The sequence below is a fragment of the Schistocerca serialis genome, chromosome 4, assembly GCF_023864345.2.
Source record: "Schistocerca serialis cubense isolate TAMUIC-IGC-003099 chromosome 4, iqSchSeri2.2, whole genome shotgun sequence".
Lineage (NCBI taxonomy): Eukaryota > Metazoa > Arthropoda > Insecta > Orthoptera > Acrididae > Schistocerca > Schistocerca serialis.
In genome coordinates, this window is record NC_064641.1 from 233024661 (window position 1) to 233168839 (window position 144179).

Consider the following 144179-nt stretch of genomic DNA (forward strand, 5'->3'; position numbering starts at 1 on the left):
GGAGCACCGCTTACACTAGAAAATTAAAGTAACAACGTTACACATGGCGACCCTGTTCTGTGATTCCGCTAGACTCTGGAATCTCTGAAACGTTAGATTGCGAGAGTTGTATAATCTTAAATTTTTCCCTGCAGCACTCAAACAACTTCTGTATTGTTTCTGAGCAGCCTTTCAAAAGGTTCACGGCGTTGTTGAGCGGCGTTGTGTTGTTTGTCTTATTCTGCTTTCTATATTTGTTTGTTTTATATGTATGTGTTTTTTTTCTCGCTTGTAAATTGCACTGACATCGATCAAAGATATAAATTTGTTTTGCGTGTGAAAAAGTGCGTACTAGGTTAGGTACCTTTCATGTGACTGTCGTAATTTCTGCGGGATACATTTATTCTGATTAGTGTGTTGCGTACCGGGCATAAATTGAACTAATGCAGACTCGTAACCAAGCTAAAAGTAGGCGGTCGAACAACTTAAGCAACATGGACCATGGGAATAATTTGATTTCGAATATTAACACACCGGACTGTTCCGAAAATGCAATGGGGAATACTTCAGAGGAAATGCAAAACGGGACAAACGGGCTCACATCAGAGCCAGAAATTAGTTTGCCTCCAACTAACCAAATTGATTTGGCAGAACTCATGAAAGCCTTACTGCAGCAAAATAAAGAAAACGCATAGAAATCTGAAAAATCGATCCGCGAGCTACGCGAACAAATGACGCAGAAATCAGAAAAATAGTTCCGAGAACAAAAAGAATCATCCGAAAAATCGATCCGTGAGGTAGGTGAACAAATGACGCAGAAATCAGAAAAATCGTTCCGAGAACAAAAAGAATCATCCGAAAAATCGATCCGTGAGCTAGGCGAACAAATAGACGAAAAACTAATCCAGCAGACAAATAAAGTTGACAAGTCGATGCAGAAAGTGTCCGATGATATCTCACAAAGAATAAACAATCTGGCAAGTGAAATAAAAAGCGATATTATGAAAGAATTAGGCCATACATTTGAACAAATCGATGGTCGTCTGCAAGCCTTAGAACAGGGCAAGCGGAGTCGCAATGCGGAATCGAAAGAGAGCGAAGAACAGCTACTTAGGAATTTCCAAGCACTGAGAGACGAATGCCAAAGAGAACACCAGCAGGTACTCTCGAGGGTCCAGGAGGCGGAAACGCATTGTCCAGCGTCCATTAGCAACACAGTAGTGGACAACAGTCAAGCGATTCACGCTCTCGAACAGCAAGTAGAACAATTGAAGCAGACTGGGGCGGAGGACAACAGACAAATACATGATAAGATTGCGGCATTAGCGGACATCGTAGGCACGATGAAGGTGACGGAAAGTGAGAACAATACTACACCGGTACCGGTCGCAGAGACCGAAGAGGTGCTTTCGCTTCTAAGATTTCAGAAGGGACAGTTCGAAGTGAACAGGCGGCACAAAGCTGTAACAGGCGAATTACAAGAATGTGTGGCGCATCTGGAAAATCGCATGGCGTGTGATTCCGAACTCGCCAATAGCACTAAAAATAGCCGTACGGCAGTGCAGAGAGGGACTCCGGCCACGAGGGAGATTTTGACGACAGGGAAGAATGTATTTTGACGGGCAGACATGAGAAAAATAGAAACATTCAAGGGCCTCACCAGGAGAAAATGCGGGGATTTGATTTCAAACATTTCCTTATGGTGAGAAACTTTGAGATATTTCGAAATTCGCAAAAAGGAATACATCCACGAGCATGGCTCGAGCAATTTGAGTTTTGTCTTCCCCCCGACTGGGCAAGTTCACATAAGATAGAATATATGTCTGGCTATTTGGAAGGCGAACCAGCGATTCGCATGAGGTCGGCAGCGCGTCACTGCAACTCCACTCGGGAGTTTCGACAAGCCTTTCTGTCTGCCTATTGGTCGGAAGTGGCACAAGATATCGTCAAACATGGCATAATTATGCTGCCAAATTTGAACCAGTCTGGTTTGGGCAGCCCAGCACGCCTATTCGACCACATGCTGCAGGCAAATCAATTTTTATATGACCCATACGGGCCTGCGGAACTAATTAGGATATGCATCACCAAATTGCCGATGCACTTGCGCCACGTCATTCTTGCGGGACGATGCAAAGAGGACGTGGAAACGTTTAAGACACTTCTCCAAGAGTTGGAATACAATACAGGAGAATGCCCACCTAATCAGGCACAAAGTTATTACGGGGCACAGCAGCGCGATCGCAGTCGTGGCCGTAGTACTAATCAACGGCGTGACTGGTCGTCGCGACGCGAATGGAACAATAATCGGGACCGGCCGTATAGAAACTGGGGTAACAGTCGCGAACACAGGTGGAACAACGGCAATGATCGAGGACGTGGACAGGATCGTGAACGCTACAGGTACGGCAATCAGAATCGATACTACGGTGAACACGGTGGGAATAGGATTGTAGGCGGAGCACCACATGATGTTGAAATTCGGCCGGCTAACCCTAGACATAATCCAACAAATGGAAATGAACAAAACCGGCAATGATAAACGATCAGCGCAGAAGGCGCCCAATCGGAACAAATGAGTGACATGGCAAAGAGTACATAGGGTGTATAGAGAGGAGAATGAATTGATTAGTTTACATTTGTGATAAATGCATTTTGAATAATATGTTGGTAAAAATAGTGATAAAGATGTTTCTATATGATTGATTGAAGTGATGTTTGTAGTTTTTTTTCTTTCCTTGTGCAATTAGGATTTAGGTTGGTTCAAATGTGAACATAAAAGGTTTCTTTGTGAACGAGTGAAATGCTGTTTATGTTTTTTTTTTGTGTGTAAATTGAAACGAGTCGGTCCTGAGGGAAGCAAGATCTGTGTTGAATTAATGCAAAACTCAGGGGAATATCCGATCTGTGAGTATTATGGGTCTGGCAAACCCAGGTCCCCAGCTGTTAGTAGCCTTGTTTCCGATTTTCTGCTTTCAGTGCTAGTATCTATCTATTACTATTCTATATCTGTCAGTATAAATGAGGATCTCTTACAATAGTATGCGTGCTGTATGAATATTTTAAGATAGGAGAACTCTGAGAAAGGAATGAGTAAGTTTGGAATCTTGAAAACAGGATGTGATAATACGATTGTTTAACAAATGGCTTCCCAATATACGCTAATATGTTAATATTGATGATATATGTCTTTTTTGTTCTTTATAGCTGAATACGTAAAGTGCTGTCTGTGGATTTCGTAAGTATATTGATTCCTTTCAAGGTGAAAGAAGAATTGTGGTTTGTGTAATTTATGTGGCCCTGAAATATTATTGTGGTAGTCAAATACGAGCAGTTTTTCAGCAAATGGAGAATGGTACAGAAATATGGATCCTTTATGTAGTCTTGATTGATGTTGAGCCAAAGCCTGGAAACCTTATTCTGCGTTAATACTTGTCCCAGAAAAGCGACGTTTATGTGTTTTGCTGATGCTGTGAGCATTATAGCTTACTGTTTTCGCTGGTGCAGGATGCACTGCAGCCTATATGATTTGTACTGAGGAAATTTCCCTCTTGAATGTAGAGGAAGAGTAAATAATTTTGATTATGGGACCGAAGGAAAGCTTGGTTTAAGGTAATAGGGATGAAGCAAAACATTTGTCATTTAAACTACAGGAGGATTCGGATCTTTTGTGTCTGTTGTAAGTTCAATATGTTAAGATGAAACTGTTTTACAGAATAGAGGAGACCACAATTTTGCCATTCATGAGAAATTAATCCAGAATAACAACCACAGGCGAAATAACTGATTTGGAAGCGAAAGGTAACTTAAAGAAGGAACGAAATCGCAGCAAAATGGGTAAGAAAATGTAGTATAACCTGTATGATGCAGATATTTTTACCTTTTTCAGAGTCATATGTGTGATTAATTCTTGTGATGACATAATTTTTGATGAAATTGTCTTACTGTTTTATGTATAAACATATGAGTACGATAGATGTGTAATTGCGTTTCTCTTATCAAGTGTGTCAACTGGTATAAATGTTTTTGCGTGTAAATAACCAATGTTCTTTTTACTATGTATGTTTAAGGAACGTTTCTCCATGTTTATCATGTGACAAGACGTATGCTGCGAGCGTCAAGAAGAGGACGAATTAGAACAATGTTGTAGTGGTATATACACGGTGTTGAAATAGCATTGAAGTAGCTTGTTGGCTTAACTGGTAGTGGATTGAAGTAAAATTTTGAGTAATGCATGTTTATGGGTAGTTAGTTTGTAGAATAGACAACAGGTGTGCATGTGTGTGTGTGTAAATAACATGTGAACCCTATGCTGTCCTGACCTACACTTGCACAAGACATAATCCTATTCATTTTAGTGAATTAATAAGTAGCATTTGATTTATTAAAGCGTAAGTGAACCACATTAGTGATGTGGATTTAAGTATTATATTGTCAGTTCATTTAAATTTAATTTTTATACTGTCAAGTCATTTCACTTTTATTTTTTAATATTGTCAAGTCCTTAACTTTTATTTTTTTTATTGTCGATTCATGTAATTTTTTTTATTTAAAAAAAAAGGAATAAGTCTCACTTTTGTTCTTAAAAAATTGTGAAAGACAATACTAAGCGGTATTATGTATGACATTTGGTAATGACATAAGTATGATGAACAATTTCTGTGAATGCAGTTGAGAACGTGAAAGCGAACCGGCTAAACTCTCACGAGACAGCGGGAGCAGCGTGGAGGAGGGCTAGTTGTAAACTAGCGGGTTTCCCAGCAGGACACGCTGTCAACCGGGCCACTTCGAGAGCGCGGCCGACAACAAAAGAAGGGTACGCGGCAAACACTTTCCCTTGCACCTGGAACTAATGGGCGGCCGCCCCGTGCGACCCTTCCTGGAGGCGATGACCTGAGATGGGCGAGCGGTCCACCGCGCGGAAATCCATCTGCTGGCAACGCACCACACGCACGCGACCGTGATGAGACGGCCGCGGTGAAACGACAGAAGACAGGGGAGAAAGGGGCGTGGAGCCTTTTTGATACATACTGTCCAGAGAAATTGGCAGACTTCAACGACGCCTATCAACATTTCCTGACGGATGCCCACTGTCAAGCGACAGTAAATCATGGTTCGATGTTCTCTGGTCGCTAAGGGTGGCACAAAGAAGAGCCATTAAGTGTCATCCTTGCCCAGGAATATCAAACCGGCGAGCCAATTGAGGATAACTCAAGAATGTAACAACACAAGGGGCGTGGAGCCTTTAGACACGTAAGACTTCAACGACGCGTATCAACATTTCCTGGCGGATGCCCACTGTCAAGCGACAGTAAATCATAGTTCGATGTTCGCTGGTAGCTAAGGGTGGCACAAAGAAGAGCCATTAAGTGTCATGCTTGCCCAGGAATATCAACCTGGCGTGTGAAACGAGGATACCGCACGAATTTGACAACACAAACATGGAACCAAATCGAGATGTGCGTGACATGGGCCACCAAGAGAAACTTCATGAGAGGGCAGAGACGGTGGGATTGCACGCAACAGATGGACAAAAATCCCTACTGACAGCTGCGGCGACGAACCCCCCCCCCCCCCCCTTCCCCTTATATTGTGCCTCGGAACAGTGGAACTACTGAGTGTGTCAGTGAACAGTGATTATACGGTTCTTAGTTCAATGCATATACGTGTGTTTCTGTCAGAGAAACTTTGACTCGTGTGTTTTGCAGCGGTTTGATTTATTGGTGTTTATTAGACTGACTCTTGTATTTTGCAGGTGTTCTATTTATTGTTTTGCAGCGGTTCGATTTATTTGTGTTTATTAGATTGACTCTTGTATTTTGCAGGCGTTCTATTTATTGTTTTTTTTTAGACTTTGACTCTTGTATTTTGCCGGTGTTTTATTTATTGGTGTTTTCTTTTTTTAGATGTTGACTATTGTACTGTTTTATTGATCAATGTTTGTTTTTGTGTGATGTATTAGATTTGTGATATTTTGTTTCGTAAATTCATTCAAGTGGCATTGCTTCGTTTATCAGTCAGACAGCTATTCATTCTCATTGGACTGTGATCGATTAGCCTTTGCATGGGGCATATTTATTGTGAGGAACCCCTTAAGGGTAACAATCACATAATTATTGTAGTTTCAGTATAATGACACAGTGCTCATTATTTGCTAACTAATTGAAATATAGTAGAGTGATTAAATTAGTGCCACATAGTTATTTTAATTCTACAAATTATTAGTTTTGTAAGATATCGAATTTTTTTGCGATAACCACTTTGTAAAACATGTTTTTTCTCTTCTCTTTTTTTTGCTTTTGCGGATTGTGCATTATAATATTCTGCTTTATAATACTGATGTTATTTTCATGTTTTTTTAATTGCTGTGGCACCTTTGCTATTTTCATAAATTTTGCTTGTTAATAAACAGTCATAAATTTTCCTGTGATCAGTTGGCTCTTGCAATGAGCAAATACTGGTGAACTCCATAAGGGTAACAACCAGAAATTGTTTTCATATTAATGACACACGAACCATTGTTTTTACTTGCTGACCGAATTAGGTCTACACTATCTTTAAAATAGGTGTCACAGATTGTGTTCTTTTTCTGTTTGAAATTGGTAGATTTTAAAGATTTGTTGAAATTATTGTGTTTTAGCAAGTAGCTGGTGACTTTTTGCCTTTTATTTACACTTTTGGTTTAAGTAGGGTGTGAGAAGCCTGCTTGGGAATGTCCTAGCATGGCCAGAAAATTCCCTGCACAGTCTTTTCCCGGAGCGTTGGGGTTATGAAAGGTCTCTGTTGAATTCCTTTCATGTTAATTTCTTAAATCTGTTGTCATTTACAGCATAAATTCCTCTTCCAAAAATTACTGTGGCGTTTCTGACTATCTGGGAGGAGACTGAGTAGTGGAACGTGTTACTTTTACACCTAAACAAGAACGATCTGTCACACTACTACACTTTAAAACACAGTTTGTATGTAATTCATGTCACACAGTCTCATACGGAACCTACATCCGCTTTCTTTTATATACTGTATATGATAAGATACTGTCATCCCCCTTCCCTTCTGTGTGAGAGGATGAATGAGCAAATGTATTTCTAGTTGCATGCTTGAGGGTAGCAGACAAGCCTGTCTGCTAGAGAACAGTAGGACCAACGTCGGAACAGGTAGCTACGCTTTCTAAAAGCAAAGAGGTTTCTATCCTTAGTATGGTCCTGTCCGTCTCTTGTCATGTTGGTATAGGAAGCTGCCCCTCTGGCCACTTCCGTTTGTATTTGTGAGCCACCCTCAGAAAGGGACCAAGTCAGTCTGTCCGTGGCGAGGTCTGAAGTGGTAAGATCTCCGGCTAAGCGCGTGTCTGCTAAGTCCGTAGGACAATGGATTTCTTAAGTTCAGCCTAACTGAAAATTTAATTACCTTTATTTCAGGTTTAGCTCTAAAATATCTAATGTTATCTTAAATTGCAGCGCAGTGTAATTCTCGTGTGAAGTTCAGAATATATTCCGGTAGTTGCTTTGTCACTACTTTGTGAGTAAAGTGGAACCACGTGTTGATCAGTAACTCTAACTAAGTTCATTAATCTTAAATGCGAATGTGCGTGAGATTATAACGGCTTGTCTTGACAGTATTTTTCAATATAGCAACTTTTCTTTATGTTCAACCCACGTGGGGTGTACTTTGTGAGACCACTATCACATGCTTATATAATTGTTTGACCCATCAGGCTAATAGTAAGACGATAGTAACCAGTTTGAGGTTTTTCTTTTGTAAATTGCTTTTCGATCTAATTTATTTTCATTATCAAAATTATTGTGGAGTTACACTCTTTGTGTAAACCAAGTTGACCACGTGAAGCATGTGGTGAAATCATCAAAGTAGCCCTCAGCTATTCTTTTCGCGAAGATTTCACAAGGAGTTAATATGAATTTAGCATACCAGTGTGTGGTAATTACATGACGGACAGGATTGTGCTACGAACGTAACTTCTTTGCGTGAAAATTGAATTGGTTAGTAGTGGTTAACTTTCTCTTGCATATGTTTCAACGTTCTTTGTGTGTTGTTTTATGAATGCAGTGTTGTATGCAGTCTCCCAATCTTGGCTCCATATTTGATGTGTTCCGTAAGATTGCAGTCTCACATTTTCACAATCCTAAATAAGGCACCGGTTTAGTTAGGAATCAAGTTCAATATGCTGAAATTTCAATGATCAATGTTAAAATAAGTTTCCAAATATAAATTAATTTATTTCTTTTTATTCAAATTATCTTTTATATATATCACTGGTTGTCGTATGACTATTAAAAGATTATAATTAATGTTAGTCTGGTTGGGAATTTGGTAAGCTAGACTGGATACCTGGTGAAACAGTTGGTCAGTAATGCAAGGTTAACTTCCCCAGACAGCTCACAGCTTTTAACCCGCTTTTACTGTCCATCACCACTGCTTACATAGAAAATTAAACCAACAACATTACACAATGTTGAAATCGCATCCGCCTGAAAATTAATTAAAAGTGTGACGTGACCTCCCTGTCATGCCCACGTTTTGAAGCAGCACTTCAATACCACCTCAGTGAACGATTCTGTCTATTATTTTCAACCAAACGTGTGCGGGATACATCTAGAAGGCCGTGATACAAACTCTTTGGTTTTATAGATCATCTCTGGCAGATCCTGCACTTTTCAAAAAGTGTGTTCATCGCAAAACCAAAAATCCAAATGAGTCTCTAAATTCACTCATATGGAAACGATGCCCTAAAAACTCATTTGCATCTGATACAATTGTCAGAATTGCAACTTATGATGCAGTTATTGTATTTAATGGTGTTGTTAGTGCAGGATTCTGTGGACAAATTGACCTCTCGATTATGTCCCATTAATGTTCGATGGGATTCATGTCGGGCAACCTGGGCAGCGAAATAATTCGCTCGAATTTTTCAGAATGTTTTTCAAACCAATCGCGAACAACTGTGGCCCAGTTACACGACGCATTGTCACCCATACAAATTTCATCCTCGTTTGGGAACATGAAGTCCATAAACGGCTGCAAATGGTCAATGATGGGTTTAGCTGGACCAGAGGATGCAGTCCATTCCATGAAAACACAGTCCACACCACTGCAGACCCACCACCAGCTTGAAATGTATCTTGTTGACAACTTGGGTTCATTGCTTTGCGGAGTCTACGCCACGCTCGAACCTTACCATCCTCTCTTATGAACTTAAGCTGAACTCATCTGATCAGGCTACGGTTTTCTAGTCGACTATGATCTTACCGATATGGTCACGAGCCCAGGGGAGACACTGCAAGCCATGTGGGTAGTCTGCTGTCATAGCCCATTAACGATAAATTTCGCTTCACTGTCCTAACGGATATGTTCGTAGTACGTCCCACATTGATTTCTGCAGCTGTTCCATGCACTGCTGCTTGTCTGTTAGCACGTTGCTGCTGTCAGTCGTTAAGTGAATGCTGTCTGCTGCTGTCTTGACTGTGGTGAGAGGTAACACGTGAAATTTGTTTGTTATTCTCGGCACACGCTTGACACTGTGGGTCTCCGAACATCTAACTCCAACTACCATTCCGCGTTCAAAGTCTTAATTTCCGTCGTGCGACGCTAATCACGTCACAAATTTTTCATAATAGGGTACAAATGACAGTTCCGCCAGTGCACTGTCCTATCATACCTTGTGTACGCGATACTACCCCATCTGTGTATGTGCATATCGCTACCCCATTATTTTTGTCACGTCAGTGTAATTTGCTATTATTGTTTTCGTGTGTTGCTATTAGTGCTAATAAAACTGTAGATACTACTAGTATAATAACAACAATACAATTGTAATTTCTTACACTTTCTCGGGGATTCGCTGTCATCTAGTGGAATTGGGTGTACTGCCGGTGATGTGCGTCTTCCCAACACAATATTTCGACGTCTTCATCAGGTGTTTCCTGCGACACAGGAATGAAGACCCCATTAATTACACCAGGACCTTCAATGTTTCTACAGGAGCTACTTCCATTAAAACTTATTTTACAAATATTAGCAACAATATTAATACTTCTAATACGTTAAACTGCGCTAGGGTCGCTGACTTTCAAAGTATTGTCTTGTGTGGTTCTAGTCAATATTTCTCTCCTGTAATCTGAAATGGACACATGCACTTTGCTGCTATTAGAATACACCGATGGAAAATAATCGCAGCACCATAAAATAATTAAGGTAGAGTAATGAAATTTCGGGAACACATTTGTCTAGGTCATATATTTAAGTGATTAATTGGTTCATGTTAGCATGAGATAAGTCATTGCAAATACGAAATGCTGGTACATTGATTACCGGTTTAAGCACCAGAGTGTCGAATGCAAGACTGCAGACGTGCATGTATTGTGTCGAGGATGTCAGTTTGTTGAATGGAGTTCGATGCATGTTGCATTTTGTCGACAAATACAGGGACGGTGTATGCGGTTTGTGGAGCGTCCTGGACTAGTCGTGGGATGACGTCCAACGTGGGCTCGACTGGAAGCAGAGCTGATGATCAAGCAGTTCAAGGCATCATGTCAACTGAGAGCTGGTTTCTCAAGATGGGACAGGATAAGGTTACGATTGTGGACGGAGCAGTAATCAGTTACTCTCGGTTGCGCAACAAATACGTCAACAACAAATACGTAAACTTTATTTAAAGAAATTAAAATTTTAAAACACTCTCTTTAAAAAAAACACAATTGACTTTATGACGACTGAAGGACTTATCATAAAAAATTCCACAATTTTAGGGACGAAGGCCACCAACAATAACCTCAAACAACAAACGGCTGAAGGCCTGAATTAGAAGTCAGAAAAACAATTCCAAATAGCACATATTAAGATAAATACTTCGTTTTAAAACAAACTGTAACACGGCTGAAGGCCTTGTGACCAAGGAAGTGAAATTATCACTCGGCTGAAGACCACAAACAATTTCGAATAACAGATGGTTTAAGGCCTTAATTAGAAATCAGGAAAACAATTCCAAAACGCACACATCTCAACAAATACCTTGCCTTTAAAAAAAGTTTGCTTTTTAAAAAAGAAAAAAAAAGAAAAAAAACTTATTGTAACACGGCTGAAGGCCTTATTATGAAAGAAGTGAAATTATTGCTTGGTTGAAGGTCACACACAACTTCAAATCACAAACGGCTGAAGGCCTGAATTATAAGTCAGAATAACAATTCCAAATAGCACTTTCAAAATAAATACCTTGCTTTTAAAACAAGTTTGCTCAAAAAAAAACTTACTGTAACACAGCTGAAGGCCTTTTCACGAAAGAAGTGAAATTATTGTTCAGCTGAAGGCCACACCAAGGATAAATAAAAAAAAATTACAAATATCCTTAAAACAAACATCACAACCCAAGGAATCAGGACAAGCGGTTCTGAGCTAGTGTTCAAAGGGTCGGCCTGGGAAGGTAACTCTAACATAAGGTAAGGTGAGACAGGCAGCCGGCCGCGGTGGCCGTGCGGTTCTAGGCGCTTCAGTCTGGCTCCGCATGACCGCTACGGTCGCAGGTTCGAATCCTGCCTCGGGCATGGATGTGTGTGATGTCCTTAGGTTAGTTAGGTTTAAGTAATTCTAAGTTGTAGGGGACTGATGACCTCAGATGTTAAGTCCCATAGTGCTCAGAGCCATTTGAGACAGGCAGCCAAGAGTTGTACTCACGTAACAGGACAGCAACTCAAACTAGGGGCAGCTTAAGCGCAGACCGACTGACTAACCAATCCGCCTAATGTCCGATCACTGGTACAACGATGGAATATTTTTAGGCAAGGGCGAAGAGACAGACCACTACGTCTTCAGAAAACACCGAAGGCCATAGGAAACACTAGAACCAAGGTAGACCTAGAAAAAAAACAAAGGCTCTCGAACTACACGCCATGTTGGATAGCATCAACACGACGAGGGAATGTACACTGCCGGAAAAGTATGCTAACCTCCAGGGCAGGTAACTGGGGCGTTAGCGGCCACAAGGCAGAAAATACCGCTGGTTGTACCTCACTAATATCGATAATACTGAGTTCAGTGATGAATAACAAATAGAGAAAGATGGCTGCAATATTTCACCGCCTCAAAACACTTCACTCGTTGCCTCCAGGATCAGCGGCTCTGGGAACAACAACCCGCCAACCAAAGGCGAGATCTCAGAACAGTCGAGGTTGCATTAGCAGTTAACTCTTCACTCAGCTTAAACGTCCAGGATTCGGTGTGCAACGATGTCGTCGCTCTCGCAGCTACCCCTCCTCGATTTGGCAGTGGCAGCACACTGCCAGCAGCCCCGGCTTGCCCTCGCGCTGCACGGACCTGCTCGCTGCTGTGCCCCAACCAAACTGATCTCCGTTCGCAACTCTCCACCCCAAACAACGCGACCCCGGAAATATTAGCGGTCGTTCCAAAGATAGTACCACAGTACTCGTATCAATAAGTGCTGCTGCTGCCAATCACGGGCAAGCAAGCCAGCAACTTAGTGACGCCAGTAAATCGAATAAGAAACGAGATACCATAAGCACAATGACAAGATGCCAAGCAATAAACGGCATGAACACGAGCTGCGCACGGCTCATCAACAATCAGTAGAATATGACGAGTTACAACAGTGGTGTGTGGGTGAGCGTTGGAAAACACCCCAAAATGCTGTTCATGAATGGCAGCTCAGTGGGTCGAATCACCAAACTAACGTACAAAATTGCAGTTGGAGTGCGTGGGATAACAACGAGAGTGTTCCTGCTCTTATATGAAATCGCACCCCAGACCATAGCTCAAGGTGTAAGTCCAGGTGTCTAACACGCTGACTGCTTGGTATTAGTCTCTCAACTGGATTCCTCCTAACCATATAGGGCTCTTGCTGGCACCGAAGCAGAACCAGGGTTCATTAGGAAACACAACAGACCTCCACCTGGGCCTTCAATAAGCTCTCACTTGGCACCAGAGAAGTCGGAAATGGCGGTGGTTTGGGGTCACAGTAATGCATGCCGCAGGGTGTCTGTGTTGGAGCTGTCCTTAGAGTAACCTATTTGTAATAGTTAGTTGTGTCACTGTGGTGCCAACTGCTAATAAACTTGCTTCTGCAGATGCAGTACAGTGCAGCAGAGCCATATGTCGAACAGGATGGTCTTCGCTCTCGGTAGTGCCACGTGGGCATCTGGAGCCGGCCTTCTCACGACCGCACATTCTCGTGATTACCGCTGACAGCAATCATGTACAGTGTTTGTGCAGTATCGCAGAAGGAGCATCCAGTTTCTTGTAGACCTATTACACGGCCTCGTTCAAACTCAGAGAGGTGCTGACAATGGCGTCTTTGTCACCTTAAAGTCGTTCTTGCCTAACGTCATCTCACTATGTTCAATCTTATCCGCGTAGTAGCGCTACCAGCACCACTCTTATGGGACTGGCGCGAAATTTAAACAGACGTCACCTTTCAAATGTAGAAACATGTCTACAGACTTTCGTTTATGTCACAAAACTCCTTCTTGGTGTTGTGATTTTTCTTGGCAGTGTGTCATCTACATTCTCCGTATCCTTCGTAACAGACTGGCCAGCAGTGTCTTGCTGCCTGCAGACTTCATGGCGAGAGATGAGCTTTCATTGATTTCTCTTGTTCTTCTCAGGTACGCTACGTCACTTCACAGTTCCGTGAATGGGCCGTGGGATAGTAGAGTTACCGGGATTCATTCTGGTTTGTAGTCTCCTCTACTAGCCAAGCTCCTGTTTGATATGGCTACCTACAGTTAACCCTTGATTTTTCTGAGACAACATAGGTTTAGAGGCTGAAAGTCCTTATTTACTGCGTCATACTGCAAACACTTCTACGCTTTAATTCCTGTCTACCATTCCCTGATGTATCTTCAGCTATTGGTCAGACCCATAAAACACTGTCAGATGTGACGATATAGGAGCAGTGAGAGCTTGTCGTTTCCCTGCTACCTATTCTATTAGGATATGTAGTCCCTTTCTTGGATCAAAAAGTGTTACGTGTAGCCTTTGCTTTACATCAGGAAGATACTGAAACGTTCTTCTTCCTGCATCAGAGGAATTCAATTTCTGCTGCCACACTGTAAATACTAAATTATTTACTACTAACAGATCTGTTGCTAGCTCTCCAAAGTATTGCGTTGTTTTTTCTTTATGAAATAGATGTTAGCCTATTTTCTTTGTAGGTCCAACGACTTACTCCAATTGATACATCTAAGACTTCTATAGACGTGTTCTGAAGTCTCGACAATAGCGTAGTAGAATTCCAAACTGTACATTTCTTAATGTAGTAGCGTGTTTCACCACCATTAACGTGTTCACCCAAAAACTGCCTTCATAGCCTAAAATTGCAGTTAATATAGTCTCAGTGTATAGCCTGATTATTTTCAGGGATAATTTAGACGTTTGCGCCATATTAATAATTTTATTTATCATACAGCTGCCTTTCTTTCTGTATTTTTTGTGTGTACTTAGAATATTTCTCTTTCATCTAGGTACACATCTAAATACCTGTTAACCATATGTCTTTGAATTATCGTCGGATTTATTTTAATCACTGGCGTCTCTAATAAGTCTTCCTTTAACAAACATGCGTCGCGATTTTTGTGGTGTCACCATGAATGGCCTCTCATGAGTCATAGACTTTGCCGAGGCAGGAGGAGCGGGTGGAATGGGGGGGGGGGGGGGGGGGGGGAAGGTGGGCAGGCGGCGGCTTGCGAACATGTGTGGAGAAGCCAGGCTAATCCATGTTTCCTGAAGAGGAGCAGCGGCCTTTTCTAAATGTGATGGGGTAACATTGTGGATGGCTGACTCATCTAGCCTTGTAATATTATAAGCCAACATGGCCTTTATATGCTGTACGGCGAACGGCTCAGAGCAAGTGAAAAATACTATCTTTACGTTTGCCGAAGGCATGATGCTGTACAGTATTGTCATGACATCCCCTTGGATAAAATATTTCATTAGCAAAAGTAGTGCCAAACTCTGATCTCCAGGAAAAACAAAACTGGGAGTGTGCAAGTTGGAGCGTGTAGTGTTAGATCCCTTAATCGTGAGGCTAGACCAAGGGGTTTGATATAAGAAATGGATAGACTAACGTTACAGTAAGAATTAGTGAGTTGCGATGGCAGGTAGAACAGAACTCTTCCTCGGATGAGTACAGGGTTATAAATACAAAATGAAACGGGGGTATTGCAGGAGCAGATCAAATGACGCGTAAGACGATAAGAAATCACGTAAGCTTCTGTGAACAGCGTAGTGAATGTAGTATCGCAATCAGGACAGATACAAAGCCAATTAATTTATGGCACAAATTGATTAAAACAAGGGACTGATAAATCAGACACGTCCTGAGGTAGGAAAGAATCGTTAATTTGGTAATGTAGAGAACTGTAGAGGAGAGAGCAGGAAGGTTAAAAACTGTAAAGAAGAAGATTAGTGTTTGAAATCGAAGTTATTAGAGACAGAGTAAAAACTCGGATTGTGTCAGAGATGGAGGAGGAAATCGGCCGAGCCCTCTCAGAGGGACTATTCCGGCATTTGCCAGGGGTGATTTAAGAAAATAACGTAAGACCAAATTGTGGATTGCCGGATGCGGATCTGAACCGTCGTCCTCCCGAATACGAGTCCAATGCGCTAACCACTGCACCACCTCATTGGGTGTAAAAACTTTCTTAGTTTGAGAAGCTCTTTCTCTTGAATAAATCACCAATTTTTTGGAAGTCTGTCTGTCTGTACGTGTCCATCACGTCTACCGATTCCCGCACATTCGGATAATTCCTTTGTGGTGCGTCGTTTTCTTTTTTTTTCTTTGAGTATATGATGACAAATATTTCTCAGCCGATAGTTAGCTTTTGCTATCCTTCATTCTTTAGAATGCTAAGGGAGAAGGACTGCTTTGGAGTAATGTACAGTTGCTGCTGGATTACTGTAGAGACTAATACACGACACTATCAGGCCCTATATCAACAGTTACCAAAGGTACTACGAAAGGATGTTTTCAAGCATCTCCTTGCGGTCTAGAATTCAGGAACACTATGTGGTCAAAAGTATCCGGACACTCCCCAAAACATACGTTTTTCATATTAGGTGCATTGGGATGCCACCTGCTTTCAGGTACTCCATATCAGGGACCTCAGTAGTCATTAGACATTGTGAGAGAGCAGAATGGGGCGCTCTGCGGAACTCACGGACTTCGAACGTGGTCAGGTGATTGGGTGTCACTTGTGTCAAACGTCTGTACGAGAGATTTACATACTCCTAAACATCCCTAGGGCCACTCTTTCCGACGTTATAGTGAAGTGGAAGAGTGAAAGAACCCTACAGCACAAAAGTGTACAGGCCGACCTCGTATGTTACTAACAGAGACCGCCGACAGTTGAAGAGGGTCATAATGTGTAATCGGCAGACATCTATACAAACCATCACACAGGAATTCCAAAGTGCATCAGGATCCACTGCAAGTACTATGACAGTTAGGAGGGAGGTGAGTAAACTTGGATTTCATAGTGGAGCGGCTGCTCATAAGCAGCACATCACACCAGTAAATGCCAAACGACCGCTCGCTTGGTGTAAGGAGCGTAAACATTGGACGATGGAACAGTGGAAAAACGTTATGTGGAGTGACAGATCACAGTACACAATGTGGCGATCCGATTGAAGGGTGTGGGTATGGCGAATGCCCAGTGAACGACATCTGCCAGCGTGTGTAGTGCCAACAGTAAAATTCGGAGGCGGTGGTGTTATGGTGTGGTCGTGTTTTTCATGGAGGTGGCTTGCACCCCTTGTTGTTTTGCGTTGCACTATCACAGCACAGGTCTACATTGATGTTTTAAGCACTTTCTTGCTTCCCACTGTTGAAGAGCAATTCGGGAATGGCGATTGCATCTTTCAACACGATCTAGCGCCTGTTCATAATTCACGGCTTGTGGCTGAGTGATTACACGACAATAACATCCCTGTAACGGACGGGCCTGCGCAGTGTCCTGAACTGAATGCTATAGAACACCTCTGGGATGTTTTGGAACGCTAACTTCGTGCCAGGTCTTACCGACCGACATCGATACCTCTCTTCAGTGCAGCACTCCGTGAAGAATGGGCTGCTATTCCGCAAGAAACCTTCCAGCACCTGTTTGAACGTATGCCTGCGTGAGTGGAAGCTGTCGTCAAGGCTAAGGGTGGGCCGATACCTTACTGAATTCCAGCATTACCAATGGAGGACGCCACGAACTTGTAAGTCATTTTCAGCCAGGTGTCCAGATACTTTTGATCACATACTGTATGTTAGATAAACTTAGGGATAGACTGGAGAATAGTGACGAATTGTTACGAGTTGTAGCTTCCTCTAAGGGCCTATTATTCCAAGTGCATGTTAGTCGTCATTCGCTAGAAGATATTTGCAGCAAACTCCTTCAAATCTGGCGTGAGTGGTGCTGGAAGTGCGACCCAGGGACGTTGTTGTTGCTGTTGTTTTTATTGTTGGTACCTCCAATGACTGCTTTTATGCAGTTCTCCAAGGTTCTCTGTCGTGTCCAAGCTTCATCATCTCCATACAACTATTGCAACCTACACACACCAGAAGCTGTTCACTGTATTCTTCCCTTGGTCTTCCTCTTGCTTGTCAGCGGGTTTAGTTCGAAGCGGGATTTATCACGGAAGACTAATCTGCTCCACTCAATGAGACTCCAGGCCAGAGACGTATCTGGAGATGCCCTGGACAGCGGTGGGATACCAGCCTGAAGTCACCCGCCATGTGACCCGACAACCAGCAGTTGTTTTCTAGGTTGTCATTTCATTTCATAGCATTGCCATTTGTTTGTCATATGCGACACCATTACAACACAGAGATACGTCGACGCTACTGTGCACCCCATTTTGTTGCCGTTCATGGCAAAGTCGTTTTGGACTTACATTTCAGCTAGAGAATGCCCGCCCACAGACGGTGAGTTTATACCAATTGTCTTCGTCCTTGTCAAATCCTATATTGGTCAGCAAGATCGCCTGATCTCCTCCCCGCAAAGAACGTTTGGGTCATTATGGAGAAGACTCTCCAACCATCTCGAGATTCTGACGCTCTAACGCGTCAGTTGGAATGAGTTTGGCGCAATATCCGTCAGGAGGACACCCAACAACTCTACCAATCAAAAGCCAAATAACTTCTTGCACAATGGCTAGTGGTGTACCAACCAGTTACTGACTTGCTCAATTGGTGGAGATCTTTCTCTTGAACAAATTATCCAGTTTTTCTGAAACTGTAACTGTTCGGTTGTCTGTACATGTACATCACATCAAACGATTTTCGTCGCATTCGGATAATTCCTTCGTGGGACCTTTTTTTGTCTTAGAGTGTATCTGCAATGTAATTTGTGTAAGCACCATTGGTTACTGCGGGCGCAGCAACAACTCATGAAAACAGTTCCCTCCAGTTTTTGTAATGTGTGCCAATCAATACATCGTATGCTTGGTCTGTAAAGAGCTGTCTCCCTTCTCCTCACACACAACATTCTATCACAGCGTGTGTTCTCTTTTCACACCTTTTAAGGAATAACAAGGACAGAAGCAAAGACTGGTTATTATATTTAAGCTTGCATTTCCCGAATAGTATTACATAACATGGTGAAATCACTTAGGATAGTGACTGAGCATTTGTACATCATTTTACAACAAGTTATAGAAACTGACTCTGATTGCGATAGACTACTAACTATTGTATAAAAAAATGTCATTTTGTAGATAAGGTGGATACTTGAATTACGTTATTGTGCAATATGTAGCGACATTGTAACAGAAACACAATTTCGTTGGTATCCACGTAATTTCTCTTTGCTAGCCCGAGAAATGCATCCACGTGTGTTGGCGAATACTTATAAGCCTTAAATAAGTCAAATGAACTAAGAATATAATCCAGAAACTTGCCTTTTATCTGTTTTTGGGAGGATTTACAAACCCAAACTCTACTTACTGTCACAAAGAGGGCGTGACCTAAACACACGAGTTGCCAAGTCCGTACTGCTTATCACAAAGCAGAACTCAACGTTACGCAGTCTTGCATGCATGAGTCGGCACTTCCACCGGCCTTGGCTCCGAGATACCTAGACGCTCCTCGTGAGAAACCGCTCTAGTGGTGGCGTCACCGAATGCTGTGTCTGCCGAGGTCAGCCAATGCGAGATAAAAGCAGCGTAAAGGAGCACTTACATTCAGACGACATCACATTGCCCTGAAGGCGGCGCCGACGTCCGTGGCTGACAGGTGAGCGTCGTTACTTAATACGTTATGCTCTCCACAATCTTAATCTTATATTAATCTTAATGTACATTCTTGAAGAACGTTCGTATAAAAGTTCACTCCACATGGAACTGGCGATTAACGCTCTTGATTGACACCTTTTTGATGATCTTTTCGACCATATCACTTCTACCTCAGAAACCATCATCATGGATACTTGAATACGGACCGCGCCCTTTATATCAGTGGTTCCCAACTTGGGGGTAATTACCCCCGAGGGTAAAATGAAATTTTCTAAGGAGTAAAAAATAAACGATTCGATTCTGTTTCAGTCATGCAACTAAATTATTTTCAAAAGATCATTACTATTGCCACAATTATGTAAGACTGTTATACTGGTTATATAAGTTACCAGTAATTACTTTTTCACGATTAGTAGCATTAATGCAGTGGAGGTTACAGGTTTCTCACATAGTCCATCCACTACACACATTGTTGTGCTTTGTGCTCTATATCACTCTTTTTGATTGACAGGTCCTTAACCTATTGCTCCCCTAACCCCTCCTCCTCCTCCCCCCCCCCCCAGCTCCTCCTCCCTCTCCACCTCCTCCTCCCCCGTCCCTCAGGGAATTTCCCTTACTGATACAAGCACACTTTTGATGTTAATTTGATTGACTAATTAATTAAATCAATTAACTAATTATATCCACCCTCTGCAAAACCCCCAGCCTTCACCCTCCCCTCCACATCCCGGAAACTGGCGGGAAGATTGAGGCAAGGAGGTTACGAGAACACAGGATGTGTTGCAGGGAGAGTTCCCACCTGCGCGATTCAGAGAAGCTGGTGATGGTGGGGAGGATCCTACGGCACAGGCTGTGAAGCAGTCATTGAAATGAAGAATGTCATGCTTGGTAGTATGTTCTGCACAGTTCGTGACTGGACTGGAGTAGATGGTGGTGGGAGAATGTATGGGACAGTTTTTGCATCTGTGTCTATTACAGGGGTGTGAACCATAGGGTAAGGGCTTGGGAACAGTGGTTGTGTAAGGATTTACGAGTACAGTGCAGGTTTGGTGGATGGCGGAATACCACTGTGGAAGGGGTGGGAAGGATAGTGGGTAGGACATGGACATCAGGGTGTGGCAGAGTGGGTTATAAAAGTTTGCTCGTTTGTCGCACTGTTCAATGCAAAAGTTCCACCTACCTCAGTACGGCGTCAGTTCACCATCCTTTCCCGCGCCCGGGTTCCCGGGTTAGATTCCCGGCGGGGTCAGGGATTTTCTCTGCCTCGTGATGACTGGGTGTTGTGTGATGTCCTTAGGTTAGTTAGGTTTAAGTAGTTCTAAGTTCAAGGGGACTGATGACCATAGATGTTAAGTCCCATTGTGCTCAGAGCCATTTGAACCATCCTGTTTCTTTGCATACGTGTGTACTGTTCAGACGGCGTAAAAGCAGTATTGATGAAACGTCTCCGATACACAGCAAAGTCCGCGTAAACTCTAGTAGCCAGCTATGCTGTAAATTGCTAATAATAATTTTAGTGCGGAAGGTGCTTGCTTCTTTCCTTCAGTAAAATATCAAATTTCTAATACAAGTCTTTTTATTTCTTTAGCTCAAATGAAAAAAAAAACTTGCCATCAAGCCCGCATGTCCTTAACTAACAAAACTACCACAGTTCATGCAATCCAGATCAAACACAAGCAGCCAGAATTTGACCTAAGCCCTACCGAAATAATTACACGATCTTACAGTCAACGTTCCGCTACTAATAGTGAGTTTCAAATTCTGTCCTTTTCAGTGGATTTCTTTAAAAGAAACTGCTCGCCAAATATTCCACACACGAAAACAGAACATGCCACATTTTGAATTTTCTCTCACACGACACATGCACGTACGCTTCTGTCCCGCTCACCCAGCACAGTGGTCACTTCGCCAGCCGTCGCTGCCGCGGTCAAGATCAGACAGGTAGGCGCATTCTCTATAGACGTCGAAGGCTGAGCTAATCCGCTACTTCCGGTTGCCAACTCCTTGTGACCGCCCTTGCAGGCAGCCGCGGTGCCCTGCGAAACAAGCAGCTGCAGCTTGGACATATACAGTCCTTCTAAACAATTCCACCCCGACATAGGCCCATCAGTTCAAAAAATCTACTTTACCCAATCCCAGGCAGCGATGTTGTCGACCATACATCTCGAATTTCTCACGCGAAATGTAGATTCCTCGATTTTCGAAGATAGTGAAATCGGACAATACATGCGTTTTCACGTCGCTGAAGTATCGTTACTTCTTGTGAAAATCCCGTACAGGGCTCTGGCATAGGCTATACTCCCTCTTTCTTTCATTATGTAGAAAAATTTCTTTCCTTATCCATCACGTCATGCATCACAGGACTAGAATATTAAACTCTTTTTGGCTCATGACGGAGTGCTTAAGGACCGCGCCATTAAAAACACGGTCACAACGACTATGTTACCGTCACCCTGCATAAAAAGTGGTCTCAGTTCTGCAGGTACACACAAGAGTCGCTGATAGTGTTACGCTTTCTGGTAGAAATACTGTATGAATTATGGAATAAAGTCTTTCCATTCAATCATATACCTGCGTTGGATCCTATGGAGATGTCATTTACTGATTACAGCCACCAGTGAATCATATTCGTGGCACTCTCATATCTCGAAACGATTCCCCTTTCTCTTACCTGTCCGCTACAGTAAAATTCCAACCTCGTTTTAAATAGTCTCTACGCATCTTGTAACTGCTCCTCAGTCTCTGCCACGACATCCCTGCAGCTTTGCGCATGTGATTATTCCAGTTTAAATTGGAACAGAGCAGAAGTCAGAGAGCGCTATACCTCCCACCTTCTGCAACCCATGTAGAAACAGAGTGAGCTGAGTTAATGTGACAGGACCGTGTTTTGACCAATCGGTGGACATGGGAACATGTCATCGTAGCTCCACCAACCGTGTACGATGTGTAAGGTCAGTGCCAAACGAAGCCTGCTCCTGCAACACGAGGTAATATAAAAAATAATACAGACAGTTACGGTGGTGTTTCTTATCGGGAAAATTAGGAAGACTCCACGTCATACAGGTACTGCAGTCTGAAGCAGATCTGCGTCGCTCAGGGTCAGTTCACATCAATCACACGAACATTCTATCATCGTTACTCCGTATCATCCCATAGAGAAAAATTACGATCTATGAAAGCTCTGCTAACTTCATCCGGCAGAGAACTGGGTAAAATTGTTATACTGAGTATCTCTCTTCTGATATATAGGAAACAAATACTGTCTGCATGCTGTCACCGGCCGGGGTGACCGAGCGGTTCTAGGCGCTACAGCCTGGAACCGCGCGACCGCTACGGTCTCAGGCTCGAATCCTGCCTCGGGCATGGATGTGTGTGATGTCCTTAGGTTAGTTGGGTTTAAGTAGTTCTAAGTTCTAGGGGACTGATGACCTTAGAAGTTAAGTCAGAGCCATTTTTTTGCATGGTGTTATCGAGCGTATATGTTGATCCTGTTAAATATACAGGCACTGATCCACTGGAGGAGGTGGCCAGGGATCAAGTCGCTTGCACAGACTAGCGTAAAGTTTCATCGCCTGTACTGTAGGAGTCCCACATCTCAAGGACTATCAGTAGCAAGAGAGGGTCCCCGTTCTGTAGTTTGATTCTTTGTTTCTTTCTGCTGTAACACGTTTTGTACACTGTTATACTTTATGTTTTTTCCGCCACAACTTCGAGATCTGTGTCAGGTTCTAAACTGAGATTAACATGCTTTGATCCATTACCGCTCATAGAAAACTATAGTCGCACAGTGTAAATTATGTTGCTGCTGCTACCTCAACACACACACATGATGATTTTAAACAAAAGACAGCCACAACAAATGGAAACTGGTAGAGTTTTGGGGGGGGTTGTGGAGCATTTCCAAACAGCTGCCCGAAGATGGCGTCTACATTCAAACTTATCTTTCACAGTGACGGAACAGCTGGTGGCTCAGTGCTCCGTTTCGATTGATACCTCGTTTTGCAGTCATGTACCGATCACTGTTTTAGTGCTAGGCATCCCCGGAAGGTGTTGCCCCTCCTCCAAGACTCTTTCTCCATCTCAAACAAGCAATCTCAGTCAGTCATTATGTGATAATCAACCAACAGCATACTAGTGAAAGATAGTATAGAAAAGACACCGTCGATGTACTGTAATAAACATCACAGTTGACAATGCGATCAATTTTAGCAATTTTACCGTTATTTCAACAGCGACAGTTGATACGGCAGCATGCATCACAATTTCTGCATCATTGCTAAACTGTCCCTTCTCTACTTTGCCAGTACTACTGCGAATGTAGGTAGATGACTGTGCAGTACATCCATTCATTGTTAATTCTCGAACATATACATCAAAGTATGTGATCCACATATTTATAGCACATGGAGCATAGTGCGTAATTTATGATCTTTCTGTATGTGAATGGGAGTCACAGGGTATTCTCGCAATCTTAGGATAAAGTTAGAGACTGAAAGCTCTCCTTGCATTGTCTGCGACCAATCCTCCCTGCATTACCATCACTGATTTAATCTGTAGCTGGCCAGAAGTAGATCGCCACATTCTGCGTCTCGTGAAGGAGTAGAGCGAGCCAAGTCTGTAACTGGTGTTCCACACTCGTCCAAGAGCACAAGATGTCTCCATGTGGATGAGGTTAGCACCCTTTCTCTGTGTATAGGAGTAGATGTGAAAGTGTTGTGGCATAACAGCAGACGGTTGAGAAGAAGAAGAAACGGGTGCTTTTTATGCATGACAGAGCTCCAGGCGGACGGAGTTTGAAGAATTTTACGTAAACCAACTGTGCTGTCAATAATTCTAAAGTATTTCTCTAGTATCTGGGGTCAGTACCAAGAAGATATTGGCAAGAGAGAACGTAAATACATGCACTTCTAAGGTTACACAGTTCTACACTTAAAACGGGCTATAATGTTAGAGCAGTGCGTTTTTCGACCTATTATTCATGTGGAATGCAACGCTGTTAATGTTCCAATGTAAGAAATATATTTCCAGAGCATGACATACATTCTCCTTGCAGCTTTCTCTACGATAAACTATGGTGAAAAACCGCAAAATGAAAAAAAAACTATTACCTTAAAACATCGATTTTGTATGATACATGCACAATACAGCTTTCCAAATGTGTATAGCGAGCACTGTTCACATCAGATCATGTTTCAGAAATCATACTATGCTCGTATCAATCATACATAAAATAATCGTCAGTAATGGAGAATACCTCTTATAAAGAAAGAGACAAACCCATAGCAGCGATGATTGACATGTGAAATTGCACGTCATGGCGCCACTAACTCCATAAACAGGACATGTGTCAAGTAGAGGTATACACGGGGATTGCAATACCCCACAAACACTTGTCGCTAACTTAGAATCACCGCAGTTATGAAACTGAAGACTCGACTTTATGACCCAGATACAGCAGGGGAATCGATTACGTCGCATAAATCTTCGTTTGTCTAAAGGAATGTGTCGAAACACGATGCTCATGAGATGGAAGTACTTTGATGACTGAGAGGTTTTCTGTTAACGATCGCAAATACACAAAAAGTGCTCTGAGTCACACACAGAATACGCAGTTGTATATGAGTCGAACGAAGGTTATGTCAACAACTGATTCATCCCAACAGAACAGCAACATCTCTCTCTCTCTCTAGAATGTATCATCAGTCTACCATTAAATCATACCTCATTACGACTCCATCTCATCCGATCACTCCATCCATTCTCAATTATCCTTTAACGCAGATGCAAGTAAGTTTACAGGCAGCTGATTCTCTGTTTTCCAGGAAAGCATCAAAGTAAGCAGTCAACTCGCGTGTATCACTATTAACTCAATAGACATGCAGTAAAATGTTGCCTCGACGAAAAAAATGACTGTTATCCTGGTTCCCGGTGCTTCCATGTCAACGTTTCTTCATATTCCTCTTACTGTCGTATACCCGTTCGCATGTACAAGAATTGCTCTGCACCAAGCAGAAGACGTGCAGGTACTACCTCAATTTCCCCGTATTTCGACGCACTTTCACCCAATTTATACGTGTTTGCAGTCATTTTTGTCACTTCTACCCATGCGATCATGACATCACTTCTAATTTCTTAATCTAAAATTGCCTGTAGTACAGCTGTTAACAGCTAGCGCAAATGCACTATTTTCTGGTCGGGAGACGTACTACGGCATATACTCGAATGCTGTATGTCTGTGTCGCGGAAGACTCCCATGACCCAGTCTTCCCGCTGGTGGAACCGACTTCAAACATAGTACACATTTCCAAATGTAACAGCGGTACATTCACCTTCAAATACTATCGTCGATGTAGTATACTGTGGATCTGCATCCCAATATCGTTCCGGATATTATGCATGACGGATCCACCTTCAACCCTATCCCGGACGTGGCATATTGTGGATCTGCATCCCAACATCGCCCCAGATATAACGTGTGGACGATCCACAGACTGCACCTAACTCGGGTCTACTCTGGGTCATTGGAGCCTTCTGCAACACAGACATACAGACAACAGTGAAAATGCACTGCGGCTGTAGAATATGTGGTTGGAGGCGCCTGGATGCATTCGAGTACAGTGCTGGCAGCATACATGGGGATAGGGGCGCTGGGTGTGGAGCATGGGACAGGAGTACAAGTGTTTCCAGCTGTCTCCGACATCTAGCCCTGACAGATTACTGTTACGGACTGGTTCGTGGTATAAGTGTGTCGTGTTTAGTGCTTTTGAATACATGAGAGTGGACTCTGTCTTGCTGTGGTATCTGCTATTCTATCACTCAGTAGAACCTTCGTCCCTGCTTCCGCATGTACCGGAGAGAATGAATGTGGGAAGTCTATGGCACTTTTAAAAATGTAATCGCGACGTCAAATTCCCAATTAATCAATTTATTGTTTCCGATAGTTATAATGCGTGCGTGCATGCATGCGTTCGGTGTGGGTCTCTCTGAGCCAGAGCAGACGGGGGGTACCCTGCAGTGGGCTCACGGCGCGCGCCTCGCGATCGCTAGCTTGTGTGAGGGTAAGGAAAATTTTTTTCACCAGATACGTTTAGTGGAACTATTGTGGTGGAGGAGGGCGTGTATAAGACCTCGGATGCATTTAGCGCTACGATCTATTTGTGCGTGTGATACTCAGACGTTGAAAATATGTTTCGATCTATTTGACTCCGGAAAATTTTTAAACAATTAATTTGACAGTTTAGTGCAAATGGATTAAATCTCCCTATTTTGATATCGAAATTAAGTCAGCTTCTCTTTGCCTCGAGCATTAGACAACAGGAATATAGTATTCTGAGGTGAGATGAAAACTTCCAGCTTTATGTTTGGAGACATTGGTTCACACAGACAAGAATGGAGTGGCTTCTGGCGACCGACAGAGAGAGAGAAAGAGAATCTGGAATTTGGCGATGTACAGAATGCTTCCACTTCATGATTTGTTTGGGGGCCACGTGATCAAAGGAGGCTGATACCTGGTCCGTCGTTAGTAGTATTTAGTAACATAGTCTGTAATCAGGATATTTGGCTGTCTTGACTTTCGTGACTGACGATAGAGACACACGCAGGCGCACCCAAACGAGGGCTAACATATCGCACTTAATTCCATTCCCTTGTGATTACAGTTATTATGTCATGGGGAGCAAGGGTTGGAGTGCGGTCAAGTTGTCTGCACGTCTCCTGCAAAGTGATCCAATAAAGAACTTCTATCGATGAATATTATGGACTTTGATCTGAATTTCGTGTTGTGAGATCCTTCTTCGCCATCACAGAGTGAGTCTTTTTCTTACCAGTTTTTTTAGGAGGGGTAGGGAGGAAGGGGTGAGGAGAAGGGTGGTGGAATGCTGCGGCGGCGCGGTTCTTTCCGTCCCTTTACGACGGACCTGCATCTACCTGTGAACATTGTCTCAGCAGATCATCAGTAGGAAAGCCGAGTGAAATCTACTGTACTTCGACGTGAACCAGGCTGCAATTTAAGTCACTAATCTACGTTTCGGGAGAAACACGAAATGAAAGATTGGAAATTTTGTCCTCAATTAATATATTCTGAAACTTAAGTGAACAAGTATCACTGCCAAGCCCGTGCTAGTCTTAACACAGTCACTCATAATCCCTTTCACTCACGTTAACAAGTTTATGGTGTTGCATTTCCCGAAAAAGTAATAGCTACAAAAATACTGATTGTCTTAGATCGATAATGCTCGCCAAACATTAAGTCTGTCGGTACCAAATACAGTCACAGTTTTTAGCCACCGACCTGCTCAATACGCCACGCGGAATATATGTCTTTTCTCGTCACAAAATTCACTTAAAAATTCCGAAATTTCCACACACACATCGGAATAATTATGCCGTCACATTCCAACATTTTTGATGTATGAAACACTGCTAGATCCGGCAACTTATCATTTCCATCGGAACTACTACTGCACACGTCCGATCTCTTTCATGGCTAGCCTTCGACCCTTCTCTAGAATACTCTGTCTTCTCTACCAGCAGAGAAAGGCGCGCGAAGAATATTGCTTTACCATTGGTCAGTTTACTCAACAGCCAATAGCAAAACAACATTCTCCCGCGTCAGTCCGCGCTTTTCATCAATAACCGATCGCAAAATAGTAAACCTAACGACTGCACTTTTTACCGACATAATTATCTAATATGCTTAAGTTTTGTTTATGCATAAAGTTATTTAATATTGTTATTTACACCTGAATTAACTTTCCCTTTACCATAAACTTACTTTACAAAACTATTCTACAAAAATCCCCACATCCATACTTCTTCGAAATGTTCCCACACTAAATCCCACGACATAACTCGTTAAACAATTATCTTCACGTTAACCTTAAACCACAATCACGCATCATTCATACTGCTAAAACACATTTATAACATTTTACTTGCACAAAAAGAAATAATAACACTTTATGAAACTACTAGAACAGTTTATGAGCCGGCCGAAGTGGCCGTGCGGTTAAAGGCGCTGCAGTCTGGAACCGCAAGACCGCTACGGTCGCAGGTTCGAATCCTGCCTCGGGCATGGATGTTTGTGATGTCCTTAGGTTAGTTAGGTTTAACTAATTCTAAGTTCTAGGGGACTAATGACCTCAGCAGTTGAGTCCCATAGTGCTCAGAGCCATTTGAACCATTTTGAACAGTTTATGAAAAACATTCTATTACTTTAGTGCACTCTACTGGGCACAATCGAAACTAAAATCACAGTCCCCCTATTCAATATTGTCCTCTATCGTCTGATACATAAACTACGTGCGCGTCCAGTCTCGCGTCACCATCCGTCACTCTCCAGCTCTGAGACATATTTCCCACTTAACTGCCTCCAAGGGAGGATCGTTATAGGGCGCTATGCCTCAATTTTTTTTCTTTATTGTGATTTTAAAACCTGTGGAACAGGTAGGCTGGCAGCAGCACAATACGCCGCTCTTCAGCCGAAGATAGTACAATGATATAAACAGAGAAGATACATAACTTGGAAAAACGGCGGGAAAAAACAGTAGACACATGAACATAAAAAAACATGAAGCCGTTCACACTCGATGACAATCCACACTACAAACTGTTGACACGAAGCACAAACACTGAAGATGACGATGGCACCGGTGAACGATGGAGTGTGACAGTGAACACTGAACACTAAATACGATGGCACACACGAGACACTGATGGCGATGATCTCCGGTGCGCGAATGTCCACTTAGCGTGTGCGAGTCCGGGGACCTGCCAAGAGGGGAATAAGGGCGAGGTGGAGGAGAGGGGAGAACAAGGATGCCAATGGCTGAGGAGATGGGGTCAGGAGGAGAGGGACAGGGGAGGGGAAGCCCGGGGGAGGAGTGGGGAGAAATGGAGGTGGGAGGGAAGAGGGAGAGAAGGGAGGGAGGGTGCCCAGAGGAGCAAACACAGGAGGAGGGTGGGAGGATCAAAGTTGGTAGGAGGGGTAGATGGAGGGGAGGAGGGCATCATCAGGGAGAGGGAGCTGGCGGAAGACACCTTGGGAGAGGGTAAGGAGGGTGGAGAGATGGAGACCGGGTGGCACAGGCGCGGCAGCGGGCGGGGGTGGGAGAGGATCGGGGAGACTAGCGGGTGAGGAGGATCGAGTTTGCAGGAGGTGTACAGGATCCGTATCCTTTCGAGGAAAAGGAGGAGTTGGGGGAAGGGGATGAGATCGTACAGGATCCGCGTGGGGGAGGGGAGACAGATGCGATAGACGAGGCAGAGAGCATGGCGTTCAAGGATTTGGAGGGATTTATAAAAGGTAGGGGGGGCGGAGATCCAAGCTGGATGGGCGTAACAAAGGATAGGGCGGATGAGGGATTTATAGGTGTGGAGGATGGTGGAGGGGTCCAGACCCCACATACGGCCAGAGAGGAGCTTGAGGAGACTGAGTTGGGAGTGTGCCTTGGCTTGGATTGTCCGGAGGTGGGGAGTCCAGGAGAGGGACAGTCGAGGGTGACGCCAAGGTACTTAAGGGTGGGAGTGAGGGCGATAGGACGGCCATAGATGGTGAGATAGAAATCAAGGAGGTGGAAGGAAGGGGTGGTTTTGCCTACAATGATTGCCTGGGTTTTGAGCTATGCCTCAACGTCCTCTCGTGATAGCACTGTGAACTAGCGAAGTCGATCACTGCATGTCAAAGTGAGCACACACCTGAAAATTATCCAGTAAGACAACTCCTTCAATCTGCCGCATTGTAATTACGTAATTAGGACATGTAGTTGCTGGATGCGAGCTTTTGCCACCATATAAAACTGAGATCCATCCCCTGAAAATTAAATTTTATAAATAAACAGTATATTGTGTACTATCTAATTCAATTCATTGTCGTGAGGGTCTTTCTCTCTAGCACAGATAGCAGCTTAGAGCCCACGGCGGAATCCATTCTCAGTCATGAATTTGCTTTGGAAGGCACCTCGCACTCGTCGGTATTCCGCAGGTGTTCATCGGGTAAAGGTCTTTCGATGGCGGCTCATTCGCACCGCGATAGATGGCGCGTGCAGGCCTGGCAGTGGCATGTTACACTATGAGAAACAGAGAAAGATCACGTGTTTCGACTTTGGGGGCTGCGAGAATGGGCAAGGGCACTAAGAATATAGTGCGGGACAATGAGTTGGGAATGTGGGTCTCACGGGAGGCGTGCTAGAGATAAGTCCCTGCAGTCGGCCGGCCGAGGTGGCCAAGCGGTTCTAGGCGCTACAGTCTAGAACCGCGTGACCGCTACGGTCGCAGGTTCGAATCCTGCCTCGGGCATGGATGTGTGCGATGTCCTTAGGTTAGTTGGGTTTAGGTAGTTCTAAGTTCTAGGGGACTGATGACCTCAGCAGTTAAGTCCCATAGTGCTCAGAGCCATTTGAACCATTAGCCCTGCAATCGCACTATCCTCCGTGTCCTCGGTGGCTCAGATGGAAAGAGCGTCTGCCATGTAAACAGGAGATCCTGGGATTGAGTCCCGGTCGGGGAACACATTTTCAGCTGTCCCTGTTGACTTGTATCAACGCCTGTATGCAGCTACAGGTATTCATTTCATTGTAATTCTATATACGTCATGAACTTTTAGATATGTAATTGTTCCGATTTTACAGTCTATGCTTGGACACAAGTAAGCTTAGAAAAATGAGGAAAATAAATAACAAGAGCCTTAAAATCCCTGATTCTGGAAGCAAATATAAATTAAGCCTACTCAGCCTTTCCAACCGCGATCAGAATAAAAAAAAGCGCCGCAATTGTTTAAATATTCCATACTGCGATCGATTTTCTGACATATTCTTTAAATAAACTACATTCCATAACCATCTTGTATCCTGTAAATCGTTTAAATAAACAGTATTTCATATACTGCAGTCAATTTCCCGACAAATTTTTAAAATAAGTAAACAAAATACACACACCAAAAAAGTTCCGCCTCACTCCGGTTCCCAGAACTCCTGAAGGTAGACGTAGACTGTAGGCATTGTATCACAGACACAGTCCCTTTGACTGTTGAGAGATGTCACTAAATCCGCCCAAAGATGTAAACAACCATGCATGAGCAGCGCCTAATAGACGGAGTGGGTCCGACAGCCAATCAGTTCCAGTTATTCCACCAGGAAGGAGGTACATGGCATGTGTTGTCTGCAATTCATCCGTGCCTAGACGGTCATTACCGACGTTCGATCGCGTCCGCGTTGTTACTTTGTGCCAGGAAGGGCTTTCAACAAGAGAGTGTCCATGCGTCTCGGAGTGAACCAAAGCAATGTTGTTCGGACATGGAGGAGATACAGAGAGACAGGAACTGTCGATGATATGCCTCGGCCAGCCTGCCAAAGGGCTACTACTGCAGTGGATGACCGCTACCTACGGATTATGGCTCGAAGGAACCCTGACAGCAACGCCACCATGTTGAATAATGCTTTTCGTGCAGCCACATGACTTCGTGTTACGACTCAAACTGTGCTCAATAGGCTGCATGATGCGCAACTTCACTCCCGACGTCCACAGCGAGGTCCATCTTTGCAACCACGGCACCATGCAGTGCGGTACAGATGGGCCCAACAACATGCCGAATGTGCCGCTCAGTGGTATGACATTCTCTTCACCGATGATTGTCGCATATGCCTTCAACCAGACAATCGTCAGAGACGTGTTTGGAAGCAACCCGATCAGTCTGAACGCCTTAGGCACACTGTGCAGCGACTGCAGCAAGGTGGAGTTACCCTGCTGTTTTGGGGTGGCATTATGTGAGGCCGACGTACGCCGCTGGTGGTCATGGAAGGCGCCGTCATGGCTGTACGATACGTGATTGCCATCCACCGACCGATAGTGCAACCATGTTGGCAGCATACTGGCGAGGCATTCGTCTTCAGGACGAGAATTCGTGCTCGCATCATGCACATCTTGTGAATGACTTCCTTCAGGATAACATCACTCGAATGATGTAGCCTCTTCCAGACTAGAACCCTATCGAATATACGTGGTATAGATTGAAAAGGGTTGTTTATAGACGATGTGACCCACCAACTACTCTGAAGGATCTACGTCAAATCGACGTTGAGGAGTGGGACAATCTGGACTAACAGTGCTTTTATGAACTTGTGAATAGTGTGCCATGACGAATAGATGCATGCATCAATGCAAGAGGGCGTGCTACTGGGTGTTAATGGTGTGTACAGCAATCTGAAGCACCGCGTCTGATGGTCTCGCTATATGGTGGTACAACATGCAATGTGCGGTTTTCATGAGCACTAGCCAGCCGCAGTGTCCGAGCGGTTCTGGGCGCTTCTGTCCGGAATCGCGCTGCTGCTACGGTCGCAGGTTCGAATCCTGCCTCGGGCATGGATGTGTGTGATGTCCTGAGGTTTGTTAGGTTTAAGTAGTTCTAAGTCTAGGGGTTGATGACCTCAGATGTTAAGTCACATTGTGCTTAGAGCCATTTGAACCATGAGCAAAAAAATGAGTGGAAATGATTTTTATGTTGATCTTGATTCCAATTTTCTGTATAGGTTCTGGAACCCTCAGAACTGAGGTGATGCAAATCTTGTTTTGATGTGTGTATATTCCAAACACCGCCTTCTATCGTGCAAATTGTTTAAATAAACAATATTCCACACTAAGTAGTTTACAACATTCTATACACTGCTATCGATTTTCTAACAAATTTTTTAAATAATAAATAAACTATATTCTGTACACCGCATTGAATCCCATAAATTGTTTAAATAAACAATATTCCATACATTGTCTAAATTGTTTAAACAATGTTTGATACACTTCAGCCCATTTCCCTTGAAATGACCGATCAACGGTGTCTCTTTCCCGCCAATTTACTGGAGGTGGAGAGGAGGGGGAGGGCTGGGGGTTTCGCAGAGGGTGGATTTAATTAATTGATTGATTTAATTAATTAGTCAGTCAAATTGATGTGGAAAACGTGCTTGTATCGCCGGTCAGTGTGGCCGAGCGGTTCTAGGCGCTTCAGTCTGGAACCGCGCGACCGCTACAGTCGCAGGTTCGAATCCTGCCTGAGGCTTGGATGTGTGTGATGTCCTTAGGTTGGTTACGTTTAAGTAATTCTAAGTTCTAGGGGACTGATGACCTAAGATGTTAAGCCCCACAGTGCTCAGAGCCATTTGAACCATTTTAGGAAGACTAATGACACAGGTGAACGTTGAAATAATCATAACTGTTGAGAAATAGCTGAGTTCATACTAACCTAAGGACATCAAACACATCCATGCCCGGAGTAGGATTCGAACCTGCGACCATAGCGGTCTCACGGTTCCGGACTGAAGCGTCTAGAATCGCTCGGCCACTGCAGCGGGCATTAGTCTTCCTCTTTCTGGTGATATTATATACATCTTCTTAGTATTATTGATATTATTTATTCCTTTTTTTATTCACTGTTACTCTGTCGGTAATTGTAATTATCCTCTTGATGACACCTCAAAATTTAGAAAATGAGAACATTTTACAGTTTTTTTTTGGTATATACAGTTCATGATGAGACAGAGAGAGAGAGAGAGAGAGAGAAAGAGAGAGAGAGGGGGGGGGGGGGGGGGGGGCTGGAGGTTCTACAAAGGCAATGGATAAATACATTCAGCTCATTAGCATCACGCAGATAGTCCTTTCCATTCGAAACTGCTTCGGTGAGGTAAATAAATACTGTGGGGTTTCACGCAATTTATGCCGCTACACGTCTTTCTATTGTACAATTCGCGAATGAAATTCGGGGAACTTGTTGCTTTATAGCTCTTTGTTACTGTTAACAGTAATGTGTAGCCCGCATCTCGTGGTCGTGCGGTAGCGTTCTCGCTTCCCACGCCCGGGTTCCCGGGTTCGATTCCCGGCGGGGTCAGGGATTTTCTCTGCCTCGTGATGGCTGGGTGTTGTGTGATGTCCTTAGGTTAGTTAGGTTTAAGTAGTTCTAAGTTCTAGGGGACTGATGACCTCAGAAGTTAAGTCCCATAGTGCTCAGAGCCATTTGAACCATTTTGAGTAATGTGTAAACAAGTACCTTGGGAGGACTATACTTTCTTACGATGTACGAATACAGATTCCTGATGTTTTAACAACAGCTCTTCTCACCATGTATGGTATCTTTTCCTATATTTTTGTGTAATGTCGCACTGACGTTCAGCATCTCTGTAGCTCTGACTTATGAGCCCAGTACCTCACTGGTCGCACAGCCCGTCTTTGAAAGTATTATTTCTCTTTTGTGAACAGGATAAATGACCCAGACATATCACTGATACCTTGAAAAATATCTCATGTTCAAACATAAGTATTTCTGAAACGTATCTCTTACAGTCTTCATTACACTGAGGTGATAAAAGTCATTTGATACTTCGTAGTATGGTGTCGGACCTTTTGCCCGGCGTTGTGCGGCCACTCGACGTGGCATGGACTCAACAAGTCGCTGAAAACTCTTACAGATGTACTGAGCCATCTGCCACTATAGCCGTCCATAATTGCGAAAGTGTTGCCGGTGCAGAATTTTGTGCTCAAACTGACCATTCCATTATGTTCCGTAATTGTTAGATGGGATATATGTTGGGTGATCTGGGTGGCCAAATCATTCGCTCTAACTATCCAGAGTGTTGTTCAAACAGATTGTTAACAACTGTGGCCCGGTGATAAGGTGCATTGTCATCCATAAAAATTCCATTGTTGTTTTGCAAAAAAACGTCCAAAATGGCTGCAAGTGGTCTCCAAGTAGCCGTAACCATTTCTCTTCATTGACTGGTTCAGTTGGACCAGAGGACCCAGTGCATTCCATGTTAACACAGCCCACACCATTATGGAGCCATCACCGGCTTGCACTTTGCCTTGTTGACAACATGGGTCTAGGGTTTTGAGGGGTCTGCTCCACACTAAAACCCTACCATCATCTCTTACCAACTGAATCATCTGATTAGGCCAAGGTTTTCCAGTCGTATAGGGTCGAGGCAATATGTTCAAGAATCCAGGATGGGCGCCGCAGGCAATGTCATGCTGTTATCAAAGGCACTCAAGTTGGTCGCCTGGTGCCATAGCCGATTAACGTCACATTTCGGCGCACTGTCCTAATGGATACGTTTGCCATAGATCCCACATTAATTTTTTCTGTTATTTCATGCAGTGTTGCTATCTTTTAGCTTTGACAATTCTACGCAAAGGCCGCTGCTCTCGGTCGTTAGGTGAAGGCCGCCGGCCACTGCGTTTTCCGTGGTGAGAGCCAATACTTGCGTTTTGGTATTCCCGGCACACTCCTGTCTCTGTGGGTGTCGGAATATTGAATTCCCTAACGATTTCCGAAATGAAATGTCCCACGCGTCTAGCTGCAACTACTATTACGTGTTCTAAGTCTGTTAATTCCTGTCGTAAGGCCACAATCACGTCAGAAACCTTTGCACATGAATCATCTGAATACAAACGACAGCATCGTCATGCACTGCCTCTTTATACCCTCTGCATGCGATACTACCACCATCTGCATATGTGCATATCACTATCCCATGACTTTAGTCACGTCAGTAAATAAGCGTAACTTCTGCTTGTGTTGTCATTTGAGTGTCATTTTTTGTACGAATTACGTACATATTTGATGTCACAGCTAAGGCATATTCTTATTTTGTCTGGTGTATTGCAGTTTTTGACATCCATGATTATTTTGGAAAACAGAATACTTTCCCTCATATTTCCAACAATTTCTGTTTCATAACTGAACAAAAACATGATACATGAACAGAAAAAGTTAGAAAAATAGAAATCAATACCTGTTGCTATTCTATTTGGTCTTCAACAGATTTCGAATCTACGTCTATTCTATAATAACGAGCAGGCGAGCAGTACTCAGGAATCGGTTACACGACTGTTTCTATCACGCGGCGGAACGCATCTGATAATAACCAATTTTCTGCCCAGCTTCCCTCGTAACGTATGTTAACAGTAAACATCGCCGTGTTGCAAAACCCCTCTCTTGCTGCGTTTGCCATTGGTGTGTGTCAAACATCTCCATAACGCTCTTGCGCTTACCAGACGAATACGTCACGAAACGCGCCTCTCTTTGCTGGGTCTGCTCCGTGTATCATCTCTTAAAGTAACTCTTCTGGGTATAAAAGAAAGAATAATAACGAGCAGGCGAGCAGTACTCAGGAATCGGTTACACGACTGTTTCGTCAGATATACTTGGCAGCAGAAAAACTGGCGGACCGAAATCGCAACAGTTGAAGGCCACTATCGTGAATCAAATGAAACATGCCTTCCTTATTTATTTACTTTTGGGACACACAGACGAGGAACTATTGCTTTAAAACTAAGAGGAAACTGATCTTGTGAGTATTCCAGGTCAGGTCCAACAAGGCACAAAGTCTTTTCTGCAAATAAAATACAGTAGTATTATGTCCACATAAAGTGCATGTTACTGAGTAGATATACGTTTGTAAATGATCACTGCAGCTTAACAAAAAGGCTTTCAATATCAAGTTTCGCATGTTAAAATCCACTTGAATTTATTTTTCTTTCCATAAGAGATATTCTTCCTTCTACAATTTGTTGTAAATTAAGCCCCCTTTTGCGTTGTGTGAAACACATTTGTACGATGTGCAGATAATTTCCCATGGAAGATGCGAGATAATTATGACTATAAAGCAATGGGAGCGACTTCTGTTGGTGTTGAAAAATTAAATTTACTACCTATATTTGGCAGATTACGTGAGAACTGTTCACACAATTTCATTTATATCGGCCGGTAACAGACTGACCGTCTGTCACGGCGAGCTAGGGCTGCAGGTGCACCATTGTTTCTATAAATACCGAAACACAGTAGACGGGGAAGGTGAAATAAATGCACCAAGTCACCGTCAATGGAATCACGTTAGTCATGTACCACGCTTCAGCATCAACAAGCTATTGGTGACCGCTTCATTGCTCTTGTGCAGGAGGGAAATATGATACTATCGAAAGCGGGATACGGTATGGCGTTCCTGAGCAAACTCCGAGACGATGGCTACATCATTATCGAGATACGGGTGAATCCTGTAGGCGTGTGGGATGTGGACTTGGGCGTGTAACAACACCTGCCCAGGATAATGAACTTGTCAACAGGTAACGACAAAATCTTTTTTTAAATGGGGTACGGATGGAACATACTACTGCGTTCCTCGGCTCGGTGGATTCGGTTTGGTGCCGGCCACTGGAGGCCGCTACTTAGGAAGCGTGCGGCCATCAAGGAAAGGTTCCGAGATGATAATCGACTCTACTCATTAACGTTTGCCAAGGACGAGGTCAATCGTGATTGGCGGAACGTGAACTGGTATTTTCTCAGAGAATGACTGCCCAGTATGAGTGAGTATACAGGCCATGAGGTGCCCATTTCCACACCAAATACAGCCGTCTCGCAGCGACCGCGTGTCTGGCAGTGTGGGGCTGGAAGTGTTCATGTGAATTACTTGACGGGCTAGATGGCCAACTTGATTCTGTCCAGTATACCCATATTACGAGTAATATTATCGTCCCATAAGAGTGACTACTGTGTCTTGATGGCTGCAGTGGCCGAGCGGTTCTAGGCGTTTCAGTCTGGAACAGCGCGACCGCTACGTCGCAGGTTCGAATCCTGCCTCGGGCATGGATGTATGTGATGTCTTTAGGGTAGTTAAGTTTAAGAGTTCTAAGTTCTAGGGGACTGATGACCTCAGATGTTAACTCCCATAGTGCTCAGAGTCATTTGACCCATTTGATGGAGTAATCTGCTTCCACCAGGACCAATCGTCGATATACATGTCAGCGATGGTGCAGCAGTAGTTTGCAAAACAGAATGAGATTTCTCTTCTCGACTGGTCCCCTTCTGCGCCAGAATTAAAACACTACTGCACACTTATGGGCGGAGACGAATAGGACCTTGCCAGGAAACAGGCCTGACCCTCTTGCCGGGGAGGAGGAGGCAGAAAATAAAAGATTTATTAACCACCTCAAAGCCTACCTTTCTCACAGGTCGCAGACAATTATTAATGTTGGGACAAGATATTAAGTGGTAAAGAGAGCGCTGGGTTGAATGCGGAGAAACTAACACCCAGGGAGACAATGATCAACATTCCATTAGTAATGATACGAATTCACTCCTGTCCATGTTGGAGCATAAATTTACGAGAACATAAAATTAGTGTATCAATCGAAATCTATATCTTACACTACTGGCCATTAAAATTGCTACACCAAGAAGAAGTGAAGATGATAAACGGGTATTCATTGGACAAATATACACTCCTGGAAATGGAAAAAAGAACACATTGACACCGGTGTGTCAGACCCACCATACTTGCTCCGGACACTGCGAGAGGGCTGTACAAGCAATGATTACACGCACGGCACAGCGGACACACCAGGAACCGCGGTGTTGGCCGTCGAATGGCGCTAGCTGCGCAGCATTTGTGCACCGCCGCCGTCAGTGTCAGCCAGTTTGCCGTGGCATACGGAGCTCCATCGCAGTCTTTAACACTGGTAGCATGCCGCGACAGCGTGCACGTGAACCGTATGTGCAGTTGACGGACTTTGAGCGAGGGCGTATAGTGGGCATGCGGGAGGCCGGGTGGACGTACCGCCGAATTGCTCAACACGTGGGGCGTGAGGTCTCCACAGTACATCGATGTTGTCGCCAGTGGTCGGCGGAAGGTGCACGTGCCCGTCGACCTGGGACCGGACCGCAGCGACGCACGGATGCACGCCAAGACCGTAGGATCCTACGCAGTGCCGTAGGGGACCGCACCGCCACTTCCCAGCAAATTAGGGACACTGTTGCTCCTGGGGTATCGGCGAGGACCATTCGCAACCGTCTCCATGAAGCTGGGCTACGGTCCCGCACACCGTTAGGCCGTCTTCCGCTCACGCCCCAACATCGTGCAGCCCGCATCCTGTGGTGTCGCGACAGGCGTGAATGGAGGGACGAATGGAGACGTGTCGTCTTCAGCGATGAGAGTCGCTTCTGCCTTGGTGCCAATGATGGTCGTATGCGTGTTTGGCGCCGTGTAGGTGAGCGCCACAATCAGGACTGCATACGACCGAGGCCCACAGGGCCAACACCCGGCATCATGGTGCGGGGAGCGATCTCCTACACTGGCCGTACACCACTGGTGATCGTCGAGGGGACACTGAATAGTGCACGGTACATCCAAACCGTCATCGAACCCATCGTTCTACCATTCCTAGACCGGCAAGGGAACTTGCTGTTTCAACAAGACAATGCACGTCCGCATGTATCCCGTGCCACCCAACGTGCTCTAGAAGGTGTAAGTCAACTACCCTGGCCAGCAAGATCTCCGGATCTGTCCCCCATTGAGCATGTTTGGGACTGGATGAAGCGTCGTCTCACGCGGTCTGCACGTCCAGCACGAACGCTGGTCCAACTGAGGCGCCAGGTGGAAATGGCATGGCAAGCCGTTCCACAGGACTACATCCAGCATCTCTACGATCGTCTCCATGGGAGAATAGCAGCCTGCATTGCTGCGAAAGGTGGATATACACTGTACTATTGCCGACATTGTGCATGCTCTGTTGCCTGTGACTATGTGCCTGTGGTTCTGTCAGTGTGATCATGTGATGTATCTGACCCCAGGAATGTGTCAATAAAGTTTCCCCTTCCTGGGACAATGAATTCACGGTGTTCTTATTTCAATTTCCAGGAGTGTATTATACTAGAACTGATTTGTGATTACATTTTCACGCAATTTTGGTGGATAGACCCTGAGAAATCAGTACCCAGAACAACCACCTCTGGCCGTGATAACGGCCTTGATACGGCTGGGCATTGAGTCAAACAGAGCTTGGATGGCGTGCACAGGTACAGCTGCCCGTGCAGCTTCAACACGATACCACAGTTCACCAAGAGTAGTGACTGGCGTATTGTGACGAGCCAGTTGCTCGGCCACCATTGACCACACGTTATCAATTGGTGAGAGATCTGGAGAATATACCAGCCAGGGCATCAGTCGAACATTTTCTGTATCCAGAAAGGCTCGTACAGGACGTGCAACATGCGGTCGTGCATTATCCTACTGAAATGTAGGGTTTCGCAGGGATCGAATGAAGGGTAGAGACACGGGTCGTAACACATCTCAACTGTAACGTCCACTGTTCAAAGTGCCGTCAATGCGAACAAGAGGTGACCGAGACGTGTAACCAATGGCACCCCATACCATCACGCCCGGTGATACACCAGTATGGCGATGACGAATACACGCTTCCAAAGTGCATTCACCGGGATGCCGCCAAACACGGACGCGACCATCATGACGCTGCAAACAGAACCTGGATTCATCCGAAAAAAATGACGTTTTGCCATTCGTGCACCCAGGTTCGTTGTTGAGTACACCATCGCAGGCGCTCCTGTCTGTGATGCAGCGTCAAGGGTAACCGCAGCCATGGTCTCCGAACTGATAGTCCATGCTACCGCAAACGTCGTCGAACTGTTCATGCAGATGGTTGTTGTCTTGCAAACGTCCCCATCTGTCGATTCAGAGATCGAGACGTGGCTGCACGATTCGTTACAGCCATGCGGATAAGATGCCTGTCATCTGGACTGCTAGTGATACGAGGCCGTTGGGATCCAGCACGTCGTTCCGTATTACCCTCCTGAGCCCACCGATTCCATATTCTGCTAACAGTCATTGGGTCTCGACCAACGCGAGCAGCAATGTCGCGGTACGATAAACCGCAATCGCGATAGGCTTCGATCCGACCTTTATCAAAGTCGGAAACGTGATGGTACCCATTTCTTCTCCTTGCACGAGCCATCACAACAACGTTTCACCAGGCAACGTCGGTCAACTGCTGTTTGTATATGAGAAATCGGTTGCAAACTTTCGTCATGTCAGCACGTTTTACGGTTCGTTACAGGCGCCGACATTGTGTGAATGCTCTAAAAATCTAATCATTTGCATATCACAGCATCTTCTTCCCGTCGGTTAAATTTCGCGTCTGTAGCACGTCATCTTCGTGGTGTAGCAAATTTAGTGGCGAGTAGTGTATTAAATCTTCTGATAGTGTATATCGAAGTTAACTGCTTGCTTAGAATGGCTAAGTCACAAACGATACTATAGAGGCAAAGTCTTAAGGACCACAAGGTGAAATGACTGTCTCTGAAATCGTTCATAGAAATCGAGATGCCAAATTCAGAGAGGCCCAAACATCAACAGTTCAAGTCTGTGCATAGGTAGGATGAAGACTACTGGTGGCTTCACAGATCTTGGCGAGGCGGGGATTCCGGGTTGGGTGGCTAGCTGTTAACTGCTGGAAACGAGCTGGGGAATAGCTTTAGCAAGGCGGGTGGATGAATTTCAGCCACATGACGTGGTAGAATGAAGTAGGTCCTCGCTATCTGCGCCTCCTAGGAGCGATGCTGCTACCATATGTGGGTGAGGCGGGCACCCGGAGTCGTCCAGAGCTTTGCTCCAGCACATGGCTTGTTATTGTGTTGCTGTACGGTTGTTGCTGTACTGGCTCTTCGTGTTGCTTCCGTTGACGGGACCCCTACGCTCAGGTTCATAGGCAACCTGTGGCGCAGTACTGATATTTTGGTGGGCTATGTACCTCTACATCTACATCTATTCTCCACAAGCCACCTGACGGTGTGTGGTGGAGGGTACCTTGAGTACCTCTATTGGTTCTCCATTCTATTCCAGTCTTGTATTGTTCGTGGAAAGAAAGATTGTCGGTATGTGGGCTCTGATCTCTCTGATTTTATCATCATGGTCTCTTCGTGAGATATACGTAGGAGGGAGCAATATACTGCTTGACTCCTCGGTGAAGGTATGTTCTCGAAACTTCAACAAAAGCCCGTACCGAACTACTGAGCGTCTCTCCTGCAGAGTCTTCCACTGCAGTTTATCTATCATCTCCGCAACGCTTTCGCGATTACTAAATGATCCTGTAACGAAGCGCGCTGTTCTCTTTTGGATCTTCTCTATTCCTTCTATCAACCCTATGTGGTACGGATCCCACACCGATGAGCTGTATTCAAGCAGTGGTCGAACTAGTGTACTGTAATCTACTTCCTTTGTTTTCGGACTGCATTTCCTTAGGATTCTTCCAATGAATCTCAGTCTGGCATCTGCTCCACCGACGATTATTTTTATATGGTCATTCCATTTTAAATCACTCCTAATGCCTACTCCCAGATAATCTATGGAATTAACTACTTCCAGTTGCTGACCTGCTATATTGCAGCTAAATGATAAAGGATCTTTCTTTCTATGTATTCGCAACACATTACAATTGTCTACATTGAGATTCAATTGCCATTGCATGCACCATGGGTCAATTCGTTGCAGATCCTCCTGCGTTTCAGTACAATTTTCCATTGTTACAACCTCTCTATATACTACAGCATCATCCGCAAAAAGCCTCAGTGAACTTCCGATGTTATCCACAAGGTCATTTATATATATTGTGAATAACAACGGTCCTACGACACTCCCCTGCGGCACACCTGAAATCACTCTTAGTTCGGAAGACTTCTCTCCATTGAGAATGACATGCTGCGTTCTGTTATCTAGGAACTCTTCAATCCAGTCACAAAATTGGTCTGATAGTCCATATGCTCTTACTTTGTTCATTAAACGACTGTGGAGAACTGTATCAAACATCTTGCGGAAGTCAAGAAACACGCCATCTACCCGGGAACCCGAGCCTATGGCCCTCTGAGTCTCGTGGACGAATAGTGCGAGCTGGGTTTCACACGATCGTCTTTTTCGAAACCCATGCTGATTACTACAGAGTAGATATCTAGTCGTCAGAAAATTCATATACTCGAACATAATACGTGTTCCAAAATTCTACAACTGATCGACGTTAGAGATATAGGTCTATAGTTCTGCACATCTGTTCGACGTCCCTTCTTGAAGACGGGGATGACCTGTGCCCTTTTGCAATCTTTTGGAACGCTACGCTCTTTTAGAAACCTACGGTACACCGCTGCAAGAAGGGGGCAAGTTCCTTCGCGTACTCTGTGTAAAATCTAACTGGTATCCCCTCATGTCCAGCGGCCTTTCCTCTTTTGAGCGATTTTAATTGTCTTTCTATCCCTCTGTCATCTATTTCTATATCTACCATTTTGTCATCTGTGCGACAATTTAGAGAAGGAACTACAGTGCAGTCTTCCTCTGTGAAACAGCTTCGGAAAAAGAGATTTAGCATTTCGGCCTTTAGTCTGTCATCCTCTGCATCAGTACCATTTTGGTCACAGAGTGTCTGGAGATTTTGTTTTGATCCACCTACCGCTTTGATATAAGACCATAATTTCTAAGTCAGTACATAGAACTTTACTTTCGAATTCATTGAACGCCTCTCTTATAGCCGTCCTCACACTACAACACTACATTTTGCTTCGCGTAATTTTTGTTTGTCTGCAAGGCTTTGGCTACGTTTATGTTTGCTGTGAATTTACGTTTGCTTCCGTAGCAGTTTTCTAACTCGGTTGTTGAACCACGGTGGCTCTTTTCCATCTCTTACGATGTTGCTTGACACATACTCATCTAATGCATATTGTATGATGGTTATGGACTTTGTCCACTGATCCTCAATACTATCTGTATTTGAGATAAAACTTTTCTGTTGAGCCGTCAAGTACTCTGGCAGCTGCTTTTTGTCACTTTTGCTGAACAGAAAAATTTTCCTACCTTTTTTAATATTTCTATTTACGGCTGAAATCATCGATGCAGTAACCGCTTTATGATCGCTGATTCCCTGTTGTGCGTTAACTGTTTCAAAGAGTTCAGGTCTGTTTGTCACAAGAAGGTCTTATATGTTATCGCCACGAGTCGGTTCTCTGTTTAACTGCTCAAGGTAGTTTTCAGATAATGCACTCAAAAAAATTTCACTGGATTCTTTGTCCCTGCCACGCGTTATAAACGTTTGAGTTTCCCAGTCTATATCCGGCAAATTAAAATCTCCACCCAGAACTATAACATGGTCGGGAAATATACTCGAAATATTTTCCAAATTTTCCTTCAGGTGCTCTGCCGCAACAGCTGCTGAGCCAGGAGGCCTATAGAGACATCCAATTACCATTTCTGAGCCTGCTTTAACCGCGACCTCCACCCAAATTATTTCACATTTCTGATCTCCGTCAATTTCCTTCGATACTATTGCACTTTTTATCGCTATAAACACGCCTCCCCCTTCACTGTCCAGCCCGTCTCTGCGGTATACATTCCAATCTGAGTTTAGAATTTCATTGCCGTTTACATCTGGTTTCACCCAACTTTCCGTCCCTAGTACTATGTGGGCATTGTGACCGTTTATTAATGAGAACATTCCTGGGATCTTTCTATAGACGCTCCTGCAGTTTACTATTACCACATTAATATTGTCATTCCCTGTTGCGTTTTGCCCACTTCTACCTTGCCGCGTCTCAGGAGGCGTCTTGTCGGGCCTAGGGAGGGAATTCTCTAACCTAAAAAACCCACATGTGCACTCCACACGTACTCCGCTACATTTGTAGCAGCTTCCTGCGTGTAGTGCACGCCTGTGCACGCCTGACTTATTCAGGGGGACCCTACATTTCTCCACCCGATAGCGGAGGTCGAGAAATTTGCTCCCCAGATCTCCCCAGAATCGTCTGAGCCTCTGGTTTAAGCCTTCCACTCGGTTCCAAACCAGAGGACCGCGATCGGTTCTGGGAACGATACTTCAAATAGTTAGCTCAGATTCCACCCCTCGAGCGAGGCTTTCTCACCAACTCCGCCAACCGCCTGTATGAACTGAGGATGACCTCTGAACCCTGCCGGCAGGAGTCATTGGCGCCGACATGAGCAACAATTTGCAGTCGGGTGCACCCAGTGCTCTCTATCGCTGCCGGCAAGGCCTCCTCCACATCTCGGATGAGACCCCCCGGAAGGAGACAGAGTGAACACTGACCTTCTTCCCCGACCTTTCCACTATTTCCCTAAGGGACTCCATCACCCGCCTAACATTGAAGCTCCCAATCACTAATAAACCCCTCCTCCCGTGTGCCTGCTGTGCCTGCTCGGACCTTGCTGAAGGAGCGGCGGAGCGGGCGATGTCACACGGCCAGCCTCCACATTGACCCTCCGCCTCGTGCGACAAGAACGCCGCTGAACCCGCCACTCCCCTTGGGGAGAGGGTGGCCCAACTGCGCCCGGTACCCGAGAAGATGTCTCGACAGCAGGGACCGTGGGTGAGCCGCGCGAGATTAGCCGAGCGGTTTAAGGCGCTGCAAAAAAAGGCTCTGAGCACTATGGGACTTAACATCTATGGTCATCAGTCCCCTAGAACTTAGAACTACTTAAACCTAACTAACCTAAGGACATCACACACATCCATGCCCGAGGCAGGATTCGAACCTGCGACCGTAACAGTCGCGCGGCTCCGGACTGAGCGCCTAGAACCGCTAGACCACCGCGGCCGACTAAGGCGCTGCAGTCGTGGACTGTGTGGCTGGTCCCGGCGGAGGTTTGAGTCCTCCCTCGGGCATTGGTGTGTGTGTTTGTCCTTAAGATAATTTAGGTTAAGTAGCGGGTAAGCTTAGGGGCTGATGACCTTAGCAGTTAAGTCCCATAAGATTTCACAGACATTTGAACTTCTTTTTTTGGACCGTGGGTGAACCATGTAACACCTGGGGTGTACCATGCGACGCACGAGACTCCCCACTGCCGCTACACTCTGAGGCAGCAGCCTGACGACGGCTGACCGTGGCCATCAGCACGTTAAGCTGTTCGTGAACAGTGGCCAGCTCCTCCTGCGTCCGTACACAACAGTCACACATCCTATCCATCCTAAGAAATCAACAGTTTACTGTAGAGAATCGATCAACTTTTAACTGGACTGCTAATTCATTAAAGGCGGCTGATAGCTGATTAAACTGTGGTTACTAGACACTTCTTGTTGGAAACAATGAAAATAAGCACCACCTGTCACTGGACTGTATTCAAAACAAACACGAAATGTATGGAACACTATTACTAGTAGTCGAAAATTAAAGCTTCCTAAAACAAAAACACACGGAAAAAGAAGTGACAAGTAAGAAAAACACAGTTAATACTTAATTTACGTAGCTTGCTGCACAGCAGATGCGAAGCAGACGGCAGTTACGACGACACTGGCATTACAGCTACCTAAAAAAAAAAAAGGATATAATAACACACTATGCCCTTTTGAGGACCGAGAAGATCTTAATAAGAACTGTGAACTGTTCGTTCTATTAATTTCTTAGCTTAAACAGAACAAATTAACAGAGGAACACAAAGTATGGCACTAAGCCAGATTTGAACAAAACCTTGTCGCCAGGTAGTTGTCTACTACTACAGGTAATTGTCTATTACGCAAGTGATGGTGCCATTTGGCTGAAAATGTCGATTTTTAGGTACTACCACTCTTGTCTCCACATTACGAAACGAAGCGCCTTTACTAGGTCTATAACGCTACGAATGACACTGAGCAGTTTTCTTTCATGTTTTTAGAGGGTGTGTCCGTATGCTAATTGACAAAAAGGTGTCAGTGATTCTACTACATCTACATTACAACGATTCTATACTCGGATGAGCACATCTGTACGCCTCGTGGTGCGATTTGCTGCTGCGTAACAAGGGGATAATTCAAATTTCAGATACTGTAAATGAGATTTTCGTTCTCCAAAAATGTGATGCTGTGTGGGCATATCCTGTTTCATAATTCTACAACAGATTTATTATATGTACTACAGTCAGAATTTAGGATTTCCGTACTATTCCTTTGTGATTTGAACTACCTTCCTGTAGCTAATACCATGTAGGCGTTTCTATCTTTAATAATCAGTACTAATTTTGGGACATTACTACGGATGCTGCTGCATTTTACTAATGGGACTTATATTACTGTAACTTGTATTCTGCAAACACATTGGTTTCGCGTTATCTAATACATATGAAGCAGAACATTTATTGGTTAGGTATCAGAAATTATTATTGCTAGTTATTCACGTATCTTGGAATGCGTCAAAGCTTTTCATGTTCATATTTAAAGGAGATAATTGCTTTTAAAATCAGTCATTAGTTTATCGTAATATATGAAATGTGACGGGGGTGAATTATTGTGTCATTAAGCACCGGTAAAGGGCTATGATTCTTCTCTTTGCAAACTTGGTACACTTTGAGCATGAGAGGAATTCTTCTGATGCGTTCCTAGCTGGGAAGCCCGGAGACCAGGTGGACACAGGTAGTGTGCCCACGGGCGAGCGGCGGTCGCGCGCCCATGTTGGCACGCTTCACAGAGGGCACGCCCCCAGAGGCTTAGCGACAGGCGAAGACGCTGCATACAGCAACACGCTGCCAAGGGAAGCCGTGGACATTCGCTCGTGTGCCCGAGGCAGCGGAAACTATAAACTTAGAGCGAAAAACAGTTTTGTCACGATTCTAGGTAACGCGGACAGAGATGCGAGTTGAATAGCAAGAACACGACTTGGGTGTCCAAGAATCTCAAGTGGCCCGGAGAATTTTGGCCGTTTCCCGCGAGCAGAACACCTGGGAACGTAGCGGCAATACTCAAAGGGAGAAGTCTTGGTTTATTTGTATACTCTGTCTCACACAGGGTATCGCTCTCTTTTCCTCGCGGAATGCGACGGCAAGGAGGGAGGAAATTTTGAAACGGACCTCTTCATTGGCAAGAATCTCATATTCGCTTTGAAAAGTAGTACGAGCTACGTAATTTGCGGAAGGGCGGAGACAAGACGCTGGAGGGGAGTGGCTCTCTCTCTCCAGGTGCGAGGAGTGCACTTGTATTAGGGATTCCGAACATTGCATCTGAGGAGGCAGGAGTACACTCTTAAGTCGCAGAGGATTCTCTTATCGCTTGTCATGAGACGATGCACTTTGCATTCGTCGCAAACAGCGTAGAGAACAAAGTTTGTTAGATCCAAGTATGCGGGCTTCACTCACTGTGCGCGTTATCAAGAGCTTAACTCAGGATCACATTTTGATTTACTACATGTCCGATGCCGGTAGTACTAATAGAACAGTTTTGAGCTTTGTATAATGCAGTTTCACGTAGGTTTGCACTTGCACATCGGCGCATACCGTCGTCCAGTAATGATAACTTCCAGTAGCAGGTTTCGGTCACTATTTTCAGCGCAGGGCATGTCAGGCGCTATCAACTACGTCGCCGGCAGTGTCTTGTTGCAGCCGCACGCAATCAGCCGACTCCACCGCCACGCCGACCACGCTATGAACATGGTAATACAGAAAACGCCCGATTACCTAGCTGCGCATTCTTCTATCGCTTTCTTCAATTTCCTTGCAATGTTTTAGATGCTCATTAAGCCGCAAGCACAGTATTCACCGTTTGCCCGCTAAGGGAGTCATACGTTCAGCTGTTTTTATTATTATTATTCCTTCCTCAGTTATTACACCAGGTAAACCCGTCCGTGTAATTTATTTATATGTTAAATTAGAATAAAGTCATACAATGCTCATGTTAAAAGGAAAATACCAGGGCAGGCACCTTATATAATTCACTTGTTGTGAGCTCTTGCTGTCAATTCAATTCTATTTGTCTTTTTTTTTTTTTTTTACTTTCTACAGTATCTGGCGACCCAATTTTTTAAATATTTTTGTTTATCATTATTTGAATAATTTGTTAGTGAATGTTTAATGAATTTGATAAAATTTCAATAATTATTGCATTAAAGTTTAATGCAGTTTCACACAATAAACCACTTATATGTTGAACAACACTCCTTGCATTTCATTTATAGAATATGAATAAAATTCACACCTCTTTCTCCCTCTCACACGTGGTATCTTGCAAGCTGATTCCGCAACTGAATGATCAACTAACGTAAAGCCACTCCAGTACATTAAATCCAAGACCGGTTTCTGCCTTCACATCAGGCAATTTTCAAAGGGATCTGAAAACTGTTCTGTAGAGAAGTAACGTCAGATTATTATAATTAACCTCAGACAAAGAGCAGCGAAGGAAGCTGTAATTTACCTTTTCACTATGATCTGTCCGAAACGAGAGAGCAAAGAGGGTCGTGAAGAAGACGTCAGCCAACTGCACGCTGACCGACCCATCTCCAGGACGACAACGAGACGGCATAGCCCTCTATGCAAAGAGGACGTAAGCGCCGCGCCGACGGGTCGAGGCCCTTTCCTACAGCAGCATCAGGATTAGGCACTTAAGGACCAGCGACTTAGTAACTGTATATACTGATGAACATTTTTCTGGTTCCGCGCGGCGCGGAATTTGAATCCCCGCCAGATGACATGGACGTCGAAGACCCCTAGAGGTCACTCCACCATCGCGCCGTAAGCTGTGGCGGCGCGCGCCTCCTGGCCCGCTTTCAGTGTGAGGGCGCCACAGTGGAACACGTGGTTCCAGCGGCCAATAGCGGCGCCCCCGATAGACTACTTAAAGCGCCTGCCTCTCGCCTAGCCAGACTCCGTCTCCTCAAGCTCCTCTCCGGCCGTACGTGGGGTCTGGACCCTTACACAATCCTCCACACCTATAAATCCCTAATCCGCCCTATCCTTTGTTATGCCCATCCAGCCTGGATCTCCGCCCCCCCTACCTTTTATAAATCCCTCCAAATCCTTGAACGCCATGCTCTCCGCCTCGCCTATCGCATCCGTCTCCCCTCCCCCAGGCGGATCCTGTATGATCTCATCCCCTTCCCCCACCTCCTCCTTTTCCTTGAAAGGATACGGATCCTGTACACCTCCCGTAAACTCGATCCTCCTCACCCGCTCGTCTCCCCAATCCTCTCCCATCCCCGCCCGCTGCCGCGCCTGTATTCCCACGTCCCGCCCGGTCTCCATCTCTCCACCCTCCTTACTCTCTCCCAAGGTGGCTTCCGCCAGCTCCCCCTCCCTGATGATGTCCTCCTCCCCTCCATCTACCCCTCCTATCAACTTTGACCCTGCCCCACCACCCACTTCCGGTGTCCTTTCCTTTAGGCACCCTCCCTCCCTCCCTTCTCTTCCCTTCCCTCCCCTTCTCTTTCCTTTTCCCCCATCCCCTCCCTCCACCACTCTTCCCCCCGGGCTTCCCCTCCCCCTTCCTCCCTCCCCCCTTTCTCCCCTGCCCGTGGCATCTCTGCTCTCCCCTCTCCCTCTCCCACTCCCCTTCCTCCTCCTCCTCTCTTGGCAGGTCCCCGGACTCGCACACGCATGGTGAACATTCGCGCGCCGGAGATCATCGCCATCAGTGTCTAGTGTGTGCCGTCGTGTTTAGTGTTCAGTGTTCCCCGTCACGCTCCCTCGTTCACCAGTGCCATCGTCATCTTCAGAGTTTGTGCGTCGTCTCATCGGTTAGCAGTGTGGATTATCGACGAGTGTGAACGGCTCCGTGTTTGTCTCTATGTGTCTCCTGTTTTACTGCCCACATTCTGTAACCTTATGTGTCTTCTCCTGTTTTCTCTGCTTGTATATTCTATGGCTGAAGAGCAGCGTAGTGTGCTGCTGACAGCCTGCCTGTTGTACAGGCTTTAAAATAACAATAAAGTAAAAAAAAAAAAAACCTAGCCAGCCAGTCTAATCTCGCGTACGTGTGTGGACACATCGCCTCGCGTTAGACAGCTTACATACTTTTTTTGTTCTGTGTACGAGTGGACGTGTTTGTTAGGTTCCCTTGTGACTCCGTTGTTCGATCTTGTTGTTCGTTCCGTCCTTCGTTGCTCGTGTCCGTCCTCTCCCATTGTGTTGTTCGTGGGCCTCTCCGCGGGTCCCGCCGCGCTTTCCGTTATTTCAACCCCGCGACCACCCCGGTCGCAGTTACAACAATTTTTGATTTTGTCTCTCGCCCTTAGCTTGCGACACGTATGTTTAACACAAGGTTAAGAATTGTGATCGTTTCCTTTTGTAATAAAGTTCATTAATTCTATTTGCTTGAATTGTTGTCTAGCGATCCGAGAGAGCAAGCTCCTAGACACCCTATCTTTGACAACTAGGCGGGGTACAACATTTTTTCAACTACGAACATTGAACAGTTTTTGTTTTTTAAATCTAGCTCCAATAAAAAGAAAATTCGACCTTTTTAATCTAGTTAATTTAGCGTCATTTCTCATTACCAATTTCTGAATAAAAGTAATACATATTTTACCTATTTTAATTGCTAATGTTGAGTAGAGCAACATGATGGTGTAAAAACAAAATTCCTCAGCGTGAGTCTTGCTCAGTATCGATTCCTCACCGGCAGCGCGAGGCTACATATTTGGCGGTCGCTAAGCAACGTCATTTATGACGTCTTGCGAGACTGTGCACGCGTGACCGGCCGCGCTGGCTTAACACGGTGCTGCTTTGGCTCTCGATCAGTTCCGTCTTGCTGCTAACTGAAGAAGGAAATTCCTAACAAGGGAAACTCCCAATCGCTCCTCACTCAGACTTAGAGGTAAGAGGGCCCAGTGGACAGCCCGTCGAAAAGTAAACACGTATCAAACATGAAAACACGAGGAAGGTGTTACCAACTATGAAAAAAATTCAAGATAGGAACAGTGGACGGTCCAAGCAAAAGAAGGGCAGCATAGGGCGGCCTTAAGGAGCGACCGCGTCGTGGGTTACCGTGCTTGACTGCCAAGTGGGCGAGCCGTGATAAACGTCCCTCGCGCCAATTCTTTTTTTTTTCCGCTGTTCGCTGTATTCAAATTTGTGATGTGTCGTGGCGTAACGCCCGTTTGCAACAGCGAGATGTAAGGAAGGAACCTATAATGACAGTTGATTCTGCACAACTTCTCTATTAGCAGCTGACATGAAGTGGCATTCGAATGGTAACCGCAGACATTTGATGACAAAGCGACAAGTCAACCGAATCCTCCATCGGGAAACACGTCTGGTGTGCCATACACAGCATTAATGACAATACGTGTGTCATATGATAGGAATCTCTTACCGACGGACCTAATCTGTACGCCTGGCAAGTGAGTGAGATATGCCTCCTTGCCCGACTCAGGTGTTCGTATGAATGTGAATGTAATCACTCCCAGTGAAATGATGAAAACATAATAGTTTGTCACGCAAGCTGCATCAAATGAACGCAACAATTTCAGAATCACACAGCTTCTCTGTGCTCTGTCAAAACATATGTTTTTAACGATTTAGAAGTTGTGTTTCGTTTTCGAGTTTTGACTCTTGAATTCCTTTGTTGAAACACCCGTTTACTTGTTGTTTTCGTTTCTGTGAGACGTCTATGTGGTATCTCACCTGCTCTCACTATTTGTCACGTTTTTCCTTGCGGCGGTAACGTGTTCTTACCACATAACTATTATTTATAATCAATTTATAGGATGACAAGTGCCAAGACTACACGAAAACAACATTTCAAAGACCGAACAGAAAGTTCATAAGGCTGCGAAAAAAAATTAAGATAAATGGCAGAGACAGTTCTGAACACGACTCGTCCGCCTCACAGTCCAACACTGTGTCCACTTAACCACAACGCCGTCGCTCTGGCAGTCCACCCTAGATTGCACTGCTCGCCCTTGGACTGTTCACTCTTTCTATTTTGTTTTTTCTCACAATTCAATACACCGTCTTCCTGTTTTCATGGTTGATCTGTGTTCAGTTTTTAACGGGCTAAGCACTGGGACGTCTTACCACTAACTCTGACGGGAGTGCGATGGGGAGGTCCCCTTGTCAGTAGCTAAAAATGGTGGTTCCGCGGGGCTATAAACGTAAGAGCATTTCTCGGTGTTGCGCTGTCTTGTGAGCGGACCGTGGATTGCTAAGCTCACTTGTCTGAGAAACACGGCTTTCGAGTTCCAACACGGCCTTTGCTGTTCGGTCAGTGGGTACATGGGCAGAGTGGAGCAGCAGACACATGTGGTTGTGTTTGGCGGGCATCTTGCTTGATCCTGTGGCGTGCTTTACGCTCAGTGGCTAAGCGTACCCGCTTCCAAGGGCCGTGTACCAGTAGCGTTATTGGGTTCATTTACCGACGTGTAATGGCAGCATTGCCTTTTGGCATGTATGTGTTTACCAACTGTTTGTTAGATGTGTACAGTGCACGGGAAAGCTCAAGTTTCCAGTGTTGTACCATTTTTTTTTCGTCTTTTTCTACCGAGTGCAGTGAACTGGTCTATGTTAGGCATATGTGCGTTTGCTGGACGAGGTGAAGTGGTTTTGTTAACAATGAGCTAGTTAGTTTTTCGGGCTCTGAGTCATTGGTACCTTCTTTGATCTGTTGTTTTTTATTTAAATATTGTTTAAATTGAAAAATACTTTTAGTGTAATTTTTTGCCCAATAATAGCCATTTTAATTGTTTTTGGTGTGATGCGGGTATTTGCTTGACGTTTACGATTACTGGAAAGATATTTTTGAAGATCAGCATTTTGAGCACACTCGTTCGTGCAAACACTTGAGCCGCATCTTTTTTTAATTGTATTGCGCCCACTTGTTCTTATATCCATTGGTTGTGACGGATCACTGGTTGATTTGACCCGATTCTTAAACGTTCTTGAATGCTGCTTCTCGCAGTAAGTCTAATGTACATTTTTTCTCTGTTTTCTTGAATGCTGCTTCTCGTAGTATGTTTAATGTATATATTTCTCTCTGTTTTAATATTGTTGTTCTAGTATAGATTAAACCAAGGGCAACAAAGAATAAAAGTAATTACATTTCAACTATACGTACTTTCTATGATTATGTTACTGATATCTCAACGTTTAAGAACTGTTGTTCATCTAATTAAATACTCTTCTAGAGAAATCTTTTCGGTAATTATTATCACTCTCTAGCTACTATTCTCAATATCCAATTTTTTTAAAAATTCTTTTACCTGTAAGAGTCATTTATTCTAGTGTCACAAGATAGCGTTCTGTAATAAAAAGCAAAGTGGAATATCTGAAATTTTTTTGGAGTTAAACGTAACTGATATTTTCGAATAAATGTCTTCTCTGACGCAAGTGTCACTTTTCATTTTCCAGCATCTTACTGCTGTCAGCTCCCTGCTACCTGCCCCATTTTAGAGCGATAGCATACCGTGTGAGTAGTCTTTAGTGAAATTTTTCAACTCTAAACTGTAAGATGAAATGGAAATGAAGCCCAAATATTATTTGTCTGCAGAAGAATCTCTTATCATAAGACCCAACTGAGCACACGTCTTAGATCTGAATGATAGCATTAGTTTCAATGTTTCTCTCAACTACTCGTATGGGCATCCAGATTAATGTATTCCGTAGGTTTCGTGAATCGTTTATCACGGATGATGGGATAATTTCCATGAAAAGATAACATTCGACTCTTTTGCCGAATGACGTACAATTCTAGCTTGGATGTCGCCGGTATATTAACTCTTAATGTTCTTTTTTGCATATCGTGAAGGTCTGGTACTGGCGGGAGAAGTGATGGAAGTGTAGATTAGCCACAGCTAAGAGTTGTTTCCGTAAGAGTCAAAGAAACTAGTACACTTGGCTAATATCGTGTAAGGCCCCGCGAGCACACAGAAGTGCAGCCACACGACGTGGCATGGACTCGACTAACGTCTGAAGCAGTGCTGGATAGAATTAACACCATGAATCCAGTTGAGCTGTCCATAAATCATTAAGACTACAAGGGGTGGAGATTTCTTCTGAACAGCACGTCGGATGCCATCCCACATGTTGTTGTTGTGGTCTTCAGTCCAGAGACTGGTTTGATGTAGCTCTCCATGCTACTCTATCCTGTGCAAGGTTCTTCATCTCCCAGTACCTATTGCAACCTACATCCTTCTGAAGCTGTTTAGTGTACTCAACACTTGGTCTCCCTATACGATTTTTACCCTCCACGCTGCCCTCCAATAATAAATTGGTGATCCCTTGATGCTCAGAATATGCCCTACCAACCGATACCTTCTTCTAGTCAAGTTGTGCTACAAATTTCTCTTCTCTCCAATTCTATTCAATACCTTCTCATTAGTTATGTGATCTACCCATTTAATCTTCAGCATTCTTCTGTAGCACCACATTTCGAAAGCTTCTATTCTCTTCTTGTCCAAACTATTTATCGTCCATGTTTCACTTCCATACATGGCTACACTCGATACAAATAATTTCAGAAACGGCTTCCTGACATTTAAATCTAAATTCGATGTTAACAAATTTCTCTTCTTCAGAAACGCTTTCCTTGTTATTGCCAGTCTACATTTTATATCTTCTCTAATTCGTCCATCTTCAGTTATTTTGCTCCCCAAATAGCAAAACTCCTTTACTACTTTAAGTGTCTCATTTCCTAATCTAATTCCGGCAGCATCACCCGATTTAATTCGACTACATTCCATTATCCTTGTTTTGCTTTTGTTGATGTTCATCTTATATCCTCCTTTCAAGACATTGTGCATTCCGTTCAACTGCTCTTCCAGGTCCTTGGCTGTCTCTGACAGAATTACAATGTTATCGGCGAACCTCAAAGTTTTTATTTCTTCTCCATGGAATTTAATACCTACTCCGTGCATCCCACATATGCTCGATAATGTTTATGTCTATGGAGTTTGGTGGCCAGCGCAAGTGCCTAAACTCGGAAGAGTGTACCTGGAGGTCATTCTATAGCAATGCTGGAAGTGTGGGCTGTCGCACTGTGATTCTGGATTTGCCCAAGTCCGCCGGAATGCACAATGGACATGAATGGATGCAGGTGATCAGACAGGATGCTTCCGTATGTGTCACCGGTCAGAGTCGTATATAGACATAGCAGGGCTCCCATATGACTCCAACAACACACGCCCCACACCATTACAGAGCCTCCACCAACTTGAACAGTCCCCTGCTGACATGCAGGTTCCATGAATTCGTGAGGTTGTCTCCACACCCTTACACGTCCATCCGCTCGATACAATTTGAAACGAGACTCGTCCGACCAGGCAATATGTTTCCAGTCATCAAGAGTTAAATGTCGGCGTCGACGGGCACATGCGAGGCACAAAGCTTTGTGTCGTGCAGTCACTTGTTGATGTCCCAGCATTGAAATCTGCAGCAGTTTGAGGAAGGGTTGCACTTCTGTCACGTTGCAGGATCTTTTTTCGGCCTCGACGATGTCGGAGATTTTTTGTTTCACCGGATTCCTGATATTCACGGCACACTAGTGAAATGGTCGTACGAAAAAATCCCCACTTCATCGCTACCTCGGAGATGCTGTGTCCCACCGTTCGTGCGCCGACTGTAACACCTCGTTGAAACACACTTAGATTTTGATAACTTGCCATTGTAGCAGCAGTAACCGATCTAACAACTGCACCAGACACTTGTTGTCTTAGACGTTGCCAACTGCAGCACCGTATTCTGCCTATTTACATATCTCTGTACTTTAATTTGCATGCCTACACCAGTTCCTTTGGCACTTTAGTGTATAATATGCCGTGGACTGTCCAGAATGACAGCAATGCTGCGTGTTGGGTTTAAGTTATCTCTCCGTGTCGCCGACCAGTACTGTGCTGTGATGTACTCCTTGTATCTGCCTGCAGTTCGCAGTTTCACGATGAGCCCCCCTGTGACGATGGTTCTGGTACTGATGCTGGCAGCTGGAGTGAGCCGCTCAGCTAAGATTCTGGGCATCATCCCCACGCCCTCCATCAGCCACCAGCTGCCTTTCCGACTGATAGCTCTCGAGCTCGTCAGGAGAGGTCACCAGGTCACGCTAATGACTACAGACCCCATAAAAGTAAGTAGATCTCTGGCTGTATCTAAGATACCATTGTCTTAATACTGGAAGATGGAATCTTCGGTTTAAAATACAGGTTTATGCCGTATGGAGTACAGGTTTCTTCACTGAAGGGTATTAGTTGGGACCGCAGGAATTCTGTGAACAGCCTACAAAACTATCTACAGAACGTTAGCAATGTAGATATAATTTCTCGTCTGTTACGGCATGCGATGAGAAGACTCTTTTCATGAGCGGTTGTCCTTGATCAGCAGTATCCTGATTTCTTTGTTTCCTCGCTGCTGTTAATAACACAAAAAAAGCGAAATCACGCATTTATGCTCAAGGGTCCACTCATTCTTTGTGACTTATTGCTGCTTCCTTTCTTATCACGACATCAGTGGATGCCAATATTCGAGAAGCCTATACAGGGTGATTATAATTGAAGTTAAACTTTCAAACCATTGCAAAAATAACACCTCTGGTCGGAATGACGTCAAATTGCAACGGAATATTATCGGAGAAGGGGGAAAACGTATGACAGAAATGATTCAAATGGCTCTGAGCACTATGGGACTTAACATCTGAGGTCATCAGGCCCCTAGAACTTAGAACTACTTAAACCTAACTAACCTAAGGACATCCCACACATCCATGCCCGAGGCAGGATTCGAACCTGCGACCGTAGCGGTCGTGCAGTTACAGACTGAAGCGTGTAGAACCGCTCGGCCACTCCGGGCGTCTAAACGTGTGACAGAAGAAAAATAAATAGTAACAAAATGTAGTAATAGATGGCGCTGTAAGTATCATAATTTAATAGTTGTCGACTAAAAATGACAAATGAATCATACAACTATGCCTAAGGTTTACGTTTGACGTTAAACAAAATGTACTACTCAGTGTGCATGGGGTACAGGTGTGATACTGTTAGTTACGTAAGTCCATCCGCCACGGCAAGGTCATATCACATCGGATGGCAAAAATAGATTTTTAACTGTCCTGAGGCCAAATACCGCATAAGAGGCATCAATCACATCGGTTTTTAATTGTCCTGAGGCCAAAAACCGCATAAAAAGCGCCAGTCAAAATCAAATCAGATTATTAATTTCCGTGTGACTGGCGCAAACATGTTCAATATGCTGTACACCGTTTTGTGCAACAAGATGTAGTCGAGGAACAGCATATTCCACAACTGGCCGAAGTGTTTCCGGATTAGCGTTCAGAATGTGTTGCGCAATACGTGCCTTCAATGCAGCAAAGCTTGCAATCGGAACATTGAACACAACATCTTTCAGGTATCCCCACAGCCACAGCCAGGCTGTAGGGAAATGGTGGCTGATAATTCTAGTACTTCCGAAATGACGCTTCAGCAGCTGCTTAACTGAATTTGTAATGTGCGGATGTGCTCCACGCTGTTGGAGAGCTGGAATGACATGGTTACGCAAAAGACACTCATAGCGATTACCAGTGACGGTACAGGTAACAGTACCGGAAGCACCTGCCTCTTCAAACAAATATGGCCCTATGATAAATGATGCCTTCAACCCGCACCAGACAGTGACCTTTTAAGGATGAAGTGGCAATGGTTGATTTGCGTGTGGATTTTCCGTTTCACATATTCGAGAATTCTGTGTATTGACATATCCTGTCTCATAGAAGTGGTCTTCGTTGTCCGCAAAATCTTACACGGCCAATCATTGTCCACTACCACGTGAGCATGATATTCTAAAGTAAAGGTCTCTCCTGCTGGAAGGTCAACGCAAAGCAACTCGTGAACATGGGTAATTTAGAGTGCATAGCAAAGAAGGATGTTTCGTAGGATTTCACGCACTGTGACCACCGGTATGTCCAATGTTCGGCCAGTTTTCGGTGCACTGCACGTTTGCACACCACCACTCGTCTCCTTCTGCATTGCTGTGGCCACTGTTCCCGCTGATGTCGGATCAATTCGTTTCCTCCCTCTACCAGGTTGCACACCAGAACAGCCCGTCTTTTCGAATTTCCGAATCATTTTCTCCAGACCCACAGCAGTCATCGACCAACGCGTTTTTTCAAACCCTTCAGTGTCCGGAACTTCTGCAGAGCGACGTATGCACAGTCATCATTCTTGTAATACAGCTTTACAAGCAGAGCGCGATCCTGCATTGGGGCAGTCATGGCGAACGCCACAGACGCGAAAGGAGGAAAAGCTGTGTACCAGGCATGTTTACACCAACTTCAATGGTTCTTGCGCCTGACACGTGTTTTCATTTACGTATTCTAACACATACAACGCCATCTATTGATCAATTTTCACACTATTTTTTTTCTTCTGCCATACGTTTACCTCCTTCTCCGATAACATTCCGCTTGCAATTTGACGTCATTCTGACGAGTGGTGTTATTTATATAGCGGTTTAAAAGTGTAACTGTAATTATAATCACCTTGTATATTTATTATATTAATCTCCTGATCTCCAGAATTGCTAGTCTTTCATTATCGAGTGGACACCGATCAAATACCGCACTCCCACTTCTTACAGTGTTGAAGATCGAAACTGCATTTTCTGATAAGCTGTACTTTTTGAAAAATAGGTCAAAATGGTTCAAATGGCTCTGAGCACTATGGGACTCAACATCTTAGGTCATAAGTCCCCTAGAACTTAGAACTACTTAAACCTAACTAACCTAAGGACATCACACACACCCATGCCCGAGGCAGGATTCGGACCTGCGACCGTAGCAGTCCCGCGGTTCCGGACTGCAGCGCCAGAACCGCTAGACCACCGCGACCGGCAAATAGGTCAAACTTCAGCCTGTTACCGAGAAACTGCTGCTGCTGCTATCAGCTGAGATGCTGTCATACAATTATACACTTTTATTGCAATTATACTGAGATATAAGTCCACTGAAATATCTTATTTTCCGAACTATCTATGACCAGTCGATGAATTTGCGGAGTGAGGTGCACTGAGAACACACATACATTATTAACTGTATAGTGCTCAACGAATAAAGCCGACGTCTTGTTGTTATTGTGGTCCTCAGTACAAAGAATGGTTTGATGCAGCTCTCCATGTTACTCTATCCTGTGCAGGCCTCTTCATCTCCTAGTAAATACTGCAACCTACATCTTCGTGAATCTGCTTACTGTATTCATCTCTTGGTCTTCCTCTACTATTTTTAACCACCATGCTTCCCCTCAGTACTGGTGTTCCCTCGATGTCTCAGAATGTGTCCTTTCAACCGATTCCTTCTTTAGTGAGTCTGTACCACAAATTTCTTTTCTCCCCAATTCTATTCAGTACCTCCTCATTAGTATCGTGATTTATCCATGTAATCTTCAGCATTCTTCTGTAGCACCGTAATTCAGAGGCTTCTATTCTCATGTTGTCCTACCTGTTTATCGTCCATGTTACGCTTCCATACATGGCTACACTCCATACAAATACTTTCAGCAAAGACTTCCTAATACTTAAATCTGTACTCGATGTTAACAAATTATTCTTCTTCAGAAACGCATTCCTTGCCATTGTCAGTCAACATTTTGCAGCCTATCTACATCGACCATCATCAGTTATTTTGCTGCCTAAATCGCAAAACTCCTTTACTACTTTAAGTATCTAATTTCCTAATCTAAATCCCTCAGCATCAACTGATTTAATTAGATTACATTTCATTATCATCGTCTTGCTTTTGTTGATGTTCATCTTATATCCTCCTTTCAAGACACTGCCCATTCCGTTCAACTGCTCTTCCAAGTCTTTTGCTGTCTTGACAGAATTACAGTGTTGTCGGCAAACCTCAAAGTTTTTAGTTCTTCTCGATGGGTTCTAATTCCTACTACAAATTTTTCTTTTGTTTCCTTTACTACTTGCCCAATATACAAACTGAATAACACCAGGGACAGGCTACAACGCTGTCTCACTCCCTTCTCAACCATTGCTTCCCTGTCACGCGTCTCGACTCTTTATAACTGCCATCTAATTTCTGTACAAAGTATAAATAACTTTTCGCTGCCCTATTTTACCCCTAACACCTTTAGAATTTGAAAGAGAGTCTTGTAGTCAACATTGACAACATGTTTCTATAAGTCTACAAATGCTATAAATGTAGGTTTCCCTCTCCTTAACCTATCTTGTGTCAGAGGTCGTAGGGTCACTGTTATCTCGCGTGTTCCTGCATTTCTCCGGAATCGAAACTGAATTTGCTCGGAGTCTGCTTCTACCAGTTTTTCCATTCGTCTGTAACGAATTTATGTTAGTATTTTGCAGTCGTGACTTACCTAACTGTTTATTCGCTAATTTGCACATGTGTTAGCACCTACTTTCTTTGGAATTGGAATTATTATATTTTTCTTAAAGTCTGAGGGTATATCGCCTGCCTCATACAAGTTGTTCACCAGATGGTAGAGTTTTGTCAGAGCTGGCTCTCCCAAGGCTATCAGTAGCTCTAATGGAATGTTGTCTACTCCTGGGGTCCTGTTTCGACTTAAGTCTTTAAGTGGTCTGTCAAATTCTTCACGCAGTATCATATCTCCCATTTTATCTTCATCTACTTCCTCTTCCATTTCCATAATATCGCCCTCAAGTACATCGCCCTTGTAAAGGCTCTCTATATATTCCTTCCACCTTACTGCTTTCCCTTCTTTGCTTAGAACTGGTTCTCCATCTGAGTTCTTGATATTGATACAAGTGGTTCCCTTTTCTCCAAAGATCTCTTTAATTTTCCTGTAGCCAACAATTATCTTTCCCCTAATCATATATGCTTCTAAATCCTCACATTTGTCCTCTAGCCATTCCCGCTTAGCTATTTTGCACTTCCTGTCAGTCTCATTTCTGAGACGTTTGTATTCGCTTTCGCAAGTTTCATTTACTGGAATTTTGTATTTTCGCGTTTCATAAATTAAATTTAATATCTCTTGTGTTACCTAAGGATTTCTATTAGTCCTCGTCTTTTCACCTACTTGATCCTCTGTTTTCACTATTTCATCCCTCAGAAGTACCCATTCTTCGTCTACTGTATTCCTTTTGCCCGTTCTTGTCAATCATTCCCTAACGCTCCCTCTGAATCTCCCTACAATCTTCTGCTCTTTCAGTTTATCCAGGTCCCATCTCCTTAAAATCCTACCTTTTTGCGGTTTCTTCAGGTTTAATCTACAGTTCATGACCAACGAATTGTGGTCAGAGTTCACACCTGTCCCTGAAAACGTCTTATAATTTAAAATCTGGTTCCGAAATATCTCTATCTTACCATTATGTAATCAATCTGAAACCTTCCCGTGTCTCCAGGTCCCTTCCATCTATACAGCCCTCTTTCATGATTCTTAAACCAAGGGTTAGTTATGATTAAATTATGCTCTGTGTAAAGTTCTACCAGAAGGTTTTCTATTTCATTCCTTTCCCTCAGTCCATATTCTCCTACAATTTTTCCTTCTCTTCCTTTTCTTTCTATCGAATTCCAATCCCCTATGACTGTTAAATTCTCGTCACTCTTGACTATCTCAATAATTTCTTTTATCTCGTCGTACATTTCTTCAATCTCTTCATCATCTTCGGAGCTAGTTGCCATATATACTTGTACTACTGTGGTGGGTGTGGGCTTCGTGTCTATGTTGGCTACAAGAATACGTTCACTGTGCTGTTCGTAGTAGCTTACCCGTGTTCTTATTTTTTTATTCATTATTAGACCTACTCCTGCACTACCTCCATTTGATTTTGTATTTATAACCCCGTATTCACTTGACAACAAGTCCTTTTCCTCCTTCCATCTAACTATATCTAACTTTAATCTATCCATTTCCTTTTTTCAATTTTCTTACCTACCTGTCCGATTAAGCGACCTGACATTCCACTCTCCGATCCGTAGAACGCCAGTTTCGTTTCTGCTGATAACGACGTCCTCCTGAGCAGTCTCCGGCCGGAGATCCGAATAGGGTGGAGGACCATTTTACTTCCGGAATATTTTACCCAAGAGCATGTCATCATCATTTAATCATATAGCAGAGTTGCATGCCCTCGGGAAAAATTACGGTTGTAGTTTCCCCTTGCTTTCAGCCGTTCGCAGTACCAGCACAGCAATGGCGTTTTGGTTAGTGTTACAAGGCCAGATCAGTCAATCATCCAGACTGTTGCCCCTGCAACTACTGAAAAGGCTGCTGCCCCTCTTCAGGAACCACACTTTTGTCTGGCCTCTCAACAGATACCCCTCCGTTGTGGTTGCACCAACAGTAAGGCTGTCTGTATCGCTGAGGCACGCAAGCCTCCCCACCAAAGACAGTGTCTTAAATCCTATCTAACAACCTCGAAATATTGTATGTTTTTAAAATCAATTGCAGCATCAAGCACCTTAGCATGTAGATTCTTTTACAAATATGTGTGTTTATCTCTCGGACGTGATTAATTGTTATAATATTTGAAATTTCGGGTCATAGACATGGGAAGTCGCTTACTCATGTTGTATGTAATTACAGTAGTTTGGTTTCGAGGTTTCCATAGGAAGTACGACGTCAGTTTTTTTTTACTGTATTTTAAACGCATTTTGATGGTTCTTACAATGTTAAATTATACTTCAATGTGATTTCTTTCGATAATTTGTTGATTTGTCTCTCAAGCTTCAAATTGAAAACTTCTTTGTTGTCTTTGTGAGCATTAATCAGTACAGAATAGCATTGTCAGTCTTTTAATTTCTGTTCTATAAGGGACTTTTAATACTCTTTAATTTACTATCATATCGTTCATTACACCTCCAAACGTATCTTCATCGTTTTTATTCATTTTTACCACGGAGTTACCTTGACGCTTATTTTTTGATTTTCGATGTTTATTTATTGATTTATTTATCCTACCAAGATTAGGGCAATAAGACCCTCCCCTACATCTAACAAGGCACCAGGACCTCTTAATTCTGGGGCATTGTACATATTTTACGTTACGTTCATTACGACATGCGATACTTGCAATTCGGCCCATTGGAATACAGGGTGGAATTGATTGATTGAACTTGGATTACCGGTCAGATAAGGAATACAAACGTCTCAAAAATGAGATCGACAGGAAGTGCAAAATGGCTAAGCAGGGATGGCTAGAGGACAAATGTAAGGATGTAGAGGCTTATCTCACTAGGGGTAAGATAGATACTGCTTACAGGAAAATTAAAGAGACTTTTGGAGAAAAGAGAACCACTTGCATGAATATCAAGAGCTTTGATGGAATCCCAGTTCTAAGCAAAGAAGGGAAAGCAGAAAGGTGGAAGGAGTATATAGAGGGTCTATACAAGGGCGATGTACTTGAGGACAATATTATGGAAATGGAAGAGGATGTAGATGAAGATGAAATGGGAGATATGATACTGTGTAAAGAGTTTGACAGAGCACTGAAAGACCTGAGTCGAAACAAGGCCCCGGGAGTAGACATCATTCCATTAGAACTACTGACGGCCTTGGGAGAGCCAGTCCTGACAAAACTCTACCATCTGGTGAGCAAGATGTATGAGACAGGCGAAATACCCTCAGACTTCAAGAAGAATATAGTAATTCCAATCCCAAAGAAAGCAGGTGTTGACAGATGTGAAAATTACCGAACTATCAGTTTAATAAGTCACAGCTGCAAAATACTAACGCGAATTCTTTACAGACGAATGGAAAAACTGATAGAAGCCGACCTCAGGGAGGATCAGTTTGGATTCCGTAGAAATGTTGGAACACGTGAGGCAATACTGACCCTACGACTTATCTTAGAAGAAAGATTAAGGAAAGGCAAACCTACGTTTCTAGCATTTGTATACTTAGAGAAAGCTTTCGAGAATATTGATTGGAATACTCTCTTTCAAATTCTGAAGAAGGCAGGGGTAAAATACAGGGAGTGAAAGGCTATTTACAATTTGTACAGAAACCAGATGGCAGTTATAAGAGTCGAGGGGTATGAAAGGGAAGCAGTGGTTGGAAAGGGAGTGAGACAGGGTTGTAGCCTCTCCCCGATGTTATTCAATCTGTATATTGCGCAAGCAATAAAGGAAACAAAAGGAAAGTTCGGAGTAGGTATTAAAATCCATGGAGAAGAAATAAAAACTTTGGGGTTCGCCGATGACATTGTAATTCTGTCAGAGACAGCAAAGGACTTGGAAGAGCTGCTGAACGGAATGGACAGTGTCTTGAAAGGAGGGTACAAGATGAACATCAACAAAAGCAAAACGATGATAATGGAATGTAGTCAAATTAAGTCGGGTGATGCTGAGGGAATTAGATTAGTAAATGAGACACTTAAAGTAGTAAAGGAGTTTTGCTATTTTGGGAGCAAAATAACTGATGGTGGTCGAAGTAGAGAGGATATAAAATGTTGACTGGCAATGGCAAGGAAAGCGTTTCTGAAAAAGAAAAATTTGTTAACTTCGAGTATAGATTTTATCGTCAGGAAGTCGTTTCTGAAAGTATTTGTATGGAGTGTAGCCTTGTATGGAAGTGAAACGTGGACGATAAATAGTTTAGACAAGAAGAGAATAGAAGCTTTCGAAATGTGGTGCTACAGAAGAATGCTGGAGATTAGATGGGTAGATCGCATAACTAATGAGGAGGTATTGAATAGAATTGGGGAGAAGAGGAGCTTGTGGCACAACTTGACTAGAAGAAGGGATCGGTTGGTAGGACATGTTCGGAGACATGGAGGGATCACCAATTTATTACTGGAGGGCAGCGTGGAGGGTAAAAATCGTAGAGGGAGACCAAGAGATGAATACACTAAGCAGATTCAGAAGGATGTAGGCTGCAGCCGGTACTGGGAGATGAAGAAGCTTGCACAGGATAGAGTAGCATGGAGAGCTGCATCAAACCAGTCTCAGGACTGAAGACCACAACAACAACAACGATAAAATTCATAAACAGCATCACACAGACACGGATTTGACTTTACCAGAACAATGGTACAATCACACGATTCAGTAACATATCTTTTTCCAAGACCAACTACTAATACAGAAATAAAACTAAATGAATTTGAACAACAGTATAAGGAAACGAGCCGGTGTAAGGCAACTTCATAGATATATTGGGTAAAAAGATCAAATAATTACCTTAAGTACTGTCACAATTAAGAACATTAATGTCTCTCTTGAAGGACCATGAAAACTCAAATCGCTCTCTATTAAGGCCTTGCACCAGTTGAGGAGGTTGGATAGGAAACAGGGTTCCCTAAGTGGAAACATGCTGAACATTCTCTCAAGATCTTAGACTTATCAAACTTCGTCATAGTAACAGCTGTCTTAACTTGGTACTGAAAAGATATACGTTGATTAAACTTTAATTCAGTTAATCAGGCAATATACTACGAGTATTCTTTACAAAAACAGAACACACAGGATCAAGTCCCAGCAGAAATAAAATTAATGTACAATAAAATGATACAATCAATCGGCAACTATTAACTTTTAGTTATGTTTTAAAAGAGAAGAGTTTCATTGAGCTCCTGTGCATCAAACAATGTAAGGCATTACAGCACTAAAACAAATCTCGATGGTTTATTAAAGGAAATTCTGAAGTAGTCACAAGAAATTTTTATCTTTAACGAAAAGCAATATGTGACCGCGTAGGGCCACTTTGAAGCACCTTTTTAGTGGTACATTCAGCTTTAACCATCGCTTTAGCAGTAAGTTACAGGAGATAACAATATCTCTGAACTTCCAATCTAAGAACAACATGCTGTTATTAACAAACTACTACTGATCATTGACAAATGGTTACACTAACACTAAGTAAGAACAAAGCAGTAAAATATTCTCGAAAACCTAAGCCCAGCAAATCTGTGTACCACCATACTACGATATCCAGCTCAATTAAACGTTACAGGACCAGAGACAGAATATGCACCATCTCGTTAGCAGCTCGAGAACAGCCAAACTCGTTGCAGGCCGCTTGAAACTACAAAATAATCCCGTGGTAGCACGGAAAACTAGTGCACAGAATATTATCAGGCTTCTACAGCAAACAGAGAAGTGGAATTAGTCAATTCAAATAACATACACTTCAGTGCTTGAGCCTAATTAAACGCTGCAGCGTGCACAATCTACGAAATAAAACAATCCAAATCGATTCTTTCATAAATGTCATACTTGGCGGCAAAATATGCCAACCCTCCCAAAACAGCTTATTTCGAAATTTCAACCTGTAGCGAAGAAATACCGAAGCAGTCACTTGAACAGAGCGTGAGTTGGGGTTAAACCTAGCAGTTAAACCCTTGTAATGCCCACAAGGACAAAAATTCAAAACGCAGTGAGTCTAGCGAAGGCAATGCGTAACATGTCTAAAGAGCCACGACGCCATCACAATCTCCCAAAGTTCGAAGTTCTACCTCGCCATAGAGGCAACCGTCCAACTTTGGTACGGAACGTCTCACTTCTCACACGACGTCCGCACACTGCACGTCATCAGAACACCTCGTCTAGTGAGTGCAGCCCACGGTGCTCGCTCACTCCCGTCTTGCGCACTGGTCTCTCGTGACTGCCCCACGCAGAGCTGCTGCCGCCATCTTGCGACGCGCTCTGTCCGGCCACCGCCTTTCGTTCAACGCACTGCTTAAGAGCCTTTTCCTCGTCACCGAGCATGCTCCCTCCAGCAACCATCCAGCGATGTTGCTGGACTTTAATAATAAATACAGCGATCTAGTTATTTGAAAGGATATATACTGAAGCGCCAAAGAAACTGGTACAGGCAAGCGTATTCAAATACAGAGATATGTAAACAGGCAGAATTCGGCGCTGCGGTCGGCAACGCCTACGTAACACAACAAGTGTCTGGCAGAGTTGTTAGATCGATTGCTGCTGCTACAATGGCAGGTTATCAAGATTTAAGTGAGTATCAACGTGGCGTTATAGCCGGCGCACGAGCGATGGGACACAGCACCTCCGAGGTAGCGATGAAGTGTAGATTTTCCCGTACGACCATTTCACGAGTGTACCGTGAATATCAGGAATCCGGTAAAACATCAAATCTCCGACATCGCATGCAGCCGGAAAAAGGTCATGCAACGTGACAGAAGTGCAACTCTTCCTCAAACTGCTGCAGATTTCAGTGCTGCGACATCAGCAAGTATCAGTGTGCAAACCATTCAACGAAACATCATGGATATGGGCTTTCGGAGCAGAAGGCCCACTCGTGTACCCTTAATGACTGCACGACACAAAGCTTTATGCCTCGCCTGGGCCTGTCAACACCGACATTGGACTACTGATGACCGGAAACATGTTGCCTGATCGAGAGAGTCTCGTTTCAAATTGTATCGAGTGGATGGACGTGTACGGGTATGAAGACAACCTCTTGAATCCATGGACCCTGTATGTCGGCAGGGGACTGTTCAAACTAGTGGAGCCTCTGTAATGGTGTGGGGGTTTGCTGTTGGGGTGATATGGGACCCCTGATACGTCAAGATACGACTCTGACAGGTGACACGTACGTAAGCATCCTGTCTGATCACCATTGCGCATTCCGACAGACTTGGGAAATTCCAGAAGGACACGCCACACTTCAATAATTGCTACAGAGTTCCTCCAGGAAGACTCCTCTCAGCTTAAACAAAACACTTCCGATGGCCACCAAACTCCCCAACATGAACATTATTGAGCATATCTGGGATGCCTTGCAACGTGCTGTCCAGAGGAAATTTCCACCCACCGTACTCTTGCGGATTTATGTACAGCCCAACTGGATTCATGGTGTTAATTCTCTCCAGCACTACTTCAGACATCAGTCGAGTCCATGCCGCGTCGTGTTGCGATACTTCTGCACGCTCGCGAGGGCCCTACACGATATTTGGCAGGTGTCCCAGTTTATTTGGCTCTTCTTTGTATATTCCTCTAAGAGCCTAAAGCAACAAAAGTGCAATGTGCGATAATTTTGATTAAATGTTATGTTTCAGAATGATTGTAACACCATAATACATCTCTAGAGCGGGCATCCAATTAAAAATTTCTCAGTTCACAATTATTGCCGTACTTGCTTAAGCAAGAAGTATTTGGACAAAATTCTATTCCTCACGTGAACTTGAAATAAGTCGGTCAATTACAGTATATCAATTAACTGACCAACTCGTTTCGTATTATACTACTTACGCCACTGTGAGGGACAAAGGATGAAGACAGTCATCATAAATGACACAAAACATTGCAAGAAATCAATCAATGATACCTTATGCATGCTCTAATGTGGTTGTGAGGCAAAGGTCAATCAATTTTTATGAAACATAAAGAAAGTAAGCTTTGTTCTCTTGTTAAATTCTTAATATGCACGCGCTTTAGAACGTATTTAGAGCCACCAGGCGAGACGCTAGCGGTAGGTCGTCTTTCTTCTCTGTTCAGAAGAGAGCCCTTAGAAAGAGAACCACGCTTCAATACTGGGCCGAATTATCGTCACTGGGATGCAGTTTGTCCCGATGAAGCACGCCCGTAGTTTATACACTAGTGGTGGAGTGATTTAAAAATCGGAGGTGTTTTCGTGCGGCTTAGCCATAACCACTCACAAGGCGTCTTGTCTTTTGTAGACGCGTTCCTCTGAAATTCTCTCACAAGCAGAGTGAGAATGAGTGTCTTGTTCTCTGGCAGTAGCGAGTCATTTTCAACTATTCCTTAGGATATCACCATGGCGTTAACCAGATTGCAGCTTACTCACGCAGTGGCCATATGGTGACACATCGCTCGTGGTCACATTCCTCTATTTACAAAATAGTGATTGTGATAACAACCTGGCGTCACACAGTTCAGTACACAACAAACTTTTCCACTCACGGATGGTAAAATCTGATTGGCCACAAGCTTAACTTCATGTGGAAGACAACAGCAACTTTGCGGTTCTCTATCCTGATTGGTGGACTGGGGGTTGTACGATATTGATGGGCCGAAGCAATCGATGCATTTTTCTTAGGAGAGGATAAGCGAAGCTGGGTGGAGAAGCACGAATGATATTCTTGTGCCAAACTCCGAGAGGATCAGAAGTGGCAAGTTGTGAGGGGAACAGCCCTGAAGAGTTCGGCATTGGCGGACCTCTGTCCTGACGGCCGATCACGAGTGGCATAGACACCGAGCCCCTGAGAGGAGAGTCCGACGGGTGCTGATACTGTCTTCAACCTACAGCTTTAAATCTGATAAAAGCTGGAACTCGAAAGAGGATGCTAGGCCTGGTACAACCTTTCCAAGCTTGACGGAACGCATGGAAGCGCGGGTTTCACTTAGCTTCATTCCGTTGATTCAATCATCCGCTTCTCTTTTATTCGTAAGTGAACGACAGACAGATGATTGCTCGACCATTGCAGAGCATATGTAATTTCGCCTCATGCATGCTTAACTAAAGTTTCTACAGTACAATATCATCAAAGCTACTGTTTTTCCCACTCGCGTCGCATGGTTGATGCTCTTCACGATTATGCGGCCGGATTTCATTGTCCTGGCGACATGATATTTCGACGGTCCACCTGGCCGCCATCTTCAGGTGAGATAGCAGGTGCACAGTCACGCCGGAAATGAGAGGCCCTTTCGCTTCTCATGCACAAGCAGAGGCCCATTTCCAGGGTATAAAGGGGCTGACGTTACCTCAGTTCCGGCGTGATTGTGCACCTTCAGTCTCATCTGAAGATGGCGGCTTGGAGGCCCGTCGATATATCGTGTCGTCAGGACGATGGACTCCGGTCACATACCCTGAAGAGCATCAACAAGCATTACGCCGGAAAAAATCTACGTAATCACACGTCGCATAGTTTTTGGCTGAATTCATTCCAAGTGACATGTTTTATTCCGTCTTGTTAGTTTTCCTTGCGGCCCAACCACCAATGTCGAATGTGAATTTCTTATGATGTTTGAAGTGCCAATCAGTATTCATATGTTCCTTCGAGTTGGAAATAGCTCTTACTTGGTGATCGAATTACAAACAGAACATTTAGAATCGAAAATAAATTTAAAATAGACAGAAGTTCAAGATGATTTTCCTCCACATGTATGTCAATATATGGGCTCATCGTTACACACTGTAAATATTTTTTTTTTATCTCAGTGTGCTTCACGGCCTACACGAAGCCTTTCAAATAATTAATTATTAAATAATTGATAGGTTTCTAGAACATGTAACTGGTTGTTACGTTTTACTAATAACTAACAGTTAGCCCAGCCATAATGTAGTTACAAGGAAATAGGAAGAGTAATTAGTGCCGAACATCAAGTCACCGAAGAGGCCATCAGAAGCAGAGCAGAAACTCGGATTGGGAAATGAAGGAAAAGAAAATCGGCCGCGTCATTTTCAAGAGAACTATCAGGGGATATGCAATTAGGTAAACCACAGAACACCAGAATCAGGATGCCCGGACTGAGCCAAGAGCTTCTGGCCTTCTGAATGATAGTCCAGTTTCGTATGATTACATCAGCCACCTCGCTCGGTCGCATGGTCGTAGTATGTTATCTCTGTACCTTAGGTTATGAAAGACATTCAACCGATCATCAAACAAGTTCTGACAAATTTAATATGATGCCTTGTCAATCACCAAACTGTCCACTATGTTCCAGTAACTGAACTGGCAAACATCATCTTTCCAGATGAATGTGCCATGGAAATAAGTCTGCAATTTGTAGCAGGATTCAGTTGTGGAGAGCCGGCCGGTGTGGCCGTGCGGTTCTAGGCGCTTCAGTCTGGAACCGCGTGACCGCTACGGTCGCGGGTTCGAATCCTGCGTCTGGCATGGATGTGTGTGGTGTCCTTAGGTTAGTTAGGTTTAAGTAGTTCTAAGTTTTAGGGGACTGATGACCTCAGATGTTAAGTCCCATAGTGCTCAGAGCCATTTTGAGCTGTGGAGAACGTATTTGTCACTTATAGGTCCTCGATACTGTTGATACCATATTCTTCTTCTTCAGTCTATCTCAATCCACTGCTGAGTACAAGCCTCTTCCATATGTTTCCATAGTCCATATGTTTCATAGTCCCATAATGTACCAGTCACCAGATCTTTCAGGGTCTCCCAATGCCTCCTGTGATCCCACTGTCTCCAGTGAACAATTGTAGGGGCCCACCTTCTACGATCCTATCGAGCTCCCTGTCCAACCCATTGCCACTTCAGTCTTGCTGTTCTCTCTAGAAAGTCAGTTACCTTTGTTCCCTTCTAATGACCTCGTATAGAAATTCTATCCCTGAGGCTGGCTCATAGCATCTGTCGCCTCATGGCTCGTTATGCGTAATTTACTTTACAAGCGCTTGCCTTAGTCAAAGTCACAGTTACCAGACCATAGACTGCAACAGGTAGCCTGCAGGATATTTGGGACATTCTTATCGGTCAGGATAAATCTCAGCTTCTGGAATTCTGACCAGCTCAGCCCCATTCTACGAGACATTTCAATATTTTGATTGTTTTTCCCTTGTTTAATTCTGTGGGCGAGGTACATGTATTCATCAACAGCTTCTAGTTGCCAACTGTAAATCGTTGGTTGTCTGGGTTTCATGTTTCTCATTTCAAAGCCAATCTTTGCAACTGTCAAGTTTTAGTTCGTAGATCGTACTCTTTAGCTCTTACGAATTTTCCATTATGAGCATAACATCATCGGTAAAGTGCAGGTGGCTGAGATATGAGCCCTTCAGCTTTATTGGATTGTTGTTCCAATCTAGTGATTTGAATTCTTCTGGTAATGCGAGGGTGAACAGTTTCGCAGAGATTGTGTCACTCTGCGAACTACTTTGCCGACTGGTATTTTACTGGTGATAAGGTCTTCATCCGCTCTAATTGGCATTGTTGTCTGTTCATAGATGTATTTCAGGAGCTTTACATACGGTTAATTTTTCATGGCATTTTACATGGTCTTCATGACTCTCAAATCACTACAGAGTCGTAAGCATTTCGATCAATTATGAAGGTCAGATGAATCCTGATGCTCCACTCAGTTGTTTTCTCAAGAGGTAGGCCAATAGTATGGGTGTGATCCATAGCCGAAAAACCTTTTCGAAATCTCTTTTGCTCAGGGGACTGATGTAAATCCAATACCCTTGTGAGGCAATTGGTTACGATTTATCCACGTTTTCCTTATCGCCTGTTTTCAAGAGTAGTACCACTTCAGCATTTTTCATTTTTCTAGTATTCTTCCTCAGTTGATGAATTTTTTGATTAGTATTCTAACAAGTTCCAGCAGGTTACTTCCACCCAGTTTCAGCACTTTATTGGTTATCGTACCTTCGTCAGTCGCTCTTTTGTTTTTTGTTTATGAGCATTTTCAACTTCAGCAGTGATTACTGCCAGCCTTCCTCCTGGGTATCTTTCAGGGCTACTTGTTCTTCCTCCTCAACGGTCACAATATATATAAATGACCTAGTAGATAATGTCGGAAGTTCCATGCGGCTTTTCACGGATGATGCTGTAGTATACAGAGAAGTTGCAGCATTAGAAAATTGCAGTGAAATGCAGGAAGATCTGCAGCGGATAGGCACTGGGTGCAGGGAGTGGCAACTGACCCCTTAACATAGACAAATGTAATGTATAGTGAATATATAGAAAGAAGGATTCTTTATTGTATGATTATATGATAGCGGAACAAACACTGGTAGCAGTTACTACTGTAAAATATCTGGGAGTATGCGTACGGAACGATTTGAAGTGAATGATCATATAAAATTAGTTGTTGGTAAGGCGGATGCCAGGTTGAGATTCATTGGGAGAGTCCTTAAAAATGTAGTCCATCAACAAAGGAGGTGGCTTACAAGACACTCGTTCGACCTATACTTGAGTATTGCTCATCAGTGTGGGATCCGTACCAGGTCGGATTGACAGAGGAGATAGAGAATATCCAAAGAAGAGCGGCGCGTTTCGTCACAGGGTTATTTGGTAAGTGTGATAGTGTTACGGAGATGTTTAGCAAACTCAAGTGGCAGATTCTGCAAGAGAGGCGCTCTGCATCGCGGTGTAGCTTGCTGTCCAGGTTTCGAGAGGGTGCGTTTCTGGATGAGGTATCGAATATATTGCTTCCCCCTACTTATACCTCCCGAGGAGATCACGAATGTAAAATTAGAGAGATTTGAGCGCTCACGGAGGCTTTCCGGCAGTCGTTCTTCCCGCGAACCATACGCAACTGGACCGGGAAAGGGAGGTAATGACACTGGCACGTAAAGTGCCCTCCGCCACACACCGTTGGGTGGCTTGCGGAGTATAAATGTAAATGTAGATGTAGATGTAGTATACAGCTGTTATAGAAATTTTTAAAAAATTCAGTAATATATTGTCTGTCTATGACTATATGTCCTTTCATGTTCTTGAGTTTCATAATTTTAGATATTCCTGTAGACATGCTGCTATTTAAAATTTGCATCTTTCAACTTTTTCAGTAGTCTACACGATCTAATTAATATTAAATTTCCTCATATTATTTTCTTATTTCTTTCCGTATAATATTATTAAGAGGGGTATATTCTACTCTATTCGTGTCCATTGTGTTCCTTTCTTCGATGAGCTGAATAGTACTAACAAAGTCGACTGTTCTTGTTAGATTTCTGGAGTGGGATCCCGTTTGCTGCAATGTAGGTGCTTGTTGTAATTGTCTCAGTAACTTCGTTTACGTCTAAGGACTTCAGATTTTCTGTTAGACTACGTTTCTCAGGTAAAGTTTGTCGAAATCATGCTTTCTTCTCCCTAAGTCATTGGCTCTTGAAAAAATGTGCTTCCTTATCATTTTTGATAGTTCAAATATGGAGTCAAATGAGAAGTTCGCTCGAACTAACCTATGGTCACTTTCCGTGTCGAATCTGTTGACTACAGTCACATTTTGGCAGTTCCGTCTTTTGTTAGTTTGAATGAAGTCTACTTCATTTTTGGTTTGCCACCAGGGCGCTTCTATGTTCATTTGCGTTGGGCAAGTTTCTTAAAGAACGTATTCGCGCAACACAAATATTCAACTCTAAGATAATCTAGCAATCCTTCACCTCTTTCATGTCTGCAACCTACCAGATAATTAACTGATTCCATGACTCCCCATATTTCTTTTGTCCTATTTTTGCATTGGAATCTCCCATAATGATATCCAGTTGTGTCTCTTTAGGATCTTTTGCTTTAGTGATACGTTCGTAAAGTTGTTCGACATCCTCTCCTTCACTTATTGGAGTATTAACCTCAATGACCCGTATGGCAAATTTGCTGCTCAATTTGTGGACAACGTACAGCAGTCTAGGAGAACAGTAAACCATCTTCCGTATGAATTTCTTGATATTTCTGTTGACTAGAATTGCAGCTAAATGTACAAAAGCGTCCCCTTTAGTTCTTAAAATGACGTGACTGGATGGAAGCGTCTCAACCTTTTCTCCTTGTAGACTTGTCTCACAGATACAAATGTTATCCCAGTTACAGTCTTGTAGTTCTCATTCAAGTCTCTCGCGGTCTTCAGCTTGTCTCATTGTTCCTATGTTGCATACGGCTACTCTTTACTCTTTCTTCTTGAATTTTTGCTTCCTCCAGAACCCTTGAAGCCGACTGATGAATCATCGTTGTGAAATTCTGACCATTTCACTTTTCTCATCTCGGGTAACTTCGTTTAAAAATTCGAAGTCATCATTTCAATTTATGGAAGGTGATTGACATTTAAGACACCACGCTTGCCAGGCGTGTTGGTGAGCTAATAATCGCCGGCCCCTAAAGTTGGACATTAGACAGAACCATTTCTAAGCTTTCGTGAGAAGCACAGTTGGATTTCTAACATGCAGCAGTAACCTTTAAGGAAACTATGGGTTCTGGAGACAGTTGATTGCTAGTCTCAGAAGAGGAAGAGACGCATGGCGCTGTCGGCTGAAGGGAAGGAGAAGGGAATGGGTGAAACTCTGTGCCGGCACCACACAGCCTATTACTCTTGAATAGCAGCAAACCGAGCGAGGTGTGATCAGCACTCTGGACTCGCATTTGGGAGGACGACGGTTCAAACACGCGTCCTGCCATTGTGGTTTAGTATATGCGATGTATTCGCAGTTATGAATACTGACAACCATCAGGTTTATAATGGAATCACGACAGTGGAAATATGTGCCGACCCGGGACTCGAACCCAGATTTCCCGCTTGTCGTGAGCGGTCGCTTTACCATTTGGCTATCCGGGCGTGACTCAAGGCTGTACCCCAACTACCATATGTCGTCAACTATGTCTCTACGAACTGCCTATTTGTTTCTGTCTCGGGTTCTTCGGCCGACGTTCGTCTGATGATTTTACTGACGGTTCGCCAGCACGATTGGCTGGCATTGTCAAAGCTTCACCCTCCACAATGCCGGTGGTGAACTGGAGCCGAGCTCGCGGCCGCAGACTGTATGTACCCGGCGCGCCAACGTCCGAGGGCTTCTCCGCTGAGAACACGGCGTGAAGACAATTTTAAAACCGACAAGGAAGGTCAAAGAATGTCTTACATCGGCAAAGGATAAAAGGGAACCACTTGCAATGTCGGGAATATACCGCTTACCATGCACATGCGGAATGACTGGACGATCAATCAACACCAGGATTAAAGAACATAAGTGACATTGCAGATTGGAGCAGGTGGAGAAATCGGCCGTGGCAGAGCACGCGCTGAGCGAGACCGACAATGTAATAAAAGTCACCGACACGGAAGTTCTGGCTGTAGAGAAGCACTATCACACCCGCTTCTTTAGAGAAGCTGTAGAAATACACAAACACGGGAACAGCTTCAACAAGAAAGAGGAAAGGCTTAAGACAAACGGATCCTGGCTTCCCGGTACTGCAGCGAACGACCGTCGCAGGTAGAAAGAGGAGAACCGCACCGGTTAAGCCCTCGGACGTTGGCGCGCCAGGTACGTATAGTTTGCGGCCGCGAGCTCGGCTCCAGTTCACCACCGGCAGTGGAGGGTGAAGCTTTGACAATGCCAGCCACTCGTGCTGGCAAAACGTCAGTAAAATCATCAGACGAACGTCGGCCGAAGAACCCGAGACAGAATCAAAAATGGCTCTGAGCACTATGGGACTTAACTTCTGTGGTCATCAGTCCCCTAGAACTTAGAACTACTTAAACCTAACTAACCTAAGGGCATCACACACATCCATGCCCGAGGCAGGATTCGAACCTGCGACCGTAGCAGTCGCGCGGTTGCGGACCGAGCGCCTTAACCGCGAGACCACCGCGGCCGGCGAGACAGAATCAAATAGGCAGTTTGTCAACAAGTGGCCACGAAAGCCGTAACAATTTTGTATGCGCCTACAACCTGTACCGTACATCCATTATCTATATTTCCTTACAGGGGAGACATTTTACTTGAAAATTGCTTGCCAGGTGTCGGTGCATGAATACGATACTTCAGTGTCGGCAATTGCATCGTAATTCGGAATAACACAGCACTATAACAACGTATATATCGCATCCTGATATATGTTTTCCGCGTTTCCACTAAATCGCCTCAGGCAAATGCCGAGATGGTTCCTTTCAAAGGGTACGACCGATTTCCTTTCCCAGTTTTCCCTAATATGAGCTTGTGCGTCTCTAATGACCCAGTTGTCGACGGGACGTTAAAACACTAATTTCTTCCTCCTCGAGTAGCAGCACGGGGACCGCCGAGTTTAACGTCCTCATCAACCCAACGGATCATTGTCAACAGGTATACATGCCCTCACTCCATGAAACGTTGCGGACGTGTATGGAATTTTGTCTAAGACACTGGCGCATAGTTTGATGCTACCCAAATTCAGGGCCAACACCTCTCCTCATCTTGCTGTCCAAATATAGGCAGGGAAATGTCTCCCACCACCAAGATCCGAAATGGTTACCTCCAAGTCGTGTGCCACTGCAAAAGCGTCTGTTATGGATCTCGGCCAATGAGACGAGTGCCGTCTTCAAAAAGCTGAAATGACACTTCATACCTCATTCAGCGCTATTTAGACATTCTTCAGCGTCTGTACTGTATCTTGGCGCCTGAAGATTGTGCCCCACAAAATAGGGTCCAAACGACGTCCGTCTACCATTACTGTGTAAACTTCACACTTAGACTGCTCTCTGCTCCCAACGAAAGTGAAAGCACATTTCAGGAATTATGAGTCTGATGCTCTGCATTCTGTCATTCACTAACATCGGAGAAGCTGGATGCAGGTCATGTCTAAAGAGTTAGCAAATTTCCACATATTCATTCATTTGCAGCAAGTTAGCAGTTTTCCTCTTCCAGTTCTCCTCTTCCAGTTCTCAACTTTTAGATATTAGAATGTAATTCATTATTGGTCTTGTTAAACATGTTGGGAAACTGCTCACTAAAATACATTTTTTCCCTTAGAAAAATATTCAGAATTATTCAGAAATTGATCTATCGATGTCGTACGACTACTGGAGAACAAAGTTTGATTTTGTATCGATGGCGGACCAAAGTCCAACTGAAACGTTAACGACTTGGAATCCTTTGGGACTGGCGATTTGTGAGATGCAATTAGAATCCCTACAGATGAAGGATTTTCTTCGGTAATTATAATGTTTGAATTGAATGAGATATTTAGCCCTCAAAAATTTTCAGTACTGAGATAATGTGACATCTCAATTTCTTTTGCAGGTCCCAGCCGTCGTTCGACGTAATTATCCTAGAGAAGTTAATATATTATTGCTATTATGGCCTAATTCACCAGCTGGGATCGCCACCAGCAATTGGTTTCGTGTCTCTGGGTGCTCCTGCTCCAGTACTCTCTTCTTTGGGAAATCCCAACAACCCAGCATATTCCCCCGATCTCATGCTTGAGTACACAGACCGCATGTCCTTCTGGCAGAGGCTGTATAATGCCTACATTATCGCACTATTTTCTTACAATTGGAACTATGAAGTGATGCCAAAACAAAATGAGCTCCTTAGGAGGTATTTTGGTCCCGATCTCCCCCCTACGTACGAGATGGACAGAAACTTCAGCCTCCTCCTTGTCAACAACCACTTCAGCGTCAATTACCCGCGGCCACTGCTACCTAATGTCGTCGAGCTGACGGGACTTCATCTAGAGAAACAACGGAAGCCACTTCCTCAGGTAAGTAGAAAAATCTATTTTGGTTAAACCGTAATGTCCTTTCATCTTTAACGCTAGAACCTAGAAACGAAGAAAAGGTGTCACTTTGAACCCACATATAATATTTTCATATCGGACTTAAACAAGTAGTTCATTTTAGTTTTTGTTAAAGCATACCTTTTTTTCTAGTAATCACAATAATTATTTAACACGATAATTAATAATTATTATTTCACCAATAACATGTGTTACAAATTTGCCAACAAGTAGCTTGTCATTTATGAACTACACTCCTGGAAATGGAAAAAAGAACACATTGACACCGGTGTGTCAGACCCACCATACTTGCTCCGGACACTGCGAGAGGGCTGTACAAGCAATGATCACACGCACGGCACAGCGGACACACCAGGAACCGCAGTGTTGGCCGTCGAATGGCGCTAGCTGCGCAGGATTTGTGCACCGCCGCCGTCAGTGTCAGCCAGTTTGCCGTGGCATACGGAGCTCCATCGCAGTCTTTAACACTGGTAGCATGCCGCGACAGCGTGGACGTGCACCGTATGTGCAGTTGACGGACTTTGAGCGAGGGCGTATAGTGGGCATGCGGGAGGCCGGGTGGACGTACCGCCGAATTGCTCAACACGTGGGGCGTGAGGTCTCCACAGTACATCGATGTTGTCGCCAGTGGTCGGCGGAAGGTGCACGTGCCCGTCGACCTGGGACCGGACCGCAGCGACGCACGGATGCACGCCAAGACCGTAGGATCCTGCGCAGTGCCGTAAGGGACCGCACCGCCACTTCCCAGCAAATTAGGGACACTATTGCTCCTGGGGTATCGGCGAGGACCATTCGCAACCGTCTCCATGAAGCTGGGCTACGGTCCCGCACACCGTTAGGCCGTCTTCCGCTCACGTCCCAACATCATGCAGCCCGCCTCCAGTGGTGTCGCGACAGGCGTGAATGGAGGGACGAATGGAGACGTGTCGTCTTCAGCGATGAGAGTCGCTTCTGCCTTGGTGCCAGTGATGGTCGTATGCGTGTTTGGCGCCGTGCAGGTGAGCGCCACAATCAGGACTGCATACGACCGAGGCACACAGGGCCAACACCCGGCATCATGGTGTGGGGAGCGATCTCCTACACTGGCCGTACACCACTGGTGATCGTCGAGGGGACACTGAATAGTGCACGGTACATCCAAACCGTCATCGAACCCATCGTTCTACCATTCCTAGACCGGCAAGGGAACTTGCTGTTCCAACAGGACAATGCACGTCCGCATGTATCCCGTGCCACCCAACGTGCTCTAGAAGGTGTAAGTCAACTACCCTGGCCAGCAAGATCTCCGGATCTGTCCCCCATTGAGCATGTTTGGGACTGGATGAAGCGTCGTCTCACGCGGTCTGCACGTCCAGCACGAACGCTGGTCCAACTGAGGCGCCAGGTGGAAATGGCATGGCAAGCCGTTCCACAGGACTACATCCTGCATCTCTACGATCGTCTCCATGGGAGAATAGCAGCCTGCATTGCTGCGAAAGGTGGATATACACTGTACTAGTGCCGACATTGTGCATGCTCTGTTGCCTGTGTCTATGTGCCTGTGGTTCTGTCAGTGTGATCATGTGATGTATCTGACCCCAGGAATGTGTCAATAAGGTTTCCCCTTCCTGGGACAATGAATTCACGGTGTTCTTATTTCAATTTCCAGGAGTGTATTTGTACAGCCTTCTAGACACATTTAGTATATTTGGTCCCTATTATTCTCGCATGTGTTCTACACACGGTTTTCTATTATTTGTCACTCCAGTTAACTGGAATCTGGGAGACGCACTTAGAACAGGTGATTTCTGTTTTACTCGCACATTTTCTGCACACTGCTTTGAGGCACTTCACATAGTTTTCGCTGGCCTTGTTGCCTTTTCAGAGGTTGATTTGGCATTTCCTCCGCTTTGTAGATGTTGTCAGTCCCGTACCCTCTTCCTTTGCCTGATGTTCTTTCTCTTTCGTTCCCTTGAGTTCATTCTCCACGTGAAGTATGAACTTCTTCCTTTCCATCTTCTTATTCATTACCATGTTGTAGATGACCCATGAATTTACTGCCATCATGTCCAAGAGGCTGTAGAAGACATGCACTGGCCCTCTACTAAATGCAACCTTTGTGGTACATTTATAGGTCGCATGACCAAACACGTCCGCCCCATACTTTGTTGCATTGAAGAATGTTATATGTTCAGGTTTCTTCTTTCCTTCCTAGTTTATTGCTATCCAGCAAGCAGTGTAGTCAGAAGAATGACATTTTTATTCTTCTTTCCTTGATGTACGGTTATGGTGCACTCTGTCTTGCCACTATGGTGCAGGATGGTGATGAAGTGTATTTCAGCATTCGGCTTCCTTACTTCATGGGGGGGGGGGGGGTCTCACTACGGTCTTGTTCACTGTACTAACAAGTGAAGTTTTCTTTGCTTTGAGTTTTCAGCAAGTTGAAGGGACGTAAAAAAGTTTTCTGTCGTCACATTTCTTCCTTGATTTACACTCTCCAAGTGGTTGCTTCTCCCTGTGGGTGTCATCTTTGCCGAGTTATGGGAAAGTGTTACATGTAGACTTTGTCGTTACATCGACAGCCAACCAGAAGTTAAGACCAGATTTGTCCGGTTTGTTGGAGATGAACTGAGTTAACGTAAATCTTCTTTTGCTTCGTTACAGTAACTCGTCAATGGTTACATTTTCTCCAGGGCGGTAAGAACGAATACTGTTTTCAATTAGTTTTCCCTAAATTTCGGATACAAGAGCGAATTTGTTGGCTGCCAGGCGTTCAGCTCGGATTGATTTTTCATCGAAACGGAGGCAAAAGTAATTCACTACCAGATGATGCTCTCACGCTCTTCATTAGGATTGGTCACCAAGAATATTGGGGTACCATATAGTGGTCTGGATGGTCACATAATGCCTTGCTCTAATATTCCTTCTAAATGTTCTTTCAATACTTTCGTCCTTGGTGGTGACAATCTATAGGGCGTCTCCTTAATAGGGATCTAATCGTTTAAGTCGGCCCCATATTCAACCAAACTGGTCATCCCGTACTCCTTAGTCAACGCATCAGGAAACTCTCCCCATACCCGTATGAATTTCTCCCTGACTCGGTTGTTCCTCAAACGCATTTCAATTCGAATTTCCTCTACCACTTCCTCCCAAATAAGATTTAGTCTTCTTTCCGGCCATGGTCCCCGTTGACACTGCTTACAAAAGTAGAATTATTCCACAGGCCTAAACTTAAGATTGTTACCATGATCAATCAGGAATTTGGCAACACTGTCTGACATGCCACAAAGAATTGGTAGTCAAAAGTCGAAACCGTGCTGCACAGGTCGATTAAAGCACATAGTGGTTCTTCATTAACTGCGCACACGCATGGGGAGTTTGGCATCTCATTAACCTTCATCGCACTAATTAACCTACCCTTCCTTGCAGTACACAATCATTCATTTCGTGGCCCTACCTACTATACTTCCAACATGTAACCTACGATGATGCTATTTCACTATGTTTTGCAGACTAGGAGCTTCTTTTTGTGGTCTCCTACAGTATTTTTGCTGTTCCTGTTTTACTTACACCTGCCTGTTGCTCACAGCCAATCCTTTTAAGTCATGTTCATCCCAGTGTGCGCATCTATTAATTACATAGCCCCTATTTGCTTTATTACTTCGTTTGTTGAGAAATAGTTCTGGGAATCTGACAAAATAAAGCTCCCTGTCTACTTTCAGGATTTAACTCACCTAATATATGACTTACGACCTGTTCTTCAGTGTATGCCATATCAAATACTACTACGGTTCGGTTAACTCGTGCCACATATTTTATTAGCAGCTTGATAGCATCGAGATAGACCAATTCTTGCGTGGCTCTAGACGGCATTAATTCACAGGTCCTACTCCAGAATTACCTCCATGTGTTACTTCCCATATGGCTAGCAGTACCTTTTCAAGTAAGCTACCCTTCAATGTTACAGCAGTTACTCTTAATGCCTGTAAACCACTCATTTGCAACGTTCGTGATCTTATCTGGAATTCAACCACAAAGTTAAAAAATTCGCCCATACAGTCAACTGAATCTAACGAGAACTTAGAACATTCATGTAACACATCTTGTAGTGTGTTTGGCAACTTAACGAATAAGGTTTCAAAATCTGTCTGCCCCATTACTTAAGCATGATCTGTCTGATGTACTTCAAAAATGGTTTTGCTCGCATTACCGCTCCTATCCCGCAACAGTTCATGAACCGTTATACCACTCAGACAGCAAATTCTGTATCTGATCTCTGTTCACACCTGCAAAATCATTCATTCTATCAAGGTAGTTGTTGAAATGGGCCTGGAGTCTATGCAGTTGGTTAGGACTACGAGTAGCCTGGCTCCGCAAGACTTTGAACATTTCCTCATATTCAGTAACAATGTTGTCGGCAGCCAAACTCACTTCATCGGGATCACTAGTGTTTTGTGTGGGCACGTGACTGTTTTGTTGCACTTGTTCCATCAGTTTATGAATGTTTACTTTTGGCTCTATCTTCCATCGCTTCAGTTTGTACTCCAACTCACTTCTCAAAAAGGCCGGATCCTTCACCTCACGCATTCTGAAAAAGCCACGCTGAGTAAACAGAAAAGACGACCTGTATCTTAATCCCTCCTTACTCAGTCACTGAACCACGCTGTAGCACCACAAGTGTTACTGTTTACTGGGCCACAATGAGAAATGGATAGAGCGATTGACTGAGTAACGACAGCATTAACGATTTTAACAGATTCCTCTCTTGCCACAGTGACTGCAGCGTCCCGCGCAAGTCGTAAACTTTTTCGGATTCTTTGCATGACTCCTGCTTATAAGGTGAAGGAGAAAACCAGATCACCATCTATTTCAGAAATACTGTTATCGATTTCAGAACTGTAGGAACCAGATTGTCCGATCAGACCCAGAATTTCTTCATTAGTCCAACTGTCCCCCAACCGCCATTTTAGGATAAACTTTTGCAATCAAGACAACTAGGGAAGTACACAGAAACAACGAATATGCGAGCACTGATCACGCGAGTAATACGATTTTCAAGTCACGTAGCACTTTCTGGAAGTCCGGACACCAAGATAGGAGCTCTCCGAAATACTGTAATAGCGAACAACTGACTTGAGTGTCCCTGTTCGGAAATTATGTATTTTGAAATAATAGTCAGAGATGGGAAGTAACAACGATTCCGGTGGCGACAGGAATGTATCAACATTTATTAAGATCAAAATATACACAACTTGTTCACTGATCACCATACAAAACAATTCTCATTACAATTATCCAGCAGAGAGCAGTCTCTATTTTTCGTTTAACCCTTTCGCTACGGTGAACTTACGCTGAAGTAGGGAGCGAATGTGCCGCTCAGCCGGCGGACCGCGGCAGGAGCTCCGCCTCGCGTCATATTTCTCCGCTTCACTACTCTCGACTTGTGTGGAAGTTTGACCAACGCACCATCTATCCGCTTTGTTCCCCGTGCTCAACTGCTCATTTGCAGCCTTGTCTCTAACCTGAACTGGCGTGTTGTTAACCTCAGTTAGTTTCTACTAGGACTGTTATGGCAGGTAAGCTCTTTCTCTCATACTGGGTAATGACTCTGAAAATTAAAGCGAATCATCGCTCGAATCCGACGATGAACGTGAAACACCTTTGTAGCTGCTTGTAGATCATGTATACGTGCTACTTCAGCTGTTCCATTGGATTTGTGCAACAACGCAGACAATGTCAAAACATGTGTGATTTGTATGAATATTTCCACGAATACATATATCGTATAAAGTACGATAACTGCGACAACACTACGAGTGTGAAAGCAGGACAGAGCAACGCCGCGGGCAGCGCGGGAAGTGCGCCGTGCAGGGGCCACGGCCGGGCCGCACTGGCGCTCGTCCACAGAGCACGACGCAGCAGTCACGGCTCCGGCGTGAAAGGCTTAAATCTCTTCATTTTATAATATCAGTCAATCTGTATATTGAGCAAGCAGTAAAGGAAACAAAAGAAAAATTCAGAGTAGCTATTAAAATCCATGGAGAAGAAATAAAAACTTTGAGGTTCGCCGATGACATTGTAATTCTGTCAGAGACAGCAAAGGACTTGGAAGAACAGTTGAACAGAATTGATAGTGTCTCGAATGGAGGATATAAGATGAACATCAACAAAAGCAAAACGAGGATAATGGAATGTAGTCGAATTAAGTCGGGTGATGCTGAGGGAATTAGATTAGTAAATGAGACACTTAAAGTAGTAAAGGAGTTCTGCTATTTGGGGAGCAAAATAACTGATGATGGTCGAAGTAGAGAGGATATAAAATGCAGACTGGCAATGGCAAGGAAAGCGTTTCTGAAGAAGAGAAATTAGTTAACATCGAGTATAGATTTGAATGTCAGGAAGTAGTTCCTGAAAGTATTTGTATGGAGTGTAGCCATGTATGGAAGTGAAACATGGACAATAAATCGTTTGGACAAGAAGAGAATAGAAGCTTTCGAAATGTGGTGCTACAGAAGAATGTTGAAGATTAGGTGGGTAGATCACGTAACTAATGAGGAGGTATTGAATAGGATGAGGGAGAAGAGAAGTTTGTGGCACAACTTGACTAGAAGAAGGGATCGGTTGGTAGGACATGTCCTGAGGCATCAAGGGATCACAAATTTAGCAATGGAGGGCAGCGTGGAAGGTAAAAATCGTAGAGGGAGACCAAGAGATGAATACACTAAGCAGATTCAGAAGGATGTAGGTTGCAGTAGGTACTGGGAGGTGAAGGAGCTTGCACAGGATAGATTAGCATGGAGAGCTGCATCAAACAAGTCTGAGGACTGAAGACCACAACAACAACAGAGTGATGAAGATATAGATGAAGATATGGGTTTGTGTGAGATTTAGAGTAGTGGTAGACCAGCTATTTCAAGGAACGTCGACAGGGGTAATTACTTGTGTAGCAAATACTCTAAAAGGTTAATAATATTTAAGAGAATAACTGAAGCCTTGCTTTTTTGCTCTAAATTCTGTTACAGATGTGGAAAATTATTAGATAAATTATTATATCCCTTTGGATATCTTTCAAAAATTACTTTTCTGTGTTTTAGGTGTACTTGATTACATAAAGCACAACTTCATAAGTAACATAAATACAAGAATGTATGAGAGAAAGCCCATTAATTACAATTTATGTTATATATTTGGATCATATTATACTGAAAGTCACAGTTTTATCGACAGAAATGTGAGTTTTCTATTGTTAAATGATAGCTAGTTCACCTCCTTTTTAATTGGCGGGTTACAAAGCTCTTAGTACAGAAAGGTCTAGGAATGTATGCAAGGAATCATTTCCTTAAATTTACATAAATATAGCATAATTTATATGCTGGATGTAACCACGTTCCATATGTGGGTAAATATCTCAAATTTAACACATTTCCTTTACTAGGAGGCACTGAGCAACCACATATGAAATTTCTTTAATGTGACTGTTGAGTTAAGCATAGAAAAGATAATATAGTTATTTGAGCAGGGCTGTATATACGAACAGAATTTTAACTTCAATGAAGCCATAGACATAAGTTTTCTGGGTGTTGATATTTCACTACAGCGAATGATGAAATGTGAGGTATATCAAGAGAAATGTTGTTTTGTATAGGGTTCCTATTTTTATGAAAAACTGAACTGGAAATCACTTCACTAAAGATATGTAGGTATGCAATTACTTACAATTTTATTGGGTTGATTTTTATTCATAAGTATGGTGCATGTAATATTAGTGACTATTACTTTCAGTTTAGTTGGTCATTTGAAATTAGAATTTGATAATTTAATAACAATAATAATAATAAATATTGCTCAATTTGAACTGGCTTCTAGGCAGCTCTGTTTCAACATGAGTAATGAGAGATGTCTGTTAGTACATCTTCACACTTGTGAAATTTGACAGCAGCAGTCACTCATGTTTTGAAACTGTGTATACATGTATAGTAAACTTATGAAACAGGTGATCTCTGGTGTAGGTGAACTCTGATGTTCTCACTTCAGACTTGTTACGATACAAAAAGGAGTGAAGCTTTAATCTGTGGCTAAATATATCGAGATTTAAAATTAATAAAATATAGCAAAATTATTGTGGAAATAAAACAAGATACGCTGGCAGCTAGTGACACAGCGGAAATATTGCACATAATGAGTTTAGTTTCGTCAGTTATCAGTTAGCGAATATATACAGGAACACATCATTAATTCTTGTCTGCAACCTACTACAAGTTCTTATCCACAATGCCAAACAACATAGATATACCCTCTAAGACGAGCAGTAGCGCTCTGGGGGAAATAGACTTTGATGTTCCCACAGGCTCAGTGATGCAAATGACTTTAGTGACTTTTAATCTGTAGAGGAGAATACCTTGTGATGAAAATAATTTGACACCCAATTTACAATCGTTACAAGTGATAAATGTAGTGTTTATTGTGCTTAGGAATAAAAGAAATTTACCACAAATCCCATCTATATCTGTCTCTTTGATTGTTTTCTATATATTTGTGAAACATTACCAATTGTAACAATTTGCGTGCAGGATAAACTGGCTCATGAGACTACTTATTTTACAGGATATCCAGGATTTCCTCGATGGTGCAAAAGATGGTGCAATTTACTTCAGCCTCGGCAGCAACGTGAGAAGCACTGCGCTGCCAGAGCATAAGAGGCGAGCGTTCCTCGAAGCTTTCGCACAGCTGCCTCAGCGGGTGCTCTGGAAGTGGGAGGTGGACAGCCTGCCTGGACAGCCGGAGAACGTTATGATAGCCAAATGGCTGCCCCAGCAGGACGTCTTGGGTAAGCTTCTGTACAGTGCACCAGTCTTTACAAATAAAGCTTCGTCAGTGTCGTAACTTTTACGTCTATTGCCACTTTTTCAGCACATCCAAACATTAAACTGTTCATTACCCAGGGAGGACTCCAGAGCATGAATGAAGCAAGTTACTTCGCAGTGCCTGTGATTGGCATTCCTTTCATTGGAGATCAGACCCACAATGTGGCTAAGATGGAACAGGCCGGTATAGGCTACCGCTTGCAGTTCAAAGACGTCACTACCGATACGGTTCTGAGTGCCATTCATACAGTACTTGGAAATGCTAGGTAAGTTTATACGTTTCCATTTTGTAGAGAAAGTAACAAACTAACACATACTTCTACTCCTCATATTTCTCGAACTGAGCTCTCACTTACCTCCAGAGATTCCTATATCGACAAAATATTTAGCCTTGACCTCATTTCATTCCTTTAGTCGAGCGACGACATATTCTGAACCTATTTGCACTTGATATACATTTGTTTTAGACATAAAATAGATAATTTCTATGGATGAATGTAGTTGCGTGGGCTTCTACAACCAGAGTCAGCTGACATAAAAGTTTTCTGATTATTGTACCGCACCATAATGCACACTACTGGCCATTAAAATTGCTACACCAAGAAGAAATGCAGATCATAAACGAGTATTCATTGGACAAATACGTGACGACTGTGTGTTGTGTGCTGTCCTTAGGTTAGTTAGATTTAAGTAGTTCTAAGTTCTAGGGGACAGATGACCATAGTGCTCAGAGCCATTTGAACCATTTTGGACAAATATATTATACTAGAACTGACATGTGATTACATTTTCACGCAGTTTGGGTGCAGTACCCATAACAACCACCTCGGGCCGTAATAACGGCCTTGATATGCCTGGGCATTGAGTCAAACAGAGCTTGGATGGCGTGTGCAGGCACAGCTGCCCATGCAGCTTCAACACGATACCACAGTTCATCAAGAGTAGTGACTGGCGTATTGTGACGAGCCAGTTACTCGGCCACCATTGACCAGACGTTTTCAATTGGTGAGAGATCTGGAGAAGGTGCTGACCAGGGCAGCAGTCGAACATTTTCTGTAACCAGAAAGGCCCGTACAGGACCTGCAACATGCGGTCGTGCATTATCCTGCTGAAATGTAGGGTTTCGGAGGGATCGAATGAAGGGTAGAGCCACGGGTCGTAACACGTCTGAAAGGAACGTCCACTGTTCAAAGTGTCGTCAGTGCGAACAAGAGGTGACCGAGACGTGTAACAAATGGCACCCCATACCATCACGCCGGGTGATACGCCAGTATGGCGATGACGAATACACGCTTCCAATGTGCGTTCACCGCGATGTCGCCAAACACGGATGCGACCATCATGATGCTGTAAACAGAACCTGGATTCATCTGAAAAAATTGCGTTTTGCCACTCGTGCACCCAGGTTCGTCGTTGAGTACACCATCGCAGGCGCTCCTGTCTGTGATGCAGCGTCAAGGGTAACCGCAGCCGTGGTCTCCGAGCTGATAGTCCATGCTGCTGCAAACGTCGTCGAACTGTTCGTGCAGATGGTTGTTGTCTTGCAAACGTCCCCTTCTGTTGACTCAGAGATCGAGACGTGGCTGCACGATCCGTTGTAGCCATGCAGATAAGATGCCTGTCATCTCGACTGCTAGTGATACGAGGCCATTGGGATCCAGCACCGCATCCCGTATTGCCCTCCTGAACGCACCGATTCCATATTCTGCTAACAGTCATCGTATCTCGACCAACGCGAGCGGCAATGTCGCGATACGTTAAACCGCAATCGCGATAGGTTACAATCCGACCGTTATCAAAGTCGGAAACGTGGTGGTACGCAAAATTCCTCCTTACACGAGGCATCACAACAACGTGTCACCAGGCACCGCCGGTCAACTGCTGTTTGTGTATGAGAAATCGGTTGGAGACTTTCCTCATGTCAGCACGTTGTAGGTGTCGGCACCGTCGCCAACCTTGTGTGAATGCTCTGAAAAGCTAATCATTTGCATATCACAGCATCTTCTTCGTGTCTGCTAAATTTCGGGTCTGTAGCACATCTTCGTAGTGTAGCAATTTTAATGGCCAGTAGTGTAGAAGCTAAGTATGAGAAGCCAGTGTTCCGGCCTTCTTCTGGGTCTACTGATGTGCCATAGCTGTGAGGTGTCCTTGAAAGATTCGATGCTCGTGATGTTATTGCTTACCAAACTTTTGTTGTTGGTGAAGATAAATAGAGATCTGGAAAGTCTTATTTATATTCGACAGTGTCCTTTGGTGTGAAAACACGGAACACACAGTCGTCGTAAGGTGAATCAAGATGAGTCTGTATACATGTGGTATGAAGGACACGGTGTGTATGTGAAACTATACATTCTGTTGGTGATTTGACTGTACATTATCGTAAATAAAGGTCCCCATCCTTGCAAAAAAATGAGAAAAACGTTATTCTTGCCAAAAAGCGAGAAGCGGTTGTTGTAGCTCTGAGGGCTACTCTGGGGTGCTCTCTGTGTGAGGCACCTCAGGACATCTCTGTGAGACTGGGGCTCGATTGTGTGATTCGAACAGAGAGCCGCCATTGCCTGCGCGCCCGCCCTAGCGACACCTCATAACCAAAGCACATCAGGTAGACCCAGAAGAAGGCCAGTCTAACCATGGCCGAAACGTCAGTCCTCCTGTATGGCTTTTATAATATGATATGGTAAGATACTCAGAAAACTTTTATGTAATACAGGTTGCTATCTTTCGCTTGTACCTTTTTTTACTCTTTCTGAACTTGTATCTGAATCGAGTGTGAAGTTTAGTGCGACTTGTAGAAAGATTATCCTAACTTATATTGAGTTTTTTGTTTCCTATTTATCTATTAGCAGGTTTTACTTTATTGGAGCTATTTTTCCTTGTGCTGTTCTTTTACCGTCACTCCTAATTACTACTTGTAACAAATGATCATCCATCCTCTTTTTCCCCACAGCTACCGAGAAAATATGAAGCGATTCTCAGCGGTATTCCGCGAGCACCAGGAGAGGTCGTTGGACACTGCCGTGTGGTGGATCGAATACGTGATACGTCACAAGGGTGCTCCCCACCTGCGCAGTGCAGCCCTCGACCTCAGCTGGTGGCAGCTGCTGCTGCTCGACGTCATCGCATTCTTCGTTGCGACGGCGTCAATCGCGATCTATTTGCTGTACAGGATAGCCTGCTATTGCAAAAGTCTTGTGGCTGTCAATCAGAAGCAAAAGACTGCGTGAAGCTAATTTTGGAACGAATCTGTAGGCGTTTCATTGTTTTTGACTATAGCTGGGCCCAAGTGTTAGGCCACAGAGAAGATTGTGTTGCAATGTGAATCTCAGCAAATGACTCCTTAATTTCACATGGCACTGCTATAAAAAGATATTATTGCTGCTATACAGACAACAGGAACATAACCCCCTTTGTATTTATTTATGGAATGACTGTATTTTTTATAAAGTAAACATTTTTGTTTCGTACTATCTTTCTTTGACTGGTATTTGCAATGTTATGTGATGGCGAGAATGGAAACAGTTCTTATACTGAAGCTTCATAGCAGATGAAAACTGAGTGTCGGACCGAAATTCGAACTCAAGATCTTTGCTTTTTGCGGGAAAGTGCTCTACCGACTAAGCTAACCATGCACGACTGATTACCCGACGACACAACTATCTTTCTGCTATAACTTCTTCATCTGTTAACTTCATTCCTTCCGGTACACAGGTCTAATCTGCCAAGAAGTTTCATAGCAGCAAAAACTCCGCTGCAGAGTGGAAATTTCATTGTGGAAACGTTACCAGGCTGTGGCAAAGCCGTATATCACAATATCCTTTCTTCCAGGAGTGCTAGCCCCTCAAGATATGCAGGAGAGCATCTGTAAACTCAGGAAGGTAGGAGATGAGGTACTGGTGGAAGTGACGCTGTGAGGACGGGTCGTGGGTGATGCTTGGGCCGTTAGAGCACTTGCTCGCGAAAGGCAAAGGTCCCTAGCTCGACTCTCGGTCCGGCACACAGTTTTAATCTGCCAAGTTTAAAATCAGGGCACACTTCACCTCAGAGGGAAAATTTCATTCAAATTCTTACTCTGTTTACTTTTGCATCCTCTATGGGTGTCAGCTGCAGTTTAATTTTATACAATTATTTTCTTATTTTGAGGGAGCTGTTTTCTCTGTTTTCATGTTTGTCACCTAACTTACAGAAACACATACATGTTTGGGTACATTTGTTAATTTTGTTGGTAATACTTATAGCCACAATGTATGAATGAAACAGACAATTGTTTCAAAATATTCATTTCCATATCGTTCTCAGAAATTATAATGGGAGTAGTACCGATTACACTAAAACAGATGCTCTTGCTTCAATCATAGTCACCTTTATTGAAGAGGAAAAAGAAACATTACTAAGCCAAATAAAATCCAAGCTTCTCCATTACCCAGGATGGCTTCAAAAGAATCTGTTTGTTAATGTAGGAGAGCCGCAGTAGCAGCTGAAATTTCTGGATCGTCTTCTGCGATTGGTCGTAAGGTAGTAGAGCATTATTTGCAACAGACAAAAATCAATTTTACTGTCTAAACTCAGTATAAAGCAATCAAGGATTATCGTTTCAGCTCCGAAGTTTAACACATCATAGAAAAAATAAGGTAACATTTTAGCGAAAATATGTAAGTAGTAACGTATGGAGTGATTCGCGTTACATTGGCTTCTATAAAGAAGAAAAAACACTATAGCAATAGTAACTCGTCAAGAGTTGCAGAAACTGACAGAAATGTAGTATATTATCACCACAGCAGCGCACCGTTCAACTACCACACGAGAAAAAGCGGACCTGCAGTCAATATGCCTCATCTGTATGCTTGAATAGAAGAAGAAAATACTGCTTGGGTTACTAAATTGGTCAAAGTTTATCGAGACGTCAACCACCATACGAACTCAACTGTAGGCTATTGGATATACGAAGAATTTCATGTCAGACATGGTAAAGGGACTACGTGTTCTTCCTTTTGCTTTTCATAGAGTGTAGTAACAACTTTCCACCAGCTGCTTCATTAACAGATGGCTCATCTAAGGACGTTCAAGAACTATGACGTGGGGTAGTGTCAGAGGTTGGCTGCTATGCTGTCATAACAAGCTTTTGCATAAACGCGCTACAATAAAAACTGAGTTCTAGATCAAAGTTTTCATGAAGACTCGTTGTTTCGATAGAGTTGAAGGAAAAAGCTTTGGATTATTATAATTAATGGTTCTGTTAACCACCAAAACGTTCTGGTAACCAGCAAAACACTCCAGATGGAAATGGCGATAGGAGTGGGTTGAGAGAGCAAATTGACTGTGTTCTTTTGGAAACGGCAACACTGACATTTTCATTAATATACTCATTGAAACCACGGATAACTTAACTATCGATATCCTAATGGGGTTTTGGAACGATGCTCTTTCCGGTTTAAACATTGTGGCACCTCGGTGTGAGCGTAGTGAAACCATAGTATAAAGGTAAATGTGTCTAAGTCTGTATCTCTCCGTTTGCAGCTCTGAGTGCCTAGGATTACAGCTATGACTCCTTTGATGTTTATATTCGTCCTAGTGTAGATACAATACACAGTGACTTCGTTCTCTAAGACGAGAATGGACTGTCACAAATGATTTACCTTCTGGATGGTTATCTTCAAACTCGAACTTCCGACCAAAAAGCCGTGGAATAATCTAGTGAAGCTGATACTTCCAGTCCAGGTGCTTACCAGAATATTACAATAATGTTTAGGAAAAACAGCACACCTTCAACGACTAGAGATAGGACGTTTACATTCACAGGATGTGTATATTAGTATGTTCTGCAGAAACGATTAGGATTTGAACCACGTCGGCCAGCGGGTTTATGGTCAACATCGATATCGCGGCGCAACACCAGCAACCGGTAAAATGTGTCTGCGGCACTCGTTGTCGCTACAAACCGAAGATAAAGGATCAGTGTGACTTGAGCAGACCTGCACGATGCCTCGTAGACGTATGTGCGAACTGTACCGTCAAATCAGTGAGTTTGAAACAGTGCGCATTACTGGCTTGATAGAATTGGATTCATCTACCCAGGAAATTGCTGCTTGTGTAAGACGAAGGGTTTCGGCAGTACAGTGAGGGTGTGTAGAATGGTTTGGTTCACAGAAGACCGTAGAGCGCGACGGGATGGCTTAGGTCGCCCCCCCCCCCCCTCCACCCTCATCCCCCAGAGAAGATCAACATCTCATTCGAATGGAATTGCAGGATAGATCCTTGGCTCTGGCGCAACAGTGGAACAGTGTAACACATCGTACTGTATCATCAGGGGTTGCCGTTTATTATGGCATCGGTTACGTGCGTGTCGTTCACTTCTCCGTCTTCCTTTGACGAATGTGCAGAAACAAGCTAGATGGAAATGGTGTATGAAACGACGTCACTGGGGACAGGAATGGCATCATATAGTCCTTTTGGATGACTGCAGTTTCTGTTTGTTCGAAAATGATCGCCACATTTCGGTTCGCCACAGACTGGGGGAGCAGCCCCACAGTCACTGCATTCGCACAAAATGTACAGCACCAGTTCAAGACCTTATGGTGTGTGGTGCTATTGGGTACAACTACAAATCACAGTTGATGCACGACTGGGACACGGTGACCAGTGTGACCTATGTGAATGACATCCTGCGACCCGTACCCATCGCTTTCTGCTCAATACTGCAGATGCCATTTTCAGCAAGACAATGCACGACCACATGTTGGTGCACGAACATGTTCCTTCTTGCTGTCACAGGATGTCAGCTTTCCGCCTTGGCCCGCCAGGTCACAAGACTTGTCAGCAATCGAAAATGTGTGGAATATGGTGAAACGACAGATGCAACGCTGTGACCCAACGCAAAGCCACCATAGAGGGATTTTGGAACCAGGTGAATGCAGCGTGGAAGGCTATACCACGGGACGGCGCTCGTGTCTAACACGCGTCGGTGCCATCACGCATGGAACAAGTTATCAGGGATCATAATGAACTCTGTGCCTACTAGGCGACAGGACACATGCTGAAACGAGGTGACTGAAAAGCTGATCATTTCTGGAGAACATACAAACGTAAATCTTCTGTGAGATGAACGTCCTATCTCTAGTCATTCAAGGTGTTCTGGTTTTTTTTTCTGAACGTGAGTATAGTAGCTTCGCAGGAAGAATGTCGCCCATTTTCTATGTAATAAGTATACTTTACTACTAACAATATTAGAGGACGTTGTATGTTATGTGTTAACGCGAGAAACATAACTGTCTGATTTAATGTTATGTTCTGACTTTCTTTTTGTATAAACCAGTGTATAGACAAATGATACGAATTTCCTTTTGCCAGGCTCGCTACAGACACACTATAATAGAGTGTAGTGTAACGACGTAAGTTTTGTATAAATGATTTTCTTTTGACATATGACCATGTGCAGACTTCGTCACCAACGTCAGTTACAAAACACTTCAAAATTTTAAAGTTGTCTCTGAATGGTTCTTGAACGAAACTGTAATTAAAACATCATCCTTTGAGTCGTATGCGCAGAACTACGTCACTCAGTCCAATTGGTTTGCGCAAACTTTTTTCAATTTAGGTGTCGTTTGTTTCTTCTCAGAAATTATATTAATGCAAGTTGTCTGCTTCAATAAATATTAAAGCCACATGGAATACACTTTTAAGACTCAAACTCGCGATGGATGTTATCAAAAATTAATAATCTTGTCAAATAAATCAGTAATCCTTCTTCCTTAATATAATTCTTCATACATAAATTCTCAGAAAACTTATTTAAATTTTTGTAGTATACACTAGTTTATTATCTTCATATATATTACATATAGACGTGAACCTGAGCCTTGACAAGATAGGACTGAACATTTACAACATGATTAAACTTTCTATGACGTCATTGTTGTAGAAACATTACAAATTCTTATTTTTTCAGTTTTTAGAAGCACTACGCAACAACTCGGTTTCAGGATCTACTGTTGCTCTTTGGCTATCAACCCGCGACGTACAGTGGCCAGCAATTTTCTCTCTGGTCCCGGCAGTGAGATGCTGTCTCCGTTCGTTGCACCGCCCTCTCCGTACATGAAACATAAAAATAAATACAAAACTTTGGATAATTCACAAACATTACAAATATTACAAAATACATAAACAAAACACTAAATTAAACTTATATTCACCTGCAAACTGGGCTGACACTGGTGGATGGGTGACGCTTCAATTTCGCGTCCCACTACACGAGCTTGTTTATTCATTTAACAGCATAGTAATACACAGCGTCCACATTCTAACCTTGTAGACAACTGATCGTCGTAAGTACGATAACAGACTATGTAGAGGGGAAACTATGAGTAATCTTAAAGAAAGGCCATGTTCTGATTTCAAACACATGAGTTCAAATGGTATCCATGTTAAAGCAAGAGCAACTGTGCTCAAATTGATGAGTGGCAGACACACCAAGATGCAAACATGAAGCGGTGTGCTGTTCCCCAAGACGTGTAATATACTGTCACAGGAAGCTGTTTTTCCTATCAAAAAGTCCATGCCAGGCGTGGATAAATGTCTTCGCTTGTCGCTGCTGTGGTTAGTACTCACTAATGCAAGTTGCATTTTGGCATGTCTAGGTGTTGAAGTCACCATGCCTACTATTAATTTCATATTTACATTTCATTGTTACAGTTGGTCCTCTACCTGTAGTTAGTATATATGGGTAGTGTTGGTCTGTGATATGGTGAGTGCACCTCGCAGTAAATGTATAGATTCTGTAAATGCCCCAGTTAGTGTCTCCGTGGATGTTGGTGCTTCATGTTGGGGTCACTATTGTGATGGTAGTGTTTGAGTCGTTGCTGATTACGGTTGCATGCAGGCTGATCCCTGTGCTGGGAATGACGTTGGGAGTGTTAATTGGAATTCTGGAGATTCTCATTGACGCTCATTGAGATGGGCCATCGACCTTGGTCTCCTTGAGGTTGTAGTCGGTGTTTGTGAAACAGCACAGAGACTTGCTGTCTTTTCTATTTACGTTTTGACCTGTCCCAGCTTCGCCAATTGCAGTTGATTCTGATGGTATCCAGCTCCCTGACCCCAGAAAAGATGCTATGTGTTTATTGATTGTTTGATTTTGTCTGGTGTTATGCAACCAATGTTATTTTCATCAGGTCTCCTAATTTGGCGGATCGCGTGTTAGCTATTCACGGATAGCTTGACAAGATTTTCACCACTATGAACCACATGGACTTCAGGTAGGACCTTACATAGTCTAGGTGAGTGTCAGGCGTTACCAGCGAAGTGAAAACCGACGTGTGGACTGCGCGGTTTGATGCTCAGTGCATTCAATGTTTTCATCTATTTGGACCATAATGACAAGCAGGATTTTTTATACCTACATTAATACAATATATGAAGAGTAGAACGAGCTTTCTCAGTGACTTAGCGGTGACCATGTGGAACATATTTTGATCTGTAACTAGCAAAATAACACCCATCAATCTGCATTTAATGCAAGAAAAATGTTCGAAGTAGGGAACTAATAATATATTGGAGGGAATCATCTTGTTCTGAGGCGTGTGATGAATTAAATGCTGGGATGTAAATATTTTAAGCTTATTTGGAAAACAACTTTCTTCTCATGCGTGAACACCTTGTATCGAATGTGAAAGAGGAAGCAGCCAGTAGTCCAAAGGAAACCTAGCAGTGTCTGTTAATAACAACAAGAACAGATCTAGAAATCACAGTTTAAGTAATATGTCGATACCAAGCTGAGTGACACTTTCGGGTCACCACATAATAATTACTCAACAGTAAATCATTAACAATATATTAGAATATATCTAACGAATAAGGGAAGATAGGGTAAGAGAGTAATCCATTGGATCGAATTGGGGGGTAATGATACAAGAGGATAACGGAATGAGAAAATATGGGCCAGTTGGAGAAGAGGTGAACTGGCACCAGACTTCCTGCTTATCCATTCCACTAACTGACCTCTACAGTTGGGCCACACCTCGTCCTCGAACCGCTACCTCCACTCTTGCCCTTCCAATCAAACTCTTCACTTTATTCCTTTTCTTTAATCACATACAACCCTCACATAATATTATCTACTCCTATTTCTTCTCCTACCATTTCCACCCTCCCCCCACCTTCCTTCCAATCCCCCGTTTTTCTCTCATATTTAGTAATTTTTTATATTATTACTGGCATTTACTATATCGTTATGTGTTATTCATTGTCTTTTGTACTTTATTTCATCCGTTCCTTATGAACTTCGGTTGTGTCAGATTGCATAATATTTGTTCACTTCATATTATTAACGATCTGATGTACACATGTAAATACAAAGACAGTGATTCATAATGCTGTCTCCAAAGGTAACCACATGCGGTCAGATGACACCTAACACTTACAAACTTTTGTCAGTGATACTTCTATATTTACTATGTCTTCCATAGGCTACACTCTTTGACAATTACATCACAAAGGCACGTGTTATTTTTGTTTACCTGCTATGGACTGCCTTAACAGATATAACATGTTTATGGTCTAACGAGTAAGTGAATATCTCTTAATTTTATATGAGAGTGCATCTAATATTTCCTTAAATTTTTTGAATGTTTTTTACTATGTGTCATACTATTTCCGTGTTCCAGTTTTTAACATTATACTCGATAATGTCTTAAAAGCCAAAATCTAGATAGTACAAAAGATATATACAGTAATACATAATCAAATGGCGGATTATTCTACAAAAAAAGGGATATTCGTCGTACATCATCTGTGGATCTGTCGTTTTGTCTTCACAGTCGGTTTTACATATTAAAGTGGCTCGCTAGAGAACTAGGCAAGTATCCCATGAATTACACGTGTATCTTTTCATTGCAAGGTCTTCCTCCTTCTGACACTGTCTACATCTCTTCTGCGTGATTTCAGCTCTTTGGATGGTTCCAATTGTGCCAGTTTCGTTCCTTTCCTAGTCATTATGTAGAATTTTAACCAATTACAGATAACAGAGGCAAGGAAAGATTTTGGCCTGAAATTCTTCTCTGCAATTGTCTTGAACCAACTCATTTCTTACAGCTAGAGGAAAAAATCAACGTCACAGCATACGTTTGCATTTGCGAATTATACAGGGTTTTTCTAAGTGTGAGCATCAACCGTCTGGGTGCGATTTATCACGTCCTGAGGAACAACTTTCGTTGGAATCAAAATGTTCGCTAATACTTCCAGGTGACGCTAAGCATCCGTTAGTATTTGGTGACCGCGGAACGACGAGATTTCACCGGATTAGCGGGGTCTAATACACAGGTGTGCTATAGACTAACTACACCAATAAATTGATACAGCGATTTTCAACAAGAAAACTTTAAGACTGAGTGTCTCTAAGTGAATTAAATATCTTAGAAGCGAATCATGACGTTTAATTTTGCCGGACCTACACTCATCACACAGAACAGGTGTCTCGATTATATAGTTTAAGGCGAGCTTCACGAGATCGTGTGTTGTTTTGAGATGTTGCTTCTGTAGTGATGTCATCACATGTTATCTTGAAGACCTCCGCCAGATTTATTGGTTACAGCAGATAAATATTTTTGTTTCAAATTATGTTCTCTTTAAGTTGTATATCGTTAGTAAAAAGCACTTGCTAGGTATGCACTATAAAACAAAATTCTTCGCTAAAAGACTCACTGTTCTTTGAGGAACAAACCACGGCACGACAAACTGCGGAACCAAGCAGTGACTGTCATCTGTGTTTTTTTTTTTTTCAACTGTGTTGCCCATCGGTTAAGAGAATTCTGTATGATAAAAAAAAAAAACTACGCGAGTACCCTTAACTCCCCGGCCCTCCTTCCTCTTTGTTTCTAACTTGCTGTCTATGTGATTTTCTTTGAATCGAAACAATTTTTCTTGTGAATGCGTATGCGTAACCAAAATATGTGAGTTACCTACATTACGAAATTAAATACAAAATAATATGTATTTTGTTGTAGTGTCCTTTCTTTTATTTTAAACCCGTTTTATTCCCGAATATGTAGGAACCGGAAAAACAGAATTTGCTATGTCCTTGGTAACGAACGAATGTACGTTAAGGAAGCGACTGAAAGCGGTAACTATTTCCTTATTATTTATATTATTTTTGTCATTGTTTTTGTTATTTACCCGAAATGTGTTCTGTTATTCTGCTGGCCTTCTCTGGAGCCCCCGTGGGAACGTTAGTCCTTGTTTCTGAGTTTGGTTTCATAAATTCCAATCCGTTTGTGCAGTGGTTGCAGCACTTTGCTCAGCTCGTAAAATCCTCGATTGATGATCCTGTACTTGTCATTTTGGACAACCGTGGCCCCTAATGTTCTCTTGAAGCTATCACATTTTGCAGAGATAATAACATAACTCTTCTTTCTCAACTTCACCTTTCCATTCACAACCACTGAAGAAGGCGTTCTATGGTCCTCTTAAATAAGCATACGTAGTGGTAGCTGATAAGTTCATGGTTACTAATCCAGGAAGACACGTTAGGCAGACACACGTGAGTGCTATGTTTAGAGCTATATCTCCAGGAGCAGCCGCAATACAAACAGCTGTGAAATCCTTCGATTGAACGGAAATATCTCCGTTCAATCCGGCTGCCTTCACAGCTGTAGACTTTGTTCCACGAGAAATCACTGAGCGAGACGAATTTACAACAACTGAAGATGGCAAAGGAGTTCAACAGTAGTCTAGAAACAAATGCTGCTCCTCAGTGACACATGACTTGTCTGCGCAGTCGCCAGGAAAAAAACCAAGAACGTGACACAAGTGAAGTTCAGAGTGCTGATGCACGAGCAGGTGTAGACCTTTCCATTGTCAAAATATGATCTTTCCAGAACAAAGAAATGGCAAGAAATACGAGATTTTGTCTAGTTCTCCGTACAAAAATGCGTTGTTAGAAGATAAAGCTAAACCAGACGAAATTAAGAAGAGATGAAACACCAGGGCTAATATGAACTTAATAGCGTCCCCCAACTTCAGGAACAACCAGGTCCAAATTCAAGAAGGCAATTGCCCAGGTTGTGGTCAAGTCTGAAAGCAGCCTGTCACGGGATACTGGATTAAGTGTGATAATTGTCCCTAATGGTGGCATGAAGAATGCACAGGTTATTAATGACATGGTGAATTTTCTTGCGATTAACGTTACTGTGTACTCTTGACTACATACCGCGTACTCTTACTTGACATTCAACCCTTTACCTACAATTAGATCTCCATGATGTTTAATATCTTCTCTATTGGTAACTCAACATTTTATTTGAATAAAATTTTATGAACTTTCCTAATTTGTCAAGTTAGTCATCATTTCGGAAAAAAATTTTAAAAATTTACCTATGGCTTTGTTAAGGTGTTGGTGCACGTTTCCTCCCGTACAGGACTTGCAGACCCGTGCCGTTAAAAGGAATTTTCCAACAATCAGATATGTGTCTGCGCAGCGTCTTTTACGTCATTTGCGACTGTGCACTTGCGCTATTATTCTTCAGTGTTCAACATTCATCCTTGGGATAAGCACGCGTTACGGACGACTATCAGATGAGGAGATAAGGGAATTGTTGGAGCAGTCTTCTGATTCTGAAAACCCACCGACTGAATGTGAATCATCTAGGGATGAACATAATGAGGTAGACGTCGATGAAAACTCTGAATTGCACGAAGAAGATGATCATGAAGACTCTCTTTACAGATATGGAGAAGAGCAATTTACTGCAAATTCTGCTGAGTATGACTTACTGTTTTCTCATAATGGGAATGAAATATGGGCCATAGCTTCTCAAGCTGGAATTTATGGTAGGAGGAACAGGAACGGATGTATTGAAAGAAGACCAGGGACCTACAAGGTATTCGATTTGGAACTGTGATAATGAAGAATCTTGTTTTATCTCGTTCTTTCGTGTACCCCTTATTGACAGTGTATATGTGGACAAAAAGAAAAGGCGAAACGTTTACGAGGACTGGGTGGATACACATATGCATGAAATGAAAAAGTTTCTTTGTGTTCTGATCCTGACTGGAGTTTAAAAGTCAAGAAATCAAGATATGAGTCAGCTTTGGAGTGTTGAGAATGTCCGACCAATGTCAACTTTGGAGTGTTGAGAATGGCAGACCACTGTTCAATGAAATTATGTCTCGCAACCGATTCCATGATGTTCTGAGGGTGTTGCGCGTTGAGACTGCAGCATCTCGACATGGAGTCAAGTGACAAATTGGAAGCAATCAGATAAGTTTTTGAGATGTGGGAAATACCCTTAGGGATGCCTACATTTCAGGACGGTGCATCTCTGGACGAACAGTTGGTCACATTTCGATGTTGCTGTCCATTTCGGCAATACATCCCGTCAAAACCTGCTCGATATGGAATAAAATTCTGGGCAATGTGACAGTGAAACAAGCTACTATTGGAATATGAAACTGTATTTTAAGAAGGAGGAAGAAACCAGAGCCCTGCAACTTGGAGAGAATGTTGTGAAAACCCTGATGATTGAACTTGAAATGTCCGGACTTTATATCACGTGTGATAAATGTTTTACATCTCTCAGTTTAGATCATTATTTGTCGCCAAATATCTCACACTAGTCCGCACTATCCGGAAAAACAAAGGTGAACAGCCTGCCGATATTATTACACTTCAAGGACATGAAGTATACTCCATATTATTTAGTTTACAGCCAGTGGTGTTGATAGCCTCTTATGTCCCTTAAAAAAAATACTGCCGTCCTTAGCTCTCTTCATGACCAAGCAACGGTGTCATCATCACAAGTAAAGAAGTCTGACTTTATAACCACATACAATGCCACGAACGGCGGCGTTGACACCTAGGACCAGAAGAAGTGATGCTGCAGTATAAAGAGAAAAACAAGACGCTGACCATTCGTGGTTTTCTTTAGAATAATCGGTGCAAGTGTAATGAATGCGTACATAATTTGAACTGTGTTGGCGTAACCTGTCGCCAGCACACCGTTCGGCAAAGATGTAGCGCTAAGATCGATAGTAGGCTCTGGATCAAGCACACCCATAACAAGGGAGGCCAGAGACACACAGACAAGCAGCACGCCACCAACGCCCTCTCGACAGCATGTAGTTAGGCCTCGACTCACTGACTCACTCATCGAGTTTGGCGTCTATCAGTACATTCATAGAGCGGACTCAGTTCACATCACAGCTACAACAGTAGATAGCCACAGGATTAGTGACTTTAGCGGGACTAACGGTGAGACTAAAGTCTGTAATAGGAAGATTACCAAGAGGACTATTACAGATTAGGTTGTGTCGCAATACATAGACTCTGTTCAAGTTAAGTAAATTTTCATGCAAATAAAGTACCTATTAATCCACGTGTGCATTTGTGTTGTCGAAAAAGGCTATCTGCCATCCATAATAACATCCTCTACCTGGCTTCCTTGCAGCACAAAAATGGCTCTTAGCACTATGGGACTTAACAACTATGGTCATCAGTCCCCCAGAACTTAGAACTACTTAAACTTAACTAAGCTAAGGACATCACACAACACCCAGTCATCACGAGGCAGAGAAAATCCCTGACCCCGCCGGGAATCGAACCCGGGAACCCGGGCGTGGGAAGTGAGAACGCTACCGCACGACCACGAGCTGCGGACCCTTGCAGTACAAGACACTACAGTGGAGACGAGGATAATTCAGTGGCGATCGAAGATAATAAACTTGGCTGGAGATTTTGCTTGTTTCTGTTGTGTTTTAGATTACAGGGGTGATCAAGTGTCTCTATTTGCTAATTTGTTGTTGTTTTATGCCTATATTCCAGGAGGTGAGCCGCAGAACTAATCAAATTTCTCTTTTCAGAGGCTTTCCTTGCATTTTGCTATAGCGTATTTGTGCAAACAATGAATTCCCCGTTCCCTCCACCTCCTACGCCCAAGCCTCGGGAGCAGACGGTCAGTGTGATGGATCCAACGCAACTTTTTCAGTTTCAGAAGCAACAAATCTCAACATTACTGACGACAGTACAGCAACTATTGGCAGCACAAGTTACGTCGGCCGCACAACCGCAACTGACCAACCAACCAGTCCAGCAAGTGCCGCTGACCAGTATACCACCGTTCCAGCAATTTAAGAAGAGGAATGGATTGAATACCTAACTCAGTTTCAAGCACATTGTCAAGTTCATCATCTGCAAGGTACTGTAAAGTTATAATACTTCCTTTTGATTGTGAGGTCTCCAGTATTCAGGTTAATACAAAAATAATTTCAACCGCGTCTTCCAACGAACTCATCTGTGTCCAAGTAATCGCTGCATTATCTCAATACTATGACCAACAAGTCCAAGCAGCTGCAGTTAGTTATCAGTTCTTTCTTTCTTGCAGATAGAGCCGGAACAGACGTACCGCCACTGGTACACAGAATTTACGGGCATAACTACGAAGTGTAAATTTAAGTGTATTTGTGGCAAATTTTACGGTGATTTAATGATACGGGATGCAATAGCATTGAATCTCCCAGATAGTAGAATACAGGAACAGATCTTAAAGTACCCTGACCCATCACTTCCCCAAGTATTGCAAATCTTACAGCATTATGATTCTGGTGTCATAGCGGACGATAAGTTTGACCACGCCCCGATTCGCTGGGGCAAGTCGCCCCCTGTTCGTGACCACTCCAAGCAACCACAACGAGCGCGTACGCAGCCATGCTGACAGCCACGTAGACATCTAAACAGGCCTGTGAATTTAATGAAGTCTGTCCCTAGATGTTTTGCTCGCCATAAAAGACGGGACTGCCGATCACTAAACCCGTTTAACATGTGCGGAAAAAAAGGCCTGTCCAAGCTGTTTGTTTGCAACGGCACAAAAACGCCAATTTTGCCCGCTCCCAGAAAAAAGCCAGGCTCGTTCACATGCAGTGAACGCTGTGTTTCCAAACCTGCAACAGGTTCTGCCAAGAGTAATATTAAGGTTATGCCTCCTTCTCGCCCTAGCGCTGTGCAGCGACATTCTGACAAACTGGTGGCCGTCATATGAACTTACAGTTAGACACAGGTGCCTCAGTAACTTTGCTTAATCTTGTCACATACGAACAGTTAGTCTCACCACGAATTTCTAAATCTAGCAAGCACATCGCTACATACAACAGACAAGAAATTCCAGTGCATGGACAGTTTAGTTTGCCTGCCCCTTACAAATCTCACAAAAAGACAGTGACTTTTACTGTGTTGAAATTAATAGACAGCGAGAACATATTCAGTTTAGATGCCTTTGATTTGCTTACACTTGGCATCCAAGACAATGCAATTTCAGTGTCCGCTTTTCGACAAAAAGACAGTGGAGCTAGCTTGCTGAAAGAATTTTCTGAACTGTTTTCAGAAGGAACGGGAGAAGCTAATAACTTTATAATGCATGTTACATTGAAAGACGATGCACAGCCTAAGTTTTTCCGGGCCCACCTCTTTCTAATTGCTTTAAGAGACAAAGTAGCCAGTGAATTGAAAGAATTGCAAGATAATGGTGTAATTGCTCCCATTCCACCTAGTCATTGGACATGTCCTCTCGTTTTTTTCCTAAGTCTTCTGGTAGCATTCGCATTTGTGTTGACTTCAAGTCTACAGTCAACTCACAGGCAGTAGTTGATACATATCCGTTGCCTCGCCCTTAGGAACTCCTTGACAGGCTTGATGCAGGACGGTACTTTTGTAAGATAGATTAGCGTCATGGCTACTTGCAAATTCCATTCGATGAAGAATCACAGAAAGTTTTTGTTGTAAATACACATTTAGGACTGTTCAAGTATTTGCGTTTGCTCTTTGTCATTGCTTCCGCACCCATCATTTCTCAAAGTTACTTGAAACAGCTGTCTGCAAAAGTGCCATTTTGTTCAAACTACCTTGACGATACTGTCGTCTCAGGGCGTAAACTTGCACATTGCCAGTTTGCGTACTCTTTTTAAGTGTTGTCAAAAGCAGGACTCAAGCGTAACTCGAAAAGTGTGACTTTTTTCAAACTGAACTACAGTACTTAGATCATGTTATAAACAGTCAGGGTGTGCACCTCACCCAATCTCATTTGCTTGCAATCCCAGAGCTGCCTGTTCATCGCAATGTGTCTGAACTGCAGTCATTACTTGGCAAGATGACATACTACGCTCGCTTCATCCCGAATGCCGCTCAGATCGCGGCTCCATTGCATCGCTTGCGTCGGAAAAATGTGCCTTTCGTGTGGACCAAAGAGTGTCACGACGCATTTCAGGAAATGTTTTGAGTTTGCTTAGCTTAGTGACAGATGTTTAGTGCATTTTGACCCCGCCAAGCCAGTAGTTTTGCAAGTCGACGCTTCTTCCTACGGAATCAGCGCCGTACTTTCACACAGAATTGGTGCACAAGACAGACCCACTGCTTTTGCCTCAAAATTGCTCTCATAAACTCAGTGCTATTATTCTCAAATAGAAAAAGAAGCTCTCGCTATTGCGTATGGACAAGGCTTGGCAGTCCTTACTTCATCCGTCAAAGCCGGTTCCTAGCACTGTTCAAAAATTGCGACGTTGAGCTTTGTTGCTTTCGCAGTAACAGTATGAAATTGTGTACAGACCTACGGCAAAACACGGCAACGGCGACGGCCTATATCGCCTTCCGATTGACTCAGTCTCTGATTTTAATGCATTTGCCACATCTTGTGCCCAGTTCGATGCGCAGGACTCTGAATTGCTGGAATCTTTTCCCTTGCACTACAGAAAAAATTTCACAGGCTACAGAAGCAGACCCAGATCACAAGATTTTGTTGCATTACATTCCCACGTCTTGGCCTCGTTCATTGAACACTATCCAAAACTTAGTTGTGCGCCGATATTTTGCACGGTCGACATAACCTTTCAGCTCAGCAAGGAGTTCAAATAGTTCAAATGGCTCTGAGCACTATGGGACTTAACTTCTCAGGTCATCAGTCCCCTAGAACTTATAACTACTTTAACCTAACTAACCTAAGGACATCACACACATCCGTACCCCGAGGCAGGATTCGAAGCTGTGACCGTAGCGGTCGCGCGGTTCCACACTGAAGCGCCTAGAACCGCTCAGACCCACCGGCCGGCTCAGCAGGATGTGATTCTAGTTCAAAATGACTGAGGACAATAGCGTGTGCTTATTCCTAAAATGTTACAAAAGTATGTGTTGTTATTGCTCCACCACGGACAGTGAGGAATTGTTCGTAGTAAACAACGCGACAGCACTGTACGTGGAAGAGCATGGACACCCATATTGAACAGATGACGTCACAGTGTCGCGCATGCGCGGAAAACCTTGCGTCGCCACAGACATTTTCAGCTTGGTCCCAAGGCTCAATCACCATGGCAACAAGTGCACATAGACTCTGCAGGACCATTTTGGAACACTCATTGGCTCATGGTGGTAGACTCTTTTAGCAAGTTCCCATCTGCGGTGCCTATGGCTTCTACGACATCACGTAGCACCATTCAAACATAGTCCTTGTGAGTTAATGGGCGAGTTGTGGCGCCTTGGAAATATTCTAACAAGGGGAGGCCGCCAATTGTGAAATTCAGATTCGATTCATACTGCGCATAATAAAAGCTCATGGCCAGAGGCGTAATGTGGCAAAGCACCAAGATGCACTTCTCAGCCGTTGTCGAGAATATCGACAGTTACAAGAAACCGTTGCGATGAAATACTCTCTACGATTAATAATTTTCTACAGCGTCGTGGCTCAGCGGTAAGCGCTCGGGTTCGTAATCCGAAGGTCGCCGGATCGAATCTCGCGCGATGCAATTTTTTTATTAGTTTTTTGTAATTCAAATTATATATATATATATAACTATTAATGAATTGCTTATGCATGTTGGTGAAGGCGGATCGCTCTCCAGTTGTACCGCCTCCATTTTTCCGTTTATTTAACAGGGTGTACCAAAGCTCTCCCGTCCGCACTGATTTTCGACGATGTTATAAGTTGCGCTAGGGACCGCATCTACCTTCTTTCGAAGTTAGCAAGCAACTACGCTGTTATGCGGCTGCTCGTCCCGGCCCATTCAACATCTGTCCTTCAAGTGTAACGAGCGAGTAACGGAGTTTATATTTCATACCTGCCACAGCAAATTTGTGTTCGTGGGGTCTCTATTCTAATTCGAACGTTTGACTTACGCTACACGTATTCGTTTCGGAATATCGTTTCTACGTCTTCCGTTAACTATACGTGGTTAACATTATGAAGACAGTTAATAACATTTGTGAAATACAACTTTGTTTGCGGAAAACATAATGATGTTCGAAGTCGCCAGTTTTTCCACGAGAAACGACTTTCAACAACTTATTATATGCATAATTGTTGCAACTGATTGCCGGGAATTATTGTGTGTATATACACATTAAAATTACAAAAAACAACTACTAAAAAAAGGTTGCATGGCGCGAGATTCGATCCGGCGACATTAAAATTACAAAAAACAAATACTAAAAAAAAAAAGAAAGTTTGCATGGCGCGAGATTCGATCCGGCGACCTTTGGATTATGAACCCGAGCGCTTACCGCTGCGCCACGACGATGTGGGAAAATTATTAATCGTAGAGAGTATTCCACCGCAACGGTTTCTTTTAACTGTCGATTTTCTCGACAACGGCTGAGAAGTACATCTTGGTGCTTTGCCACATTACACCTCTGGCCATGAGCTTCTATTATGCGCAGTATGAATCGAATCTGAATTTCACAATTGGCGGCCTCCCCTTGTAAGTTCGGAGTAGGCGTGGCCGCACTGGGGCCTCTCTGTGGGCCGTGGCTCGTTGGCAGCCACGTGGTGCCGAACGTTAAATGGGGTCTACGGAGTGCGTGGCTGGGAATTCCATGGTGATGCTGTGTCGGTGAAAGAGACTTGTATGCCGAGAGTGCCAAGGATGGCGGACTTTGTGAAACCATCATGGCAGACATTTCACAGTTTGTTTATAAATTAATAGTAGCCAGATGAATAATGATACCTCAAAAAGAAACATGTACATTACCATTATTTGCACGACGATTCTGATGGTGTAATCAGATTTTCAATACCTTTATTAGTTTAAAGTTTAATGTCTGACGATAAATTATGCAAGTAACACCCAGCAACGAATTTCCAAAATCTTAACGGTTCATCCGATTCAGTCGATCGACATGTCTTTAGAAAGCTATTAGTGTAAACCTAAATTGGTATAAATTACAGCCATGTAACTTGAATAGTACATGAATTATTGGAGGTCAAAGTTGCCTATTACTATCGATCGCGTCAGGCCATAAGTACTCCACAGTATATATTAATTCATCTATGTCTTTGTTTATATCAGATATATGCTATTCATGAAGAAATTGGTCAATTATTTACAGTGTTTTAGAAAGCACAGAGACGTTAACCTACTGGCCTACTTTTGCTTGCTATTCCTTTGATATATGTCTATTTCATTTGTTTATGTATTCAATAATGTGGGTTAGAGCGTGTTTATGGTCCAGCAGTAGGAATATTTATTTAACTTCAAGTTATTTAAATGTAAATCCAGTATTTTGAAAGTGTTTCATTATGTTTGTGAATGTGCATTGGCTTGGAGACAGGGTGGGAGCGCTCTATCCAATCACAGCAAATGTTTCCAAATAGCACGCGTGGAGAGACGTATGGCGGTGGGCGTTTCCAGAGAGGATACGGGAGACAGTATGGCACAGGACAGTGGAAGTGCTGGACGAGATGGCGAACTTACGCACGGTCGTGGCAGAGACGTGGAGAATGTGGAGAGGTTTGCGCCTGCTCGCGGCAGATAGAAATACTTCGGAGTGCCGACTTGTGAACTTGTGAGATTTCCGAGGTATCTACAGTGAAGACATAGTATTTGTTCAGAAGTAAATATCTTGCGAGCTATGTTGCTATTCATAACTAATTACGTGCAGTAGGAGTCTATTGTTTCCCTGTTATTCAATTTATATTTTATTTAATTGCTGGACCATCGACACCAAAAAGTGTTTTGCAGAAATATACCGCATTCTCAAAAGTACTTCTACTATCGTACTCATCATTTAAAGTCGTTAAGATAGTACCTGCAGATTTTATTTAATTGTAATCTTTAGTTTATAAATTTCTACGTTACATTCGCGATTGCCGAGTGATAGGAACCGTCGACCATTCCATGCATGTGCATATTCGTATTGTATATTGTAGACTCAGCAGTATTTGGCTTGTAATGCGGCAACTACATATCCCAGGCCCTAGACAATGAAACCAGCCAAAACTTTAATATCTGAACTCTGAGTCAGTGGGTACGTAGTTGAGGGCCAGCACCACACTTCATTTAATTTGAAAGCCCTATCCTCCATATTTTGCACAAAGGGTTTGTCAGAAGTACTCATTTCGGTCACCGAACCACACTTCACGTGATTTTGATCAGTTTTGTGAACTAAATGGCAATCGTCATCTAACAAGTGCTTCGTTTCATCCTCAGTCCAATGGAGAAGCAAATCGCTTCCCACCACCCACATATGGGAATACGGACTGCAACTCTTTCTTGCCTCCTATCGCTCCCACCCAAGAGACTGACCATCACCGGTGGAACTTCTGCATGGCCACCACCATCAGGCGCTGCTACACTTGGTACACACACTGCAGCATCTGGCGCCGCCAATGGTCTGCAGGTATCGCTTTGCGCCTCGCGATCTTGTTATTTTCAGGGTTCATGGCAACCGTGTGCGCTGGGAAAGAGGCATGATGCAGGAACACATTGGCTATTATGTACTTGATTGCAGGTCCAAATGGTTTGCCGTACCAACTGTAGAACCAAATTCGCGGATATCGTTTTTGTCGTGACCGTGCAGCGTTTCTTCCCCCAAATTCACGGCTTCAGGGGACCGCGCAACCTCTGCAGCCACCCGGCTGCATCCGGGCACCTCAGGAGGAGCAGCTGGACGATGTGCCCTCTCCCCCGCTGCCCTGCTCGTCGAACCGACAGACCTAGACCCGCCGTCACTGTCGCTGTCTACTCCCCAGCACACGTCCTCAGGCCTGCATGTGTAACCTAGCAGCAGTTTTTCAGAGGATGTTCCTGTTGCTTCACAAGCCAGATGGCAGGGTACGGTCGGGAGTATGCCGTCCTCCACGGTCACAGCTCCCAGCTCATCTCTACGCCCTGCATCCTGCCGCCCTCCCTGTTGTCATTCATATCTTCCTGACATGACAACAGTGCAGCGTTATGGGGGGGGGGGGGATATATGCTGGCATAAGCTGTCCCCAGCACACCGGTGGCAAAGATGTAGCGCGAAGATCGATAGCAGGCGCAGGATCAAGCATGCCTATCACGAGGGAGGCCAGAGACATACCGACAAGCAACATGCCGCCAACGTCCTCTCGATGGCATGTATTTAGGCTGCCGCCACTGACTGGAGGGCGTCACTTACTTAATCGCTCGGTCTCGACTCACTGACTCACTCATCGAGTTTGGCATCTGTCAGTACACTTGCACAGTGGGCTCACAGATTAGGACAGTACATAGCCATCAAATTAGTGACTATAGCGGGACTAGCAGTGAGACTAAAGTTTGCAATTGCGAAATTACCTATATTGCCTGCAAGAGGACTATTACTGATGAGCTTGTACCACAACACATGGACTCTATTCAAGTTAAGTAAACGTTCTTGCAAATAAAGATCTATATGAATCCACGTGTGCATTTGTGTTGTAGAAAGAAGGTACAAAGCCATCCATAACAACATCCTCTCCATGGCTTCCTTGCGGCACAAGACTCTACATGAATGATGCTGGCTGCCAATAAAAAAAAAAAGAGATGTCGGACTTTCGTCATCAATTTTGAAAACAACTAGCAGGGTTAAAGAAGTCAACGAATTTGTTAATAGCACCGTATCCAGGAGGGCAGTGAAACCACCAGCTACAGAAACGAGAAGGTGTGTGTATTGTGTAGAGAAGAAAGATTGAAAGAGTCAAACAACACATTAGAATGGCACCAAACCTGTATGCTTGGAACTTTCTGCTATTGCCTGTGGACCATGCCCAAATCTGCAATAAGAATAAGTCACCAGTAAACGCATAAAAATTGTGTTTTTTAAAATGGAAACTTTAAATAAACAAAATAATTTCAAAAGTACATATATCTCAAAAGTCGTTCACATTATAAGTAGTCAGCAGTAGTGTCAGTTTATGCCAATTTAAATTACACAGGCCTAATAGTTCCGACTGGTAGACAACGCTACACAAATTTTGTGGTAAGCAGAGGGTAAACATCTTTGTTAAAAGTTAGACGGCTGTAACTGATGTGTTTTCCTAAATAAACCAGCAATAATTTTGTTTAAGAAAGTTTTGTCTTACCTTTTCTTCTGCTAGATATGAGCAGTTAAAGACTAAGTGCTTATTCTTTACCAACTTTCTTCTAACCTCCCGAACAGCCGGTCCTTCTGACATTGGACAGGTCATACAGTTAGCACTGAAAATCTGTCATCAGAATGAGCCGACGGATGTTCCATCATTGGCGATGTCTGCAATTCATTATGAAGTTCAACTGAATCAATTGCCGTCTTTGGACTTGCAATTTCTAAAACAACGGGATTTACAGCTACAACAGGAACAACAGTTCCTGGACCAACATAATAAACAACCACAATTTCAGCAGCAACAGTTGACCTAACAGCAACAGTTTTAGCAGCCGCAACAACAACAGCATTACCATCAATAAGTACAGCAACTACATCCGGTCAGTCAGCAAGCCAACCACTACAGTGAACCTAACAACTTAGCAGTTGACGCCGATGCAGCTAATCATCATCAGCAGCAAAGCGACCCAGTTATTAAACGGCTCTTCATCGAAAAAAATACTGTCCCAGACTGTGATATGCGCGAGATACCGGTTTCGGATCCTGCATGTCTGTATGTGCTGGCGGCAAAATGCAGGGGGAGAACTTCCTCAGGTCATCATTGCACCGATCACGAAGCGGTTGTACGGCCGAGTGTCAACAATCGGTACAGTCGATATGATGCAGGCCCATACACTGCCTCGGTGGAGAGATAAGAGAAGAACACTGGCGAGGTCCATCCTTTGTCAGTGAGTAAGTCGTTGTATATCTATAGCTCTCATGTAAAGCTCGATACTGTCGACGTTAGACTGTTCGACAGAAATAGAGTTAAGACAGAACTGAAGTCCACTGCAGCTGCCACTTATTTAATAGAAACCTCTGTTCTCAAAGATCGTAAGTTAAGATGTACGTATCTCCAACTTCCTCCTTGATTTGTACGACATTATTCGCGATGGTAACACGAGTCTGACAGATAAGGAAATAGTCGCCGAATTGGAGATTATGTACCCTGTCGCTAATATCAAAGGCTACGCCAAGAAACAATTCAGATTCCAATCTAACAGTGAGTATATGTCATAGAAAAAAAAATCTTCTGGGTTGTTCTACATCTCTTTGCAGACGCAAAGACACAGCCACCTCTAGCATTACAGATACAGCCTATACGACAACTATCAACGACCCTCGCAACGCCTAGCAGCTACGGTGGGATTTAGGATCCTCTAATGGAAAGCGCCAGTAGAGAAGTTCTCCAGCATGATTTCGACGTGGAGAATAGCAGGGGAAACCATCTCTGATACATTGTTTCAACCAGATACCATCGTCTGCCCTCGAGGATATCCGGTATAATGACAAGATATAGAAGAGTTCGAGGAGGAGTTGATCTCTTAATCAATAATATCCTGCATAATCCGTGATGTAGGAATAGTGACTTTGAGTAGTAGTCAAATCGTCGCTTGTTCGAACGTCGTCACCGCTTGTGAATAAAAATCATCAGCAACGACGGCCGAAGAATTCCAGCATAAGAAATCACCCTCATTCTGCCAACGACCTTTTCACAGAGAACGGAGGAGTGGGCAGCAGTTCAGCAAAAGTCTCTTGCCCTTGGGATGGAGAACTATGCCTAAGAGGCGGAAGTATCACATATGATCAACGGCAAGAAGATGCAGATAGCAATGGAAACCACTGCATTACGGACACGCAGCCTGTATCCACGGCACATATGACAAGAGATTGATAAAGTGTGATGATGATCTCCCTAGTGGCAAAAGAATCCAGGTTAGTCCTCCATTCGGATTTCTGGGCGAGGATTGTCAATGGAGAGGTGACCATGAAAAAGACTGAATAACCATCGAAAGGATAGCGTTCTGCGAGTTCGGGTGTGGGATGTGCGGAGTCTGAAAGTGGGAGGGAAGCTAAAAACCCGAAAAGGGAAATGCTAATCCTCAATTCAAGTACAGTAGGCTCAGTGAAGTATAATGGAAAGAAGGCAAAGGTTTCTTGTCATATGAGTATATGGCAATATCAACAGCAGCGGAAAATGCTATAACGATAGAAAGATACACTATACATAGGAAGATAGGACAAAAAGTAAGCTACCGTCAAAGTTTGCTGATAGAGTTATTCTCATCAGAATTTACAGCAAACCAACATCGAAAATAATAGGTGAGGAATACATGCCAACGTCGCAAGCAGAAGATGGATTTGTGGAGGAAGTATGTGAGGATATTGAACGTGAAATTTAGTATATAAAGAAATAAAATACATTGGGATTGCAATGCAGTGTTAGGAGAAGGAGCAGAAGAAAAGTTATGGGAGAAATTTGGCTTGGTAGTAGGAATGAGAGAGGAGAAAGTCTAATTCAATTCTGCAATAAATTTCAGCTAGTTCAAGGATCACAAGAGAAGGAGCTATACTTGTAAAAGGCCTGGAGATACAGCAAGATTCCAGTTACGTAACATCATTGTCAGTGAGAGATCCTGAAATCGGATATTGGATTGTAAGGCGTACCCAGTAGCACATATAGACTCAGACCATATTTTTGTAATGGTGAAGAGTAGGTTGCAGTTTAAGAGATTAATCAGGAAAAATCAATGAGCGAAGAAGTAGGATATGGAAACACTAGGAAACGAAGAGATATGCTTGAAATTCTCTGAGGCCATAGGTATGCAACAGTTCAGTTGAAGAGGAACGGACATTTCCGATAAGGACAATCACATAAATTGGAAATAAAAACATAGGTGCGAGGAAGGTAACCACGAGGAAACCATCGGTAATACAAGAAATACTTCAGCTGGTCGACAAAGAAGGAAGTGCAAAGATATTCAGGGAAAAACAGGAATAGAGAAATACAAGTCACACAGGAATGAAATAAACAGGAAGTGCAGGGAAGCTAAGGCGAAATGGCTACACGAGAAATGTGACGAAATCGGAAAGAAAATACTGTCGGAAGTACAATTAGTGTATAGAAAATACAGAAATGTAGAATGAACATTAGAATATAGAATAATCAAAACAGGTTTCGGGGGAAGCAAGGGAGGTAACATAAAGAATGCAGTTGGAATTCCACTGTTATGTGCGGAGGAGAGAGCGGACAGATAGAAAGAGTACGCTGAAGGTCTCGGTGAGGGGGTTGGTTTTCTGATGGCGTGACAGAAAAAGAAAGAGGAGTGGAAGGAATAGAGGATCCAGTATTAGAATCAGAATTTAAAAGAGCTTTGGAAGACTTAAAATCTAATAAAACAAAATGGATAGATAACATTCCATCGGTGTTTCCGAAATCATTGGAGGAATTGGCAACAAAATGGCTATTCATGTTGTAAAAAGCATGAGATTGGCGATACACCATCAGCCTTTCGGAAAAACATCGATTCCGAAGATAGCAAGAGCCGCCAATTGCGAGGAATTACAGCACAATCAGCTTAATAGCTCATGTTTTTAGGTTGCTGAGAAGAATAATATAGAGAGAATTGGGAAAGAATATTGAGGATGTCAGTCCCCTTGCCTTCAGGAAAGGTAAAGACACCAGAGACGCAGTTCTGATGTTGCCATTGATAGCGGAAGCAAGGTTGAAGAAAATAAAGACACGTTCATAGGATTCGTCGACCTGGAAAAGTTGTTCACAATTCAAATTGGTGCCAGATGTGCAAAATGCTGAGCAAAATAGGAGTAAGCTGTAGAAAAAGAAGGATAATATACAGTATGTACAAGAACCAAGAGGGAGTAATGAGACAGGAAGGCAAAGTATGAAATTCTTCAAACAAAATGGTTATAAGATAGGGATGTGGTCTTTCGCACTTGTTGTTCGAGCTGGTAACGCAATTAAAAGAAAGGTTCGAAAATAGGATTAAAATTCAAGGTGAAAGAGTATCAGTGATAAGATTCGCTGATGCCATTGCCGTCCTCAGTGACAATGAAAAGCCGTTACACGATCTGTTGAATGGAATGTTCGGGCCAATGGGTATACAATATGGATTGAGAGTAGCATAAATGAGAGCAGCGAGAAACTTAACATCAAAATTGATGATCATGACGTACATGAAGTTAAGGAACTCTGCTGCATTGGAAGCCAAATAACCCATAATGGACGAAGCAAGGAAGCAGAAAGTGCATTCCTGACCAAGGGAAATCTACTAGTATCAAACATAGACCTTAATTTGAGGAAGAAATTTCTGAGAATGTACATTTGGCACACAGCGTTGCACATTAGTGAAACGTGAACTGGGAAAGCCGGAACAAAAGAGAATGTAATCGTTTCGAATGCTGTTCTACAAAAGAGTATTAAAATTCAAGTTCACTGAGAAAGTAATCAAAAGAGGAGGTTCTCTGCAGTATTGGAGAGGAAAGGAGTATATGTAAAACACTGACAAGAAGAAAGGTAAGAAAATAACTTCCATGGACCTAGAGCAAGCTGTAGAGGGTAAAAGCTGTCCAGGTAGAAGGAAGACAGAGATTGGGATAAATGCAGCATATAACTGAGGAAGTGGTTGTAAGTGCTACTCTGAGATGAAAAGGTTCGCATCGGAGAGGAATTCGTCGCGGGCCACATCAAACCAGTCAGAAGTAGGCAAAGAGAAAAGAAAGAAAGCACTGGTATCCGATGATGCTGTCGATAGCTTTCAAGCGATACCCTCGCGCTCTCGTGTCCAGTCGGTCGAATAACCACTGCGGTCATCTGCTGACGGCCACATCCATAAATTCCCTCAAAGAGCGCCGACCTCTGGTGGCCGAGCGGTTCTAGGCGCTTCAGTCTGGAACCGCGCAGCCGCTACGGTCGCAGGTTCGAATCCTGCCTCGGGCATGGATGTGTGTGATGTCCTTAGGTTAGTTAGGTTTAAGTAGTTCTAAGTTCTAGGGGACTGATGACCATAGTGCTCAGAGCCATTTGAACCCTCGAAGAGTGGTTCACTTTGGTATAGCAGTTGATACCCCTTTTCTTATTCTGCGGGGATTTTAACACGCACAACAGACTACAGGACAGCGTATTACAGTCCTGTTTCCACTAGGAAAGTACGCCAGCCATTCTGTCCTTATCATCCCAGCTTGCACATGAGAATGCACGGAGTTGTATAACCTTCCCATCGTGTGCACAGAAACTCAGTTTGCAGCAGTCTCTCTTAACTGGATTCGTCAACCCACTTTCGGCCATCGAGCCGTCTTTCACGATGGACAGGCGCCTGGTCCAGATCAAATCTTTTGCGAACCGGCGCCCTTGTGTCCGACCCTAAGCAGAAGGAGGGAGGAACTTCGTCCAGAAGTCCCTCTGCAGGTAAGAACCACTGAACACTACACTGCGCTCAGCACTTGCGCCCCCCCCCCCCCCCAATTCATCTCACTCCATGTTCTTGATCGCCTCCACTGCAGATCCCCGAGTATAAGCTTTCTACAGGTTACACACGCACTTACAAGAACATTATGCCCACAATTTCCTCATGTAGAAAAAAATCATTAACCACACATAGCAAATGTAGTAGCCTAAAACATGAATGTCAATCAGATTGAAAACGTGGTTAAAGTAAGAGAGGGGCATGCCACCTCCCAAACTCTATGAAAGTGCACATCAAGCTACACTGTGGATTGAAGACGTCAGGCGCGTCAAAGCACAAGTTTTACCGTTGAAGCAGCGTCAAATGAAAGCGTTAAGGATGCGATCTAGCCGTGTTCCGTTTTAGCGGATGAACTGACTTATTTATATCACCTCATTTGACATCGGATTCATCGTTGACGTGCCTACATCACATCTCTCCAGACAGGGGAAGGCAATGTTGTGACGACATAAAAGGACATATTGCATGCTCTAAATCGATTCTATGTTGGGCTGCATGAGGCACCCATTCCTGTCTTGACGTCATCGAACTTATTTGCTCACGCTCTGGACCGTAGACATACACCTGTTCATAATGCTGCGTTTTTAGCGGCTTTTGTGGCGTTGTCGATGATATTGTGAGATCGCCTTCTCGCAAATCGCCAGGTTGGATGGTCTGCCTAGGGAGTTTTATTTGCTTCTTTGGCCTTTGTTTGGTACTACTTCAACATTTTTTTAAACGAAGTGTTGACACAGTATGTGCCCGACTCGTTTAAAATTGGAAAAATTGTTTTCATTCCTAAAATTTGTGGCCATGTAGCAATTGATAAATTTTGATTACAAGACTATGGCGAGGTCGGTGAATTGCTGGCTGTCTGCGCTGTTGGGAGAGTTGTTGTTGACCTTTCCCAGCTGTATTCCTGGTTGTACTATTCCCCAGTAGCAGAATGTCGTGGTATCATATCGGTGGCTGCTGTTTCTTCTGTTGCTGGTGCTCTGGCATTTTTGTATTTCGAAAAGGCGTTCGAACCGGTCAGTTATGCCTTCCTGTGGCAGATACTGGAAGTCGTTAGGTTCACAATTGACGCGCGCAGGGCCTTGTATAGTTTGTCTGCGGGTATCGAAGTGAGCCGGGCTGCGACTCGCGTTGGTGCTGTTTGTAGGTTTCCGCCCTCTGTTGGAGGCCAGACGGTATCGTTTAGTTGACATGGTTGCGGTTGTTTGTCTTCTTCTCATGTTGACTGGCGCCACTCGGTTTCACAAGCGTTGCCTGTCCGCTAGAGGCAGCAGCGACAGTTATCGATGTGTAGTGACTATTGCCCTATCTTTGGGGCGACGTCGTCGTTTTTCCGGGTCGTGTGAGCGTGCCATTTCGGTTGGGGACTCAGGAGGAGCCAAGTCCGCGCAGTGCTAGAACGCACCGGGACCACTGGCGGCACGCATGGACTGCCGGATGCAAGGACTGTTGTCACGAGGGTGCACGACCTCGTCGTAAAACGGATCCAGCAAGCTTTAAGATGACTGCATTTCAATCCAAGTAGAGAAACCTCCACCATTGTGATATCTCGCGATTCTCCAGTCACTTGGGTTCGTGTTGCTGCTCATAGTGTCGCCGAGGCGAAGAGCAGCGAGTGGAGTGCTAGGGGAAGGCGGATCTGATTAGCTTTCATCAACTTCTTATTACCCTTTACTGCTTTCGTTACAATTTGTTAAGTTCAACGAGCGGTAATTTTTCTTGCCTGGTGGCCGCTAACGGCCCAGTTACCTGCCCTGGGGGCCGGTTGCTGATTCTTCTACTCTGGTGGTAGTGATTGCTTTCTTGTTCTGGGCGCTCTAAGCACAGTATTCTGGGGACATAGTGCAGACCACCGGTTCCGGCTTTGGCGTATCGTTCCATCGTTGCGTTTGGTTTATCTGACGTCAGGTAGCTTGAGCAAGATTATCATTAGTCATTCGTTAGACTGCCACTAGTCTAAGTTCCCATCTTTTGAAGTGAACGCAACTCTTGGCTACCTAACTCATCACTCGCGAAAGTGTTTGTTGCCGGACCTTCTTAAGGGTCGATTCTTGGAGCACGTCTGTGGCCCCTTGGTTCTTGTAAGACGTGTGTTTTAAAAGGAGGTCTGATGGCCAGTAGTTCAGTGTAACGCTCCTTCAGTCCACGCCTTCTGCGGGTATAATTTGCCTCAGTACCCTTTAAGGAACTTATGTACTGGTCCTTGTGTTTTATCATCGTATTATTTATCACAATACCTTATTAAAGCCTACATTAAAGGTTACATATGTATAGTTAATAGTTCTGGTCGCCTTCTGAAATAAATCCAGCAGTGTAGTGTTCAGTGGATGTTAAGGGTTGTGTTACAAAGTTTACCATCATCTTATTTCACCAGTTTGGTGATCAGTTGCTTGTTTTTTAAATTAACCTTTGCTGTTGTATTTGCTGTTTTACAGCAAGTTTCTAAATTTTTTTTATGTTATTGTCATTCTTGTCGTGTAAGGCCTTCAGCCGTGTTTGTGGTCGCTTGCCTTAAAATTCTAATTTGGTACTTGTATTTAAGCAGTAAGCCTTTAAAACCTTATTTGCTGCCATTCCTGGCGTCTGATGCCTTCTGCTGTGTTTGTCACGCCTTGTCTTTAATATTTCAAGACCTGTAATTTTTAAGTTGCAGCGAGTTTTAAACAATTCTTAATTTATTGCCATTCCTGGCGTGTAAGACCTTCTGCCCAGATCACCGTGGCTTGCTTTTAAAACATCATCTGCTGTATCTGTATTTAATGATAATTTGCTAAATTGTATCTCACTGAAAACACTATTATCTACACAGTTGTTTATTCCTTCATTAATAACGTGTGGTATTTTTATTTATTGTTGAGTCTGGAATTACTGATTTAAAATAAATTTTGTGTAACAGTGAAAGGCAACCAATAGTAACTGATTGCGCCCCGTCCACAATCGTAACCGAATCCTGCCTTCCCTTGACTACCACGTCACACGAAGCTTTGGTGATGTCACTTGAGCCGCTTCTTCGACTACTCATCGCTCAGTTGCAAGGATGGACACTCTTGGGCGAGAAGCTCTCGGTGAGCCCATACGCGGATGATATGATGGAGTTATTCTGCTCTCCCGCTGAGATTTCTTTGCTCAAGACTACTTTGGGTATCTTTTGCCTCGCGTCTGGTGCCCACATCAACGAAAGCAAACGTCGATTGATGAAATTACTGGGTTTTCATAATGCTGTCATTTCACGGGCGATAATCGTCTATTCCTTTCTTGTTCTGGGCGCTCTAAGCACAGTATTCTGGGGACAAAGTGCAACCGCCGGTTCCGGCTTTGGCGTATTGTTCCATCGTCGCATCTGCCATAGTTCACGGTCCTCCAAACGACTGCACTCAAATAGAAGTTGATTGCGGAGAAGACATACGAAGCAATACTGGAATATGAACTGTTTTCGTTGACCTGCTTCATAAACTTCGGATTCTGCTTACCTATGTCTTGTGCAAAGCATGTTACATCGCTCAGATTTTTCCCTTTCCAGCGATGATGTCTAGTCGCTTTTTATGGAGGTTTTAGATTTTTCGATTACGGTACGAAGTGGTTGTGCATGTGCATTCTCTTGGTGTTTGGGACTTTTCCGTATGCAAAGAAAGTATCTGCATTATTTGTTCGGCACATTGTGCTATTTCTCACGCTCTCCACACATTCACGTCTCGGTTATTTTACTGTCTACGGACTGGCAGTCTTGATCCGCATTTCGATGTTGGTCGAGTAAACGTCCAGCTAAAACACGTCCGTAAATTTTAAACTGTTGTCATTTATTTGGCTGCTGATATTCTACGGAGGCAGCATCTCACTATCATATTTTTGTCGCTGCGTGAGAGAGGTATTGACCAAACGGCGCCTGTTGAACGGGTATCGCTGAAAGACGGTGTGGTTTCATATTAACCTTTGTGTTTTACCAATGGCGGTGGCGACCTCGAGATATCATGTGGTACACAATCTGTTATCCGCTAGTGAGAGCTTAGTGCCGAGGATCAGTGCAGTCGCTGTCCCGTCATAGACACACTACAACATTGATTTACAAATCATGATCACGAAGCGAACTGGCACTGGCTTAAAAAACAACATTTCTAACCCGATTCACAGAGACTGACTTTTCGGCTGATACACTGTTGCGGACAAATGGTTCAAATGGCTCTCAGCTCTATGAGACTTAACGTCAGAGGTCATCAGTCCCCTAGAACTTAGAAGTACTTAAACCTAACTAACCTAAGGACATCACACACAACCATGCCCGAGGCAGGATTCGAACCTGCGACCGTAGCGGTCACGCGGTTACAGACTGTAGCGCCTAGTACCTCACGGCCACCCTGGCCGACTGTTGCATACAGACTCCAGTTACTTTCCAAGAGCAAAGTCAAATACCACTGCATGGCTGATAGGCAACTATGTTCATTGCATTGTAGATGGGGCGGGTGATAGGGACCCGTTCTCCTTCCACCAATACAAAACACTGCATACTGCAAGTATTTGCGTTTGCCACGGTATCGCGAGTTATTCGCGATTATGTTGAACCTTATATTTCGTCGTCAAGGTATCGGTTGAGTTATCCGGTCCTTGTGGTATTCTCGTCTTGGTCGTTGTGATATTCTCATCTTGGCCCAGTTCAGGAGCATTGTTACGTAGATTATTTAATTTTCGTGGCGCTGTTCGTCTTGTTTTTCTTCTTTAATTAATATAAAATAAATAAAAAATTGTTGCAGGAATGACTGGAAAAGAATTCTTTTTTTTGTTTTTTAAGTGGCGGAAGCCATGTGGGATGAACTCCGATTCCGTTTAATTTTTGTTTTTGATGTAGCAAGTTGTAAGGAATTGAAGTCACCCACATGCAGCCAATGGTCTTGTCAAAGATGGCGGAGGAGCGGACAGAGGTTCAGGGCACTCTCTTGTCCTTAGAGTAGGAAACTTTCCCTAAAGATGAGAGAATCAGTAATTCTCAACGGCATGTGGATGCAGAAGGCAATGAAGCCCCTTTATTAAAGACACATAGTGTGTATCCACAGGACATGTGGCATTTAATTGAAAACGTGCCATGATGATTTCTCCATTGGTTCCCTCCTCATTCGGATCTATGGGAGGCGACTGCTAAGGGGGGGGGGGGGGGAGGGGGGGGCCTGAGAAAAAGATCGAATATAATGTTCTACGAGACGTGGCGTGGAAGGTCAGAAGTCTGAACGCAGCAGGGAAGCTAGAAAATCTTAAACGGAAAATGCTGAGGCTCAATCGGGAGATAGTGGGGGGTCAGCGAAATGAAATAGGAAGCAGACAGTATGAGTGTGGGGTAATATCAATAGCAGCAGAAAATGGTATAAAATGAGTAGGATTTGTTATGAATAGGAAGGTGAGCAGAGAGTGAGTTACTGTGAAGAATTCAGTGACATGATTGTTCTCATCAGAATCGACGGCAAACCAATACCGCGAACGATAGTTCAGATATATATGTCGACTTCGCAAACTGAAGAGGAAGAGAGAGAGAAAATATATGAGAATATTGAACGCGTAATTCAGTACGTAAATGGAGATGAAAATCTAATAGTCATGGTGGACTGGACTGACGTTGTTGGGGAAGGAGTGGAAAACTGCGTTACAGGTAAATATGGGCTTGTTACTATGAATCAAAGAGGAGAAAGAGTAATTGAGTTCTACAGTAAATTTCAGCCAGTAATAGCAAATGCTCTGTTCAAGAATCACAGGTGGAGATATACTTGGAAAAGGCTGGGAGGTACGGGAAGATTTCAGTTGAATTGCATTATGGTCAGGCAGAAATTCCGATATCTGATACTGGATTGTAAGGCGTACCCTGCAGCAAATACGAGTATAGACTCAGATAACAATTCGGTAGTGATGAAGAGGAGGCTGAAGTGTAAGAGACTAGACACGAAGAATCAGCGCACAAAGAAGTGTGATACGGAAGTACTGAGGAATGAAGAAATAAGCTTGAAATTCTCTAAGGCTGTAGACTCTGTGAAAAGGAACAGCTCAAGAGGGAATTCACAGAAGCTGGAAAGAAAAACATAGGTACAAATAAGGTAGCTGCGAAGATACCATGGGTAACAGGAGAAATACCTCAGTTGATCGATGAAAGAAGGAAGTAATAAACTGTTCAGGGAAATGCAGGACACAGAAACAAAAGTCACTTAGGAATAAAATAAATCGGAATGCAGGGAAGTTAAGGCGAAATAGCTGCATGAAAAGTGCGAAGAAATCGAAAAAGAAATTATTGTCGGAAGAACTGACTCAGCATACAGAAAAGTCAAAACAACCTTCGGTGAAATTAGAAACAGGGGCGGTAAAATTACGAATTCAATGTGAGTTGCACTGGTTAATGTAGAGAAAAAAATGGTTCAAATGGCTCTGAGCACTATGGGACTTAACATCTATGGTCATCAGTCCGCTAGAACTTAGAACTACTTAAACCTAACTAACCTAAGGACATCACACACATCCATGCCCGAGGCAGGATTCGAACCTGCGACCGTAGCAGTCGCGCGGCTCCGGACTGAGCGCCTAGTAATGCAGAGAAGAGGGCAGATGAGTAGAGTATACCGACGGCTTCTGCGAGGGGAAAGATTTGTCTGATGACATGACACAAGATAAAACAGGAGTCGACTGGGAAAAGGTAAGGGATACAGATTCAGAATCAGAATTTAAAAGAACTGTGGAACACTTAAGATCAAGTAAGAGAGAACGGATAGATAACTCTCCATCAGAAATTCTAATATCATTGGGGTAAGTGGCAACAAAGTGACCATTCACGTTGGTGTGTGGAATGTATGTGTCTCGTGATATACCGTCTGACTTTCGGAAAAACGTCATCCACACAGTTCCGAAGGATGCAAGAGCTGACAAGTGCGAGAATTTTCGCACAGTCAGCTTAACAGCTCATGCATTACAGTTGCTGACAAGAATAATATACAGAAGAATGAAAAAAAAAATTGAGGATGTGTTAGATGACTATCAGTTTGGGTTTAGAAAAGGTAAAGTCACCATACAGGCAGTTCTGACATTACGATTGATAATGGAAGCAAGACGAAAGAAAAATCAAGACACGTTCATAGCATTTGTCTACCTGGAAAATGTGTCCGGCAATGTCAAATGGTGCAACATGTTCGAAATTCTGTGAAAAATAGGAGTAAGCTAAGGGGGAAAGACTGGTATTATGCAATATGTACAAGAGTCAGTAGGAAAAATAAGCGTGGAAGACCACGAACGAAGTGCTGGGTTTAAAAAGGGTATATGACAAGGTTGTAATTTCCCCCCCCCCCCCCCCCCCCCTACTCTTCATTCTATATATCGAAGAAGCAATGGTGGAAATAATAGGAAGGATCAAGAGTGGAAACGTGAAAAATGGGTGAAACGATATAACTGATAAACTTCACAGATGATGTTGCTACCCTCATTCAAAGTGAATAAGAATTACATGATCTGCTGAAAAAATGAACAGTTTAATGAGTACAGAATATGTGTTGAGAGTAAATCGAAGAAATACAAATAAATGAGAAGCTTGAGCTTGGGGATCACGAAGTAAATGAAGTTAAGGAATTCTGCTACCCAAGGAGGAAAATAATGCAAGATTGAAGGAGGACATAAAAAGCAATATAATACTAGCAAAAAGGGCATTCCTGTGCGAGAGAAGTTTACTAGTATCAAATATAGGCCGTAATATGAGTAAGAAATTTGTGAGACTGTATCTCTGGAGCACAGCATTATATGGTAGTGAAACATGGACTGTGGGAAAACCGGAAAAGAAGAGAATCGAAGCATTTGAGACACGGTGCTGCAGAGTAATGTTGAAAATTGGGTGGATTGCTAAGGTATGCAATTAGGTGGTTCTCTGTAGAATCGTGAAGGAAACGAATGTATGGAAAACGCTGCCAAGAAGAAGGGACAGGACGTAGGACATCTGTTAAAGCCATCACATAATAACTTCAATTGTAGTAGAGGGAGCTGTAGAGGATAAAAACTGTAGAGGAAGACAGAGATTGGAATACATCCAGCAAATAACAAAGGACGTAGGGAGTATGTGCTACTCTGAGATGAAGGGAAGAGGAATCAGTGGCGGGCTAGGTCAAACCACTCAAAAATCCGGTGACTCAAAAAAAAAAGAAAAAAATAGAAAGAAAAAATGAAAAGTATAGGAGGAGGTATAGTTGGAAAAGACCAGCAGACACAGGAAGGTTCCAGGCGAATTTTATCATTGTCAGATAGAGATTCCAAAACCAAATATTGGATGGCGTCAGGTGTATGAAGGCACAGACATAGACTCGGCTAATAATTTAGTCATGATGAAGAGTACATCGAAATTTGAGAGAATTGTCCGAAAGAATCAGTGGAAGCAAGTGGGATACCAAAGAACTGAGCGCTGACGCGTTTGAAGTTGGCTAATGATGTGGATACTGCGATAAGGAACACCAGAATTGGCAGGTCATTTGAAGACGAGTGGACATCTCTAAAAAGAGCAGTCACAAATGTTGGACAGACAAACGCAAGGGAGGTAACTATGAAGGAACGTTCCGTAACAGATGAAGCACTTAAACGTATCGACGGAAGAAAGAGCTACGAAAATGTTCGGGGAAAGTCATGATTACAGCAATACACTGAGCTATAAAAGTCATGAGGTAGCATTACGCACATATACAGATGGCGACAGTAGCTCATACGCAAGGTAGGACATGGTAGTGCACTGGTGGAGCTGTCGTTTGTACTCAGGTGATTCATGTGAAAAGGTTTCCGACGTGATAATGGTCGCATGAAGGGAAGAAACAGAATTTTGAACGTGGAGTGGTAATTGGAGTTAGACACGTGGGACATTCCAGTTCGGACATTCTCCCATCTCTATGGAAATATTTAACAGATCAGGAGTATAAGCAAGTGTCAACAGGCAGTGAAGACATGGCAGACTGCCTCAGAAACGTCTATGCTGACATACCTGTAGATATGCTTCTCTCCTGCGTACAGTCATTTGAATAGCTAAGTGTGTAGATGTTGGCGGTACTAAGACTGAACACTTAACTCTAATTGAAAAAGCAGAGTAGCGTTCGCCTCGAGCCACAGCGACAGCGGCGCGTCGAGCAGTCCTCTGTTCGACATGTCAGAGGATTACAATATAAATGGGGTTTCCAACGAGAAGTTGCGAAATACTGGCGTGTCCTACCCTCGCACCATGGCGGTGGGGTCCCACGAGCCATTGGATATTCAAGGACCACTGTGTGGTGTCACCGCCAGACACCACACTTGCTAGGTGGTAGCTTTAAATTGGCCGCGGTCCTTTAGTACATGTCGGGCCCGCGTGTCGCCACTATCAGTGCTCGCAGACCGAGCGCCACCACACGGCAGGTCTCGAGAGACTTACTAGCACTCGCCCCAGTTATACAGCCGACGTTGCTAGGAACGGTTCACTGAGAGTTACGCTCTCATTTGCCGAGACGATAGTTAGCATAGCCTTCAGCTAAGTCAATTGCTACGACCTAGCAAGGCGCCATTTATCCTTTGCTATGTATCTAATGAAGCATGTACAGCAACAAGACCAATGTTCACCAATTGGATTAAAGTTAAGTATTCCAGAAGCTACATACTTTTCTTTATAGCATTCATTACGTATCCTGTTTCAGACCTCACGCCATCCTGCGTGAGCTTATAGCGTGCATTTCGGCTTCCTCAAACAACACGGTGTTCCCACTTCCGCCGACACTTCACATTGAGTAGCATGTCGTAAATTACGATAGTGTACGCATTTTTATTCCTCCGATTACAGCACTATCTGTGGGAAATGAAGAAAATGCTTCAGACGAAACGTATGTAGAATAAAACGTTCTCGGTTTTCCAGCCGCGTCAATTCGAATAAAATGCTCGAGCTTTCGATGGCCATCTCCGCCATCGTCGTCAGGAGTTCACTGACTGCCGGGGCTGTTACGATCTCTCGCTTATATAGGCATGATGACAAGTAGGATTCGTTATGAATAGGAAGATAGGGCAGAGAGTGCGTAATTGTGAACAGTTCAGTGATAGGGTTATTCTTATTAGAATCGACAGACAATGTTAGTTCTGGTACACACGCCGACGTCGCAAGCTGAAGATGAAGAGACAGAGAAAGTATATGAGGGTATTGGAAGGGTAGTGCAGTACGTAAACGGAGAAGAAAATCTAATAGTCATGGGGAACTGGAATGCATTTGTAGGGGAAGGACTAGAAGAAAAAGTCGCAAGAGAATATGAGCTTGGGACAAGGAATGAGCGAGGAGAATGGCTAATGATTTCTGTAATAAATTTCAGCTAGTAATAGCGAAAACTCCGTACAAGAAGTGATACAGGAAGCTTTCTGTTAGATTTTATCATAGTCAAATAGAGATTCCAAAATCAGAAACTGGATAGTAAGGTGAATCCAGGAGCAGAAATAGACTCACACTTAATGACTATAGTTATAGTTACACTCATTAGCTCAGTAGGCAGTATAGTTGAAGACGAATGGACATCTCTAAAACGGGCAATCGCAGTAGTTGGATAGAAAAATATAGGTACAAAAAAGGTGACTGCGAAGCTGATCGATGAAAGGAGGAAGTTCAAAAATATTCAGAGAAATTCAGGAATACAGAAATACAAGTCGCTGAGGAATGAAATAAATAGGAAATGCATGGGAGCTAAGACGAAAAGGCTGCACGAAAAATGTGAAGAAATCGAGAAACAAATGATTGTCGGAAGGACTGACTCAGCATACAGGAAAAACAAAACAACCTTCGCTGAAATTAAAAGAAAGGGCGGTAACATCAAGAGTGCAACATGAATTTCATTGTTAAATGCGGTGGAGAGAGCAAATACGTGGAAAGAGTATGTTGAAGACTTCTATGAGGAGGTAGATTTGTCCAATGTGTTACAGGAGAAACAGTTGTCGATTTAGAAGAGATAGGAATCCAGTATTAGAATCAAAATTTAAGAAGAAAATTTCAGGACTTAAAATCAAATAAGGCAGAAAAATAGACAACATTCCATCAGAATGTTTAAAAATCATTGTGGGAAGTGGCAACGAAACGACTACTCACGTTTCTGTATAGAATGTGTGAATCTGCCGAAATACCATCCGACTTTCGGAAAAACATCATGTTCAAATGTCTGTGAATTTCTAAGGGACCAAATTGCTGAGGTAATCGGTCCCTAGGCTTCCACACTTCTTAAACTTACTTAAACTAACCTTTACTAAGAACAACAGACACCCATGGCCGAGGAAGTACTCGAACCTCTGGCGGGAAGAAAAACATCATCCACAAAATTCCGAAGACTGCAAGAACTGACAAGTGCGAAAATAATCACACAGTCAGCTAAACAGCTCATGTACCCAACTTTCTAACAAGAATAATATGTAGATCAATGGAAAAGAAAACTGAGGATGTGTTAGATGATCAGTTTGGCTTTAGGAAAGGTAAAGTCACCAGAGAGGCAATTCTGACATCACAGTTGATAATAGAAACAAGGCTACAGAAAAATCAAGACACGTTCATAGGATTTGTACACCTGGAAAAGCATTCGACAGTGTAAAATAGTACAAGACATTTGAAATTCTGTGAAAAATAGTGGTAAGCTACAGGGGAGGCGAGTAATATACAATTTGTACAAGAGCCAAGAGGGATATACTCGTAATATGACTGGACGACCAACAATGAAGTGCTCGGATTGAAAAGGGTGTGAAACAGGGATGTAGTCTTTCGCCCCTACTGTTCAATCTGTACATCGAAGAAGCAATGATTGAAACAGAAGAAAGGTTCTGGAGTGAAATTAAAATTCAAGGTGAAAGGATATCGATGACACGATTCGCTGATGACAGTGCTATTCTGAGTGAAAGTGAAGAACAATTACAGGATGTGCTGAATGGAATGAACCGTCTAATGAGTACAGAATACGAATTGAGAGTAGATCAAGGAAAGACGAAAGTAATGAGAAGTAGCAGAAATGAGAAGAGCGAGAAAACATCAGAACTGATAGTCACGAAGTACTTGAATTTAAGGAATTCTACTACCTAAGCAGCAAAATAACCAATGGGGAATGGAGCAATGACGACATCAAAAGCAGACTAGCACTGACAAAAAGGACATTTCTGGCTAAGAGAAATCTGCTAGTATCAAACATAGGCCTTAATTTGAGGAATAAATATCTGAGAATGTAGGTTTGGAGCAGAGTATTGTACGGTAGTAAACTACAGACCATGGCAAAACTGGAACTGAAGAGAATGGAAGAATCTGAGATGTGGTGCTACAGACAAATGCTGAAAATTAGCTGGACTGATAGGGTTCTGTGCAGAATAGGAGAGGAAAGGATTGTGTGGAAACACTGACAACGAGATGGGATAGGACGATAGGACATCGTTTAAGATATGAGAGAATGACTTCCATGGTACTAGAGGGAGCTGTAGATGGTAAAATCTGTAGAGGAAGACATAAATTGGAACACATCTAGCTAATAATTGAGGACTTTGGTTGCAAGCTCTAGTCTGAGATGAAGATGCTGGCAGAGGAGAGGAATTTGTGGAGGTCAGTATCAAACCAGTCACAACACTGATGACTCGACAAAAATGTTATCAGAGGATCAAAACAAATGTCAAAGGTATCTGGAAAATATGTCTGTATGGTGAAAAAAACTGGCAGTTGACCGTAAATTACTGAAAGTCAGAGGTTATCCGCATGATTGCAAAAAGAAATCCGTTAAACTTAGATTATACAACAAATCAATCAATTTTCAAGTCCATAAACTCAACTAAATACCTAGGAATTACAATTACGATCAAATTAAATTGGAAAGAACACACAGAGAATGTTGTGGGGTTGGCGAACCAAATACTGCGTTTTATTGGACGAAATCCTAGAAGATGCAACAGATATACTAAAGAGCCTGCCTACATCACTCTTGTCCGTCCTTGATTGGAGTACTGCTGTGCAGTGTGGGTCTTTACCAGACAGAATTAACGGAGTATGTCGAAAAATTTAAAAGAAGAGCAGCATATTTTATATTATCGAGATATAGGGGAGAGAGTGTTACGCACAATATAGAGGATTTGGGGCGGACATCATTAAAACAAAGGCGATCTTCATTTTGGTTGAAACTCGTCACGAAATTTCAATCACCAGCTTTCTCCTTCAAGTGCGAAAATATTCTGTTGACGTCGACTGACATAAGAAGAAACAATCATTACACTAAAATAAGGGATATCAGGGCTCGCACTGGAAGGTACAGTTGTTTGTATGTTCTGTACATTGTTTGAGAGTGGAATAACTGAGATTTATTGTGAAGATGCTTCGACGAAGCATCGGCCAGGAAGGTAAGAGCGATTTGTAGAATAGTCATTTAGATGAAGATGTAGATTTCGAGATTACTTTTGTGCCATCGTAGAGCTATAAGTACTTACACAGGTGGCTGTTATATCGGTCCTCTGGTGGACTGTTGCATCTCCTAAGACACAGTATTTATTCAGTTTTCCAGAGAGCATATCAGATTCCACCATTCATTGTAGGCTTGTCATTATGGCCTTCATTGTACCCTTACAGAAGATACTGCCGTCGTGCAAGACAGACAATTGAAGACATTGAAATGACAACATCTGCTGCCGACAAGAAAAAGAATACTATCAAATCTGTCACTGTACATTCTCTATTAGATGGACCTGCTGTCTTCTGTGGATGTAGACTGAACTTTAGTATTGATCTGAATGATACATTTTCGCATGGTAATGGCTGGTTAACAGTCGCTATTGTACAAGGTGGTACAGGCCTACCCAATGTATCAGGACTGGAAAGCTTCGTCGATCGTGAAGATACCACCGTCGTGCAAGACAGACAATATATAAAACAATTGAAGACGTTGAAATGACAACATCTGCTGCCGACAAGAAAAAGAATACTATCAAATCTGTCGCTGCACACTCTCTACTAGATGGACCCGCTGTCTTCTGTGGATGTAGACTGAACTTTAGTATTGATCTGAATGATACATTTTCGCACGGTAATGGCTGGTTAACAGTCGCTATTGTACGAGGTGGTACAATGGGGATTTTGTGAGCGTATTGATACTTATTTAAAAACTAATTGAGCATGAAACTAAACAGTAAACTAATTCTTTGAAAGACTAATTATTTAAAAACTAATTAATTCTTAAACTAAATGGTAAACTAATTCTCTTAAAAACTGAACATTCAAAGACGAATTGATTGTTAAACTAAATAGTAAACTATTAATTTATAAAATTATCTTCATTTATCCAGATGTGTGAATTATCAAAACCTAACCATTTAACACAAACTTGATTACCTTTCTTTCTTAAAACTTTTCAAACTAAGTATACTTCTGGATATTTTGTTTTCTGTAGTTCTTGTTCATAAAAATTTCCCTTTATATTTTTTAATTTGTATGAAATTGGATTAGAATAAATAACATCTTCAATTTCAAATGTTTCTGTTGACTAATTAACTGTATATCCTTTTTCAAAAAGACCTTCTAGTTTACTAGTTCTAACTTAATAACATTTTTTTAAATTTAGGTTCTTCATTAGATACAATGTTACCTATTTCTAATTTTTTCAATAACTTCTATTGGTTTCATTTTTATTTTGGAATGTTCTATGTTATGGTATTCATCAATTAGAGTTGTAGCTAAATTTAACCATTTATAATTTCCTTGTAAAGCAAATTTTTTCCGCATTTTTTTCTTTAAGTGTTCTGTTAAATCATTCAGCAACAAATTCTTTAAATTCTGAAAAAGTTGAATAATGATTAATGTTATATTTCTTCATTACTTCTTTAAATTCTTTGTTATAAAATTCTTTACCATTATGTGTTTGTAAATTATTTTGTTTTCTAACTGTTAAAATTTATTGAAAATCATCAACTGTAATTTTAGCTTTTTATCTTTAATAGGAACAGAAAATGCATATTTTGAAAAGAACACCAATTATTGTTAATAAATTTTGTAACCATTGTTTATTTTTGAAATTCTTTTTAAATTACCTGACTCCATTTCAACTAGATCAGCCTGCCATAAATCATCTATACCAAAAGAAACAACATTTCCTCTTTTAGAGTTCTTTCTAATTGGTTTATGTAATTCATTAATTATATTTTAACGAATATTATTTAAACCTTCACCATTTACAAATTTTTTAATAAATTTTCCTTTGTTTAGATTAACAAATTGTGCAAATAGCTTCAATTCCTGGTCTTCCATTATTAGTTGTTACTCTATGCGGATTACACACTTCTGTAAACTTTTTACACTTTAAACAATAAATGTGATCGTCTTTAAAAACTAAATGTGAACTATGATTTTCCATTTAAATATAAGAAACTCACATACATTAAAAAATTTATATAGATAAAATGTTTATATAGATTAATGAGTTCAATAAAATTAAAATTAATCTAACAACCTTATTTCTTCTGCATCTTCTATATCTTCACTGTCTTTCTTATGTAAGCCTTTATTAATTTGTGATTCCAATGTTTTAAATCTACTCTCTAGTGTATCAACTATAACTAATGCATGAAGGAAATTTTGTTCCATTTCGCTTATTAATTTATTATAATCTCTTATATATTCAGAAAAAAGATTAACTGTTCCAGTATGTGATAATTATACTAATGTTTCACTAGTTGGTTTTTATTCAACTGTTTTAACACCAAATGTTATGACAAAAAATAATAAACATTATTGTGATTGAGAAACAACAGAAATTCCTGTAGGTCAATATAGTTTAAGAAATTTCAAAAAATTATCCATTTGAAAAACCCAATATACACGTAAAGGCAGTCGAAATTTTAAAATGAATTGTTATTGAACGTGATGTAAAATTGTATATGGATATAGCGGATAGTATTGGAAGTTTATTTGGTTTTAATATTCAAATTATTCAAGCTGACGATAAAGCTATAGATAAAGATGTTCCTAAAATAATTCCTTTTGAATTAATCAATACAAGTTTCAATATTGCTGATGGAATTAATGTCAAACGTAATGATCATTTTGATAAAGAATCTAATATTATTGTTTCATTTAAACATTACGCAGAACCAAATTATCGTGCAAATGCTCGTATTTTTAATACAATTCAATATTTAGAAGTTACTATAATTGATGAAAATGATAATTTAATTGATTTTAATGGTGCTACAGTAACAGTTATTTTAGAAATATCTTACTAAATTTTTGCTTAACAAATACGTTATTGCTATAACGATAATGAAAAAAATTGAATGTTATCAGTTTTGTTCATTTCCTATTAATGGAAAAACTAAAAATAATTTAACTGTTCCTAACGAAGATACAGAAATTGAAATTGGTTGTGCATCTATATGATGCACAACTATATATGAATTTTAATATTATTCGAAATGATGGTATAGTTTATCAAACATATGTTGGAAAAACAAAGAAAAATAATTGATAATTATGTAACTAAATTGTTTGACCTTATAACAATAAAAAAAGGAAATAATATATGATCTACAATTGAACATCCTTTTATTTCATCAATGGTTTTACTACACCTAACTTCATGTCGTACTGACAAAAAACGTTTAGAAGGACATATTCTTAATACAGCAAAAATAAATAGTAAAAGAAGTGAAGCAGTTTATCAATTGTCAATGCTTGGTGGATTTTTTAAATATTATAGAGAAATTATGTTTGAAGGAAACTTATCTGAAGTTTTTACATGTAGTTCATTTCCTGGAGATGCAATTCTATGTTGGTTTGATAAAAATGATACTGGTGTTGAATTAAGGAAACACTTCCAATAGAATCGAAAATATTTATAGAAACTATGGAAATTCGTGTACCTGTTCTTAAATATGAACCAAATTACGAACTTGAACAATGTGAAAATCTTTTAAAAATCTTAAATTACCTATTACTTTTAATGAACTTCAAACAGAAGAAGTTGCTGGATTTTCTGGTAAAAACAATTTTGAACCAAAAATAACAAATTACTATAACTCTACAGAATTTGATATGCCATATTTTGTTTTTGTTGTATTTCAGACAAATCGTAAAAATAATCAATTAGTTGATTCATTATTATTTGATCATGTTAACCTACAGAATATATGAAACGTCCTGGCAGATTAAAACTGTGTGCCCGACCGAGACTCGAACTCGGGACCTTTGCCTTTCGCGGGCAAGTGCTCTACCAACTGAGCTACCGAAGCACGACTCACGTCTGGTACTCACAGCTTTACTTCTGCCAGTACCTCGTCTCCTACCTTCCAAACTTTACAGAAGCTCTCCTGCGAAACTTGCAGAACTAGCACTCCTGAAAGAAAGGATATTGCGGAGACATGGCTTAGCCACAGCCTGGGGGATGTTTCCAGAATGAGATTTTCACTCTGCAGCGGAGTGTGCGCTGATATGAAACTTCCTGGCAGATGTGAGTCGTGCTTCGGTAGCTCAGTTGGTAGAGCACTTGCCCGCGAAAGGCAAAGGTCCCGAGTTCGAGTCTCGGTCGGGCACACAGTTTTAATCTGCCAGGAAGTTTCATATCAGCGCACACTCCGCTGCAGAGTGAAAATCTCATTCTGGAAACATCCCCCAGGCTGTGGCTAAGCCATGTCTCCGCAATATCATTTCTTTCAGGAGTGCTAGTTCTGCAAGTTTCGCAGGAGAGCTTCTGTAAAGTTTGGAAGGTAGGAGACGAGGTACTGGCAGAAGTAAAGCTGTGAGTACCGGACGTGAGTCGTGCTTCGGTAGCTCAGTTGGTAGAGCACTTGCCCGCGAAAGGCAAAGGTCCCGAGTTCGAGTCTCGGTCGGGCACACAGTTTTAATCTGCCAGGAAGTTTCATATCAGCGCACACTCCGCTGCAGAGTGAAAATCTCATTCTGGATACAGAATATATATTTAAAAAATAGTAAAAATGACATTTTTCCTCACGAAATGTGGAATATTAATCCACCAAATAATTTTCTGACAGCATATGATGCATTTCACGATTTTAAAAGAATTACTTCACTAAAATCAGATATTGATATTAATCCATTAATTTTATAACTAATTATCCAATTTATGTAATCAATATGACACATAGAAAAAATGTTATTACTACAAAAAAACAAATATGAAACTTTATGCAACTTTCAATGGTAAAATTCCAAATAATAAAATTCTTATGTAATTTGTACGGTAAAAAGAATCTTACATATGATGAACTTCATAGATTACACACTGAAAATTTTTAATTATTAACATTTGCTTCTATATAAATGAGTTAAAAACTTAAAAAAATTATAAAAGTATTAACTTCATGTTTACAAAAATTTCTGAAACATTTAAGAAAGATAGGAAAAATAAAAACCTAAAATTTTAATATAATGAACTCTTTTTTTAGCTAATACATTTCATTATCTTACACTCTCATTGTAAACTTTTATAATTATCTTTGTTAAATAATACATGTTAATTAATTTATTTATGTTCACAATGCAACTTTTTAAAATAGTTTACTTTTGTTAACTAATACATTTTATTTATTCAGTTTTGTTAACAATGTAAAATACTTAAAAATAATTTACTTTTGTAAACTAATACATGTCATTATTTTACAAATTGTGTTATTATTTTAAAAATCGTTTTATAAATCAAATAATAAAGTTAGAAATCATTTGCTGCTAATAATTAGTTGTGTTGTTGTAAAAATTACATATTTTAGTTAACTTCATAAAACTGGCTTAGGTAATTAAATATACTGATTTTTTACTGACTTTTAAAAATCAGTTGTGTTATTCATAAAATACAGTATTTAGTTTAAAAATGAGCTAGTGAGCCAGAACATACAAAATTATTCTACTCATAGAACATGGCCTGTAACTGAAAAAGTGTCTGACTATCTCTAAATTGCCGAAAGATTCCGACTAAGTCCCCCATTCTGATCATAAGGTAAGGACTGCCAAGAACGATGCAACCATGCGAAAAAATGAGACAGATCCCTTTATGAATCTAGCATATCTTGATGGAATTACGTCATTCCTGTGTTGTGTTGCCTTACACTCTCTTAGGGAGTAAATGAGTTGTTTCATTTTTAGTCTTTACATTAATATTTGTGTACCTGTGCCTTCTGTATATTCTTCTCCTATAATTTAAACACATATGTATAACTCAGATGTGTGAATGTGAGTTTCATAAGGGTATCCAATACCTGTAGTCTGCTACCACAGTTTTGCCAACCAATAACAGCATAAGTGGAAAAGTAAAGGTATCTAATTGCACCATGAAGACAGGTATTTGGTCAGATAAATTCATTTAAGTTTTCAGGGAGGTACCATGGTACCTCTCTTCCAACCCCCCTCCCCCAACACTCTTGAAAATCGAGTGGTTGTAGTACATCCCATCTGGCGCACTCTGGTACTGAGACTCTGTAACAACATGTCAATCCTTTGCAATGACAAAGTGTCAACTAGTAAATGCTTGCCACAATGAACTGTAAGAAATATTAACAAAAACTTTGTAATATTCGTCAAAGTGCAACATAGCTGTGTCAGCCTTTCATCTACCTCGTTCTTTGTAAAGGTGATGCTGTAAACAACCTCCAAAAATTGTAAGAAATTAAGAAATTAATATCTGACCATGCTATTCAAGTATCTCGTGCCTTTTCATGTGTCACTTACCCCTACAATTGTTTCTTCAATCAGTTTATAAAAGCAAACTTACTTACAAGAAAGTAATTAACTTAATGGCATGTTTAGATGAAACAGCGCCAGACGGTTATCAGATAAAAGAAAGAGTAGGTGGGATGTGCTCAAAATTACAAAAAATTGTTGATCATGTCTGTAAGCAAGAGGCACTGAAACGTCGCCTTTTGAACAAATATACATTACTGTCCTTAAACTGACACACAATATTTTTTAGCGCAACGCGATCTGACTTTCAACAATCCCTACAAAAGAATGGCCCTGACTATCATTAACCTATACCTTTCACAAATCACTTACCTCACAAAAATCTTAGTTACTCGAACTACTGCAATACAGCGAGCGCCACTACTGCCAGGGACTAATGACCTCAGCAGTTGAGTCCCATAGTGCTCAGAGTCAGAGAGTCACTACTGCCAGCTTAATAGTGTTGAAAAATCGTAATATACATAGCAGTTCATGACATCCAGTCTTACAAATTTCAAAACTCTGCCGTTTCTCTCCCCACATCCACCACTGCTGGCGGCTCACCTCCAAGTGCCGAACGCTATGTGCTGTTAACATGCAGCTGCCCAACACTACAATGGCAGACAACAATGCAAACTAGCCACAGACTGCACACAGCACAGCCAGTGATTTTCATACAGAGCGCTACGTAACATTGCCAATAAGAAAATATAAACAGCCTACTTACATAGCCCCCATGCTCCCCACAAAAAATTTTACAAATTGTTTTGGGCAGTGACCAATAATGATTTGATAAAATTTTTCATAATTACAATAACAAAGAAATAAAATGCACACACTTATTGATACAATGTTGGTCAAAAGCTCAAATTTTCTCACAGTCCATAAAGACAGTCCTGATCGTTCATCACAGTAAAATTGCCGTTTCTTTTGTCAAAGTCTGAACAGTAAAAGACAATGCACATGGAAGTAGTGGATTTCCATGCAGTCTTGAAGAAGTAGTGTTGTCCTTCCAACGAAAAGACAGTGCTGACTCTTGACATGCAGACAGGTATTGGTCCACAACAGAGCAAACCCACAGCAGAGTCAGTCGAAATTTTGAAGAGTATTGGTAGATAGGTCATCACAGAGCAGACCCACTGCAGTCCCGGTAGAGATTATGGTATTGGTGGGCTATCAGAGGTGCAGACCCACTGTGGTCCTTGTAGAAATAATGGTATTGGTGGGCCATCAAAGGTGCAGACCCACTGCAGTCTTGTAGAAATTGGTGGGCCATCAAAGATGCAGACCCACTGTAGTCCTGGTAGAGATGGCCAGCAGCCATCTGTTGCGACTGTGCAGTTGCACAATCACCATCGAAAAGTCTTGTGGACAATATAGCAAGTCCACAAACCACCACTTGTGCACTCACAAATTTTTTGGCATGTCCTTAGAACCAGTCCCTTGCTGAATTATTAACACACGTGCAAACACTAACAGTCCCTACTTCTCACACATTGTCCATATACTATGACCAACAGAAACATGTGCAGTGAAATGTAACTTACAAGTTAATAATATGATGAACTGGTATCAATTACAATTTTATAACATAAGAATACAATAACAACAGTAAAAAATACATAATTAAAAACATAATAATACAGATAACATTTGTAGTTATAGGGGCTTTACAAAAGAATAGAAATAAACATATACATCAGTGTTACAGGAATTATGACATGAGTACATGCATAAAAGATCAGAATAATTATTGAAACATCAACTTCACACATGAGTATTAAAACAGAACAGAATTAATAATGTCTAACATCTTTACAAAGTAAATAACATATTCTTAATGCAAATTGTATTTGACGATAACAGTATTCCTCATCAATTTTAGTTGGGAGGGCAAACAGGAGATGGCCAGAACATGGATATCGAGGAATACCTACATTGGATTGCAGTCAAGGATGACAGAGAGAAAGTGTACTTATTAGTAGTTCATGTAGCTGAGTATTAGAAAAATTCTACAACATAAGTCTTATCAGATAAACATATAAAGACAGGAAGAACATAAATACACAAGGGTACACAAACACATAGCGGGATAACACAAGGAAAGGGCAGGGTTGGTTTTACTGCAGTATTTTGCAAACAAAACTTTCTTTACTTCTCGGAGATCTCCCTTCGTTCTTCATTATTACCAAAAAGTCCTGTCTATACCTGCTTTCTGTACTTTCCTCGTATAGCCTCTCAGTGCATTTCTTAAAATTCATTGCAACTCATTCTCTTATAGGCTACCCCCTCTTAAGCTAACTTAAGTCTACTGAGCTCAGATGCTAAACTAAGGGACGAGGCAATGCAGCAGCACAAAACAATTAACACAAACAGCAATGACAAAAAAAAATGGAAAATTGCAAAGCAAGGTACAGTAAATCTAAATTACCAAGCAATGCAACATTACAACTAATATGAGCCAATGTGCAGCAACAAGAAAAATAAATCAGTAGTAAAACTAGCTTAACAGAGTAATACAAAGTGAAATTTAGTAGCACTATGCCTGGCAAACAGCAGCAGCAAATGCAATAACTTATATCTGAACATGACATAGCTCAAGCAGAAAAAATATTATACTAAAGACAACAATGCAGACAAGGGAAATGTATATTCACATGTTAATGTCTATGTAATTAAAGTGGTGCACCACAAGAAGTTATTCTACCCAAAAAAATTACCAAGTAGTTGAAAAGAAAATTCCAAATGCAATTCCTGTGAAGGGAAATGGCTATTTATGCTTCTTCGTTTTTTTGAATAAATCATAAAATTATTTACTGGATCTGTATTCATAAAATATTTATATTAGTACATCTATTAAATTTTATTTTAACCAATGCTGCAGTGCAGCTAGAAACTAGATATTAAACAAAATGAGTAAATAAATACATAAAGCAAGCCATATGGCGTTTCTCTCAACTAGCAAGACAATAGCCGTGAAATGTTTCTCATTGTTTCATTAGGCATAAGGCACACACTAATGGCTTTTTTCCAGGTGACTGTCGCGCAGCTGCCCATGATGCATTACGTGCAGGTGGTCACTTAACTCTCTTACAGAAATATTTACGACAGCAGTTTCTGCTACAGTGACAGTCTCATATAAAAATATTTCACAGGTCAACAGTTTGTGTTACAAATCTGTAGAAACAAAATCCTATTGATATAACAGAGTCCAAAAAATTTTCGTTGGCATTGTAATACATTCACGCATTTACATACATTTCATAAGTCTTAAAGTACAGTTCTTGGTTTCCAACAACCTTTTTCACAAACCAGAGTCCCTGACCACTACTCATTATTCCTTACCTTATTTGTCGACACTTCTTCAATATTTCATCTTAGTAAATACATAGCATAATCAACTTCCTCATATAACATCAGCTTATTGATCATAAACATACCTCAACAGCATAATACATATCGTCGTCGTAAAAATAACATCATAACACCTCAGTCAAATCTCAAAAACGTCATAGCTTCCTCCAATAATTTCAAAACCTAAAAAAAATTCTCTGCTCATTTCAATAGTGTCATCCACCTCAGACGTACTTTAAAATCATGCTCCCTTACCAAATACATCATTCAAAGCTCTCATAATATCACAATGGGTCCAAAATAATATGAACAGTTCACAAAGTACAGACAAAATACAATTTCATAAGTGTGAAGTTACCCAACTGTGTAATTGCGTAAACATGTGTCACTGATGTAGTAAAAAAATGTTTGTTTCTCTGTTAAATAATCAGGTAGCTGTGTAATTCTGTCTTGGAGAAATATGGTACCAATGTGTAAAGTTGTATAAGCAAATACCATATTAGCTAGGGCTCCTTGTGCTTGCCACACACATGGAACACAAAGTTGGCGTGTACTCCCTGAGGATTAATGTAATTATACCCTCAGGTGTTACAGATTACAGCAATGGAATGAAAACGAAAAACCTTTGTATCATTGTAATTCAAAAGTCTTTAAAAAATAAATGTTTTAAGTACAAAATTAATCACTCAAATAGGTGTACTGTAGCACTAACCTGTGCGTCTTGTTGTAAGATAATCTCTGTGGAAGTGTCGTAGTTATCGTCCTCCAAAAGCTAAGTTCTGCGGAAGTCAACGTACTTACCTCATCATAAACGAAAGTGAAATGCTTTGCGTATAGATATCGTAGTTATTACGCATCTTACCATGATCAAGAAAGTACTATAATGTAACGTATTGTTGTGCCACAGAAAAGGCTGTCTCATTGTAGCTATACCACAAAAGTTACTACTAAAACATGTTTTACTTTCCAGAATAATTCAGAAAAACCGTGCAGATATAAAACAGAAACACCGCGAAAGCAACATTGTAAATTGTCACTCATTAGTAGTGTCGTGATAAAATCGTGTAGCTGTCACATAAACTAACCACTGTGTCATCTGGTATCTCACAGAAAGTACTTTAAATCCAGAATGTATTTTCAAATAAACCAAAATGTTGCATTAAAATCTCATTAGGAGTACCAGTACATGTTCTAAGTATGTAAGCCTTATAGTCGTTACGTAATCGTGCAACTAACATGGAAGAATGTACAAATAACAACACTGTGTCGTCTGTTCACTATAACAATGCATTCGTAATTTCTGATTAAATAAGTTCTCTTCGATCATTGTTGAATGTTAACAGAGTCTAAGTCTGACAAAGCATATTAGTAATGTAAAGCGAAAAGTTTTATGGCAAAGACAAAGTTAACAAGCAGATTATCTTTCAATAAACGGTTTTACATGTGAAATGTGGTGCAAGCCTTTACTCTTACTACTATGCAGAGCTCCAGCTTCAATGGAATCTGGACTTGCTATATTATCCGCAAGACTCTTCAATGGTGATTGCGCACCTGCACAATCACAACAGATGGCTGCTGGCCATCTCTACAAGGACTGCAGTGGGTCTGCATCTTTGATGACCCACCAATACCATTATTTCTACAAGGACTACAGTGGGTCTACACCTTTGCTGACTCACCAATATCATTATTTCTACAAGGACTGCAGTGTGTCTACACCTTTGATGACCTACCAATACCATTATTTCTACAAGGACAGCAGTGGGTCTGCACCACTGGTGGCCCACCAATACAGTAATCTCTACCAGAACTACAGTGGGTCTGCTCTGTGATGACCTACCTACCAATATTCTTCAAGAGTCAGCACTGTCTTTCCGTTGGAAGGACAACACCACTTCTTCAAGACAGCTTGGAAATCCATTACTTCCGTGTGCATTTTCTTTTACTGCTCAGACTTTGAGAAAAAAAACTGTAATACAGCGAGCGCCACTACTGCCAGCTTAATAGTGTTGGAAAATCATAATATACACAGCAGTTCATGACATCCAGTCTTACAATTTTCAAAACTCCGCCATTTCTCTCCCCACATCCACCACTGCTGGCGGCTCACCTCCAACTGCCGAACACTATGCGCTGTTAACATCCAGCTGCCCAACACTACAATGGCAGACAACAATGCAAACTAGCCACAGACTGCACACAGCAAAGCCAGTGATTTTCATATAGAGCGCTACGTAATGTTGCCAATAAGAAAACATAAACAGCCTACTTACAAAATTGTTGATCATGTCTGTAAGCAAGAGGCACTTCAAGAAGTCATGTTAGTATAACATATTAATTTAGCTTGCTATGTAATAGATCAAATTTCAGTCTGTATTGTGGAAAATAATTGATATCGCTTTTGTAGTTTTGTGTTTCATATTTTTCAAAATAAATGGGCAAACGAAGTATCCTTTGTATAACCTTTTATCTCATGACTGTTTTCATGTTAGGATGTATTTCCGTATTCTCTGTAATTCTGGTTATAATTCTGATTTTAAGTATATTTATGTTTTTATTTATCCATATTCTTTTACCAATTAGGCATGCAGAAAATTGTTTCTCTTTAAGTTTTTAACTGTGTTGGAGTGCAATTGGTTTGTTGATGTGTCATTTGTGTACCATCAGAGTGTCATCATATACATTTACATTTTATAATTCTAACCTTGTAATCTAAATTTCTCATTATGAACTCCAATTATTGTTTCTGTGAATCCAAATCAGTTGTTGCGTCTGTGTTACTTTCATCAGCTTTTCTGTTCACTAATGATGACTGTGCACCTGACTCTAAAAGAAATCAGAAAATAGCAGGTTATGGAGCTTTCTTAGACCTGGTTGGTATCTTAATTCTAGTTGACGTTAAATTTCACATTATCCATGTTTTTAATGTACTCCTTTTGTGGTTAAAGTAAAATGTTCTGTCTCCAAACAATTAGCTGACGAAAGATTAAAGTTCAGTCATGTTATTACCATTCATTGTTTGAGGAGAACACTACATTGGCGACTCTGTGACATGACATTATATCATTTTTATGTACATTATGTATAAATTTTACTGATATAACACTTTTGAAGGTTTTTGTATTTGTTACATAAACAACAAAAAGGTTATCAAGAACTGTATGAATTAATCTGATAAACCAATAGAAATCATAGGACCACTTCCAAAAACTATTGTGAACCACACTAGTATCTATAACAGGAAATACTAGAAAATTTTTTAAAAATATTTGGCATCACCCGTCATAAAAGAGAAGGTCAGACCATGTTGTCTATTTCCTTTTCTTACATGTAGAGTGAGTTCGAGTATCATCTACAAGGGTTGTTCAATAAGAAATACCCCACTTTTTTTCAGAACATATTTATTGTTAAGAGTCAGAATTTGGTGACAATATACATCAACATTTCTTGCCCATGTCCCATTTTTCTATGAAGTCTCCCTCACATTCTATGGTCATAGGCCAACATTCTGGAAGACCATGTATTCCCTGCAGAAGAAGCTCTTGTCCTGTAGGTGAAGTCATGTTTTCAGTGCATGAATGACACTTTCGTCACTTTCATAGTGTGTTCCCCCTAGAGAATCCTCAAGCAGCCCATAAGAAATGGAAGTCTATGGGCGCCAGATCTTGACTGTAGCGAGGGTGAGTCAAAGATGTCCACCTGGAATTTGGCCATGTGTTCCCGGGTTCTCAGACTTGTGTGTAGGCACGCATTATCGTGTTGGAGCAAGATTGCTACTGGATTCTTGTCCGATCGAACACGTCGGAATCGTTTCTTGTATTTATTCAGAGTATCCTCATATGCCTCTGAATTGATGGTTTACCCTCCTGGCATCACATCCACAAGAATGACGCCATCACAATCCTAGAAGAA

At 42.6% G+C, this 144179-nt stretch overlaps 1 protein-coding gene across 1 annotated transcript; it reads left to right on the top strand.

Annotated features, from left to right (window-relative positions):
• Positions 1 to 19155: 19155 nt before the first annotated feature.
• Positions 19156 to 91101, top strand: LOC126473717 (UDP-glycosyltransferase UGT5-like). The gene is made up of 7 exons (XM_050100962.1): positions 19156 to 19216; positions 56624 to 56820; positions 78026 to 78207; positions 78296 to 78755; positions 87375 to 87597; positions 87681 to 87900; positions 90582 to 91101. Exons 2-7 carry the CDS (start codon positions 56638 to 56640, stop codon positions 90856 to 90858), a joined length of 1545 nt encoding a protein of 514 aa, XP_049956919.1. The 5' UTR covers positions 19156 to 19216; positions 56624 to 56637; the 3' UTR covers positions 90859 to 91101.
• Positions 91102 to 144179: the final 53078 nt, after the last annotated feature.

What these genes read in the sequence shown, in the direction of transcription:
- LOC126473717 (XM_050100962.1), top strand. Translation starts at nt 56,638, where the DNA reads ATGAGCCCCCCTGTGACGATGGTTCTGGTACTGATGCTGGCAGCTGGA. An exon ending in TGACTACAGACCCCATAAAA is followed by an intron (nt 56,821 to 78,025) that starts GTAAGTAGATCT and finishes TTTTTCCCTTAG; the next exon opens with AAAAATATTCAGAATTATTC. An exon ending in CAGATGAAGGATTTTCTTCG is followed by an intron (nt 78,208 to 78,295) that starts GTAATTATAATG and finishes TTTCTTTTGCAG; the next exon opens with GTCCCAGCCGTCGTTCGACG.